The following is a 144179-nucleotide window of genomic DNA, read 5'->3' as shown; positions in this document are numbered from 1 at the left end:
CTACCGCTAGGTATTTTGGGGCCCCATACTGGGAACATTTTCGGGGCCCTCGAGACTCTGCCCAGGCTCCACCCTAACCCTGCCTCCACCCCTTGAACCTTCCACAATCCCACCACCCTCTTTTGGAAAAACTCCACTTCTGCACCATGTCCTCACCAATCACACATTAATAGTTCCTATCACCAGATCACATACATAGCAGCTTTTGTTTTGGCCAAAACATTTTTTAATCGGCCACCACGACAAGGTAGAGTCTTTTGTCCAGGATCTACTCTACTGTAACTTATTATACATTTGTTAAAATATCCAATACAATTTTAGGCATATTATTTATTTTTCAATTTTTAAAATTACCAATATCATCTCATACAAGGGACAAATACCACCACACCATGACCAGACAACATATTGCCACCATAGTTACCGAATATTACAATACTGATTAATAAAAATAAACTACAATACTAATATCACCATAAGTGACATTATTCACAGGAGCGCTGTATGTAATGTCAGTGTACAGGTAATACAGTGATCACCGGTGACATTATACACAGGAGTTCTTTATACAGTGTCAGTGTACAGGTAATACAGTGATCACTAGTGACATTATACTTAGAAGCTCTGTATATAGCATCACTGTACAGGTAATACAGTGATCACCAGTGACATTATACACACGAGCGCTGTATACAGTGTACAGGTAATACAGTGATCACCAGTGACATTATACACAGGAGCTCTGTATACAGTGTCAGCGTACAGGTGATACAGTGATCACCAGTGACATTATACACAGGAGCTCTGTATACAGTGTCAGCGTACAGGTGATACAGTGATCACTAGTGACATTATACACAGGAACTCTCTATATAGTGTACAGGTAATAGTGTGATCACCAGTGACATTATACACAGGAGCTCTGTATATACGGTCAGTGTGCAAGTTATACAGTGATCACCAGTGACATTATACACAGGAGCACTGTATATAGTGTACAGGTAATACAGTAATCAGTGACATTATACACACGAGTGCTGTATATAGTGTCAGTGTACAGGTAATATAATGATCACCAGTAACATTATACACAGGAGCTCTGTATACAGTGTCAGTGTACAGGTAATACAGTGATCACTGGTGCCATTATACACATGAGCTTTGTATATAATATACTGTGTATAGTGTGCGCGTACATGTAATACACTGACTCACCAGTGATGTCTCTAGGTGAAATCCTTCATCTTTGCTTTTCATCTTCATCCAGCGCACACCGCCATCACTTTTTCAAGCCAGGACTCGTCTCTGCAGGAAATAACAGTTATCTAGAGCACAGCTTTCAGAGCACATTACTTAATTTTTCCCAACTTTTACACTACACCAGATGAATTATTTAGCCCCTACAGTAATAATATCTCCCATCCTGGCCCCCTTGTTTCTCATTCCTGGCTCCAGGCATAAGTTCTCCCATCTCGCCTTCATGAGTATCCATCCTGCCCCATATGATCTCCCCATCCTGCCCATACCTCCATCCTGCCCCATCTATCTCCATCCGGCCCCATGATCCTGCACCATGTGTCTCCATCCTGCCCCATGATCCTCCACCATGTGTCACCATCCTGCTCATCAAAGCATATTGAGGCTTGTCGCTTTCAATAAAAAAAAAAATAATACTTTCTCCTTACCTGTCCGTGGTCCAGCGGCGAAGTCTCTCCATCCATATTTAGTGCGGATTCGCCGGCAACGTGCATGTTGAAGTCAGTTGCCAGCCTCCGATTGGCTGGCGGATTTGAACTATTGCCGTGCGGGCCCACACAGCAACATATTTTAACTGTACCTGCATCTCGGACGCAGGTTCAGTTACTGCACTGGCAGAATCCTGCCTCCTGCCCGTTGAGCAGGAGATGGGGGGCCCGCTGCGGGACCCTCTGCTCACCATGCCGCATACGCCAGTAAGGGCTGTAATGCCCTGATGGCTGCCCTAGCCATGTCACATTAGCAAAGCCCCAGACTATCATATATAGTCTCTGCAGTTCTGGCAACTATATATGACCTAATTTTGCAAAGTACCAATGAATTGCAGCGCTGGAGTCCTGGGTTCAAATCCCACCAAAGACAGCATTTGCAGGACATGGCCACATCCAAAGCGCTGTCGGCTATTGAATGCAGGTGAATCCGCATGTGGTCACTGAACCGTGCGGATTCACCACGTCCAATACATTGTATGGGGAAATTTTTTTTTGCAGAGACACGCGTCTCCACAAGATAAACAGGGATTTTTGTGTACACAGGACCATGAGTGTATGCTGCTGCTGCTGCTGCTGCTGCTGCTAGGAGACTGACACTAAGTGAGTATAACAAAATTAGCTCCTCCTGCTCTGCAGTATACACCTACCACTGGCTCCAGCCCGAACTAGTTCAGTGACAAAGCAGTAGGAGATCAAAATCATGAAATATGGATACAACATGTCAAACCAAAGAACAAACATAGCCATCTGGCCAATATGGTGGGTGCTGTGCTCAATGAGTGGCTCGGAGAAAAGGATTTTACGGTGCGTGCACAAAAATCCCTGTTCCTCCTTCGCCTCATTGGGGGACACAGAACCATGGGACATCCCAAAGCAGTCCCTGGGTGGGAACCGACAGGACAGACAACCTCACGCACCAACAGCCCTGAGATGCATTAACCCCTTCTGAAAGATCCGTCTTCCCAGAAGCGCATCTGCTGAAGGCTGAGTGTGAATGTTGTAGTGCTTGGAAAGGGTGTTTCAGACTGGACCGCTAATGCCTGGTGCCGAATGGTCCAGGCAGAGGCGTAGCTAGGGGTTCAGCTCAGGGGGGGCGAAACATGTGAGTGGGCCCCTAACAGGTGGACATATCATTAGTGCAAACTATGTGGCAGCACATGGGCCCAAGAGTTAAGGGGGCCCATTTCTACCTCTAAATAAGGTGCAATTTTGTATTTTTAGAAGTTCTTGTGCTGCAAAGGGCCCATATATTGTTCTTGCACATGGGCCCTTTTCTGTCTGTGTCCACCTGTGGCCCTTAACCAGGTAACCATGATTGTAACTACGGTGGGTATAGGGGAACCTCAGGAGATGAGAGAGATCACAGTACAGTTATAGATGGTGACTTACAGTGGACGTTCTTTGCGGTGGAGCCATTCACTTTTCCCATCTTTTCCACCTGGCCCAGACTGACAAACTGTGTATACTATTAGGCTACTTTCACACTAGCGTTAACTGCAATCCGCCACAATGCGTCGTTTTGCCGAAAAAACGCATCCTGCAAAAGTGCTTGCAGGATGCGTTTTTTTCCCCATAGACTAACATTAAGCGACATACTGCGAAGGATTGACACACGTCGCAACCGTCGTGCGACGGTTGCGCCGTGTTGTCGTGGACCGTCGGGACCAAAAAACGCTACATGTAATGGGGCAGCGGATGCGCTGGAAAAATGCATCCGCTGCCCCCGCTGTGCGGCGGAGACAACGCTAGCGTCGGGAACCTCGGCCCGACGCTAGTGTGAAAGTAGCCTTACTTCAACATTTTTCAGTCACCGCTCTGTGTATAGAGAGCGGCGGCTGTAACTGATGCCCCGGGACAGACTTACAGCCGTTACAGCACTATCTGCCACCCAGTAGTTAGGCTTCAATGCTTCGTAAGTGCCTACTTAATATTTAGGAGTCCCCCTATGTACAGTAATAATGGCCCCAGCATCGCTGATGAGAGCAGGAGGTCATGTGACGATTTTCTTTTATTAAGAGAAGTCAAACTTGTCTAGTCAACACGTGCAAATAGCAAACGTGGTCGCATGACCACCTGATCACACCAGTGGTCTTGGGGTCTCATGACGGCAGGTGCACCCCATCATGATTTGGCAGTCTGTAGAGTGACTGCAGACAATTATCCCAAGCCTTTAATAAAAGGAAACCTGCCACCCCCCTAGGGCCTATTAAGGTAAAAGAGCCACCTTCTTCAGCACTAAGGCTGCATTCTGTGAAGGTGGCTCTTATGTTTTTTTATCCCTAATAACGCTGAAATATTCACTTTTATAAATTGTGCACCATACCAGTATTGAGTCCGGGGGCTATGTTTTCTCCCCCTGACTCAGCAGCCTCGCAGCCTATCATCATCCCACCGAGCACCGCCTCCTTTCTGTCTTGTGCCGTCACCGGCGCTCTGCAATTCTTTCTCGGGCATGCGCAGTGCGCGCTGCCCTGGAACTTATATCAAGTGATATAAGTAGATCGCACCTGCGCACAGCACCAGATTCCCAGCCCCGCAGTGTGAATAAATCATAACACTGCGGGTCGGGATCTCGGTCCTCCGCTACACGCAGGCGCGATATCACTACATCAGCCGATGTGAGTTCCAGGGCAGCGCGCACGGCGCATGCCGAAAAATAAGAGCCCAGGCATTGGCGCCCGGTGGGATGATAGACGGCTGGGAGGCGGTTGTGTCCAGGGACAAAAAGACGTACCCCCCAGACTCAATACGGGCATGGCACGCAATTTATAAAAGTGAATATTTCAGCGTTATTAGGGATCAAAAACATAAGAGCCACCTTCACAGAATGCAGACTTAGTGCTGCTGAAGGTGGCTCTATTACCTTAATAGGCCCTGGGGGGGGGGGGGGGTGACAGGTTCCCTTTAATAAATTAATTATAAGCAATGTATTCTTATAACATAGAATGCAGCCCGTGGTTACTGTATTGTTATACTTGTTAGGAGGCAGACAGACGGACGTATTTCTCATGTGAGGATCGCATCGCAATCCTCGGACTGACCGTCGGCTCTCCTGACCTGAGTCTGACAGTTGCATAGTAATCTATCACGCTGTCACGCTTATGTCAGGAGGTGTCAGGGCCAGTCCGAGGATTGCAATGCGATCGTCGCATGAGTTATACAGTGTCTGTCTGCGCCCTTATGTTAATACTTATCCTTGTTATAGTAATATTAACCTTCTTTGCTATGCTTGTTTAACTAATACTTATAAAAGACCCAGCTCGCAATAATAAAAAGCCCCCGACCTCCCCATCTCCAGCCCCCAAGACAGCAACTATTAGGGTATGTTTCCAAGGGGCGTATTGCTTGGGTTTTTGCTGCGGATTGGATGCTGTGAACATCCGCAGCGTCGAAACCGCAGCTTCCAGGTGTTACAGCAGAGTGGAGGGGATTTTATGAAATCCCATCTCCACTATGCGTACATAGACGCAGGTGGCAGAGCTGCGTAACCGGACATGTGGCGCGTCTTTCTAGACAGCAGCATGTCTATGTATCTTGTGGAGATGCGCCGTCTCTACAAGATAAATAAAACAGTCTATGAATAGGATGCGGTGATTCCACCTGTGTTCAATGAAGATATGCGGAATCGCCGCGCGTACAACAGGGGGCGGCGCTTTGGGCGGAGCGGGGTATCTGCTGTGTCCAAAGCGCTGCCAATACACCTCGAGGACACATACCCTCACATATGATGGAGTGAATATCTCATAACATTAAACAGTATAATAATAATCAGCCGCCCAGTGCCCCCTCACCCACGTCAGCCCTCACAATACCCTCAAACTCTCCCATTCACCCCCAGTACCCTGTCCCCCTCCCACAATACCACCATCCTCTCTCACTCACCCCCACAGTGCCCTGTCCCCCTGCACACCCACAATAACCCCCATCGTTTCACATTTACCCCACAGTGCCCTGTCCTCCTCTCCCACTTCAGCCTCTACAATATCACAATCCTCTTCCATTCACCCCCACAGTGACCATGATATGCCTAAATCGAATTACTCTAATAAATTCCATCCCCACTTACTGATGAAGTTTTCAGGCAGTGAGGAGAACCGGGAAGTGTCCAGATAGATGCGGGGAGGGCAGTAGGACCCTGCGTGCCTCAGCCAAACCCAGCGTGCACACACTGCACAGCCAGAAAGTAACTGCAGCTGCTGCTGCCAGCCAGGAAGAGATTCCTCAGGTAGACCACATTGCACTCTGCAGGGAGGGAGGCTCTGCAGCCGGCATTGTGCTGCTCTCTCCCTGACACCTCAGACTCGGCAGTGGATCTCCCGGTGGGCCACTTCAGATGACTGGGCCCGGGGCAATGGCCCCCTCTGCCCCCCCAGTAGCTACGCTACTGGGTCCAGGAAACATCCACCAAACTAATGAAGTGTACCCCAATCCCACTGGAGTAGGCTTGCCTCTGATGCAGTAAGACTCCTGAATAGAGATGAGCGGTGTTCGAGTCGAACTGTTCGCCAATTTCAAATTCGAGCTGTTTTGGGCGGTGTTCGAGTCGTTCAACGAACCCGTGCTGTGCAAGTGTTAGTCACAGCATTTGGTGTAATCTAGCTCAGCCAATCCTTTTGGGCTAGTAGCATTGTCTGATAGTCATCTGAGTAGCCCGCCTATGAAGCTAGCTACACCGCCTGTGTATCTCAATTTTTACTGCATCTAACCCTGTAAATCGTTTTGGGGTTTTGGGCTTAGTAGCAGTGTCTGCACGTCAGCAGAGTAGCCCACCTGTGAAGCTAGCTACACCGCCTGTGTATCTCAATTTTTACTGCATCTAACCCAGTAAATCGTTTTGGGCTTAGTAGCAGTGTCTGCACGTCAGCAGAGTAGCCCACCTGTGAAGCTAGCTACACCGCCTGTGTATCTCAATTTTTACTGCATCTAAGTCTACGTTCACATTTGCGGTCTGCGCCGCAGCGTCGCCGCATGCGTCATGCGCCCCTATATTTAACATGGGGGCGCATGGACATGCGTTGCACTTGCATTTTGCGACGCATGCGTCACTGCGGCGCACGCGTCCGGGCGCAGAAGACGCAGCAAGTTGCATTTTTGCTGCGTCCAAAATCAACCAAAAAAAGGACGCATGCGTCGCAAAACGCAGCGTTGTGCATGCGTTTTGCTGCGTTTTTGTTTGCGTTGCGTCGCCGACGCTGCGGCGCACAACGCAAATGTGAACGTAGCCTAACCCAGTAAATCGTTTTGGGGTTTTGGGCTTAGTAGCAGTGTCTGCACATCAGCAGAGTAGCCGGCCTGTGAAGCTAGTTACACCGCCTGTGTATCTCAATTTTTAAAGCATCTAACCCAGTAAATCGTTTTGGGGTTTTGGGCTTAGTAGTAGTGTCTGCACATCAGCAGAGTAGCCCGCCTGTGAAACTAACTACACCACCTGTGTATCTCTATTTTCACTGCATCTAATCCAGTTAATAGTTTTGGGCCTAGGAGCAGTGTCTGCACGTCAGCAGAGTAGCCCGCCTGTGAAACTAACTACACCGCCTGTGTATCTCTATTTTCACTGCATCTAATCCAGTTAATAGTTTAGGGCCTAGGAGCAGTGTCTGCACGTCAGCAGAGTAGCCCGCCTGTGAAACTAACTACACCGCCTGTGTATCTCTATTTTCACTGCATCTAATCCAGTTAATAGTTTTGGTCCTAGGAGCAGTGTCTGCACTGTCCGACGAGCCCTGGTGCAATACGTTATGACGAATAGCCTGGGCCAACGAGCTCAAGAGGTGGGGCAAATCACGCTGCAGGAGTGGTCTCAGATCAGGGACCTATGCACCCTTCTGCACAGTTTTGAAATAGCAACGAAGATGTTTAGTGCTGAGGATGCCATTATCAGCATGACCATTCCGGTGATTTACATGCTGGAGCACACCTTACAAAGTGTTCGGAGTCAGGTGGTGGAACAAGAGGAGGAGGAGGAACAGGAGGAACAGGAGGAGTCGTATACAGAAGGGATCATATCTCCAAGGTCAGGAAGGTTGGCAGCACCAAGGCAGCTGGCATTGAAGGCTGGGGGAGAGGGATTACCGAGGGCACATGGTAGCAGCCAAACTATTGAGGAAGGTGCAGGAGGCGAGGAAGAAGTGGAGGATGAACTGGCGCTGGGCATGGAAGACTCATCAGATGAGGGAGACCTTGATCAAATTTCTGTTGTGCGAGGTTGGGGGGAGAGGGCAGACGAAGGAAGCATGATTCTCACCTCGCCACCACCAAGACAACAAAGACTTGGTCCTCCTGGATGTGCGAGACACATGAGTGCCTTCTTGCTGCACTACCTGCAACATGACCCTCGGATTGTCAGAATCCGAAGCAATGCCGACTACTGGGTTGCCACGCTCTTAGATCCCCGGTACAAAAGCAAATTTGGCAAAATAATTCTTGCCATAGAAAGGGATTCACGCATGCAGGAGTATCAGCAGAGACTGTTACAGAATCTAACATCTGCTTTTCCACAAAACACCAGTGGTGCACGTAGTCAATCTCTGAGTTCTAACTTGCCAACCATGGGACTATCGAGTCATCACTCTAACCGTAACAGTAACATCGTATCTGGTGGTAACAGCAATTTTTTCCAATCGTTTCAAGATTTTTTTAGACCATCCTTTGCAAGACCACAGGAGACAAGAAGTCTGACGCACAGCCAACACAGAGAGGATGGTACAAGAGTATCTCCAAGTTTACATCGATGCCATGACTGTGGAACTGGACCCTTGCTCATTTTGGGCTTCAAATCTTGAAAAATGGCCTGAGCTCGCCACTCACGCCTTGGAGATCTTGTTGTGCCCCGCAGCCAGCGCTCTCTCTGAACGTGTGTTCAGCGCTGCTGGTGGTGTGCTGACAGATAAGCGCATGTGGCTGTCCAGTGACAATGTAGACAGACTAATGTTCATCAAGATGAACAAATCCTGGATCCGCAAGGACTTTTCTACCCCTGTGTCATCTTGGGGAGACTAAAAGCTTGATGATATTTGAAAATCACCTCACCAACCGTTTTAAAAAACTCTGGCGAAATTGATGCCACTTAAGTGGTGTCTGTAGCCGAATTTTTTTAAAAAATGGAGACTCTTTTTGTTAGTCCCCTTGCTGAGTTTTACATGACGTTGCCATCTTCAATTCCAGGTGGGTGGGGTCGTCTGCAGAGTTGTTTACTCATACTATGGCCATGGATTCAGAGGTCTGATCCAAAGCTTCAGTGTCTGCTAGTCAGCAGAGTAGACCAGCCACCCACCGCCTGTTTACCTAAGTACTATTTTTAACGGCATCTGGCCCAGGAAATCCTTTTGGGCCTAGTAGATATTTCTGCTACTCAGCAGCGTACCCTACCCATGAAGCAAGCTACACCACCTGTTTACCTAACTACTATTTTGTAATGGCATCTAGCCCAGGAAATCCTTTTGGGCCTAGTAGAATTTGGTGCTACTCAGCAGCATACCCCACCCATGAAGCAAGCTACACTGCCTGTTTACCTAAGTACTATTTTTTAACGGCATCTAGCCCAGGAAATCCTTTTGGGCCTAGTAGTATTTAGTGCTACTCAGCAGCGTACCCCACCCATGAAAGCTACACCACCTGTTGATCTAATTACTAATTTTTAACTGCATCTAGCCCAGGAAATCGTTTTGTACCTAATAGCATTTTGTGCTACTCAGCACAGTACCCCACCCATGAAGCAAGCTACACCGCCTGTTTACCTAAGTACTATTTTTTAACGGCATCTGGCCCAGGAAATCCTTTTGGGCCTAGTAGAATTTGGTGCTACTCAGCAGCGTACTTCACCCATGAAGCAAGCTACACTGCCTGTTTACCTAACTACTATTTTGTAACGGCATCTAGCCCGGGAAATCCTTTTGGGCCTAGTAGACTTTAGTGTTACTCAGCAGCGTACCCCACCCATTAAGCAAGCTACACCGCCTGTTTACCTAACTACTATTTTTAACGGCATCTGGCCACGGAAATCCTTTTGAGCCTAGTAGAATTTAGTGCTACTCAGCAGCGTACCCCACCCATGAAGCAAGCTACACTGCCTGTTTACCTAACTACTATTTTGTAACGGCATCTGGCCCAGGAAATCCTTTTGGGCCTAGTAGAAACTTTTGCTACTCAGCAGAGTACCCCACCCATGAAGCAAGCTACACCGCCTTCTTTCTTTCTCAATCTAACCCCTCGGCTCTGGGGTGTCCACTCTCCCTCCAGCTCTCTCCTTCTCACAGGTGGACTACCACGTGTTTTCACACTGTGGAGAATCTTTTGGGCCCAGGCATAAGAAGTCGTCGAGGTAATCGATAATATGTGTCGCCTTACAAACGTCCACGACGACACATTCGAGAAAGCAACTAAATGCCTCAAATTGTGAGCAGGATATGGAGCACCCCATGGGCAAACAGCAATCTATATAGTATGCTCCTTCACAGAAGCAGCCCAATGGGAGGACACTATTCGGAGGCACAGGTAGTAACCGGAACGCCCCCTCAATGTCTGTTTTTGCCATTAGGGTGCCCCTTACCCGCCTGATTGCCTCGTCAAAGGAGGTACAGTACATAGTACTGTACTTGGTTCCGCGTCGATGTTGTCGTTTACTGACCTGCCCCTTGGATATGACAAATGGTGGATTAGTCTGAATGTATTGGGTTCATTTTTTGGCACGACTCCCAACGGGGGTACCACTACGTCTTCTAAGGAAAGTGTTCTGAATGGACCCGCCGCCATTCTACCTAAAGATATTTCTTTTTTTCTTTTTTTTGTCAAGACGTCTGGGTGTTGGTAGAGTGAGTTTAGATTTTTACTCCAGCCTTTCTTGATTTTAGAAAGGCATGACATGCCTATATCTGTGCCTCCTCCTCCTTTTACTCCTCCACCTCTTTTCTTTTCGCATGACTATATGTAGTTGTGACTTTTCCATGTGTTTGTTGTGTCTTCTGAGCAGTTTGTCAGCTTTTGGACACCTTTTAAGGTGTTTTCCATGTGTTTGTATGTGTTTGTGTTTTCCTGCCATTGGTTTCAATGGGGTTCGACGGTGTTCGTCGAACGTTCGACGAACAGTTCGTCGAACATGTCCCTGTTCGACGAGCCGAACCCGAACACTGGTGAGGTGGCTCATCTCTACTCCTGAATAGTAGAGAGTATCCACCTGGCTATTGTGGATTTGGGCACAGCTAGTCTCTTCCTGTGACCCTCAGGAAGAATGAATAAGGCGTCCGTCTTGCAGAAGAACTCCGTTCCGGAGATGTGTCTACTGAGAGCCCTCATGAGATCTAAAGTATCGAGACCCTTCTCAAAACGACGTATTGGTGCCGGTCAAAAATGAGGGCAGGACAATGTCCTCGTTAAGGAAAAAGGAAGAGATCACCTTGGGTAAAAAAGGACGGGAACGGTTGGAGAACCACCCTGTTCTGGTGAAAAAATGAGAAAAGGAACTCGACCGGAAGAGCAGCTAGCTCCGATCTCCGCCTGATCTAAGTTGCAACCAGGACAACTACCTTTCTGGAAAGGAGAGTCAGAGAGACGTCCTGCAGCAGCTCAAACAGAGCCTCCTGCGGAACACCCAGGACCAAGATAGGGTCCCCGACGTCCAACGGCCCTCTGTAGAGGGGCACCACGTGGGAGGCCCCCTAAATGTCTACACCTGTAGCTTAGAAACAATCGGGCGCTGAAGCAAAACCGATAAGGTCAGAACGGGGAAAGCAGGGGGAGAATGACAGCGATCCTTGCACCCTGCGAAAAACGCTTTCCTGATGTGGTGAAAAATGCGCTCCAATAAATGTGCCCCGATGCAGGTTTCCGAGCGCAAAACAGAAGAATCCACCTCCCGAGAGAACCCCACTCGGGTTAGGACCCAGGATCAAAGGCCAGGCCGGTAAGCACAGGGCCCTGGTGGCATATCGGGACCTGGAAGAGTCATTCTGGACAATCCAATGGCTGCCAGGGGGCATTGATGACGAGCTGAGCCAACTTCGCATACCACGCCCGGCGAGGCCAGTCCAGAGAGACAAGGATAGCGGGAATCCCTGTTGCCTTGATCATCCCAATGACCCTCGGAAGTAACATAGGACGAATCTGACACCACAAACGGAAGGTGTATCCGCCCAATGACCTCTGGATCCCGGAGCCGGCTATGAGCCTGGGTACTGTGACGTTTAGCCATGATGCACTCAGGTCCCCATCCGGAATCCCTCAGCGATAACAAATCTGATGGAACACCTCTGGAGAAAGTGACCACTCTCCCGAGACAAGACCCTGACGGCTGAGGAAGTCTGGTGCCCAGCTTCCCACTCTAGGGATGTGAACATCTGAGATGACCGTGCGTAACATCTCGACCCAGCGGAGAATGAGTTACACCTCACGCCTTGCGGCCCTTCTGTGGATAGTTCTACCTCTCTGGCCCAGATGTCACCTCTCTGCTGTCCAGAATCCCGGAGTGTCTATCAACCATATCCTCCTTCTTCACCTCTCGCTTCCTAAAACTCAATGTAGACAAAACCGAACTCATCATCTTTCCCCCATCTCGCGTATCCCCCCTACCTGATCTGTCTATTATGGTAAAAGGCATCACGCTTTCTCCCGCACCTGAAATTCGCTGCCTCGGGGTAACTCTCAACTCTGCCATGTCCTTCAAACCGCACGTCTAAACTCTTGCCACCTCCTGTCACTTCCAACTCAAAAACATTGCCAGAATCTGTCCCTTCCTCAGCCCACAATCTACTAAAACTCTTATGCATGCCCTCATCATCTCCCGCCTCGATTACTGCAACACCCTCCTCTGTGGCCTCCCCGCTACCTCTCTTGCACCGCTCCAGTCTGTCCTCAACTCTGTTGCCCGGCTAATCCACCTCTCTCCTCGCTACTCCCGTTTGTCCCCTCTGCAAATCCATCCACTGGCTCCCAATTCCCCAACGAATCCAGTTCAAACTACTAACACTGATCTACAAAGCCATCCACAACCTGTCCCCTGCCTATATCTCGGAACTAATCTCCCAATATCTTCCCTCACGTAGTCTTCAATCCTCCCAAGACCTCCTACTCTCCTCCACACTTATTCGTTCCTCACACAACCGCCTCCAAGATTTCTCCCGAATATCCCCCATCCTCTGGAATTCCATGCCTCAACATGTCAAATTATCCACCACCCTCGGATCCTTCAGACGAAACCTGAAAACCCATCTCTTCAGGAAAGCCTACAGCCTGCAATAACCATTCTGCCACCTCACCACCACCAGAGCTGCCACACCCCGACCTCCTGTCTCTTCTCCATTATGCCGTAGAATGTAAGTCCGCAAGGACAGGATCTTCTTCTGTCTGTACCAGTCTATCATTGTAAATTTGTTTACTGTAAACGATATCTATAACTCTGTACGTAACCCCTTTAGTACAGCACCATGGAATTAATGGTGCTATATAAATAAATAATAATAGTTCCGTGATATATTATATACGCCACAGCCGTGATGTGGTTTAACTACAGTATAATTCAGATGGGGCGACCCACCAGGGGTGTTGGAACCGCCTCAGAGACAACTGAATAGCCTGGATCTCCAAGCCGGTGATCGAAAGGGGCGACTCTCGATGTGAACAGTGCCCCTGGGCCGTGAGATCGGATACAAGCGGCATAGATAGTGGAAAGAGAATGGATACCTGTCCCGCCGATAGTGAGACAAAAGGCGACAAGGTGCCCGAGTCCCCTCTTGAAGGGCTGTGACCCTGTCTCACGGACAAATTGCCAACTCCCCGGGAGTTGTGTAGGGTCATACCTAAAAGGGATACTTGCTGAACCAGGACCGGGAAAGATTTAAGTCTATCCACCAGCCCAGGCAGGAAAAGTGTCCAAAAGGGATACGAACGCCTACGTGCAGGCTTGGAAAGCCTGCCCCTTGATCAGGAGGACGCGGTGAGGCCGAACGGCAAAGCCTTAAATTGGAAATGATCCTTTCGGACGGCGAGACACAGGAACCTTTGAGAGTCGGAAAGATCTAGATATGAAGGTAAGCATCCCGTATGCCAACAGATGCTAGTAAACTCCCTCCTTCTACGTTTAGTAGCTTCAGGTCCAGGATGGGCCATACCGCTCCGTCCTTCTTTCTCCAGAGACGGACCATGCTGTAGACCAGGAGGAAACACTGTCTTGAATGAAAGACACCGAGACTGGCTCATTCTTCTTGAAAGACGGATAGCCAGATATGACAAGACAGGCATAGACGTCCGCCTACGAATGGACCGGAAACGTTCCTGTTGATGAAAAAGTAGCGTCATAGATGAGCTAATATGGCTTCTTGCCGAATAAGCACCCGGTCTGGTAGGGCAGAGACATGAATGACTTTTTGTTTGACGCAGCGTCCGTTCGCCATCCCTGGACCAGTGTCCGTCAGAAGGTGATGGCAGTTGCAGCTGTAAGCACAGCATAGAGAAGGAGAAGGGAGAAGAAGGGAGAAGGACCACCATCTCTCTGCCATCACCGCTTTATATCAGGGCCTATGGAAAGGAGGCTGCACGGACACAGTAAAAACCTCTAAACATCCAAGGAGGTTAACTAATCGAGCATGAATAAGGCCGGTTGGTCCGGCGCTAGGAGAAAGGGCGTATAAGCTTGGGATCTATCGATGTAGAATAACACGGCATGCCCATAACAAAAAAAACAATAATGCCGGAAGGAGTCTGTGGAGACTACACTACACTCCACATTCCCGCCTGTTGTAGGTTTGGGGAGAGCGGAGCCCTTAAGGGATCCGTCGCCCTCTGTAATCTGAGTGGAGGAATTCTCCTAGACAGGCTTGCGAAGGCCCCAGCCGATAGAGGAGTGACTGTCGCTTTAGTCAGTGGCATTATGTACTGCAACAGCGACGAAGCCCGCTCAGGGGTACTGGAATCACCGTCCCTGCAGAGAGGAATATTACAGTTGTGGCCAAAAGTAATACTCAGTTTCTTACTGAAAATGATTGCACACAGAAATTCTTTGGTATTATTATCTTCATTTAATTTGTCTTAAATGAAAAAACAAAAAAATAATTGTCCTAAAGCCAAATTGGATATAATTCCACACCAATCATAAAAAAGGGGGTGGACAAAAGTATTGGCACTGTTCGAAAAAAAATGTGATGCTTCTCTAATTTGTGTAATTAACAGCACCTGTAACTTACCTGTGGCACCTAACAGGTGTTGGCAATAACTAAATCACACTTGCAGCCAGTTGACATAGATTAAAGTTGACTCAATCTCTGTCCTGTGTCCTTGTGTGTACCACATTGAGCATGGAGAAAAGAAAGAAGACCAAAGAACTGTCTGAGGACTTGAGAAACCAAATTGTGAGGAAGTATGAGCAATCTCAAGGCTACAAGTCCATCTCCAAAGACCTGAATGTTCCTGTGTCTACCGTGCACAGTGTCATCAAGAAGTTTAAAGCCCATGGCACTGTGGCTAACCTCCCTAGATGTGGACGGAAAAGAAAAATTGACAAGAGATTTCAACGCAAGATTGTGCGGATGTTGGATAAAGAACCTCGAATAACATCCAAACAAGTTCAAGCTGCCCTGCAGTCCAAGGGTACAACAGTGTCAACCCATACTATCCGTCGGCGTCTGAATGAAAAGGGACTGTATGGTAGGAGAACCAGGAAGACCCCACTTCTTACCCCGAGACATAAAAAAGCCAGGCTGGAGTTTGCAAAAACTTACCTGAAAAAGCCTAAAATGTTTTGGAAGAATGTTCTCTGGTCAGATGAGACAAACGTAGAGCTTTTTGGGCAAAGGCATCAACATAGAGTTTACAGGAGAAAAAAAAAAAGGCAAAGAAAAGAACACGGTCCCTACAGTCAAACATGGCGGAGGTTCCCTGATGTTTTGGGGTTGCTTTGCTGCCTCTGGACTGCTTGACCGTGTGCATGGCTTATGAAGTCTGAGACTACCAACAAATTTTGCAGCATAATGTAGGGCCCAGTGTGAGAAAGCTGGGTCTCCCTCAGAGGTCATGGGTCTTCCAGCAGGACAATGACCCAAAACACACTTCAAAAAGCACTAGAAAATGGTTTGAGAGAAAGCACTGGAGACTTCTAAGGTGGCCAGCAATGAGTCCAGACCTGAATCCCATAGAACACCTGTGGAGAGATCTAAAAATGGCAGCTTGGAGAAGGCACCCTTCAAATACCAGGGACCTGGAGCAGTTTGCCAAAGAAGAATGGTCTAAAATTCCAGCAGAGCATTGTAAGAAACTCATTGATGGTTATCGGAAGCGGTTGGTTGCAGTTATTTGGGCTAAAGGTTGTGCAACCAAGTATTAGGCTGAGGCCAATACTTTTGTCTGGCCCATTTTTGGAGTTTTGTGTGAAATGATCAATGTTTTGCTTTTTGCTTCATTCTCTTTTGTGTTTTTTCATTTAAGACAAATTAAATGAAGATAATACCAAAGAATTTGTTTGCAATCATTTTCAGGAAGAAACTGAGTATTATCTGACAGAATTGCAGGGGTGTCAATACTTTTGGCCACAACTGTATGTCCCCACGGCAACAGAGTCTGGCAGGTAGTACATTAAGTATAATTAATGTACCTGTCATCCAATTTTAGATTCAGGAGAGATATAATGCACCACAGTATGCTGGCATCTTATACTCCAATAGGGAGAGGAGCCCAAAAGAACTGCAGTGAAAGGCCAATATGGGCTTCTGTGTTTGCTGCGGGGTCAGGGCTCTTACCCAGGTCCTGTTACCCGAGTGCTGCTGGTCCGCTGTGCCCCTTTAAGACCGCCACTGGGATCTCACTGGCACCGCACCAGCTGAAGAGAGCCGGGTGGATAAAGATGGCCCCCGGGTGTTGTGGTGTGCGGAAATCTCCCAGTGAGCGAGAAGCGCCAGTTCACGGGTGGGGCTATGAACGCAGCATCATACGGTGGGCTGAACCTCGGATTGCTCCGTGTATAGGCCCAAGCCGGGGCCGAAATTTCTGAGGCCGGCAGGAGCGTTACCCTAGGGAGGGAAACGCCACAGGGGAGCGCGCTGCAGTCAGACACAATCAGAGGGTGTCACGATCATGTGAATATCCCATGTTTGAGTATCTACCTAACTTTACTAGACACAAGCTGCGGGCCATTCCGACCCCCCCCCCCCCTCTTCTCACTCTGCCTGCTGTGTGTGTGAATCCTAAACCCCTTATTTCCCCCTCCCAGAAGAATTTTTATGGTTCTATGCTGCAAGCAAACCATTCTCCCTAAAACTACTCATTCCCTCCTCCCGCATAATACCAACCAAAACTGGTACTTTCTTTGTTGAGATTCTTTGTTCTATTAATGTGATATAGGGGCACCGATCAGGGCTAGGGTTATAAGAATTATATAATCCGGATGTCCATCGATAGAACTATCACTCACTGAAGGCGCTCGCAGCGAAACGCAACAAGTGCAAAGTGCGGATTTCTCAGTAAGTGGTTCAAGTAATTACTCCATGTTCGCACTTAAAAGAACGCCCCTAACGTGGGGATCATGAACATGGTGTCGTACTTATGCGAGGTTCACACAGCAAGTTATGCATAAAAATAGTTAAGAAAGCTCTAAGTAAAGGGGAGGTGTCAGCCTCTAAGTGATGTCACCACAGGGGAGCCTGGGTTTTGGGCTAGAATAACTTAGTGAGACAGCATTCTGGAGGTGTCTTTATGTCCGGGGTGCTGCTGCTATATAGATGTGACATGCATCTAGATGTGTGCATCCTACAAAGCCCACAGGCCAGCCATGATATGAAATTATCTGAACGCTATGTGTGTTTTTTCAATTTTAATCCTTCTTTTATTTGTAATTGTAATGTACACATGATTTTGTCCTTATATCTTCTTATACCTTGTAAACACTGCCTACCTGTTTTTGAAGTAAAATATATAATTTACCAGCTTGTCTCTCCCTTCTCTATAAACGAACTATCGTGTCCTCTGAAGTGAATTACGCTACTGATTTGGGTTGGATCCGGACCCGTTAACCCTTAGGAAATTAGAGCTGGTGGCAGCATACTTTGTTCTGTGTGTTTGGGAGGTGTCACCACCTCGCGGCCCGGGGCACCTACTTTCACTTCCCCGCCTGTTCTTACCTCCTCCGGTCCTGTCCTGAGCCAGCAGGGTCACGCTCCGGTCGTCCGCCGGCGCTCCGGGGTCCATCCCTGCAGACATGCTGCCCGGGTCCTTGCTCCCATGTCTGCTGCACTTCCTCGTTCCTCTCCCTCTCCAAGGGAGTGCATAGGGGGCGGGCAGGCCAGCTCTCAGGCTTCTTAAAGGGCCAGCCCGTTCCTACTCACTGCCCCTCCTCCCGGCCTATCACCTGCAGGCTGGAGGGATAAAAGGATCTCAGAAACACCCTGGACTCCGCCTGGGCAACTTCTATTATCCTGAAGTTGCTGCTCCAGGTCTGGTCCTGCTATGCTTACCAATCCAATTTGCCTGCCTTACTCTGTGTTCCTTTTTCCCTAGGATCGTGTCTGGCCTTCTCGGCATCCTGAGTCCTGGATCCTGTACGGTTCCCTGCAGTCTTCAGCCTGCTTCCTAGTTCCACGTTCTGCCCTGTTTTGTCAGTTCATTTCTTCCCAGCCTCCTAGGTCGGTTTAACACAGGTGTCTGCTTCATCGGACCCTCTATTGGTGGTCAAGGGGAAATCCCTGTATAGGGGTCACTCCAAGCCTTGGACTCCTTAGAGGCACCCTGGTGTTGTGGTCCTGTGGCCCTCCTTTGAGGTGTCTCCCCTAGTATTTGTATTACTTTACAATAAAGCGTTTTAACCTGCTTTCTTGGTCTGGCTCTCCCTTCCTGGTATCAGCAACCGCTGTATTTGCGGTCCAGAGGGTCCACCCGATAGATCCATCTGTAGGGCGTGACAGGAGGCTTTGTAGCGACGGCGGCGTTGATAATTATTGTTCCTGCCTGAGTGGGAGTAGTTATATCGCCCTCGCTGCAGCGTGCCCAATAGCCAGTACATAGCAGGCAGCCCTTCTGGCGACCAATTATCCTAGGTGCAATACCCTGACTGACCTGTGGGTATGGGGGGCGCCAGAGAGCTGCAAGTTCCAAACTGGAACTGGGAAGTGGGATATAGATAAATCCCCTTCTGAGGGAACCAGGGCCAACCAAACAACCCTGGTTCGTGACAAATTGGTGTGAGTGGTTATCATCCCCACCAATCACACCAATTTGTCACAAACCTGGGGTTGTTTGGTTGCCCCTGGTTCCTTATCAAGCGGCGCACTCACCGGCAAATGAAAATGACATCATACGCTGGCGTCAGCTGCCAGCCCGATTGGCTGGCGGCTTTTACTATTGTCTGGGCGGGCCCCAAGGCAATAGAGTAACTGAACCTGCGTCTCGGACGCAGGTTCAGTTACTGCATCGGCAGAATCCTGCCGCTGGGGTCCAGGCCCAATGAGCAGAGGAGATGGGGCCTAATGCGGGCCCCCTCTGCCCACCGGGTCTCATACGCCAGTCAGGGAAGTAATGCCCTGATGGCGGCCCTGCATGTGCCTCCTACAGACACTAAGCAAGAACTGGTTTGGGCTGGAGCCAGTGGCAGGTGTATACTGCAGAGGAGGAGGAGCTAATTTTCTTATATTCACTTAGTGTCAGCCTCCTAGCAGCAGCAGCATACACCCATGGTCCTGTATCCCCAATGAGGCAAAGGAGAAATAGACATGCTGCGGTCTGGAAAGATGAGACACGTCAGTCTCTGCAGGCGAGTCGCGGGCATCAATGGACGCATAGTGGGCATGAGATTTTTTGAAATCCCATCCACTATGCTGTAACATCTGGATGCTGCAGGTTGGACAATGCACAAGTATGCAGCGTCCACTGATCGTCTGCACATACCCTAAATGGTTCGTGAATGGCTTGTTTATTGCAATATCAAGAGCCTGGAGATAGGCAGTCCTGCCTGCCAGAATAATTGTTTGATCTATTTTTCTCTCATGAAGGAAGTTTGTTAGTCATGTCTTCAGTGTAGTGTGTACTAGCTAAATCCCAGACTAGCAGGCCTCCTTGGCCACCTCGCAAATCAAGTGGCAGCATTAAATCAACCCATTTCCTTATAACTTCTTGTGGGCACCTGACTTTTTCAGATTCAAGAATATAAATATCTGAAATCTTCTTCTTGCCTTTTGATTAGAACCAGTGGAGGGAACGTAGACAGAGGAGCCACCCCGCTGATCAACTGTTATTTGTGATAATTGGACTATAAACACTGCAGCTTCCTCCATAGCAATCATGTTGGAAAGTTGGTATTTAGAAAAGTCGATGCCATCAACAACTTGAATGCAAGGTTAGGTTTAAGGACTTCAGCATCTTCCAGCTTAAACATTGTTGAGGATCTTCTTAGAGACAATTCACATTGCTGAAGGAAGTTGTCCAGCCAGTGATGTGACACTTTGAAATCTTCTGGGGATATTTTTACTTGTGGTGAAATTATAAGGGCAAATATCAACCCTGCGGCAACATGTTCCACACTTGCATTTCTTAGCATTTCCCTTGCACACTTGTTGACTGAGGTTATCGTATTCTGTTCGCCATTTTCAGACCAATCTAACATTTAACATCTTTCACATTTAAAATCTTGCAGAAAGCAGTAACATTTTTCCTTGGGAGTCCTCCACAATTTATTTCTTGTACTTGAAGGAATATCCCTTTCTTTTTTAGCGATTGTTGTCTGTGGGTCAAAATGTACAGAACCAGTACTGCATATTTCATGTTCCTCCATTTGCTGGTACATAGGGTACTGTACCGCAGTAAATGGTGGATGTCTATTCACAAAGAAAAGTAGGATATTGTCTGTAAAGCGCTGTGGAATTAATGGCGCTATGTAAGTGAGTAAAATAAATAAATCAGTAAAAAAGTGTCCATGCATTTAAAGTACCGATATACATGTACAAAAGTTAAACAGATCTATGGTATTCACAAATGAGGTATAGCCTTGAATAAATTATAAAGTAATCCTGTTTTTAACATTTTCTGATTTGATACAATAAAGATATAGATATAGTTTTGCAATTTATTCATGGCTATAAATCATTTGTGAATAGGTCCTTTTTTTAGTGATGAGCGAATATACTCGTTACTCGAGATTTCTCGAGCACGCTCGGGGGTCCTCTGAGTATTTTTTAGTGCTCGGATATTTCGTTTTCCTCACCTCAGCTGAATGATTTACATCTCTTAGCCACCTTGATTACATGAGGGGATTCCATAGCAACCAGGCAACCCCCACATGTACTTATGCTGGCTAACAGATGTAAATCATTCAGCAGCGGCAAGAAAAACTAAATCTCCGAGCACTAAAAAATACTCGGAGGACCCCCGAGCGTGCTCAGGAAATCTCGAGTAACGAGTATATTCGCTCATCAGTAGTCTTTTTCAATGCTAACTTATTTATAGCCAGATTTATGGTAAAACTAATTACATGATACTTTTAAACCATATGTGAAAAGACTTCTTGCCTCCATAAAGCACCTCTCTGCTGGCTGAATTTTTGTTACGGTCAATGTAAAAAAGTAAAAACAGTAGAATACAACAGGAGCCTTCAACAAAAAAGCAGACACCCCTCCCCACCAAAAAAATAAAAAATCACTCATAAGACCCCAATTAGAGTTGGCAAGTGCAGATAGTGGATGGGCTCTCACACACACATCTTTGGTGACCGGACGTAGCCAGAACGCTTGGGTGTGGAGCGATATTGGTACCAGATCCAGGTATGAGCGCTGCAGTGCAATGCAGCTGGAATGGCAAGAAACCTGACAGCGATGCAGTAATGTGTGTGAGAGCCCATCCACTATCAGCACTTGACAATTCTTAATTGTTTTGGGACTAGTGAGTGTGATTTTTTTTTGGAGAATCTGCTTTCCTTGATGAAGGGTCCTGTTGTATTCTTTAACTTTATTTAGCTGCCTGGACACTTTCTTGTAACTGTAACGAGGGCTGATTTTTGGAGTAGGGCTTATAGTTTAAGAATAAGCAAAAAATAGAAAACAAGTCAGTTCACCCATAGAAGAATCCAAAGACCAGAAATTTTGCAGCAGGGATACAGGAATCAAATGCAGAAAGAAATCCGGCTTCAAGGATCCTATAAAAACTGTCAATGACTAAGGACCCTGTGGTCTGAAGCGCATCTGCTAGACTATTTTCCTACTTCCATGGGATTGAGACATTTATGCCATTGTTCCTTATTTTTAATATTTTCACAATAAACTCCAGTTTTTATAGGATCATTGAAGCTGTCTCATTTCAGCATTTGATAGTTTAAGCATACTCCAAAAATCCTGAAAAATCATGCTAGGGGCTATTTACAGGGTAGGTCTCATTTTCATGGAAACGGGGTACATGCAGACTTGTGGTTATTCTAGGTATAATCTACTGGGTATTTACAAATTAAACGTACCCTTGATCCTAACAGCGCACACATTTATAGCAGACCTTATGGAAGCAAAAACACCTTTAACAGGATATGGACCCCATTTGGGGCATTTGTTTTACATCAAAGTATTCTTTGCTATTATTTTTGCCATAGGGCCTCATATAAAAAGTTGACAGTTTGACTTCTACAGTATCTGTATATCACAGATACATAGGAGACTTCATGAGTTAATCAAATAAGTCAGTAAACTTGTCTGATGGCTAGAGTAGTATCACTTATCTCCAGAACTATCTTCTAAGTTATGTCAGTCTCCGTGGAGCTCATTGAGTTCCTGTCCCCTATGGACAATCGGAACACTTATCTGAAAATCCCAATTTTTTTTCCACTTTGCGGTTCAAAATATAAACTGAGTTTTTCACCATAGCTCGTTGTCTACTCACTAAGGTCTTGGTGGATGTTGTTGTAATCCCATACCTGTATAGCATTCTCTTCAAAGCTCCATCTGTGAAGAAAAAACATGAAGATGCCAACCTGCTGCGCCTACATCAAAAACTACAGTCAAGACTCTTCTTCAAAGCTCATTATCTTCCTGTGGATGCTATTCCATATGTTGTAGAAAACAAGAGGAGGGCTCTTAAATCCAGACCATGACACTACAGTCCTTCTGCTCTGTTTTTGCCTGAAGATCCTAGGCAAGATGGAAGACGTAATGGAGGCATATTCTTTTATCCAATTCCATTTCAGATCCTGTGTTCTATGGACTATGTTCCTCAGCCAAAAGAGAAAAGTCCATCCATTACCTTGGATTCTCCCAGTCTTCTGATACATAAAGCTCTTTAATGGTATCTTCACTTTTCCGTACTATGCCAGGGTGGCTCCTTTATCCCTGTTCAGCGGTTGCTTCTGAAAAAGGATGCCACTCTAAAAGGCATGAGCATGACCATCCTTTGCAATCTTTCTCCACCAATGGCACTCAAACGTGGAAAAAGTTTTAATAATCTGTGTGTCTTACGACTGCCCCAGATGCTTCTGTGTGGACATGATCAATCTCATTGCACCCTCGAATGTATTCAATATCTTTCAGATTTGCTCTCACTGGGTCCCTTCTCCCTAATTTACCGTGACGGTTGTTTTTTGTAATGATTTTTCAGATCATGATCTAAGGAGCTGACATATTCAAATATTTATCACCATACTCTGAAATTCTATTTTTGGTGGTGCCAGGCAAATAAGTCCCCATTATTCTTTATTTCCTCCACTTATGATCGGATGTGGGACTTGCTCTTAGTTTCTTGTCTTATCATTCCATAACATAGAATTTCTGACATTTGTTTTGTCCCTCTATCTCCCTTTCAAAAAAGAGCAGTCTCCACAAGCTTGAAGTTAAGTAGGCCATTTGTCTTCATCTGTCAGGAACTTAGACTCTTTTCATCATTACACTTGGTTGTAGTTGTAAGCTTCCAAGCTTGTTTCATTCTGGCTGTTTCCTATCAGCTATGCTGGAGTTTATAGTTCCACAGTATTTTACAAATTTAGATTTTAGTACAGAGCTAAATGACTACTTGAGAGTAGAACAGAGGTACAACAATGACATCAGATTTCAGCAAATTAGCTAATAGCTGTAACATTGCACCATTGAGCAGTTACACTTTAGTGACACTAACATTACAAAATGGATACCATAACATGACCTTTTGCTAGAAACTTCTATACACTATCATACTTGTGACTCATGAGCATTCGATTGTGTGCACTTTGAGGACCTGGTCTATATAGAGGTATGTGGCATGTCCCCCCAAAAAAACATTTTTAGGGTGTGCATGATTTTTGGCTGAGATGTCAACAATATTTAAGTTTATATTAGCAACCAAGGTGAAATGTTAGATTTCTCTACAGCGCAGAAAAAATGGCCTATTAAAATGTAAAAAAAATGCCACCTAAAACATTTTTGACAGTTTTAGAAGCTTTTAAAAAAGCATAAAAACGATGAACAGAAGCCATAAGAATCACAGATAAATTAATAAATTATTCCGGCAAACTATTTACCATGAAAAATAATTTAAAACATTGTTAAATAGGGCATGGATTTTTTTTTATTCTGAAAGTAATTTTTTTTTAACTTGTTGGTCTGAACAAATGATCAAATACATAAATGTTGTAGAATTATTGTGCCATGCTCTACAATTGTATACTTAGTCTGTTGCAAAAGCCACCACCCTACATGCCCTGCAGCCCCAGCTTAGGAGTGGTAATTTTTCAACAGCTGTAGAGTCACAAGATGGAGACCAATGGTCTAACAGGAAACTCCAAGCAAATACTATGCCTCGTGCAGAACCTGTAGTATTGATGCATGTCACTGGGGTGTTTGGTATTCTTGCAATGTTTGTCATGCACCTCTCATTTATGCTCTGCACTAGACATATCCAGTGTTTAAGTTGTTTCTGGAGTGCTGCTTTCATTTTTATTTTTTTCCTGAAGAGTTGTAAGTTAGAATCAGTATGCCTTCATGCTGCTAATATCATTAGGTTTGAATCTGAACCTAAAATTGTGAAATCAGCCTTTACAGTTTACATATCAAATGTAAGTGTACAATCTTCATTCTCGTCTCTGCATCTACCTAGAAATGGGCCATAATGGGTTGCCTTCCTTTTGCAGCAGCCAGTAGCAAATTTATTTTGCCACATTGTTTCATGATAGATTTCTAGTGTATTTTTAACAACTCTTGGAAGGGTTTACAGCAATTTGTACTTCATTTTGTTCCTTGTTTGGAGAGCCAATAATATCTGTGCACTATATAATCAGTGCAATTAACAAAAATATCAAAGTAAATTTTCCGAGGTGAAATGCTGATCCAGCCAATAGTTTCTGTTCACGTTAAGATCGTTTCATCTATCTGTTCATTGGAGTCAGGCTGCGCTGCAAGCTTCTTTAGGGATCTCCGGTTGCTTTCATTCAGCATGTCTAAGCTGGCAGTGTCCAGAATCTTTGTCACATCCTATGAAAAAAAAAACAATAACTTAGGAAATTACAAGTGAAGTTGTAACAGTCGATGTGGTTGAAAAAAACTACATCAGAAGTTACTGAGGTCTGAAAGCCTGTCCATTCACTGTTCTAAGGCCAAACACAAGGTTGGCTGAAAAAAAAGAGCAAAAATGTTTTGGGCCCCCTTTGCCCTTCATAACCTTAGATATCAAGAAGAAGGGACAAATGACCTACTGTATTGATCCACAGAAGTCATAGCATACATTAGATGACATCAGCAAGACTGAATATTAAAAAAAAAAAAAAAAATCAGTTTGGTGACTGGTATTTTCATGACTGACTACATTCACTAATGTCTGCTGTATAGACACACACAACTATGCTACATGTGTATGCGCACACACACACATTGCATGTCCTACAACATTTTTCCTTGCAGTTCTCTTAGTGATCAGGAAGGATGTTGTGTCAGCATTCTCCTTGATCAGAGGAAGCTGCCTCTGGGCTATAAAATGGACCTTTTGGCCACATTATTTTCTTTTGTTTCCTTGTGAAGTATGAACTTTGTGTATACAATTCAGTTGTTATCAGTGAATGCTAAGTAATACTGATTCACTTTACTGTAATCATCACTGTGAAGTGGGTATACTAGCTGTGACTGAGCAATAATGGCCCATGCTACCCCATGACTATTGTTTTAAGTGTGATGCAGTTTGAGGAGCATCCAGAGATATACTCTTCAGGAGGACAGTATATGAAACATATTATTCATCAAATACAATGGCTTTCAAAACCTGAAAAGTTGCTACAGATTTATACAAAATTAAAAAACTTTATTACAGAATCGTCATACCAACACAAAATGGAACATACAGTCATTTGCAAGGGTAAACAGCCTTTTTTGGAAGACAAATTAAATTATAAAAATCAGTTTTCAGCAGCAATGTCAAATTTACTGATAAACCGATCAGTCACAATATTCAAACTATCTGCCTAAGAGTTCATTCTGAGACGAGTGTACTTGGTCAGTGTTTGCAATAGACCAATTGTAACCAATATTCTAGTGGAGTTCTCTACATCGCTCTCCAAATAGTGTAATGGCCTCCACATAACCCTCCAAACAGTATATTGGCCTCCCACATAGCTCTCCAAACAATATAATGGCCTCCCACATAGCTCTCCAAACTGTGTAATGGTATCAAACATGGTATGATCACCCCAATGAGTTCAATGTATTCATTGATTAAAAAAAAAAAAAAAAAACTACTTGCCACTACCCTCAGTCACCCACTGCTTCATTATCTGCAGCGTATGTTCTGAAACTCTGCACAGCCTGTGCAATGTAGTAATGTCAACATGCCTGCTGCGCTGAGATTTAAGAGCTCAGACGCACAAGGAGAATGATGGAGAAGGGAGCTGATGGCTCCCTGGTTCCATCATTGCTTTTAACTGTATCTGCATCCAGGCACAGAGCTCTCGATTATACTTTTAAAGTGTGCTTGCTTCAGTCCTGGTTTGATCTTACAAATACTTAACTGATTATTACCCGGTGGATGAAGCTTAGCTCTTTAAGTAGATACGTACCTGGAAAACATTGTTGCCAAGTCTTAGTTTCAAAAGGTTGACTATGGCTTGGTCACTGTATGCCCGCACACTTGTGTTTTTGTCTTTCGTGTTGTCTAGTAGCACTTTGAGAATTGGCTTAATTGTTTGTGGGTCTAGTGGAGGCAACTGGTCTTTGTTGGCCCACCAGATCATCTTTTCTGCTATCAGCTTAATATCACTTGATGGGTTCTGGAGACACTGTAGGAAAAATAAAAAATGATAGTAATACAGTTGTTTTAGGTATCAAATAACATAGAAGAAACTTACAGGTACATATGTTAAAAAAAGACAAGATGAGCTAACTTACTAATGCCTGGAATATACACAGAGATATTTATCAAGCTAAATGTGACAACATTTTGGAGCAATCCGAAGACAAAAACAGGATTTTTGGTTACTCACCGTAAATCTGTTTCTCTGTCGCTTCATTGGGAGACACAGGAAACCATGGGTGTATGCTGCAGCCACTAGAAGGCTGACACTATGCACAAAAAAGTTAGCGCCTCCTCAGCAGTGTACACCTCACCGACCTACACTAGGTTAATCAGTTAGTGTGAAAGCAGTAAAGCATAACACTGTCATCAGAGCTGTTAAACTTGGGAGAGTGCGGTGATCCCAATGAAGGCTCCGAGAAACAGATTTTACGGTGAGTAACCAAAAACCCTGTTTTTTCTATTGCTTCATCGGGGGACACAGGAAACCATTGGACATCCCAAAGCAGTCCAAAGGGAGGGAACAGCAAAAAAAACATCTATTCAGGTCGGAGAACTAACCTCTGCCGCCTGCAAGATCATTCTACCTAGTCTGGCGTATGCCGAAGCGTAGGTATGGACCCCGTAATTTTTGGCAAACACATGGATTGAGGACCAGGTTGCCGCTTTGCACAGTTGCAGGGAGGAAGCCCTATGGTGTACCACCCAGGAGATGCCTACTGCCCAGGTAGAGAATGCCTTAAACCAAGGAGAAGGCGCTCTGTTCTAAACCGGTATTCCTCCAGAATTGCCTGTTGCCCTGGAGGCTAGAAAGCCTATACGCGCACCCCCAGGAATGACAAAGAAAGAGTCCCGTCTTTTGAAAGGGGGCAGTCATAGCCAGATAGACGAGCATCGCCCTGACCAGGTCTAGCCTGTTCAGAGAAAGCTACAGAGGATGAATCGGACAAAAAAAAAGGAAGAGAGGATAATATCCTCATTTAGGTGAAAGGTGGACACCAAACTGGTAAGGAAAGAAAGTATAGGTCGCAAAGCCATCTAATCCTGGTGGAGAACCAAAAAAGCAGAAGTGACGAAAAGAGCCGTCAACTCCGAGACGTGCCTAATGGAGCTGATGGTCACAATAAACATCACCGTCCAAGACAGAGAGCCCTCTCAAAGTGATTCAAAGTGAGAACTCCCAAGGGCCTCCAGGACAAAATTGAGGTCCCAGAGGTCCACAGGAGTCCGATACGGGGACACAGTATGCGTCACCCCCTAGAGAAAAAACTCTGACCTGAGAATGGGAGGAAAAAGTTTTTCTGAAAAAGGTTGGAAAGTGACAAAAGAATTATGGTAGCAGATTGGCCCTTGGGGCCAAAGATCCGGTATGTTTGGTTGTCTCCAGGGGGCATCCGTGAGAAGATTGACGACATCTGCGAACCAAGACATCCTGGGCCAATCCGGTGCTAAAAGAATGACCAACAGCCCCTGAGACAGGGATTTGCGAATGATGGACAGTGGAAAGGCTTTCGTGGGCCTGGTAAAAGGATGGGAGCCATGAGAATGTCGTCGAGGTACGGGAAGAGCACTGGACCACTGATTAGCAGAAAGGGCATTACCGCTGCCACGATCTTTGTGAAGACCCTGAGAGCGGTTGTGAGCCCGAAAGGCAGGGCGACAAACTGAAAATGGTTGTGTCCACCACCCAACGCAGGAGTCTCTGATGCACTGAGAAAATAAGGACATGGAGAAAGGCGTCCATGGAGAACAGTAACTCCTGCGGTTCCAAGGAAGCAATTACTGAACGAAAAGATTCCATCCTGAAATTACACAGATGGACTCCCTTTATTCACTAATCTTAGATCCAGGATGGGTCATGCGGAGGAAAACCTGCCAGGACTGTTGCTGGGGGATTAAACCTGCACATTACGGAAGCACCCGGAGGAGGAAAATTTAAAGGAAACCATTTTCCTATTCTGGCGAGCCTGTGTCCTCTCTTGGCGGGAGAAATCCTCCGAAGAGAAACGTTGAAGAGGCCAAAAGTACCGAAACTTGCGCTTCAAAGGAGGATGTCTGTTTTGACCTGAGGAAGGAGAGAGCTCGTCCCTCAGGTGGCCTCCTTAATAATTTGGTCCAGCTTGGAGTCAAATAGTCAGGAACTCTGGAAAGGCAAGTTGGTAAAGGACTTCTTTGAGGATAAGTCTAACAGCCACACCTTAAGCCAAATGGTCCTTCAGATGGCCACTACATTGCTGGATGCCCGAGCAGCACATTAAGCAGAGTCCAGGGAGGCAGATACCATGTACTTCCCTTCATGAGAAATTTGGTCCGCGAGATCGGCCAATTCCTCCGGTCGGGCCACAGAAAGGATGCCCTGACGGAGCTGCTTAGCCCATGCGGCTATATACTTTGCCACCCAGGTGGAAGCAAAGGCAGTGCACAATACAGAAGTGGCCGCATCAAAGGCTGTCCTTGCAAAGGACTCTATGAGCCAGTCATTGGTGTCCTTGAGGGATGCTCCATCCATAAGAGTAAGCACCGTGTTGGTGGACAGTCTGGAAACTGGAAGGTCCACAGTCAGAGAAGCAGTCCAGTTCGCAGTGAGTTCAGGGGAGAAGGGATATAGGATGCCGAGGCACTTCCCTCTTTGGAAGCGGCTGGTCAGGTTTTCTCGTTCCCTGGAAAGAACCTCCTCAAATTCCTTATGAGGGGCAAAGACCTTAGTAGCTGGTCTCGACCGTCTAAACGAAACCACCTGTTCTGCGGGTTCCGTAGCGGTATCCTTAATGTTAAAGGTGTGGTTAACAGCTACAATGAGGCTCTAGACCATGTCACTCATATTAGAGGTCCGGTCAGAGTCCAGGTCAGCGTAATCCTCGGACAGGACATCTGAAACCCCCACGGCTGACTCTGGACAGGAGGATCGGGAAGATGATGTCTGCTGGGAGAGGCCAGGAAGTGAGAGGGAGTGGAAGACCTTGAACGACGCTCCTGCCTAGATATCTTAGGGCCCCTGTTGGAAGGCACTGTCTGTGAATCCTGTGATCCACTGGCAACTGCGGGGGGAAGGACAGGCAATCTGTCATTAACGGACACCATGGTCTGCGACACCTAGGTGAGGTCCGCCACAGATTGTGACAGAGAGGAAACCCACACTGGGGTAGGAGGACCACTCTCACTGGGAGGCAGTAGGGGACTCCTGGGTAGCAGGCATGTGGGAGGCTGCAGCAATCCTGACAGAGAAGAGAGGACTGACTTGAAGGGAGTTTGCATTTACATGAAGAGCAGACAAAGTGCCTGGCGAGCAGAAGAAGAAGAAGCAGGAGGGCAAGAGTGCTCTCCTTTAGGATTAGGCAAGATAAACAGCAGACCCACTAACTAATGCCAAATGGTTAGGGGACAGAAAGATACATGCTGAGGGGAGTGACAGTCTGCAGAGCAGAGCTACTCACAGTAAGTTGCAGGTCCTGGAGACTGCTTCCATGCTGTCCAGGAAACAAGCAGGGCGATTACAGATGTCGAGATCCCTGCAGATGTGTGCCACCTTCCGGATCTAGATGCCGGAAAACGGTGACAACAAGGAGGAAGAGGAGGACCCACAGAGCAGAAAAGATTGCATAGAATATGCATCACTGAGGAGAGAAGGGGGCGTGACCCGAAAAAGGCCCGCTCTATGAGGCCAGGCGGGGGTGGAGATAACCGCCGGAAAGAAGAGGAGGGGGCGTGACAGCGACGGGCGGGAGAAAAAGCCTGCCCGACGCTGCCGGGAGAAGGAGGCGGAGTCAAATGCCAGTGAGAGAATAGGGTGCATACCATCGATGGGTGGGAGAAAAGCCCACCAAAGATGATGGGAAGAGGGGGCAGAGCTAATCGCAAGGACTAGGCTGTGTTGAAGCCAGGGCTTAGATTTAGAAAATGCGGCCGCCGAGACAAAGAATGGTAGCGCAGAGGCCCAGAAATGACCTGTAAGGTAACCCTGCACCCCCAGTGTAGGTGGAAATAGGAGGGAAACAGGCCCCATATAGATCACAAGAAGGTCTATACAGACAATAAAGAATAAAAGAAGCATTTAGGGGGGATAGAAAGACCTAATCCTTCCTACTATACTCAGTCTTCACCCTTATGTTCATTTCTTCATTATCTTCTTCATTATCGCCCTCTTTATACCTCTGGAAAACGTGATGGAGAGAAGAAGGAAGATGTACCTTTCCAGAAGATGCATCCGTGCCTCCTAAAACCGACAGGCTCTGATGGGCAAATGGGTAGGAGACGGGGCCCGAACCGATGATCAGATCACTTAACCCCTTCCCGCCGCGGCCCTTTTTCATTTTTGTGTTTTCGTTTTTCGCTTCCCTCCTTCCCAGAGCCATAACTTTTTTATTTTTCCGTCAACATGGTCATGTGAGGGCTTATTTTTTGCGGGACGAGTTGTACTTTTGAACGACACCATTGGTTTTACCATGTCTTGTACTAGAAAATGGGAAAAAAATTCCAGGTGCGGTGAAATTGCAAAAAAAGTGCAATCCCACACTTGTTTTTTGTTTGGCTTTTTTGCTAGCTTCACTAAATGCTAAAACTGACCTGCCATTATGATTCTCCAGGTCATTACGAGTTCATAGACACCTAACATGTCTAGGTTATTTTTTATCGAAGTGGTGAAAAAAAATTCAAAACTTTGCTTAAAAAAATGCACCATTTTCCGATACCCGTAGCGTCTCCATTTTTCGTGATCTGGGGTCAGGTGAGGGCTTATTTTTTGCGTGCCGAGATGATGTTTTTAATGATACCACTTTTGTGCAGATACGTTCTTTTGATCGCCCGTTATTGCATTTTAATGCAATGTCGCGGCGACCAAAAAAACGTAATTCTGGCGTTTTGAATTTTTTTCTCGCTACGCCGTTTAGCGATCAGGTTAATGCTTTTTTTTATTGATAGATTGGGTGATTATGAAAGCGGCAATACCAAATATGTGTAGGTTTAATTTTTTTTTTCATTGTTTTATTTTGGATGGGGCGAAAGGGGGGTGATTTAAACGTTTATATTTATTTTTTTCATATTTTTAAAAACATTTCTTTTTTTTTTTTACTTTTGCCATGCTTCAATAGCCTCCATGGGAGGCTAGAAGCTGGCACCACTCGATCGGCTCAGCTACATAGCAGCGATCATCAGATCGCTGCTATGTAGCTGAAATGCAGGCTTACTATGAGCGCTGACCACAGGGTGGCGCTCACAGCAGGCCTGCATCAGTAACCATAGAGGTCTCAAGGACCTCTATGGTTACCATCCTGATGCATCGCCGACCCCCGATCATGTGACGGGGGTCGGCGATGCGCTCATTTCCGGCTGCGCGACCGGAAGAGGTAGTTAAATGCCGCTGTCAGCGTTTGACAGCGGCATTTAACAGGTTAATAGCTATTGCTACAAAACAGCTGACATGTCGCGACTTTGTTGTGGGCTCACCGCCGGAGCCCACATCAAAGGGGGAGGCATGACATGCGCAGTACTAGTATGGCGCATGTCGTGAAGGGGTTAAATACTCTTCATGTGTTCGCGGTTGGGGTCCTGCCTGATAGACGTACGAGGATATGGGGTGACAGTACATGCCATACTCAGTCTCTACGTGGGAGTACAGTGAGACTGCTTACACTGTATACATCCAGAGGTAAAGGAGAAGAAAACAACGAAAACTAAGGTAGATATGGGTCTAGAGAAAGACCCGTGTCCACCTCCTACTGACACTATAATAATAATTATAATTTTCATTTATATAGCGCCAACATATTCCGCAGCACTTTACAATTAAGCGGGGACATGTACAAACAATAAATTCGGTACGAGTTAAGACAATTTAAACAGTGACATTAAGCTAAACTGATTAACCTAGTGCCAGTCGGTGGGGTGTACACTGTTGAGGAGGAGCTAGTATTTTGGTGCATAGTGTCAGCCTCCTAGTGCCAGCAGCATACACCCATGGTTTCCTGTGTCCCCCAATGAGAGGCGATAGAGAGAAAAGAAAACTCTTTGATGTCTTACACCCACATTTTTTTTTACATGTTTTAGACACATCAAGTGGTGTGAACTTTGAATAGCCACCCTAAAAATACACCAGATTTATCAAATATGAACCACTATGATAAATCTGGTGCATTTTAGGACTGCCTAGGTTAAGCTTGCATGGGCTAGTATTTATAATTTATGCCCCATTATAATAAAAATGAGGGGAGGGGGAATCCTGCAATCCACTGCTTTTCTCATGCCACTATCTAACAGAGACGCTCCCCTGACAAATTCAGCAAGATATAAAAACTTCTTATTTGCTTATCTCTAACCGAAAGAAAAAACAAAAATCAATCTTAAAATTGGATTCTGAATGACTGCTTGGAGACTTAGGATTCTGGTGATAATGCCGAGAAGCAAACTTTACTACGTAAATGAACACGGCAGTGAGAATACTTTTGGGTATTGCAAAGTGAAGACATCCCTGCTTATTACATTGTTACTGATACCAGAAAAATATTTTTATACCGTGTTAGCAGTAGATAGAAAAATATTACAATTTGAGTCTTCAGTGTTTGATGACTTTTTGTGTCTAACTGAAAAGATGGGAACAAATCGCAGCTTTCCGGACTACTCAGGTCTCTTCATCAGGCATTGTCTATGTCAATACTTTTATGCCCAAAAATGACAAAAGTATTCTCAGAGTGATACCTTTATTGGCTAACCAGAAATAATATATATTTGCAAGCTTTCAGAGCACAGAGGCTCCTTCTTCAGGCCCCTATTCTCTGAAAGCTTGAAAATATATTTCTCTAGTCACCTTCCACGACAGCAGTATCGGAGGATGTCTCCCCACCCTAATAGGGGACAGGAACAGAAAGAGGTTAAATACCCCTCCCCTTCCTGCAACCACCAGTGTTTTTCCTGTCCCCTATGGGGCATGAAGAGGTTCTCCGATAGTGCTGCCGTGGCCGGCGAACGAGAGCACTGTTACCTGACAGCCGGGCAGTCGCGGTCGGGAGCTCCGCTCTCCTCCTCCGCCTCCAGACTGCTCCCATCTCCGCGGTCCCCGCGTGACTTGGGACCTCCGCCCGCTCTTCCTGCGCCACCTTCGGGTGGCAATGCAGAGCGGTGTAGTGCTCCGGGGTCCTCCTGCAGCTCCCCAGCTTCCTCATCTCCCCACGCTGCTGCTGGGTTGGCGCGCGCGCGCCGGAAGTGACGCGTTCCGGGACTTCCGGTTTTTCGAACTGGAGCCTTGGCGCGCGCCGGCCGGCGTCCTGAGCCTGGGAACATCAGCGGCGGCCAGGGCGGGCGTCTGGGACCCCCCCCCCCCAGGGACACTATCGATGGAGGAGCACCAAACTCGCTGGAATCTCGGTAAGACTACTTATTCCTGACTGGGGTAGCCCTCCTAGTGAGACGTCTGTCTGTGACTGTACCTCTGGCGTTATGGACGGCGACAAACCCTCTCACTCTGCCACTGCAGAGCCCAGCGCACACCCCTCTACTGTAAGTAGTGGGATGATGTCCCTTGCTGTCCATTCTTTAAAAAGTTTAAGCGGCTTAGTCCACCTCTCTCTCTCGTTCCAGGGAGACAAAGTCACTGGCACTAGGAAGCCCAGCCGCAAGTGTGGTGCTTGTGCAGCCAAGCTCCCCTCAGCATACACAAAGAAGCTCTGCCAACCATGCACAGACGAAGTGCTGCGTAGCGAACAGCCTTCTTTAATGGATAGCATCAGAACCCTCATCAGGCAGGAGGTTCAGTCCTCTATGGCAACCTTCTCTCAAGCCCCGACTCCGCAGCCTCCCCCTCCTAAGAAAAGGAAATTGGGCCGGGTAGCCTCAGACTCTGACTCAGGCGAGATACATACCTCGGGTTCAGAGTACAGCTGGGAAAAAGAGGGTTCTACTTCTACTTCTGCTCCCAAATCTGATAGTAGGAAGTACCTCTTCTCCTCTGAAGATTTGGAAGAGTTAATTGCCATGGTGAGAGGCACCATGGGGGTAGAGGAGGAGATAGAGGGCCATTCCGTACAGGATGATATGTTCGGGGGTCTGAAACCTAAATCGGTAAAGGGATTCCCCATACATGAAAACATCGAGAACATTATCCTCCAGGAGTGGAGCCTGCCAGAAAAGGGGCTGAACGTCCCATCTGAGTTCAAAAATTGCTTTCCCCTGGAGGGAGATTGTTCTTTATTTGATATGCCCAAGGTGGATGTTCAGGTGTCAAGGGTAACTAAAAAAACGGCCCTACCCTTCGAAGATTCCTCCCAGCTGAAAGATCCTATGGATCGTAAAACTGAGAGTTTACTGAGGAAATCTTGGGACACCTCAACTAACTTATTGAAATCCAACGTGGCCTCAACATGTGTGGCCAGATCGTTGTTTCTTTGGCTTCGTACCTTAGAGAACCACCTCGTACAAGGTACATCCAGGGAGGACATCCTTAATTCTCTCCCCTTGCTCCAAAACGCAACCGGATTCCTCGCGGACGCTTCCGCGGAATCAGTTCGGGTAGCCGCTAGATCCGCTGTCCTTACAAACTCAGCAAGGAGGGCCCTGTGGCTTAAGTCTTGGGGAGGAGACATTACCTCAAAGTCCAAACTTTGTGGTATCCCTTTCCAGGGCCATCATGTCTTTGGACCAGCCTTGGACGACATCCTGGACAAGGCTTCAGACAAAAAGAAGGTCCTTCCAGAACAACGGAACCCGAGGAAGCGTTTTTTTTGTCCCCCCCCCCCGTGAACAACCACCCCAACAGAACTATAGGGGAAAAGGCAAAACGGGGCGATGGAGCTACCCCAAAGGTGGGAAAGCCAGAAACATCATGGTCCCCCAGCCCCAGCAGTCCTCTGAAAAGCAATGACTGCTCCCAGGTCGGGGGTCGACTCTCGAATTTTCTCTCCAGGTGGCAGGAGATCACCAGGGATCAGTGGGTCCTGCGTACCATACAGGACCGCCTAAAATTGGAATTCGAGAGTCCTCCTCCTCACCATCTAACAATCACTTCTCCACAATCCCCAAAACTTCAGGAGGCTCTGAGGTCGGATATTCTAAACCTGCTCCGGGAAAAAGTGATTTCCCACATACCACATCGGGAAAGGGGAGAAGGCCATTACTCCCATCTCTTTCTGGTGAAGAAACCCTCAGGCAAACACCGTATCATCGTAAACCTTAAACCCTTAACCCCTTCCCGACATGTGACGGAATAGTATGTCACATGTCGGGACCCCCGCTTTAATGTGCGCTCCGGCTGTGAGCGCACATCAAAGTCGCGACATGTCAGCTGTTTTTTACAGCTGACATGTGCGTGCAATAGCGGCGGGTGAAATCGCGATCACCCGCCGCTATTAACTAGTTAAATGCCGCTGTCAAACGCAGACAGCGGCATTTAACTACCGCATCCGGCCGTGCGGCCGGATATGAGCGCATCGCCGACCCCCGTCACATGATCGGGGGTCGGCGATGCTCCTCCATTGTAACCATAGAGGTCCTTGAGACCTCTATGGTTACTGATCGCCGGTGGCTGTGAGCGCCACCCTGTGGTCGGCGCTCACAGCACACCTGCATTTCTGCTGCATAGCAGCGATCTGATGATCGCTGTTATGTAGCAGAGCCGATCGGGCTGTGCCTGCTTCTAGCCTCCTATGGAGGCTATAGAAGCATGGCAAAAGTAAAAAAAAAAAAGTTTTTAAAAATGTGAAAAAAAAAAAAAAAAAAAATAGTTTAAATCACCCCCCTTTCGCCCCAATCAAAATAAATCAATAAAAAAAAAACCCAACCTACACATATTTGGTATCGCCGCGTTCAGAATCGCCCGATCTATCAATAAAAAAAAAGCATTAACCTGATCGCTAAATGGCGTAATGAGAAAAAAATTCGAAAAGCCAGATTTACGTTTTTTTGGTTGCCACGACATTGCATTAAAATGCAATAACGGGCGATCAAAAGAACGTATCTACACCAAAATGCTATCATTAAAAACGCCAGCTCGGCACGCAAAAAATAAGCCCTCACCTGACCCCAGATCACGAAAAATGGAGACGCTACGAGTATCGGAAAATGGCGCAATTTTGTTTTGTTTTGTCTTTTGCAAAGTTTGGAATTTTTTTTCACCACTTAGGTGAAAAATAACCTAGTCATGTTAGGTGTTCAAAAGTACAACTCGTCCCGCAAAAAATAAGCCCTCACATGGCCAAATTGACGGAAAAATAAAAAAGTTATGGCTCTGGGAAGGAGGGGAGCGAAAAACGAAAACGGAAAAAGCTCCGGGGGTGAAGGGGTTAAATCAGGTGATAAGATACCGAAGATTCAAGATGGAATCTATCAGATCAGCAATCCCGCTGATTGGACAGAACTGGGTAATGGCCACATTGGACCTGAGGGACGCATATTACCATGTGCCAATACATCCAGACCACAGGAGGTTCCTCAGGTTTGCCATTTCCCAAAACAAACGGATCAGCCATTACCAGTTCAATGTCCTTCCTTTCGGAGTATCATCAGCTCCACGGGTCTTCACCAAGATCATGTTGGAAGTGATAATCTTTATCCGACAACAGGGGGTCTGCGTCATTCCATACTTGGACGACTTCCTCCTCATTGCCCCATCAGCTTCTCGCCTCAATCAGGACGTGACAAAGGTTCTCAATATTTTAACGTCTCTCAGGTGGATTCCGAATCTGGCAAAATCAGATCTCCAGCCATCTCCTCAGAAGAAATTTCTAGGAGTTCTTCTGGACTCAGAGAAGAGAATGTCCTTCTTACCCAGGGACCGTCGGATCGATCTTGTCCACAAGATCTCCAGATTCAGAGACCAGAAATTCCCAACTCTAAGAGATTCTATGTCAATCCTGGGTTCTCTAACATCATGCATCCAGGCAGTCCCCTGGGCCCAGGCCCATACAAGGATTCTCCAATCTCACATCCTGTCGTATTCAAGAGGACACCAGATGGCTTTATCCAGGAAAATTCCTCTTCCCACTCATGTAAGATCCTCCCTCTCATGGTGGCAGAACCCCCGAAACCTACAGCGGGGAGTCAGCTGGGATCAAACCCCTCTCCGAGTACTTACAACAGACGCAAGTCAGAGAGGTTGGGGTGCTGTGATCGAGAAATCCCACTTTCAGGGTCTGTGGTCCCCAGAGATGAGACGCAGCTCCTCAAATCTGAGAGAGTTAAAAGCAGTGGAGGAGGCGCTAAAAGCCTCATCAGCCCTCATCCAGGGTCACCATGTACGGGTGATGTCTGACAACATGACCACTGTCGCCTACCTCCGACACCAAGGGGGCACGAGATACTCAAGCCTAAAGTTAACCGCTGGAAGGATTTTTTCCTGGGCAGAGAAACACCTCCTGTCCATCTCTGCAGTACATATAAAAGGGCTGGACAATTCCCAGGCGGATTACCTCAGCAGGAGGGACTTTCATCCTGGGGAATGGTCACTAAACCAGGAGGTATTCCTATATCCTTGGTCCAGAGGTGGGGAACCCCCGAGGTGGACCTGTTCGCCAACAGACAGAATACAAAGTCAGACAACTTTTTCTCCCTAAGCACCTCAAACGAGACTCAAGGACTGGACGCATTCTCACATCCTTGGGAATTTACCCTAGCGTATGCCTTCCCGCCAATCCCATTGCTATCCAGAACTTTGCAGAAAGTCCGGATAGACCAAGTCTCAACGATTCTGATAGCCCCACTGTGGCCAGGAAGAGGCTGGTTCAACGCGTTAACAGACATGTGCCTGGAAGGTCCAATCCTACTTCCCCAGAGACGCGACCTGCTTCAACAGGGTCCTCTAGTTCATCCAGACCTGCACAAGCTGAAGTTAGCAGCCTGGCTTCTGAAGCCGAGATCCTGAAGGCCAGGGGGCTCTCTCAAGACGTGATTGAAACCCTACAAAAAAGTAGGAAGCCGATAACTAATGCCATTTATGGGAAAATATGGAAGAAATTTTCTTCATGGTGTCTTCTGAACAAACCAGATCCATTTAATCCAGAAATTGCTCAAATCCTTCAGTTCCTCCAGAAGGGCTTGGAGATGGGACTCTCACCAAGTACCCTAAAGGTCCAAGTGTCGGCCCTCGGGTCCTTCTTTGACCAAGATCTGGCAAGTCACCGATGGATCAAACGGTTTATAGCTTCAGCAACAAGAATCCGTCCAAGACGTCTCATCCACACCCCTCCGTGGGACTTGAATCTTGTCCTGAAGAGTCTGACCGGTGACCCTTTTGAACCCCTTTCAGCCTCCAACTTAAAAATCTTGACCCTAAAAACAGTCTTTCTGGTGGCTATCACTACCGCCAGGCGTATAGGGGAGATACAGGCTTTATCAATCCGGGAGCCATTCCTGACCGTAACTATGGACAGCATAATCCTGAAATTAGATCCTTCCTTTATGCCTAAAGTGGTCTCTGAATTCCACAGAAATCAACTTACCCTCTTTCTGTCCGAATCCATCTAACCCAAAAGAGGAGGTCTTTCATACCCTGGACGTCTGCAGAGTGGTCCTATTCTACCTTCAACAGACAGAAAGTTGGAGGGTGGATCAGAATCTATTCGTCCAGTGGGCAGGACGTAATAAAGGCAAGAAGGCAGCCAAAAGTACAATAGCAAATTGGATTAAACAGGCCATTAGCCTTGCCTACTCATCCCAGAATCTGACTCCTCCAGCTTCTCTAAAAGCACACTCCACCCGTGCAGTCTCAACTTCCTGGGCAGAGAGGGGTAGCGCATCTTCAGAGCAGATTTGCAGAGCCGCCACCTGGTCGTCAGTCCATACATTCACCAGGCACTACAGGCTTAACTTCAATAGGGACCTATCGTTTGGCAGACGAGTTCTCCAGGCTGTTGTCCCTCCCTAAAGAAATTAGCGGTTGGTATTGCTCCGATACTGCTGTCGTGGAAGGTGACTAGAGAAAATAGAATTAGAACTTACCGGTAATTCTCTTTCTAGGAACCTTCCACGACAGCACTAATTTCCCTCCCTATCTGATTTATGTATTAAATGTTTCCTGCACTTAAGTGGTAACTAAACATGCTACTGAGTCCAGAAAAAACACTGGTGGTTGCAGGAAGGGGAGGGGTATTTAACCTCTTTCTGTTCCTGTCCCCTATTAGGGCGGGGAGACATCCTCCGATACTGCTGTCGTGGAAGGTTCCTAGAAAGAGAATTACCGGTAAGTTCTAATTCTATTTTTTTATGGTTAGCCAATAAAGGTATCGACAATACTTTTGTAATTTTTGGGCATAAAAGCATTTACATGAATATTTCTGGATAACATGGTATAATTTTTTATTGTACATCATCAGACAGAGTATAACACAATCTGAAGAATCACATTTATACACAACAGGGCACAGGAATAATGAAGCAGATAAGAGTAGAGACATGAAGCAGAACTATCAATATGGGAGAGGGAGAAAACAGTTGTGGCCATAAATATTGGAGAAGCTCATAGTTAAGGAATGTGAAAGTTTTATTGTCCTCTTATTGAGGTGTGGTCTGGTCCAGGGTTGAGTTGTCCCCACAGGTCTGAGGGGCACATTCCTTAATTGATATAAAAAGATATAAATCTATGCGACACATTCATTCCTGTGGTCAATATAAGTCTGTATTCCCATAATCTTCTATTTCTCCTTATCTATGAACTCCTCCAATAATTACTGCCAAGATGGTCTCTCCTCTTCCCACATTGATGGTTCTGCTTCACGTCACTTGTCTTATTTACTGAATTATTCTTGTGCCCTGCTGTGTATAAATACGTGACTCTTCAGATTTTATGTTATACTCTGCCTGATGAAGAGACCTGAGTAGTTGCCATTTGTTATCATCTTTTTGGTTAGCCATTAAAAGGTATCAACCACTGAGGACCCTCATTGTTACTGATAAGATCAGTGATGTTGAAAAGTCTCACAGTGATCCTAATGCTAAATTTCCTCACACAATTCTGCTCATGAGTCACATCCAGTGGGTAGACAGAAGCAGTATGTACCCTTCCCAAGAAATATGGTTGGCACCCTGCTTTGTCAGGACCAGATGGCCACCTAATGTGTCTGAGGCCTCCTGACAGATTATGGTTTTGTCCTCCAGAGAAAAATAGAAGCAGCTAATGGTGTCTGCCACAGGCTTACTTCACTCTCCCCAAAGAGAGATGCTCAGCCATGCCAAGCATTTAAGTGTTTGGGGGGTGACCACTGCTTCAACCCTTTACAGACATCTTTTGGATATCTACAGTTCAAGTGCCTTTTTCAGGACAGATGCATTTCATCTATCACTTAAAATGAAACCTAAGTACTGTACGTTACATGTTCCCAGATACTTTTTAATAAATACACAGAACAATGACACTGCACACTTCAAGAGATAAATGCATTTGGTGTGATACATTTGAATATTTTCTTTTTGTGCCTACCTTTACTAATAGGGTTACCAGTTTAGCTGGAAGGTTTCCATTTTCGGCGTCAATGTAATGTTTTATCAGGTAACCAATTCCTCTTATTCCACTGACAGCAATGGGAATCTATAAAAAAAAACAAGAACCCACGAGGATCACAACACCAAAAATGTGCTCAACTTCTTACATTCTAAAATAAACTAATAACATGCCAGTGCTTCTAAATAAATTTGCTTTCCAGAGGCCGTATTTTTCTTACCCTATCTGCTGTCGAGTTGCTGTGCACCATAGACTCGACATTACTGCAGTACTTGGCTGTGCATAGTTTGCTTGCTGCAACGTTTATGGCCACAGAAAGAGCCATGCTTCTCCCATGCCTTACCATCCAGTCAATCCCAGTAAAATCAGCTGTATACAAAAAATGTATAAAAATTAGACAATTAAATTGCCCTATGCAAATAATGGTTTCAGAATAAATTACTCGTTCCTACTAACTGGTCTCCATATAGAACCCTATATACATTGAGGGTAGCAGCACCAAAACCTCTGCAGACATCGTAACAGAAATGACTTTAGCAAGAAGCAATGTCAAATCTCACATTATTGCACGTGTATTATATGTGTATTATATTGTATTAAATGTGACTATTACAACCATGTACATGAAAAACATGCTGGGTGCCTCTACAAACCTAGGAGATGCTGCTGCAAAACTACAGAAAGTTCATCCTCTGGAAGATAAGCACAAATTTCTCCAAGACAGCCGGCAGACGCCATGCGTGTAGCATCCTAGAAAAAGAAGAAAACGATGGGAAAATGTTGCATCCATCAAACCCCGTTAGAATAGTACAGATATATATATATATGTGTATGTATACCTCATCGTGTCCCAGCATCCCGATTAACATGGTCACATAGTTTTTCCGTATTGCAGCATCCATCTTTCCTCCACCTCCTTGGATGATGAAGCGTACAGCTTGAAGCATGGTTTCCCTGCAAACAATACAAATAAGGTGGTACATTCAGAAGATCTATTGAGGAGCGCCCCACCTCCCCACCGGCCTTTTTATGTATCTTACTGTATACACAGAGGATCCAGATATGAAACCTCACAAGCAACAGAGGAACACCAGCTATGAAACAATACATTACCTTACACCAGCGTCTTCACACAATCGAATGATATTCAGCAGTTCTGTGAAGAGCGGATCCACCTTTGTATGGATAACTATGAGTTTGCCCAGGGCATCTGCAGCCTTGAGACGTACAGCACGATTTGTATCTTGCAGAGCTTTAGTAAAAGTGGTTTGTAGTTGTGGCAAAAATGGTTTCAATGCAATGCCAACCTGGATAAAGAGAGGTGAATACATTATATATACATTACTACACGGGTTAAATGCAATCTGTCATGATGAAAATTAAATCTGATCTGCAGGAAAATGTAATAAAGCAGGAGAAGCTGATCAGATTGATACTCATTTTTGCAAATATAACATTTTATTCCCTGAAATCTTTAATATTTATGTGCAGATGAGTCGAGTGGACGGTCCTATTCCGTGATTGACAGTCTTCCCTGTATGACTTAACAAAGCAATAGCTGTCAATCAGCAAATCTGACATCCTACTGCAGGGGTGGGGAATCTTTTTTCTCCTAAGGCCCATTTGGATAATTATACCATCCTTCGGGGACCGTACAAATTGCGCCCTAACTCTGCCCGCAAAATACGTCCTAACACTGGCACTGGAGTCATAACGTAATCTCTCATTGCACGCGCTTCAGCTTTCAGTAGCTCACAGAACAAGAAGTATTTAGTGGGCCAGCAGCTGTCAAAATACAGCTGCCGGTACAAGCACTGCGGTCCCTGGGAATCTTTCAAGGGCCGGGTAAGACCCACGGGCCTATGGTTCTCCACCCCTGGCCTACTGGATGCTTATTCATACAAACACCAATAATTTTAATGAATAAAATAGAAGTTATACAGAATCTTTTATCACTAAACCAATATATCATTCTGCTCAGCTTCTCCTTAAACCATGCTATCAACGGATCAGACTAAATGTATATTGAAACAAGGTTATAAATATTAGAATGTCCTTCTTACCTTGGCCAGAAGAAGACTCAGTGTTTCCAAAAGGGCCACTTTCACACTCCAGTTAAACCGATCTCCCAGTATACGGATTAAAGGCCCAGTGATGCCTATGACAGATGGCTGTAAAGCTTGTGCAGATGTCAGTTTAATGACCAAGCCCAGTGCCTTGGTGGCCTCTTCTTTCTGATCTGGGTTCCCAGTAAGAACACCTTCTCTCAGCACTGGTAAAATCGATGTGACACCCTAAAAACATACAGAAAAGATTAGGGCCAGCTTTCAAGACATCATTAGTACAGATAATTTATTACAGCCAGACAGACATTCTTGTACCTTTTTGGGGATACAGAATCCAGGCACATTTTCCCCTTTGGCATCATTTCCCACCATGCGTATATCTCTATGAAGATCATCAATCAGAGACAGCTGGCTTCCCGCATCCAATTTCTACAGGCCAGAGAAGGGATAGTGAGATTATGATGAAAGAGTCACTGTTACCGTATCCCTGCACATAATGCGGCTTTTATACTCACCTTAGTTATAGCATTTAGAGCGTCCCAGCTTTCATTCAGAACCACACTATTGGGGTCATTAAACAACCGAATAAGTCCGGAAATCAAGCTCCTGAGATGAGTCGAGTAGTCGGCTTTGGTCTTTGCACAGTAGATATGCAGAATAATAACCGCTGCTTGGCGCATTCCAACATCAGAACTGCGAGTGGCTTCCAGTAAATCTTCAATTACGATCCTCTGACCAACATCATCCTCAACAGATAAGATAACCGCTTGACAGTTTGCCAGTTCCTATAAGATGATTTAAGATTAAAAATTATTACCAATTCAAGAAAATATCTTGTTTTTAGTAGAAAACTGATTTTTTGGCCATTTTCCTAATCACATGGCCATTTACACAATAAACATTTTAAAGAGGATATCTCATCATTTGCATTCAGGAGCGCTCTCCTCCCCAGCTTCCTACTTGCCAGGGAGTAGTGCGCTCCTTACTGACAGTTCAGACCAGCGTTGCACCACTGGCCTTAACTGTGTGCCCTGCAATGCTGAAAAGGGTAGCAGCTTGGCCCCTGCAGCATCGTCGGAGAACAGTGGAGCAATCTTCAGAGCAGCACTTACAAGCGCTTTCCAATAGAGCTTGTAAGTGCAGCTCCCCCTCCTTGCAGAGGAAACCAGCCACCACTAGTAACCTAGGCAATGAGCAGTAAACAATCTAATTAAAAATCCCACAGTACTAGAGAACACAGAATATTTTTAATGTGAAGTTAGTTTTATCCATTTAACCCCTTCACCCCCAAGGGTGGTTTGCACGTTAATGACCGGGCCAATTTTTACAATTCTGACCACTGTCCCTTTATGAGGCTATAACTCTGGAACGCTTTGACGGATCTTGGCGATTCTGACATTGTTTTCTCGTGACATATTGTACTTCATGTTAGTGGTAAAATTTATTCGATATAACTTGCGTTTATTTGTGAAAAAAATGGAAATTTGGCGAAAATTTTGAAAATTTTGCAATTTTCCAACTTTGAATTTTTATGCCCTTAAATCACAGACATATGTCACGCAAAATACTTAATAAGTAACATTTCCCACATGTCTACTTTACATCAGTACAATTTTGGAACCAAAATTTTTTTTTGTGACGGAGTTATAAGGGTTAAAAGTTGACCAGCAATTTCTCATTTTTACAACACCATTTTTTTTTAGGGACCACATCTCATTTGAAGTCATTTTGAGGGGTCTATATGATAGAAAATACCCAAGTGTGACACCATTCTAAAAACTGCACCCCTCAAGGTGCTCAAAACCACATTCAAGAAGTTTATTAACCCTTCAGGTGTTTCACAGGAATTTTTGGAATGTTTAAATAAAAATGAACATTTAACTTTTTTTCACACAAAATTTATTTCAGCTCCAATTTGTTTTATTTTACCAAGGGTAACAGGAGAAAATGGACCCCCAAAGTTGTTGTACAATTTGTCCTGAGTACGCTGATACCCCATATGTGGGGGTAAACCACTGTTTGGGCGTATGGCAGAGCTCGGAAGGAAAGGAGCGCCATTTGACTTTTCAATGCAAAATTGACTGGAATTGAGATGGGACGCCATGTTGCGTTTGGAGAGCCCCTGATGTGCCTAAACACTGAAACCCCCTACAAGTGACACCATTTTGGAAAGTAGACCCCCTAAGGAACTTATCTTGATGTGTGGTGAGCACTTTGACCCACCAAGTGCTTCACAGAAGTTTATAATGCAGAGCCGTAAAAATAAAAAATCATATTGTTTCACAAAAATGATCTTTTCGCCCCCAATTTTTTATTTTCCCAAGGGTAAGAGAAGAAATTGGACCCCAAAAAATGTTGTGCAATTTGTCCTGAGTACGATGATACCCCATATGTGGGTGTAAACCATTGTTTGGGCGCATGGCAGAGCTTGGAAGGGAAGGAGCGCCATTTGACTTTTCAATGCAAAATTGACTGGAATTGAGATGGGACGCCATGTTGCGTTTGGAGAGCCCCTGATGTGCCTAAACATTGAAACTCCCTACAAGTGACACCATTTTGGAAAGTAGACCCCCTAAGGAACTTATCTAGATGTGTGGTGAGCACTTTGACCCACCAAGTGCTTCACAGAAGTTTATAATGCAGAGCCGTAAAAATAAAAAATCATATTTTTTCACAAAAATGATCTTTTCGCCCCCAATTTTTTATTTTCCCAAGGGTAAGAGAAGAAATTGGACCCCAAAAAATGTTGGCCAATTTGTCCTGAGTACGATGATACCCCATATGTGGGTGTAAACCATTGTTTGGGCGCATGGCAGAGCTTGGAAGGGAAGGAGCGCCATTTGACTTTTCAATGCAAAATTGACTGGAATTGAGATGGGACGCCATGTTGCGTTTGGAGAGCCCCTGATGTGCCTAAACATTGAAACTCCCTACAAGTGACACCATTTTGGAAAGTAGACCCCCTAAGGAACTTATCTAGATGTGTGGTGAGCACTTTGACCCACCAAGTGCTTCACAGAAGTTTATAATGCAGAGCCGTAAAAATAAAAAATCATATTTTTTCACAAAAATGATCTTTTCGCCCCCAATTTTTTATTTTCCCAAGGGTAAGAGAAGAAATTGGACCCCAAAAAATGTTGTGCAATTTGTCCTGAGTACGATGATACCCCATATGTGGGTGTAAACCATTGTTTGGGCGCATGGCAGAGCTTGGAAGGGAAGGAGCGCCATTTGACTTTTCAATGCAAAATTGACTGGAATTGAGATGGGACGCCATGTTGCGTTTGGAGAGCCCCTGATGTGCCTAAACATTGAAACTCCCTACAAGTGACACCATTTTGGAAAGTAGACCCCCTAAGGATCTTATCTAGATGTGTTTTGAGAGCTTTGAACCCCCAAGTGTTTCACTACAGATTATAACGCAGAGCCGTGAAAATAATTTTTATTTTTTTTCTCAAAAATGATTTTTTTAGCACCCAGCTTTGTATTTTTACAAGGGTAACAGAATAAATTGGACCCCAAAATTTGTTTTCCAATTTGTCCTGAGTACGCTGATACCCCATATGTGGGGGGGAACCACTGTTTGGGCGCATGACAGAGCTCGGAAGGGAAGGAGCGCCATTTGGAATGCAGACTTAAATGGATTGGTCAGCAGCCGTCACGTTGCATTTGCAGAGCCCCTGATGTACCCAAACAGTACAAACCCCCCACAAGTGACCCCATATTGGAAACTAGACCTCCCAAGGAACTTATCTAGATGTGTTTTGAGAACTTTGAACCCCCAAGTGTTTCACTAAAGTTTATAGCGCAAAGCCGTGAAAATAAAAATTCTTTTTTTTTTTCACAAAAATGATTTTTTAGCCCCCAGTTTTGTATTTTTACAAGGGTAACAGGATAAATTAGACCCCAAAAGTTGTTGTCCAATTTGTCCTGAGTACGCTGATACCCCATATGTGGGGGGGAACCACTGTTTGGGTGCATGACAGAGCTCGGAAGGGAAGGAGCGCCATTTGGAATGCAGCCTTAAATGGATTGGTCTGCAGGCGTCACGTTGCATTTGCAGAGCCCCTGATGTACCCAAACAGTACAAACCCCCCACAAGTGACCCCATATTGGAAACTAGACCTCCCAAGGAACTTATCTAGATGTGTTGTGAGAACTTTGAACCCCCAAGTGTTTCACTACAGTTTATAACGCAGAGCCGTGAAAATAAAACATCTTTTTTTTCCCACAAAAATGATTTTTAGCCCCCCAAATTTTTATTTTCCTAAGGATAACAAGAGAACTTGGACCCCAGAAGTTGTTGTTCAATTTGTCCCGAGTACGCTGATAACACATATGTTGGGGTAAACCCCTTTTTGGGCGCACGGGAGAGCTCGGAAGGGAAGGAGCACTGTTTTACTTTTTCAACGCAGAATTGGCTGGAATTGAGATTGGACGCCATGTCGCGCTTGGAGAGCCCCTGATGTGCCTGGACAGTGGAAACTCCCCAATTCTACCTGAAACCCTAACCCAAACACACCCCTAACCCTAATCCCAACGGTAACCCTAACCACACCCCTAGCCCTGACACACCCATAATTCTAATCCCAACCCTAATCCAAACGTAAATGTAATCCAAACCCTAACCCTAACTTTACCTCCAACCCTAGCCCTAACCCTAACCCTACCCCTCACCCTAACCCTAAACGTGACTGAAATACGTGTCACTAAAATACGTGTCACTAAAATACGTGGCACTGAAATACGTGGCACTGAAATACGTGGCACTGAAATATGTGGCACTGAAATACGTGGCACTGAAATACGTGGCACTGAAACACGTGGCACTGAAATACGTGATACGTGGCACTGAAATATGTGGCACTGAAATACGTGGCACTTAAATACGTGGCACTGAAATATGTGATACGTGGCACTGAAATACGTGGCACTGAAATACGTGGCACTGAAATACGTGGCACTGAAATACGTGGCACTGAAATACGTGGCACTGAAATACGTGGCACTGAAATATGTGATACGTGGCACTTAAATACGTGGCACTGAAACACGTGGCACTGAAACACGTGGCACTGAAATACGTGGCACTGAAATACGTGGCACTGAAATACGTGGCACTGAAATACGTGGCACTGAAATACGTGGCACTGAAATACGTGGTACTAAAATATGTGGCACTGAAATACGTGATACGTGGCACTGAAATACGTGGCACTGAAACACGTGGCACTGAAATACGTGGCACAGAAATACGTGGCACAGAAATACGTGGCACTGAAATACGTGGCACTGAAATACGTGGCACTGAAATACGTGGCACTATGACTGTCAGAAAATGTTCATTAAACGGTTAGGGGTGAGGTTAGGGGTAGAGTTAGGGTTAGGGTTTGGATCCCTTTATCACCTTGATGGTGGTGGGTGGCTTTTCAGTGTGTTTTCTGTTTTTTTTCGATAAAAATGCATGCGTTTTTAACGCAAACAAACGCATGTGCTTAAAAACGCAAGAAAATACTGCAGGTTGTATTTCTGAAAATGAACGCATGCAGAAAAAAACCGCATGCGTTTGAAAACGCGACCAAACGCGTACAAAAAAACCGCATGCGTTTTCAATGTCAAATATAGGGAAAAAACGCATGCGGTTTTTTGTGCAAAAAACGCTGCAGACAAAAACGCAAGTGTGAAACCAGCGACGCTTTTTATAGCAAAAAAGTTTTTGCGTCTCCACATTTTGAGACCTATAATTTTTCCACATTTTGCTCCACAGAGTCATGTGAGGTCTTGTTTTTTGCGGGACGAGTTGACGTTTTTATTGGTAACATTTTCGGACACGTGACCGTTTTTGATCGCTTTTTATTCCGATTTTTGTGAGGCAGAATGACCAAAAACCTGCTATTCATGAATTTCTTTTGGGAGAGGCGTTTATACCGTTCCGCGTTTGGTAAAATTGATAAAGCAGTTTTATTCGTCGGGTCAGTACGATTACAGCGATATCTCATTTATATCATTTTTTTATGTTTTGGCGCTTTTATACGATAAAAACTAAAATATAGAAAAAATAATTATTTTGGTATCGCTTTATTCTCAGGACTATAACTTTTTTATTTTTTTGCTGATGATGCTGTATGGCGGCTTTTTTTTTGCGGGACAAGATGACGTTTTCAGCGGTACCATGGATATTTATATCAGTCTTTTTGATCGTGTGTTATTCCACTTTTTGTTCGGCGGTATGGTAATAAAGCGTTGTTTTTTGCCTCGTTTTTTTTTTTTTTTTCTTACGGTGTTTACTGAAGGGGTTAACTAGTGGGGCAGTTTTATAGGTTGGGTCGTTACGGACGCGGCGATACTAAATATGTGTACTTTTATTGTTTTGTTTTTTTTATTTAGATAAAGAAATGTATTTATGGGAATAATATATTTTTTTTATTATTATTTATTTAGGAATTTTTTTTTTATTTTTTTTTACACATGTGGAAAATTTTTTTTTTTACTTTTTTACTTTGTCCCAGGGGGGGACATCACAGATCATTGATCTGGCAGTGTGCACAGCACTCTGCCAGATCGACGATCTGCTGTGCAGGGCTGCAGGCTTACCAAGTGTCTGCTCTGAGCAGACACTCGGTAAGCCACCTCCCTCCCTGCAGGACCCGGATGCCGCGGCCATATTGGATCCGGGACCTGCGGCGAGGAGGGAGGTAGGAGACCCTCAGAGCAACGCGATCACATCGCGTTGCTCCGGGGGTCTCAGGGAAGCCCGCAGGGAGCCCCCTCCCTGCGCGATGCTTCCCTATACCGCCGGTACACTGCGATCATGTTTGATCGCGGTGTGCCGGGGGTTAATGTGCCGGGGGCGGTCCGTGACCGCTCCTGGCACATAGTGCCGGATGTCAGCTGCGATATGCAGCTGACACCCGGCCGCGATCGGCCGCGCTCCCCCCGTGAGCGCCGCTGATCGATGATGACGTACTATCCCGTCGGCGGTCATACGGGCCCACCCCACCTCGACGGGATAGTACGTCAAATGTCGGGAAGGGGTTAATATAACACTAACCCTACAAATCTTTAAAAAAAAAATCTATACGTCAATAAAGTGTTTTTCATCATTATTGAAAGCACTCTACAAGTAATTCAGATCTACATGCCAAGGGGCAAAGGAAAGCATGAAATGAATGTAGAGCCAACAGCCACTGATAAATCAGCAAGACTACTGACCACTTGCTCATTCTCCGTTCCTAAATGTGCTTTTAGTGCCGACATGACAGCAGGAAGGATAACATTCAGATGTCTAGTCAAGGCATCACCCGCCACTGATGAAAGGAACGCCAACACACGAGTGTTCACTGGGGGACTTGTTAGCTATGAAAAGATGAAAAAAATATAAATAAAGAGTCATTGAAGCTAACAAGGTAACATAAGCCTGTTATCTGTAGCTTATGCCAAACGCAACACACCTTAGGAACAAGGTATGGGAGTACAACACGACTCTTCACTGCCATGACCTGCTTGAGGCCGTCCAAAGCCGACTCGGACATTTCTTCATTATTCTAAATAGGAAAAAAAATATGTTATGAATATCCAAAAAATTGTTTATATCACAGTATTTTCCTAAAGAACGTAAAGCTATAATAGCCTTGGATTTTAAACAGCTGGACTGACTTTAAAGGGGTTGTCTGGTCTAAAATAAAAAGTCTGCAATCACTCTGTCGAGCGAGGCTGCACCCAATAGATGGCTTCTGCCCAGGAGTATGCATATCGCATACATCACTGCTGTTCCAAGCTCAGAAACCGACGAATCCTCATAGTGCAAGTGATGGGGGGGAATCAAAAGTCTACAGTCACACAGAGTGACTGCAGACTTTTCAGTTTAGGCTGGACGACCCCTTAAAGGTCAGTAACATTTGAATTTTGCTTACCAATTGCTCTAGTAAATATGGCAAAATGTCCTCCAGGGCTTGGTGACCAACGGTAGAGTGCAACTGCTCAAAGGTTTTGGCTGCAGCCTCTCGAACTTCTTCAAGGGGATCACATAATGCTTTTCTCACAGTCGGGACAAGGGACTCCGAGAAAAAAAGAACCTGTAAGTAGTAAAAGAATAAATAGTAACTGGACAAGAACTTCAAGTTTAATGCAAAGTGTGTCCAGGCAAATAAAAAAAAAGGATAGATGCTGGTAACTTTTTTTTATTGTGGCCATTATTACCATCCCACAGGAAATTTGAAACATTACTAGTCAAAGAAAGCACAGAAGATAAACTTACCGCATCTCTGCTCGTTGATTTCATAATCTCACTCAAGCCTATACACACACCCTGCCTTTCGTCACTCTTATCAGACCTAAGACCATCTTCCAAAATTGGAATGATCTCTGGAAGTATTTTTTCCCCAAGTTTTCGGACGAGGTCTCCAAGAGTTCTTGCAGCAATCTAAGGCAACAAAATCCTTAGTCAGCACATCATACATTACATATTTTATCATTAAGGACACAGACCTTCAAAGGAGCTCACCGTTCTCTTGTCTGCACAAGTACTGGCTAGAAACCCTAGAAGTAATGCGAAGAGAGTAGGTAGTATTTCTCTAAGGGTGCGTGGTGTGTTTGAAACCACTATCTTCCAAACGTGAAGAGAAGCCTGCCGAACTACTAGCTGGGTGTCTGAGCGGCCCATGTACAATCCTGCAAGAACACGGTTTCTTCTTTCAGCTCCAAGGGCAGAAATTATGGCCTAAAAAGAGATAGTAATGAAAAATGTTATATTGGAACTTATCTTTTAGGAAACGTGTGTGGAAATCAGATATGTCAAGGCAACTGAAATTTACCCTTGTGGACTGAGCAGTCCCAAAGTTGTCATCTTCAGAAGCCGTTTCTGTTGTCATTTTACCAGTCACTCCAGATATATGAAATAGAAGGTCACCAAGAAGCTGGACAGAGCTGAATCTAATGGTGAAAAGAACACACAGGAGGTTTTACGTGATAACATATTATACATCCCGCTTGTGGTCAGTTAGGAATTTGTACTGAATTTACCGAATTCTCCATAGGTCATCAAACAGGCCCTGCTCCAACTGTGGCAGGAGAAGAGCAATAGCCGTCTCGGCGTACATGGTGATTATTCTTTGACCTGCACGCAAGGCTGTGTCACGCACAAACTCATTTTCATCGGCCAGAGCCTGCAATTAGAATTTTTAACTTAGAAAAAGCGAACTGTCCCCCCAAAAATGCCCAATCTCATTTACGACATAGGAGGGATCCTACCTTTAGAATACAGGGTATGATTGGCCCAACATATGGCGTGAACTTGTCTCCAAAAGTAATTGGCAGGTAAATGAACATCATTATATAACCATCACGGACGTTGGGAGCAATATCTACTTTGCTGGCTGTTGATACTATTTCTGGCATCAGTTTTTCAAGTTTCTCAACACCTAATCCTGCCATCACTTCAGAGAGACCTGAACGACACACAACAAACATAAATTGATGTTATTTTCTTACATCATGAAATTAAATCATAGAATTAATTCACATAATGATCACATCTATAATATAATGCTGGGAGCGTCACTCTGTCCGAAGCCTTTATAGACTGCGCAAGCGCGACAAGCCTGCGCAGTCTGGACCCCACAGAGTTACCCAGCCCAGGAGATCACGGCATGCCTACCCGGCACAACGAGAGAGACGCGTCGCGCTGCCCAGGAGTCGCGGTATGCGTAAGCACTGAACGCATACCGCGATCTCTCCGGCGCCCACAGCTCTTCCTGTGTTCAGCGGTCACGTGGTACTGCTCATTAAAGTAATGAATATGGACGCGACTCCACTCCCTAAGGGGTGGAGGGCATATTCATTACTTTAATCAGCGGTACCATATGACCGTTCAGCACCAGAAGGAGATGCCGGCCCGGGACGACTGAGAAGCAGAGACGTGCCAGGATGGGCTGAGTAGGATGGAGGAGGGTGAGCCATGCTATATTCACCTGTCCCCGTTCTGCCGCAGCTCTGCATCTTCCGCGTCCTCTGGCTGTGACGTTCAGGTCAGAGGGCACAATGACGTGGTTCGTGCGCGCCCTCTGACTGAACAGTCACAGCCAGAGGACCCAGAAGACACAGAGGAGCGCGGCGGTCGAACGGGGACAGGTGAATATCGCAAGCCAGTGGCAACACTGGCACCTGACCCCCATAGCGCGCCAGTGTCCCCTCCTACTCAGGCCCTCGGCACTCAGAGCCCAGCGATGAGAGGTGAGTATGTCTTTTTTTTTTTTTTTATCTCAGCAGCAGCAGCATAAGGGGTATATTATGCTATGGAGCATCTTATAGGGCCATCAACCTTTATGGAGCAACATATGGGGCATATTATGCTATGGAGCATCTTATGGGGCCATTAACCTTTATGGAGCAACATATGGGGGATATTACGCTATGGAGCATCTTATGGGGCCATCAACCTTTATGGAGCAACACATGGGGCATAGTATGCTATGGAGCATCTTATAGGGCCATCAACCTTTATGGAGCAGCATGTGGGACATATTATGCTATGGAGCATCTTATGGGGCCATCAACCTTTATGAAGCAGCATGTGGGGCATATTATGCTATGGAGCATCTTATGGGGCCATCAACCTTCATGGTGCAGCATATGGAGGATATTATGCTATGGAGCAACTTATGGGGCCATCAACCTTTATGGAGCAGCACATGGGGCATATTATGCTATGGAGCATCTTATGGGGCCATGAACCTTTATGGAGCAGCATGTGGGGCACATTATGCTATGGAGCATCTTATAGGGTCATCAACCTTTATGGAGCAACATATAGGGCATATTATGCTATGGAGCATCTTATAGGGCCATCAACCTTTATGGAGCAACATATGGGGGATATTATGCTATGGAGCATCTTATGGGGCCATCAACCTTTATGGAGCAGCATGTGGGGCATATTATGCTATGGAGCATCTTATGCGGCCATCAACCTTTATGGAGCAGCACATGGGGCATATTATGCTATGGAGCATCTTATAGGGTCATCAACCTTTATGGAGCAGCATATGGAGCACATTATGCTATGGAGCATCTTATGGGTCCATCATTAACCTTTGTGCAGCACTATATGGGGCATATTTTAATATGGAGCATCTTATGGGGCCATTATTAACCTTTGCGCAGCATTATATGGGGCATATTTTTGTATGGAGCATCTTATGGGGCCCATCATGAACTCTACGGAGCATTATATGGGGCGTATTTTGTATGGAGCATCTTATGGGGCGCATCGAACCATACGGAGCATTATATGGAGTGTATTTTGTATGGAGCATCTTATGGGGCCCATCATGAACTATACGGAGCATTATATGGGGCATATTTTTGTATGGAGCATCTTATGGGGCCCATCATGAACTATACGGAGCATTATATGGGGCGTATTTTGTATGGAGCATCTTATGGGGCCCATCATGAACTTTATGGAGCATCTTATGGGGCCCATCATGAACTTTATGGAGCATTATATGGGGCGTATTTTGAATGGGGCTCCCGATTCAATATGGATATTCAAAAACATTTAATCTACTGATGTCTCAATCAATTTAACTTTTATTGGTATCTATTTTTATTTTTGAAATTTACCAGTAGCTGCTGCATTTCCCACCCTAGGCTTATACTAGAGTATATGCGGTACCTCTCCGGTATTGCCGCGGGATCTCTTCGGGCCAGATGCCGGAACATTAATCCTCCGTCGGAAATGGCGCATGCGTATAGCGCACTTCAGGCGCCATTTTGTAAGTTACGCATCTGGGGATGAGGATTGTAGCCCAGGAGGGTTGTGGCGCCGGAATCAGCGCCTGCGCAGTCTGCGCTTACCGGAGCCATTTTTATATACTGAATCTATATATAAAATATGTCAGAGGAGCAATCCAGCCACTTTCTACTGAATATATATAGAAAATACGTCAGCGAAGCAAGCCAGTGACTTTTTAGTGCACATGACCGAATGGGGGCGCAGGATGGGAGCAGCACATAACAGAATGGGGGCGCAGAATGGGTGCAGCACATGACAGAATGGGGGCACAGGATGGAAGCAGCACATTACAGAATGGGGGCGCAGGATGGGAGCAGCACATGACTGAATAGGGGCGCAGGATGGGGGCAGCACATTACAGAATGGGGGAGCAGCACATGACAGGATGGGGGTGCAGGATGGGACCAGCACATGACAAGATGGGGGTGCAGGATGGGACCAGCACATGACAAGATGGGGGTGCAGGGTGGGAGCAGCACAAGACAGGATGTGAGCACCACATGACAGGATGGGGACGCAGGATGAGAGCACCACATGACAGGATGGGGACGCAGGATGAGAGCAGCACAAGACAGGATGGGGACGCAGGATGAGAGCACCACATGACAGGATGGGGACGCAGGATTAGAGCAGCACATGACAGGATGGGGGCGCAGAATTGGAGTAGCACATACCAGGATGGGGGCAGCACATACCAGAATGGAGGCGCAGGATGGGAGCAGCACATGACAGCATGGGGGAGCATGATAGGAGCACCACATGACAGGATGGGGGCGCAGGATAGGAGCACCACATGACAGGATTGGGGCGCAGGATGGGAGAACATGACAGGATTGGGGAGCAGGATGGGTGCACATGACAGGATGAGGGCACAGGATGGGAGCACATGACAGGATGAGGGCACAGGAAGAGAGTAGCACATGACAAGTTGGAGGCGCACAAAACAGGATGAGGGTGAAGGATGGGGGCTGCACATAACAGGAAGGGGGCGCCTGATTGGAGCAGCATATGACAGGATGGGGCACAAGATAGTAGAAGCACAAGACAAGATTAGGGCGCAGGATGGAAGCAGCACATACCAGGATGGAGACCATATACCAATATAAATGCTCGCCACCCGGGCGTAGAACTGGTTCAATAGCTAGTACTATATAATCTAATACCTTATTCACTAACAAACTGTAAGCGCCACCAACATTCCAGTGATTTCAATGATTCACTAACAGAAAATTGATTTTACAATACACTATACATGGCGTACATCATGATATGCTACAGCTAGTGATGAGCGCAAGTGCTTTGTTACTAGTTTGCCAAGGGCGCTCGGGTATGCAGGGAGTATCACAGGTGCTCGAGTGACATGTTCGCGTCCCCGCGCCCACATGTTTTGCAGCTGTTGGACTGCCACAAAACATGTGGGATTGCCTGAAATACACAGACCGTCCCCGCATGCTTTGTCGCTAACAGCAGCGAAACATGAGTGTGCGTGGACAAGAAAATGTCACTTGAGCACCCGCGATAATCCCTGCATACCCGTGCGCCCTTGGCATACTCGCATAGCGAGCACTTGCACTCATCACCAGCTACAGCGCTTACCTTGAGCTGCACCCGAACGATCCACTGAACTGTAGTCGGACGCTAAGGTGTCCATCAGCCAAGGCAGCAAATCCTGGAAGCACGACTCCCCTGTTCCCTTCACCATTGCACCCAATGCCTTAGCAGCTACGGTGCGAACCTGACCAGTGATAACACAGTATCAGTATAGTGTTTAGATCAGAATATTATATAAGGGTATCAATACCAAATGTCTCACAAAACTTACTTCGGGAACAGGGTCTATCAAAGATGCCTTAAGTCCAGGTATGACACTTGGGAGGTATGGAGCCAGATCCTGAACACAAAAAATTACGTCAGTCTTGTAGGGAAATGTATATAAACTCATTTCAGTTCATACACCGTCATCTCAGCGAATGGTAAAACATTTACAGGTGAATAATTTACAACTCATGTCACGATATAAAAGGACACATACAAAAATAAAAGTCTAACTTTTTCTGATACACTGCACCCATTTATGCCCGCCATTGTTTAGAATAATCTGAAATAAAGCTACTACCTTCTGGTCAGTAAGGGAGTACATGTTTCCGATAATCTGGGCCGCCATTTTCCTAGTATCTGTGGAGCGATCCTGGAATGCCCGCTGTACTATGGGCATAATCAAGGCTAAAGAGGGTGCATCAATGAAATGTACAAATTTTGTATCAAGCAAGGTTTGCAGGCACTTCTGTGTCATCCTTGAGGGATCTGTAAGAGCATCCAGCAAGATTGGACAGATCGCTTAAAAAAAGAAAAGAAAATTATTACTGGTTGAAAAAAAACAAACAAAAAAACACAAAAAAAACAAACTTACTCCAAATGAATAAAATTAGCAAAATATCACTCCTCTCACCAAGAATTTCTGGATTCCGAATTACTGAGCCGATCTGGCGCAAGGCTTGCTGACCGGCTTTCTGCACCTTTACATGCGAGTCCGTAAGCACTTCAGTGAGTTTGGGCACGATGTTTGGCAGACAGGATGACAGCTGCTTTGGAGCACAGTACGCCATAGCTCCTAATAACTCCACAGATCCTTAAAGCAAGCAACCGAAATAGAAAAATCACCATCAGGACTGAACTAGTCACCTCTCAATGATTCACACACCCAATATAGAAAAATGACAGCAAATAGAGTGGCAGATGGCTGTGGAAATCCCACAGATTAGCTAAAAATGACATGTAGAAAATTACCAGCTTTGGTTCTCCAGGATTCTTCTTCTAGAGCCACCAGAAGTGACGGCAATACAAGCTTCACACCGTGGGCACTCAGATTACTCATGACTGCCTTAGCACATTCGTCTGCAGCCTAAAACAAGAACAAATAATTTACAATTAACAAGTGATACATTTAACAATATTTTACACATTCATGTCTGGTCACCACCTACCTCTCGCACATACTGGTTTCCATCACCAAAGCACAGGAGGAGATGGGGCAACACATGAACCACATATGGCTCAAATAACTTCCCAAGCATATTGCAGAGCATCTCAAAGGCAAACAAAGCCCCTAGGAAAGAAGAAAAAAAAACGTATTACTACCTTGGTACACTGAGTTTTGGAAAAAATTTAGAAAAAACATTTCTTACCCTCCCGTCTCCGGAAGTTCTTTTTATCTTGAATAGCCTCTGTCAATGTGGTCATCATTTCTTGCTGCTTCAGGGAAAGAATTCCCAATCCCTTTACTAGCCCTGCAAGTCCATAAGCCGCACCTTTACGTTCGGCATATTTATCAGACTCTAGAAGAAGGGTCATAAGCTTCTGGATCATGCTACCAGCATCCTCCTTGATAGCTGGCACTAAGGGTGGCAGACAGCTGGCTACAGATTCCTGAACCTGCGCAGGAATATGACCAAGCCAAGATATTAATGAAGACTGTACAGACAGAAACGTGCACAAAACAAAGATTGGTAAGAAAAGAAGACCTGCTGTGACGGAGTAGAGAGCGCAGCAATTAGTTTGGCCACAATTGGTTTAACTTTAGGATCACTTTTGTCCAAGTGCTTTGCCAGGGACCCCATAAGAATGACAACGCTTTGTCGAACTGCATCATAGCTGGCATCATTTGGAGCGTTTTTCAAAAATTCTTCAAACACAGGCAATAAAGAGCCAACACTATCCTGAAAAGAAAATGGCATATTTTACCACGAAGTTAATGAATGGGATTATTAAAACAGTCTGCTAAATACAGACCAAAATACTACCAGCAACAGTACAAAATCCATATATTTAGTCTCCAATCTCACCTTTCCATGTGTGTTTAGTGCAGACATGGCAGCATCCAGCATGCATTTTCTGACATCAGGGTGACGATCATTAAGTGCATCAGGGACAAAAAACTGGAAAAGAGGCTTAACTTCGGAACTGTCTAAATACTGAGCAAGCTGGTTCAATGCCAGAGCTACCCCACACCTATGACGGGGAGAGAAAGCATTGGAACCAAGCTTGTAGTTGTAAAGACAGGAAAATAAAAACATAACACACAAGCACAAACACATTATATATGTACACACACATATATATATACACATTATATATATATATATATATATATATATATATATATATATATATATATATATATATATATATATATAGCGAAACAGCACACTATAAATGCCTTTCGGGTGCACAGGCCTTAATTGCCATCCATCCACTATGCATAAATCCAAAAAGAAGAAAAAATAAGGCAGCACTCCTTTTCTTCAAGTGAAAATCTGTGTTTTAATTCAGACCCACATGGCAGGTCATCCAGAGCCGAAACGTCGCCTGACATGTGGGTCTGAATTAAAACACAGATTTTCACTTGAAGAAAAGGGGTGCTGCCTTATTATATATATATATATATTTTGTGATGCAGCGGCAGGACCATACACAGTGAAACGGCAGTGACCGAAGCAAGTTCAAACAAAACGTACTTTTATTGTGTTACTTCACACAGTCAATATATTATGCAGCTTCTTCATACAGTCCATTAATAATGCATGGCTATATGATGCAGTCAATACACAGGCCAAACTTCCCTCTGTCCAGTTTCCCTGGGTGACCGCATGCCAGTAACAAGTCTCTGTACTCACTCAGCGCACTGCACTCTTTATCCTCTGGAGTGCAGCCGGGTACACATAAGACAGCCCAAGACGCAGGGTGTCAGTCTCTCTAGTTCCTTTAGCCTCTGTGTTACTCCACACAGAGAAAGCTCTGCAGACAACTGCCCTGTCTGCTTCCAAGAACACACTGACCGACCTCCCCCACTACTACAGGGCTTTTTAATCAGTCACTACTTCACTATTCTAATTACAGCCACACCTGTGTCTGTAGTACACCCTCATAGCTTCACTACGCTTCCATGCACATTCTGCAGAGCACATACAGCGCCCCCTAGCTGTACCAGGGGGCAACTGTCTCACAATATATATATATATATATATATATATATATATATATATATATATTATACACATATACATACACACATACATAAAGACAGTTATCTTGTGCATTTTGTATACATACGATAATTACACGTATAAAATACACTACATATATATTTTATACATGTAATTGTGTACATTATGCACACACAATATATCTTTCTGGTCACATATATAGAAGTATCTGGAAATATAAAGACATCTAAGTACCTTGCTTCAAATTGGTCAGGAGGAGATTCTGAAATCACTCTTCCCAAGGCATCAAGTATAGGAGGTGGTCTCTAAAACAAAGGGTACAAAATTTAAAGTCGCCACAATTTTTTTTCTCCATAAAATGTCCTAGCTTCTTGTGTAATTATGTGTAAGTGGATTGCTATACGTAATCATCACTATCTTTTGCAGTTTCCAGTGTTGTTGGGGGTTCACATGAGTGTGAGTTGCTTAGTCTATTTGCAGGTCATGTGGACAAGAAGAGTGACAATGCTGGAAACTGGGATGACTCAATAAAAATATATGTTTCTATTAGAACAAATACATCCTTATTTCCTAATTTTTGGCGTTAACCTAGTTGCAGGTGGGTTTGCCACATTTTGTTGCTGAGTGTGAAGTAGACAGAATATAGAATTATATGTATGCTATATATATATATATATATATATATATATATGTATAAACTTACATAAAGCTTCTCATGATAGAGCAGGATTAATTTCGTCATGACCTCAGAGGCCTGATGCCGATATGTGGCGACTGCATGCGAAAGCGCCTCAGCTCCTGACTGTCTTATTGCGTCTTCATGATGAATTACATCTTTAATTAGTAAGGAACACAGGTCGGGTCGTAACTTCAAGTCCAGTGTTTCCCAAAATCTAAAGAAAACAACAAAATATAAGTCCATACATCTTTGAGACAACCCCCCCACCCCACTAGTATTCACATTCCTAAGACCTCACTGTACGCTGGCCTGCAATGAGGGTCTGTCAGCTCTCCTGACATGCCGGCTTTAGAAAATACTTGTACTGCCCATGAAATAACATTGGGGCAGCATTTCAGAGTATTCGATTTTATGCCATCCCTGTGGTTACGTATGAATGGTTGCTGGGAAAAGTATCTCACCTTTCAGCTTGTGCTTTTATTTCTGCTTCAACATCAAATCTCATTACCCAGAGCCGATGCAACAAGGCAAGGCCATTTACGTCATCCGTATCCGGTGTTGGTAGCACCATCTCCAGTTCCATTAATCCCTACACCAGAATTATATAGTAAGGGGACAAACTACATGCAAGCATCAATCATGCACACTGTTCTAACAACGGGTGGAAAGTAACGAGAAATGCATATTCCTGTGGGAGCAACTCACCCGCAGAGCGGCATCTCGCACACTGGAGCAGGAGGACTGTAACGCTGTGAGTAACACATCAATCTCATCCTGCTCGGCATACGTGCATCCTATTCCTCCACCACTGCTAGTGCACAGCGATGTCAGGGCATTGGAAGCCAGGACCTGCAACCAAGTGTTACACAATAAATGTCTTTTATGATACCGTTACCAATATGGATTCCACTCCCCTGAGCCTTTACAAACCTTGTTAATAGCTGAAGACAACAACTGCTTTTAGCAAGAGTTAACCACTAAAGACAACTGATCAGTGTACTGTTCACACTCACCTGTAATCTTGGGGCGGCAGTACCAATCACTCTAGTTAGTAGCAGGAACATATCTGTGCGAGGGAGCAACTCCGGGCCGTTCTAAAAACAAAACACATATGTAAATCTACCCAAATCCAAAGGGAATCACGCAAGTCACCATAGATGGATTTACGCACCTCATCAATAACTTTAGCCTGACTCTGGGAAGATCGTAGCTGGCAATGAACGGTGATGATATGCATCGTTTCCACTAGTAGTTCCTCATTCTCTTCACTATTATTGCTGGTCTCCATCAGAACCATTTTTAGAAAGGGGAAAACAAAGGAAAATGCAGGAGCAGACAGAGGAGAGGACCCTGGGGTAAAGAAAAAGTATAAAATAATTTCATGACCCAACTAAAAATATTGAAGACCCATGAGATAAGCCACACGCCAACACCCTCGTGTTATGTTTTTAAGTGCTTGTCCTCTACTTTTACATTGATGATAGTTTAGGTTATGGACACCAGATCAGTGTGGGTGTGACCACCAGTTCCCAGTACCGGCAGGATGTGGTGACTTGTGGAAGTTCACAACAGAGCTCCGTCATCTGTATAGTGGCCGGGTACTGCACATGTGCCCTATTTGAATGAATGGTGGTAGATCTACAGTTCCCTGCTGTGGCAAGTGCTGTTCATTTTCAGAACTCATAACATCCGGCTGCAGTTTTTACCACGAACAGCTGATCACTGAGGGATACTGTGTGTCAAACTGCCACCAATCTGATATTGATAACCTAAATTTCTGATGACATTCCAAAAATGTATGGGTTATTCCAAGTAGACATATTTTGTACACCCTGGCACATTTAGCCAATTTTTGCCGAACCACCATGTTTATGAATAAGTAGGCATATGGGTTTCTGCCTAGCCTGCATTTTAGAATAATAATAATTTTACCTATATAGCACCAACATATTCTGCAGCTCTTTACAATTTAAGCCTGGACATGTGCAGACAATAAAGACAATACAAAATATCATAAAGTTCAACAATTACAGGAGGAGTGAGGGCCGTGCTCGCAAGCTTACCATCTATAAGGAAACAGGGGGGACACAATAGGTAGAAAGTGCTCATCGTGTACAGCCCTGCCATCATTATAATAGGGCATTTCAAATAAGATGCATGATCCAGTCATCAGCCAGTATCTGTCCATGTGTCGTTACCAAGTGCTATCGGTTGCATAGAGGATGTGGAGACAAATGAATAGGAGGGACCAGATGAGAAAATAGGGATTTTTGTGTACTCACCGTAAAATCCTTTTCTCCGAGCCACTCATTGGGGGACACAGAACCATGTGTGTTATGCTGCTGTCGCTAGGAGGCGGACACTAAGTTGAGACAAAACAAGTTAGCTCTTCCCCTGCAATATACACCCTCCTGCTGGCTTCCAGAGACCCAGTTCAGTGTAAAAGCAGTAGGAGATATTAACAACATAGTACATAATATTAGAGTACAACATATCAGAGTAAGTCAGGAACCAAAAAAGAAACAAGCCATAAGGCTAACAGGGTGGGAGATGTGTCCCCCAATGAGTGGCTCAGAGAAAAGGATTTTACGGTGAGTACACAAAAATCCCTATTTCTCCTTCGCCACATTGGGAGACACAGAACCATGGGACGTCCCAAAGCAGTCCCTGGGTGGGGAACAATACAACCAAATAACTCCGTGTACCAACTGACTATAAATGCGCAACGGCCACCTGTAGAATACGTCTGCCAAGGGCCGCATCCGCAGAAGATTGAGTGTGGACATTGTAGTGCTTCGTGAAAGTATGCAGGCTGGACCATGTTGCGGCCTTGCAAACATGCTCTGCCGACGCCTGGTGCCGAATGGCCCAGGAAGCACCCACTGACCGAGTTGAGTGTGCCCTAATCCCCGCCGGGATAGGTCTGCCCCTGACCCGATAAGATTCTTGAATAGCTGATCAGATCCATTTGGCTATCGTGGCTTTAGAAGCGGCAAAACCCTTTCTGTGACCTCCCGGGAGCACAAAGAGGGAGTCCGATTTGCGGAAGGGGGCAGTCCTAGAAATGTACCTCCTGAGGGCCCTCACCACGTCCAAGGTGTGAAGGGCCTTTTCAACCCTATGTCTTGGCTGCGGGCAGAAAGAGGGAAGAACGATATCTTCATTAAGGTGGAAGGATGAAACCACCTTGGGAAGAAAGGACGGAGGTGGACGTAGGACTACCTTGTCCTGGTGGAAGGGAAGGAAGGGCACCCGGCAGGACAGTGCGGCCAACTTTGAGACTCGCGTGATAGAGGTTATTGCCACAAGGAAAGCGACCTTCCAGGAGAGAACAATCAGCGAGACATCCTGCAGAGGTTCAAAAGGGTACTCCTGAAGGACACCCAGGACCAAACTGAGATCCCAAGTCTCTAACGGCATCCTATAGGGGGGTACGACGTGGGAAACCCCCTGAACAAAAGTCCTGACTTGCAAGTCAGTAGCAATCTTGCGTTGGAACAACACGGATAATGCCGAGATCTGACCCTTGAGAGAACTGAGCGTCAGACCGGAATCCAAGCCGGACTGGAGAAATTCCAGAATGGAGGGAATTGAAAAACAAGAGGAGGGCGTCCACGGAGCCTGCACCATGAGAAGAAGGTTTTCCAGGTGCGGTGATAGATGCCAGCGGAAGACGTCTTGCGAGCGTTTATCATGGTGGCAATGACTTGCAGAGAGAAACCAGCTTGAGTTAGGATCCAGGTTTCAACAGCCAAGCCGTTAAACGTAGGGCCCGAGCTCTGGTGGTAGATCGGCCCTTGGCGAAGCAGATATGGGCGGTCTGGTAACCGCCAGGGAACGTCGGATACGAGTTGAGCGAGATCTGTGTACCACGCGCGACGAAGCCAATCCGGGGCGACTAGGATCAAAGGAACCCCCTCCATCTTGATTTTCCGGATTATCTTCAGTAGTAAAGGAAGCGGAGGAAACAAGTATGGGAAGTGGAACCGGTGCCATGGGGATATCAGCGCGTTTACTCCAATGGCCTGGGGATCCCGAGAACATGCTATGAAGTTGGAAACTTTTGCGTTCAGTCTGGACGCCATCAGATCCACGTCCCGAGTCCCCGAGCGAAGGCAAATCTGCTGGAAGACCTCCGGATGGAGTTCCCACTCTCCGGAGGCGAGACCCTGACGGCTGAGAAAGTCCGCCGCCCAGTTCTCGACGCCTGGAATGTGCACTGCAGAAATGATGGTTAGGTTTGTTCTCGGCCCAACGGAGAACGTGGGAGACCTCCCGCATCGCCGCCCTACTGCGGGTCCCCCCCTGATGGTTTATGTACGCCACAGCTGTGACGTTGTCTGATTGAATCTGAATTGGGTGACCCGCGAGGAGGAAGTGGAAACATCTCAGGGCAAATCTGATCGCTCGAAACTCCAAGATGTTTATCGGAAGTCTCGAATCCCGAATGGTCCAACGCCCCTGGGCAGTGTGGTGGCAAAATACCACTCTCCAACCGAGGAGGCTGGTGTCGGTAGTCACCACCAGCCAGTGGGTAGGGAGAAAGGACCTCCCCTGGCTGAGGGATTATTCCAAAGTCCACCATTTGAGCACTTGCCTGATCCACTGGGGTAGAGGACATGGCCGATCGAGGGATAAGGGAATCCTGTCCCAGTTGTCCAGCAGAGCCTGTTGTAAGGGGCGGAGATGTAGTTGAGCGAAGGGAGCCGCTTCCATTGTGGCCACCATTTTTCCCAGGATCCTCATGGCAAAGCGAATGGAATGAGGAAAGGGACGACAAAGCGTCCGGGTTCCCTGCTGAAGCGCTTGGGCCTTGGACCGAGGAAGCAGAACCAGCCCCTGGGACGTGTCCAGGATCATGCCTAGGAAGGCGATCTGTCGAGCTGGAACGGGGGAGGACTTGTCCAAGTTGATCAGCCAGCCCAGGCATGAAAGGGTATCCAAGGTAATGCGGACACTTGACTCGCAGGCGTGATAGGACGGACCTTTCATCAGGAGGTCGTCTAAGTATGGCAAAACGACCACTCCTCGGGAGTGAAGAATGGCCATGACCGCCGCGATGACCTTTGTGAATACCCTGGGCGCGGTGGTAAGGCCGTGAATTGAAAATGGTCCTCCTGGATGGCAAAACGCAGGAACCTTTGATGTGGCGGGAAGTCTGGGATATGGAAATAAGCATCTTCGATGTCTATTGATGCTAGAAACTCTCCTCTCTCCAATGGAGAGATGACTGACCGGAGGGATTCCATCCTGAAGTGCCGGACCTTTACATACTTGTTTAGGAGCTTTAGATCCAAAATAGGGCGCACCTTCCCGCCCTTTTTTGGAACGACGAAGAGGTTTGAGTAAAAACCTCTGAATCTCTCGTGTTCTGGAACCGGAACAATGACTCCGTTTCGGGGAGATTCGATGGCGAGGTGAAGTGCGCGAGACTGAGCTCCTGAACTTGGGAGACGAGAGGGAAAAAACAGTGCCGGAGGGGAGGCGGAGAATTCTATTTTGTAACCAGAAGACACCAGGTCTCTGACCCATTCGTCGTGGATGACGGAAAGCCAGACATGTTGAAAGAGAAGCAGGCGTCCGCCTACTCTGGTGATGTCGACCGGAAAACTCCCCAAGTCATTGTGAAGGAAATCTGGAGGGCCTGGATCCCCTGGTTCTGGGTTGCCTAGGCTTACCTCTCCAGGACTGATTCGGCCTGTATGAGGGCTGAGGATCTCTGTCTGTACGTGGAGATCGTTCTGATCTGGACGAGGCCATGGAGGAGGACCAGAATGGGCTACTGCGAAAGGGCCAAAAGCGAAAATGTTGCTGACGCTGAAAAGCAGATTTAGGCCTGTGCTGCGGGAGGAATTTGCTTATCCCTCCTGTGCAGTCTCCTTACCCAGGTTCTGTGTCCCGCAATCAGATGAGATGGCCCGCGCTGGGTAGGGGAGAAGACCGGCATCCAGGGCTGCTGACACGTGTAGAAAAGGCAGCCGGAGCAGCGGTGCTGTGCAGGGAAGATGGCTGCCGAGATTTGGGAGACACTCTCGCATAGAGCAAGAAGCGCCAGGTCTGTGGGCGGAGCCACCGGAATGATGCGAGAGGAGGGTGGGGCCTATCGGGATGCAATCCAGCCTACACAAAGGCCAAAGCCGGGCACTAAATTTCTGGCTGCGGCCGGCGCGCACCCGCGGACCACTGGAAAAGAGCCACGAAGCCCTGCGGGAACCCCGCCGCTATGAAGCCCTCCTATGCCTGCCGAAAACGACCCCTCCCGGGTGGCACCCCGATATGAAGGGGATGGCAGATGCCACAGTCAGAGCTGTGCCCAGGGTAGATGGGACGGTGCAGGGTTGGGGGAGCCTCCATCCACCATCCCTTTGAAAGGGGGGTGGAAAGGAACCGTCCGCCACCTTCCATCATCCGCTTTTTTCAGTGGTGATGCAGTGGGGGCTGCACGGACGCCACAATGTACAGTGCCTCTGAACATCCAAGGGTAAGACCTGGTGGGCAGGGCGAAGTGTACGGCAATAGGCCTGGCCGCAGAAGAGGATACGTGGAGGTGACACTCCATGTGCTCGTCTGTTATGGGATGGGGGGAGATCGGTGCCCTCGAAGGGGCCCGTCGCCCCTAGAATCAGCTCAGGCAGTGGCATCCCACATCGCAGGAGAGGATACGGAGAGGCGACACTCTCCGTACTCGCCTGTTGCTGGTTCGGGGAGATCGGAGCCTTGAAAGGTTCCGTCGCCCCTTCGTCCGGGTAGAAAGGTTAAATAGTAGAAAATCCAAAAGATAAGAAGAAAGTTCTGGTCTGAATAGCAGACCCAGTGTGCCTCCTACGGACACTAAGCTTGAACTGGGTCTCTGGAAGCCAGCACGAGGGTGTATACTGCAGGGGAGGAGCTAACTTTTTTGTCTCAACTTAGCGTCAGCCTCCTAGCGACAGCAGCATAACACCCATGGTTCTGTGTCCCCCAATGTGGCGAAGGAGAAATTATAGAAAGAGGGAATAAACCTATGCGTCTCCAACATTTCCAGTACATTATACCGCCCACCCCCCAAATGTCTCAACAGCATAACACTAGAGTCCTATAGTCCGTCCAAAGCCCACCCCTAAAAGTGTTGAAGCTTTTCTAATTTCATTCGTGGGACACCTTTCCTCTATACTACGTCTCTAAACAAGTTTTGGATTCTAGTAAACTAGTATTAAGGAATCCAAACAAGTGGATCATGAAGCATATATAGAATACGCAGCATCAAGAACATTTTGATTTAAAGTAATCCTACTCAAGAGAGAGTCAACTTGCCCACTCCCCAATTTTTACACGCTTCAACATTAACAATTTTACGTTGAAAAATTTATAATCTTCCACCATCTTAGTGATATGAACTCCCATATAGCTAAACTCACTTAATACAGGAGTTACCTTGCTAGTCACTATCCAAGACACAAAAATTGTTACCTAATGGTATTGAAATGCATTTCATCCAGTTTATAGTAAGGCACAACTTCCCCCCAAGAAGAGCTGGATCTCCACCATTAGTACAGGCAATACCCATCCAAGCCACCTACAAACATCAAGGTATCATCTGCTTACAGGGCAATCGTTTTCTCCCTTTCATCAAAGCTGAAGTTCTTCAAACCAGGATGACTCCTAACAAGACATACTAACGGTTCAATTGGCAGAACAAACAGGGGTGACAAAGGACAACCTTGCTATGTCCTCCAAGCCAATGAGAATATTTCAGATAAATTACCATGCATTCTAATCTTTGCCGCCTTCACCTAATATAAAATCCTAATGCAGAGAAAGAAACTAGGGTCAAAACCCATTCCCCTGAGGGTGATCCAAAGATAACCCCACTCAACACCATCAAATGCTTTATGGCTGCTGTGAACATGCGTTTGTGTGCTGCTGCATGTATACCAGCTTAATCCAAGCTCAGTTTTTGTGTTTTTCTTTGTATTTTTGCATTTTATGCAAGCCGGGGTGAGGCCTCCGTTTTCTGAGCTGGAAATTACACTTAAAGGCTTCCCAACTGGTGTCCACTGGTTGGGACCCGGTCCGTTTGACTGCCCTTATTCACACACTTAGTTCAACTTTGATACATGGTAAAGTTTTAATATTAGAAAGAAGAGGACCGATCAGGGCACCTTGACAATGGTGGGATGTCTTTTATGCTAATTTTTGATCAAAAACAGTATTACTAAGAACCCTGAGTTATTTAAATGCACTTGCTTTTAATTTATCTAGTTAAAGCAGGTTATTTTGCTCATTTTGTTTCTTGTAGGTTTTGTTGCTTTATATCTGAAGGAAATAAAGACGTTTAAAGATGTTGTCCACTACCCCAACTGAGTTACTAGTGATGCCATAAATTCTTAAAGATAATGCCTCTAAACATCTCCATTTACTTGTTCTGCCAGGTTTCATGTTGTTTTAGGCCTTTGAGCTTCAATTCACAGGCCCTGGAACTAGCTCTGTTGCCATAGAGATCACTTCCTCTTCAGACCTCTGTGTGCTGACTTCTTACTACATTTCCCATCTTTCATGTGCTGGGCTGCAAGCCAGCAGTGAGCACAGACCTGTATCTCTGCCTAAACCTCTCCCACAGCTTCATACACAGGGCCCAGTATGAGCTCTTGTGCAGGACACTGCAGGGAATAGAAGCAATGCACAAAGCACCATAACATTATCCCTGACAAAGATTATTCCCCACTCTGTCTCACCGACATGGAGGATGGGATGGATGGAAAGAAATCTGAATGTCAAGAATCTCTGCACTATTAGTATAAGAAATACAACTGCTTGAGAGACTGTCAAGGTGAAAATATATATATCTTATATACCTTTGTACTTTTATATATCATATACTGTGAAACAATAAGTTTTCCCCTGCTAAAGCAAATGTAATTGTATTTAAAGATGGCCACCAGTGTTCAGTTTCGTTTCAGGTTAGTGACCGAAGGGTTAAGCCATTTCCTTAGAAACGAAACTTAAGGAATGTGAAGAAAAGGAGGAATCCACCAGAAGACGTCAGAACAAATCAGAAAGACTGGATGCTAGCTTAAACCCCGCCTAATGCACGCCTTCCCCTAACACTCAATATAGTATTGTGTATTTTAGAATAAAGCCAGTTGCTGTGACCGTTACACACATGTGTGTGGATTCACGAGCATGCACTGAGATTGAACCAGCTACCTGTCTGACTCATTCTTACCCGGTACCACATGCTTATAGTTTAATTTGGAATGACTGGTGAATGAGGATTTATATTGTCGTTTACGACCCCGACAATTTGGCAGCCCAACGGGGGGCGTGGCCAGCGATCCGAGACCCCCTGGACCCATGCCTGGATGTCTGTGGATGATACCCGTAGTGGCTGACCTCGAGGACTGATCACCCTCCGTACACGGTAAGTGGCGATCATGTACATTGTATATGTCACACTTGCTAGTGTCTCAGCCGTTATTGGTTTGTCTGTGGTCTCTTTGGGTCCGGGAGGTGACCGATCGAGTGGTGAGATTGAATGCGATCCTGTGCCACGCTCTGAACCAGCAACTGAGGGACGTCACATCCTGTGCGTCCTCTGTACACCATACCTCCTCCACCGGTCATTGTACTCCGTTCAACCACCCTACCCGTGACTATTGTCTAGTAGTGAAGTGGAGTGAAAGATTGAGCTAGTTGTAGATTGTGGGGCGGCTTAGAGAAGGGATAGGAGACGCAGCCTCTGTGATATTGTACCAGCTAGGTAATTAAGACGTCCCGAGCAGGGACCACCTGTATTTCTGTGGAGGGCTCTCACTAGGAGACCGCCTCCCGACTGTTTAGAATATCGTGGCAGGATAGTCTGTTAATCACTGGTGTTCAGGTTAGGGACAGAAAATGTTGAGCATGAGGCTCTTCTTTTTCCAATACGTTGAGCGAGATTCCGTATTGTAGAATACCAGTGTTGAAATCGCTGCCAGCGATCCTGAGCTATAGCAGGGCGTAGTATTCTGTGAGTCATGCTGCGTATCTTAAAGAAAAAGAAGTCTGTGCCCCACAAGTTAGATGAGGATTCTGTGGAAGTCAAGGCAATAGTGGAGTCACGGGAGGGCAAGAGACAGTCAAGAAGCTTATCTGCGAGTTGCGCGAGGCTTAAAGAACAAAGGATGAAAATAGGTTGATGGAGAGGAAGGATCAGATAATGTAGAGCCCGTGTTTGGTTATAAAATGCCTGTGAACTGTGATCTTACAGATTGTAAAATGGCCGCCGTGCCACTGATGATGAAAATGCAGTCTCAGCCAGCGCCCTGTAATGGCGGCGGAAAGAGATCTCCAGAAGTGTAGGTGTGTCCTGTTTGTGTTGTGCAGAATCCAACCTGGGTGGAGACCTGCCGCGTGTGTGTGTGTACGGACCGTCCTTGGGGCTCCGCCCAGACCACGGAGGATTATAGGAAAGTTTTGTAGAAATTAGGTCTGAAAACTGCTGTAATTTGTGACTTTGTAGAGGATACGGAGCTTTGTATCAGTGCTGTGTAGTGTAGGGGAGGGGCGAGGCAGACCGCTGCGAGATTTCTTTGTCAGTTCTTCTTCTTTCTCCTTATCTGCGCTACGTGCCGGAGAAAGAGGGGGGGGGGCAGGGAGCTGGGCCTCGCTTCTCCCTTTTTGTGCTGAGGAATGCAGTGATTTTTGTCCTTATCTCCGTGTTTCTGGTAGGGAGGGGCAGCAGCAGGTCGCTGCGCTCTTGAGTCTCTCTGTGTTTTCTTAGTGTTGTACGCACTGGTAGATCTGTGAAATATTGTAAATTGAAAGTGAAATCTGGCTGTGCCCCTCAATCCTAAGGCACCAATATATATGTTGGGTTGTCAGAACTTGGTGCGCCTCCATCCTGTGATCCGGCTGCGTGGATCTGTGATGTATGCGGAGTTACTAATTCTTAGTGTAGAGAGGTCTGTTCAAGAAGACCCGGAGTTGTAGCCCCCACCTTTCCCTTGCTAAACGCTGACAGCAATTCCCCGCTCCAAATACAGCCCCCCTTTCACAGCTGCGAGGACAGCAGCGTTTCTTATCAGCTCCAGCCCTCCCCACCTTACACAAATCCAGTCTCATACTAAAATATCCCTTTTAACCCTGTCTGGGAACCTCTCTCCCCAGCCCCGCCATGCAAATTCTCAGATCAAGAGCTTGTTTTAATTAGAGTAGATGACAGACCCAATAAATATACTCTTATAAAACCTATCTCTGTGGGACCTTTCCCTGAAGTTACTGCTCAGTTCGTAATCTTTTCTATATGTTCAGTAAATTTACTGGGGGCAGATTTATTATTACAGTTCTGCTCCAGGATATAATTCCAAGATGATGGTCAGATGGTCCTTGCGTTATATAACTCCTATGCAGATGAATATAAAGAGATGTGTATCCTACTTGCCCTTCCTACGGTTATGATGGTCCTGATAGACCCAGATTCTCCCCCAATAATGCCTGTAGAACCAGTAAAAGTGTTTCTCAAACCTGGTGCCCCTTTTTCTAAAGTCCATCAATACCCTTTGAAATATGATCAGGAGCAGTGTCTCAAGGGGCAAATACAAATGTTATTCGATAATGGTGCCCTGATACCCTGTGTTTCCCCATGTAACACCCTTGTTTCCCGTTAAGAAAAAGACCCCACCCGGCCAACCCCCTGTGTACCGGCTGGTACAAGATCTACAGGCATTTAATGCAGTTACTGTTCCAGAAACTCCGGTGGTGCCTAAGCCACATATTCTTTTGTCCCAGATATTTCAGGATGCTGCTTGGTTCATGGTTATCGATCTTGCCAATGTCTTCTTCAGTATTCCATTACACCCAGATTGCCAGTTCTGTTTGCATTCATTTATCAGGGATGACAACTGACGTGGACAGTTATGCCAAAGGGGGGCCCAGTCATAGCCCAAGAGTGTCAGGCCTACCTTGCCACTTATGGCCCCTTGCATCCAGGAGATGCTATGACTACCCAGGGAGGGAATTTGCCCTGTGATATAGTGCTACACACTGCGGGCCCTATATATGATTACAAGACACCCGAGCACTGCCGTACAGTATTGCAGACTGCCTTGCAGACAGAGCTCACCTATGCAGGACATGCTACAGGTGTGCTGACTCAGCTTCATGGAGACAAATAGAGACCTGTTGTTTATTACAGCGGCCGCCAGGATAAGGTGGCAAGAGGAAGTTCCTCATGTGTTTGGGCTGTGTTGTCTGTCCAGCTGTTGCTACACAAATCTTCAGAGACTGTTTTGAATTACCCACTGATGGTCCACACCCCACACGATGTACATAGTATCCTTAACCAAGTACAACCTCGCCATATGTCCATGGCTGGACAGCTGCGACTTCAGTGTGTTATTCTCATGCCTACTAATGTGATTTTGAAAAGGTGCGCTGTCCTGAACCCCGCTACTCTTCTCCTAGTTCCTATGGATCCAAAGGGGGGAGGAGTAGGTGACATGAAAAAGGACACTCTTTTTCTTTCTAGAATGGATCCAGAGGAACAAGATTAGGTTTCCAAACCATATGATTGTCTAGAATTGATGTCTCAGGAAACGGCTGGTCTCTAGTGTGCCCATTCTAATGCTGATTTTGAGCTTTTTGTAGATGGATCCCGTCACCAAGATGACCAAGGACGCTTCTGTACCAGATATGCTGTGGTCTCAGAACATGAGGTAATCAAGGCAGAGTCAATGCCAGCTCATATGTCTGCACAAGAAGCAGAAGCTCAAGGCGCTCATAGAAGCGTGCAAACTAGCAGAAGGTAAGACTGTAAATATCTACACTGATTCCAGGTATGCTTTTGGCATTGCACACGGTTATGGGCCTATCTGGAGAGCCAGGGCTTTTCTGACAGCAAATGGCCACCCCTTTAAACATGCTGAGGCAGTCCAGCAACTTATGAATGCACTACAGTTTCCCACCCAATCAGGCATCATAAAGGTAAAGGCACATACCAAAGGCACTGATGGACGGACAAAAGGGTAACGCACTGGCAGACCAGGCTGCCAAGAAAGCAGCAAGCACTCCTGTGGCCTCTAGAGTACATCACCTAGACACCCCACCATCTCCACTTGTGTTGAAAGACATCTTAGCCCGGTTACAAGAACAGGCAAGTAAGGAGGAGAAAAATAGGTGGCAAAAGATAGGGGCTTGCTCTGATACCGTCACTGGACTATGGGGGAGGGGTGAAAAAGTCTGCCTACCACAGGTACTGTACCCAATGATGGCACAGGTTCTGCACGGGAATGTGCACCACTCGAAGACGGCCATGTGTGACACCCTATAGAAACAATGGATTGCCCCCGAGTTTTCTACCTGCGCAGAAAGGCAGGTACAGAGCTGCATGATATGTGCCACACATAATCAGGGTAGGACAGTGAAAACTCCATCCAAACACATTCCCCGGCCCTTTAACCAATTCCAGGGACTGCAGATTGATTAAATTCAGTTACTCAGGGTAGGGACGTATGAGTATGTGTTGGTCTGCATTGATTTATTTTCAGGTTGGCCAGAAGCCTACCCAGTTGCCAAAGCTACGGCTAAGACAACGGCGAAGAAACTGATGGCTGAGATCATATGCAGGTATGGAGTTCCTGAAGTCATCAAAAGCGATCGGGGCTCCCATTTTACTGGAGAGATCATGTCAGAGGTAATGGCAGCACTGGGGGTAAGTCAAGCATTGCATACTCCATACCATCCGCAGAGCAGTAGAAAAGTGGAGAGACTAAATGGAACTCTTAAGCTTAAAATCCAGAAGGCAATGACAGAGACTGGTAAACCATGGACAGAATGCCTTCCTCTGGCTTTGTTTTCAGTAGGATATACCCCAAACAGGAAGACAGGACTGTCACCGTATGAGATTCTGTTTGGCAGGAGCCCCAATCTTGAATGTTTCTTTCCACAACAGTTGTAGCCCAAGTACCAGGACTTGACTAGCTATGTGCAGGCCTTACATGGACACCTTGCCAAAGTGCATTTAACTGTCTTCAGTTCTCTTCCAGACCCAGACAAGGTTCCTGGACACCATCCCTTTGTGCCAGGAGACCTGGTGTATGTGAAAAAGTTTGTGTGCAGAGATTGTCTCCAGCCGAGATTTGAAGGACTTCACACGGTGATCCTGGTCACCCCCACCGCAGTAAAACTTGAAGGAAAGAGCACCTGGATCCACGCCTCACATTGTAAAAGAGACCGAACCAGTGTTTAGTCACAGTAGTGACTGAAGGGAAATGTTGCTGTTGTTTTTGATCCTGGAAATGGGGGCCATCCTCGCCCCTACCTTCTCGGCCCCTAATGTAAATGAAAATACTAAGGTCCCACTATTCTCTGTGTAAACCTGACAGCCCCGGTGAATATCTGGCGATTTGATTTCTGTGATGTAGTCAAGTGCCCCGAGACCGGACGGGTGGTAGAGGGAATCATCCAGTTTTATATATGTGTTACCAGAAATGGCAACAATAATTGTTATTATTGGACAGATGCTGCCTGGAATACGGGAGATGATTGGGGATATAAACCTAGTGAAGCCATGTTCCCTAAGGATGGGACGGGTAGGAGACTTCGTGGGAGAATGCATCTAACAGCCTTTCTGCAACCACTTAGGGGCTGTAAATGGGGTAAAAGTTGTCACCCCCTCCTCCTAAATCTTGAAAGTCCCCAATCTGCTGACCTGCAGACGTTTGTACTGGGAAGGCATTATAATTATGTATTTAGTAGTGGATACAATGGGAATTTAGGCCATATACAGCTCCAGGATATTAGCTTCAGACCAACCAAGGCCCCTGTTACCAGTACACCTAAAACAGGCCCAGGTGAGCGTTTGCAAAATATAGTTAATGAAGTGATCCCCATTCCAGGTCTCAGTTGGCAAGAGGTTTTCTCCATAGAAACACAAACAGCCCCAAGGAAAAATCTATGGTTAGAATGGGTGAGATACAATGTAAGAGTCCAGAATATCTCTGTAGGATGTATTGCTTGTGCTGCTGCGAATACGCATCTATACACGCATGCATTGCTTTTCCCTGATGACAACACCACTGCCTGTGTCATGAATTTGTTGAAAGGTTTGAGTCCACTGATTGCCCAGATTATGTCCCACTAATTCATAAGGAACCTAAACTAAAGGTTCCAGGAGGAGTAACCGTATTAGCTGACAATTACACCTGCTACAATTCCCACGACACCACAGGTACACTAGTAGGGATTTTTGAGACAGGTTTCTGCAAGGAGAACAGTTCTTTAGATACTGATTTGCTAATTAAACATACACAATATATGTACACCAAAGATACCTGATGAACCTACCAGAAAGAGGAGAAGTTTTGATCAGCTCCACATGAGTTATGAAGAAGATCCACAGGTATATATTGATGCCATTGGGGTGCCAAGGGGGGTGCCTGACCAGTTTAAAGCCCAGAACCAGATCTATGCCGGCATTGCTTCTATAATCCCACAGGTGCAGATTAATAAAAATGTTGAATGGATCAAATATATATATATTACAGTGAACAAAGATTTGTCAATTATAGCTGTGATGCCTTCCAGGATATAGTTGAGGGCTTGGGCCCAAACACTTGTATGACCCGTGCTGCAACCCGACCTAAGAGAATTACACTGAATCCTGTCCAGACAAGATCACATGCAGTGATATAAGAAGCTGACACAGGATTGTGGTTGGTGGATAGTGGAGACATTAACTTTTGGGAGTAGGCTGACAGTAATCCTTTTGGGAAGGAGCTGTAGACCAGCATGTCATGTCGCCCCCACCACCAGAGAACCAACCACATCAGGTAGGGTAAGACAGATACAGGAGTATTATCCCTGGAGGCCCTCTGACTAGCTAGCTACACAAAAGCAATTGGCTGACCCTGAGAACCAACCTTTCTCATTTTACAAACAAATAATGATAATATGATAGATGTATAAGTACACCTGGGCAGGCCTAGGTAGTTAGTGAGCACAAAAACAGGTGACGTACTAGGACGCAAATTTAGACTTTTTACAGATGTGACAAAGGAGAGAGTGTAGAGCTATACTTTGGACGGTTACAGCTGAAATGGGAAGACATGGAGTACAGTCCCATAAACCCACTTGATGTTAGAGTATTGGTGAATACATTCATTGACAGTATGACCAAAGACTTACGAGACGAAATATAGACAGCCAGACCTGAATGGCGAAATGTAGATCCAAAAGACCTGAAGGTTTCTAAAGAAGTTGAACAAATTAGGACAATAAGACGATGTGTCATGTATGCTGGAGTAGACACATCTTTCTTCTCCAGTTGGTTAGGTGGGATCGAGGGATTCCTTCAACAAGCTTGTTTAGTACTGATTGCTTTCCTTGTAATTGGATCAATAATTCTCTGTTGTGTTATTCCCTTGTATAAAAAGGTCATTGCCAAAGCAACTCCGACTGGCACCTTCCTCAATCAAGAAGTAGACCCACCAGAGTACGATGGTACTGATCCAAGGGAGATCCCTAAGTACATTCCCCTCAAGAGAGTAGACAGAACCCCCCATTCTCAGATGATGCTAAGAGATTTAGTTTAGGGACAGTGGGAGAACTCCATGTGAAGTTAGTGAAGGGTTCAGCTGCCTGGAGGCCTCTCGCTAGGGGAGAGCTTCTGAGGTGTCTGGATGAAGAAATCCACCTCCCCTTTTCCCATCACATGGACAGTCTCGAAGGATCCTTCTTTAAGGGAAAAACTTAGTGTTTAGGGGGGATTGTCAAGGTGAAAATATATATATCTTATATACCTTTGTACTTTTATATATCATATACTGTGAAACAATAAGTTTTCCCCTGCTAAAGCAAATGTAATTGTATTTAAAGATGGCCACCAGTGTTCAGTTTCGTTTCAGGTTAGTGACCGAAGGGTTAAGCCATTTCCTCAGAAACGAAACTTAAGGAATGTGAAGAAAAGGAGGAATCCACCAGAAGACGTCAGAACAAATCAGAAAGACTGGATGCTAGCTTAAACCCCGCCTAATGCACGCCTTCCCCTAACACTCAATATAGTATTGTGTATTTTAGAATAAAGCCAGTCGCTGTGACCGTTACACACATGTGTGTGGATTCACGAGCATGCACTGAGATTGAACCAGCTACCTGTCTGACTCATTCTTACCCGGTACCACATGCTTATAGTTTAATTTGGAATGACTGGTGAATGAGGATTTATATTGTCGTTTACGACCCCGACAAGACAATGCCATACACCAAAGACAAATGATGAAAAGCAGTAACCTGATTACATTGTCGCAAATACTTGAAATTTTAAAAAGCACCTAGTAGGAAAATTATGGCTGCATCATAGATTAAATGATAAAATTAAGGTTGCTGAACAGAACAAGCTTCAACTATTAAACTAAGGTGAGCGATAGGAACTTAAAGGGAACCTGTCAGGTCCCTCATGTTTTTGATGCATTTATTAATCTGAACTACATTATACAGGACTGGTTAGGAAGGGAGTTTAATCATACATGGGTGAATGCTGCTGGGTTGGAGGGCATGGGGGACCTGACAGGTTCCCTTTAATTGCCCTCACTATATCTTTTACACAAGTTCAGCGTGTGTCTGTATGATTTAAGATCCAGAGTAGTTGTCCAGTGGGTAGATCAAGTAGATTCATTCAGTCTTTGGTGTATGGCAAAGTATCCACTTCAGGAGTTTCCACACTATAAAGATTATATACAAGTTTCTATACACTCACAAACTTGCTGTGGAGGTTCCTAAATGGAATGTATCACCTATAGATTTTTATTACTCATTAAAATCAGAAAGTGATCTTTTTTTCTAAGCCATTTTATTTTCAGAATATTTTATTTTTTCTTTGTGCTTATGGGGTGGATTTCTTGTCTGAGCGGTAAAAAAAGAAACATGCTTTACAGCAGTCATATAAACACAGAAAACAATAATTTGGAGAGGTTTAGTGACAGCAGTGGGATTCTTCTAGGCATGCTCTGTGACCTGGGCAGGGAAGGGGAGGAGGTGACCTGTGACTACTGTGAAATCACCACTTGTGAAATACCATTAGTTGTATTTCTGCCTATGACAACTATGAACAATTAAAAAAAAATCCACCAAAAACTTAAAAAGTTAACATTTTCTAACAGCACAAATCTTTCTGAAAAGAGAAGAACCCATTTGAATGACACAAATATATTAGTCCATAAAGCAGAAGGTCTAATAAGTGTGCATGGTGGAAATATCACTCTACTTCCAGAATCAGAAAGATTATTTATGTATTCGTGACATCCAATGTGAATATGACTAGGTGTTATCAATTCTTCCGAAAGGATTTGGTACTTATTTATTTTTTTACTCCCAGTATGCCATGTTTGTTGCTTTTGTGAAGCAGGATTTTCCCACAATGGATTCAATAGAGAAAATACAGACATAAGAGAGAAGCAAACAAATGTGAAGAACCCAGGTCCAGCAGCCTTGTCGGTAGTCTGTGGCCAGAACAAGGACCTGCAAATTCCCGGCATCGCCAACTAGTAGACCTGGCAAGTTGCCATGCATGCGTCACGCCACAGTGATAATGAGGTGGTAGACATAAGAAGAGGCGCTGGAGATAACAGCAGGTAAGAGAATGGCTCTGGTTCGGCAGTCATGTAAAACAAATGTGGCTGCTAAGTAAGGAGTTTGTATGTTCTCCCTGTGTTTGCGTGGGTTTCCTCCGGGTTCTCCGGTTTCCTCCCACACTCCAAAGACATACTGATACGGAATTTATATTGTGAGCTCCAATGGGGACAGAGATGATAATGTCTGTAAAAGCACTGAGGAATTAATGGCGCTATATAAGTGAGTAAAATAAGTAATACAGGGCCCTGCAAGTCTTTTGGCTCAATTGTAATAGCCATAAAAGATTTAAAGCATGCAAAAGTAGTTCTGGAGACCCTTACTAGAAATGGTCCCTTCTGTTTTCTTTTCACTTTTACTGCGATGCATTGTTTGCTCCCTCATGATAAAAAGTCTGATTTGGCCTAATAGAGTTTTCTTTAAATCCACATGAAATAAATATCACGCTGATCCCTACATTGCATATACTGAGCCCCCTCACCACTCTATGCTCCTTTCTACTTGGTCATGCAACCTCAATGTGCACCGATCCAGAGACACTGCGGACATGCAACAGCCAGTGGGGGAGCCTCCAAAGCAAACGTAGGCCACTGCCCACACTGGAGCATTTTTAAGGTACAGGAATGAAAAACACAGCTTTAGTCACCTGGGTCATCCTTTCGCTTGGGTACGGTGTAAGTGTGCAGGAGGTTTACTGCTCTCTTCACGGCTACGGGCAAGTCTTCCTGGCACCAGGCGGGATCCAAATTACATTCCGGTTTCAACAAGCGCAGAGTAATGTGGGCAAGCAATTTTCCTAAGCACAAAGAAGCCAGATATCACTGCCAATTCTGGGAGATGTAAAGGAAACCTCATGACAAGGACAATCTCTGTTCCAGATTGTATTACAAGAAAGATATTTACCAAATGTTCTTAAATGTGCTGGCATGACGCTACCGGCTAACTGGACAAAGAGAGCATGGATCCGTGAGGCAGAGAGCGGGGACTTGAGTAACGGCAATAAGCTGCTGGTCAGTGCCGGGATATGCTGAGAAAGACCAGGAGAGCGCTGCTGTATGATACAGTCCACAAGTCTAATAGTGTTTTCCAGCTCCATGTCCAACTAAGAGAAAAAACAACAATAGTTACGGTATCTATCCTGCCACCATGGAGAATTTAAAGGGATCCTGACAGCTGATACGCGCTGCCCCATCCACGGGCAGAACGCATTAGGCACTGGCTGTATGATCTCACCCAGGTATGTTTTTCCCGTAAACGCTGCCACATTGCAAAGAAGGACACAATATTAAAGCCGCGAGGGACCAAGCAGTGCGGGTGACTAGTCGGAAAATCCAGTCCCTAGTGGCTTCTCCCCACCCACTCCTCATGAGTGACAGGTCTATGAGTATGTGTATAGAGAGAGACCAGTCAGTCACTGGTAGTGGGCGGGAAGAAGCCATAGGGGACCCTCCTGTCTGACTTGTCACCTGGGCTGCTCGGTCACCGGTGGATTTTAAAGAATGTTCTTCAAGTAAACAGCGTAGTGTTCAGAATCAATCATATGTGGCTAAAATCATAAAATCATTCTACCAGTGCCTGATACATGCTGCCCGTGGAACGCAGAGCATGCATCAGCTGTCAGAATCCCTTTAATAAAACACTCAATGTTTCAAAAGGTTTGGCTAGAATCACAGTTGCCAAAGCCTCCATCAGTTCTGTCATTTATGCTGGAAAAAAGCGCAGCATGCTGTGTATCTTTTTTTTTTTTAAGACACAAAAGGTATGCAGCTGTGTTCACATTAGGAGTTTTTGTAATGCATTTTTAATGCAAAATTTTCAGCTGCGTTTTACAGTACCAGCAAAGTTTATGAGATTTCAGAAATCTCATGCACACACATTGCTTTTTTTATCCTGTGTATTTTGCGCTTTCCTTGTTTTTTTGCACAATTATTATTATTTATATAGCACCAGGATGGTGGAGAAGGAGACAATAAGTTGATGGTAGCAGGAGCTCCAGTGTTGGGAAGTATCTCCGGTAGTGGTGAGGAGGCAGCGCGGTCAGTGCAGGCTGTAGGCTTTCCTGAAGAGGTGGGTTTTCAGGTTCCGTCTGAAGGATCCGAATGTGGTTGATAGTCGGACGTGTTGGGGCAGGGAATTCCAGAGGATGGGGGATATTCGGGAGAAGTCTTGGAGGCAGTTGGATGAGGAGCGAATAAGTGTGGAGGAGAGAAGGAGGTCTTGGGAGGACCGGAGATTACGTGAGGGAAGATATCGGGAGATTAGTTCAGAGATATATGGAGGGGACAGGTTATGGATGGCTTTGTAGGTCAGTATTAGTAATTTGAACTGGATACGCTGAGGGAATGGGAGCCAGTGAAGAGATCTGCAGAGGGGGGAAGCAGAGGAGTGGTGCATGTCACTTCTATCAGCGTTTTTCACCCATTGCACTGACTTTCCCCAACTCTCCCTGGTTACTGAATGTCTCTATATATTGCACTGATTTTCTATGGTATGCTGTGCATACCAATCACTCTGTATCCACTATATTTCACTGCTCCGATGTTTGCAGGCATATCTGAGTGGTCAGTGTAACCCCTCCCCCATTATTATGGCCTTTGTTTAAAAGCGAACATGTGTTCTGGCCCCACACACCCACATTCTCTCACAGCTGTGCAGTGTTAATCCCAGATATATTCTGAGCCATGGGTCTGATCCAGACTTTAGTCTGATCCATGTATCTTTCAAATTCCATCTTTCAAATTACAGATTTCTAATTACAATACTTTGAATTAGACTTGAATTGGACTGGAATTTGACTGTAAGGTAACGGAATATCAAACCACTACAATGTTTTGGTTTATTTTCTCTTTCACACCTATACTACTCTATTTTCCCTACCTTCTGTAATCCCCCCACCTAGTAAGGAACTAGAAATTTCACCCTCCATCCTCCCCAGCCATCTCACCTCCTCCTCACAGCTGTTCCTTAACATACAATCCTTTTTCTCCAGACACACACGGCCGCATCATGTCCTATCCTGTTCCCACCTTCTAACGCTCTCTCTGCTACTCCTCATCGCTGGTGATGTATCCCCAAATCCTGGCCCTCCTCAACACATCCCCACATTCATTTCTAACACCCTGTCACCACCTGGCTACTTCATTTCCTCTCTGCTGACGTCCCCACTATCATCATGGGTGACTTCAATATCCCCATTGACACTTCCACCTCAGCTGCCTCTAAACTTTTATCGCTTACTGCCTCCTTCGGCCTCACTCAATGGTCTTCTGCGGCCACTCACAAAGATGGTCACACACTAGACCTTATCTTTACCTGCTTCTGTTAGCTTACTAATATCACTAACTCACCCCTCCCCGTCTGACCACAACATACTGATATTTGCTTCCCTCTCCTCTACTAGTGCGCAATCCCCACTCCACAAACTCACTCACCCTCACAGAAATCTCAAACACCTCAATTTACAATCACTCTCTGAGTCCCTTCTCCCTCTTACGTCCTTTGCTAGGTGAAGAGAATGGGGCATCAGACTGCGCTGCTTGCCTGTCAGGATAATGTACCAGAGAAGTCCAAGTAGATGTAATAGAGAATAGACTTTATTTCTACGCGTTTTGTGGTGATCACACCACTTCCTCAGGACAGTCTATACACATACACATACAGGGTCTTGTATTTATAGCAAAAGAAGGCACATGGAGACGCCTCCTTTCAAACAATAAGCCACACCCAGTGTGTGGGGAATCAGACTTAAACACATATTCAAACACATATGTACATCATAAAACACAAGAAACAATCATAAAATATAAACCATTGCTCATACATGTAAAAGTCTAAATACAGAGAAACACATTAAAAAGAGTAAAGTAAATGAATAACTTTTGCAAGCTGGGGGAGTGCTTGAACCTACAGTGTTAAAATATTTATTCTTTGTCAGGACCCTGCTACTGATGTTATGAACCATTGAGCCGTGGGTGGATTTGATTGGATTGCTTTATTTGGTGGTAGTGTTACAAGAGTCTGTGAAATCAAAGAGATAACAGTGGAAAACAAAACAAAAAAACCCAGAAGAAAGTCCCTGAGAATTTTTTTTTCTTAAAAAATAGGGATTTTTGTGTACTCACCGTAAAATCCTTTTCTCCAAGCCATTCATTGGGGGACACAGACCATGGGTGTATGCTGCTGCCACTAGGAGGCTGACACTAAGTGATACAAAGAAAGATAGCTCCTCCCCTGCAGTATACACCCTCCAGCTGGCTCTCAGCTAGCCAGTTCGGTGCAAAAGCAGTAGGAGATCAATAACATATGAGCATATAGCATGACATATTATATATGAGAGTATAGCATGTCACATTATAAAACAAACACAAGCTAATAACAGGGTGGGAGCTGTGTCTCCCAATGAATGGCTCGGAGAAAAGGATTTTACGGTGAGTACACAAAAATCCCTATTTCTCCTTCGCCTCTTTGGGGGACACAGACCATGGGACGACCCAAAGCAGTCCCTGGGTGGGGACAACATCAGATCATGCCCTGTGTAAACGCTACTTACAAGTGCGCCACCGTGGCCTGCAGAGTCCGCCTGCCCAGATTCACATCTGTGAAAGTGTGGGGATTATAGTGCTTCAAGAATGCATGTGGACTGGACAAATCCACAAGCTTGCAGGCGTGCTTTGCCGACGCCTGGTGCCTAGATCCCTCGATAGACAGGGAGATAGGCTGACATCTAACACGGAAGGACTCCTGGATGGTGAAACGAATCCACCAGGCTAACATGGCCGATGAAACGGCTAAACCCTTCCTGTAACCATCAGGAAGCCTTCTTATCATCAGGAAGCCCAAATAAAGTGTCCGACTTTTGGAAGGACGCCGTCCTCGATACGTACCTACTCAGAGCACTCACTTAGTTGAGATGATGGGGAAACCATTCCGTTTTGTAGACTGGAGCTGAAAGAGATGAGGGAAGAACGATGCCCTCATAACAGTGGGAATACAATACCACCTTGGTAAGAAGGGATGGGAATGGCCTGAGGACAACCTTGCCTTGATGGTAATAAGGAAAAAAGTCTGAAAGAACAGAGCGGCAAGCTCTGAAGACTCATCAGGATGACAAGATCGCAGAGAAAAAAGGGCGATCTTCCCTGATAGAAAAGTCTGTCCGGATCAAAAGGAGTCTACTGTAAGACTCCCAGGACCATTAAGGTCTCAAAGATCTAACGGTAGGCGATAGGGAAGAACTACATGTGAAAAACTCCCTGTTGCAAGAAGATGGAAAGATACGCAAACAAAAAACTGACGCGGTCAGTGCGGATCCCCGAGGATCACTGGGGCCCTTTCTGCTTCCGAAAGGCTTTCGGAAGTAGTGGAAGAGGGGTTATGGAAACTGGTACCACAGAAGAACCAGAGCATGCACTGCGATGTCTCTTGGATCTCGAGGCCGAACCATGAACTCGAGTACATTGGCATTCAGTCTGGACACCATCCGATCTACAACTGGAGAGCTCCAGTGAAGGCAGATCTGATGGAAGACTTCCCGGTGAAGTTCCCACTCACTTGAGAGGAACCCTGACGGCTGAATATGTCTGTCGGACAAAGTTCTAATCCTGTATACTGCAGGGGAGGAGCTAACTTTCTTTGTATCACTTAGTGTCAGCCTCTTAGTGTCAGCCTCCTAGTGGCAGCAGCATACACCCACGGTCCGTGTCCCCCACTGAGGCGTAGGAGAAACAAACGTTATAACGTGCAGAGGAATAATGAGGTTCTACAGGGGAAATAGAGCAGAATCCATATTAATATCCAAATCAATTGTACAAATCAGTTGTTTCATTGAGTCCATGGGGATTTATAGTGTTCAGCTTGTGAATCCAGAAGTTCTCTTTCCTGTTAAGAGTCTGGACTCGATTAGGATTATCAAGGGGGACATGGTCAATAGGGATCACCCTGAAGGAGATCCTTTTGTTGTTGTGATGTATTGCATAATGCCTGGAAAGGCCATGCTGTAAAAATCCTTCTTTTATATTATACCTGTGCGAGTTTATTCTTTTATGCAGCTGTTGCGTTGTCCTGCCCACATATAATTTCTTACATTCGCATATAATGACATAGATAACAAAACTGGATTGGCAAGTCAAATGGTATTTGATTTGAAACTCATCTGAATTTCCACTGTGATGAAAAGGTTTTTGCATCATGAATAATGCTGGAGCAACATAGGCATCTCAGGATGCCACATCTATAGGAGCCTTGTCTGGGCTTTTTTGCAGAGGGATTGAGATCCTCTTTTTACTTTAGACGGCTGGGGGCCAACATGTTTTTTAATGTTGGGGCCCTTCGAAAAATTATCAGGGGATTGTTGGAAAGAAGCTTCCCCAATATGGGGAAAAGTGTTCTTCCATGGGATGTCCTTCGTAAGTCGGATTCCTCTGCACGTTATAACGTTTGTTTTTTTTGTTTTTTTTAATTCTCAGGGACTTTCTTCAGGTTTTTTTTTGTTTTGTTTTCCATTGTTATCTCTTTGATTTCACAGACTCTTGTGACACTACCACCAAATAAAGCAATCCAATCAAATCCACCCACAGCTCAATGGTTCAAAACATCAGTAGCAGGGTCCTGACAAAGAATAAATGTTTTAACACCGTAGGTTCAAGCACTCCCCCAGCTTGCAAAAGTTATTCATTTACTTTACTCTTTTTAATGTGTTTCTCTGTATTTAGATTTTTACATGTATGAGCAATGGTTTTAAGTGCTATACTCAATTATATTTTATGATTGTTTCTTGTGTTTTATGATGTACGTATGTTTGAATATGTGTTTGTCTGATTCCCCGCCCACTGGGTGTGGCGCATTGTTTGAAAGGAGGCGTCTCCATGTGCCTTCTTTTGCTATAAATACAAGACCCTGTATGTGTATGTGTATAGACTGTCCTGAGGAAGTGGTGTGATCACCACGAAATGCGTAGAAATAAAGTCTTTTCTCTATTACATCTACTTGGACTTCTCTGGTACATTATCCTGACAGGCGAGCAGCGCAGTCTGATGCCCCTTTCTCTTCACCTAGCAAAGGATCATCACATCGGGGCTTGCAGCAGCCGCCAATGCTAAGTGCAGTGGTTGTGCCTCACACAACCATAATAGGTGAGTGAATTTATACTATCTCTCACGAATATTCCCTTTATCTCGGATAAGACCCTATATGTGCGCTCTATATTCCTTGTAGCTACCTTCTCCCTCTTACAGACATAGCCTCCCTTCATGACACAGATGTTGCTGCCACTTTTTATAACATCACAATAACAGCGACACTCGATTCGGCCGCCCCCCCTCATGCATAGCAAAACTCATACAATCAACAGACAACCCTGGCTGACCAGCCTGACCAAAGAACTGAGATGGGATTCCAGGGTTGCTGAGCAGAGATGGAAGACATCCCACTCTGCTGAGCACTTCATCGCATACAAGCAGTCCCTCGCCAGCTTCAAGTCCACGCTCACTGCCGCAAAACAAACTTACTTCTAATCTCTTATATCCTCCCTGTCTCACAACCCTAAACAGCTTTTCAACACTTTCAATTCGCTACTCCGTCCCCAGCACCTCCTCCCTCCCCTCTCATTTCTGAAGACTTTGCCTTTCTTTAAACAGAAGATCGATACGATCAGAGAAAGCTTTGGCCCACAGCGCCCAATGCCCCTCTTAGCTGCTCAACCCTGTTCCTCCAAAACTAACTTCTCCACCATGACAGAAGATCAGCTCTCCACCCTCCTATCAAGATCACACCTCACCACTTGCACGCTTGATCCACTCCCGTCCCACCTCATCCCTAATCTCACCACAGTCTTCATCCCAACCCTAACACACCTCTTCAACCTCTCACTCACAACTGGTGTCTTCCCCTCATCCTTCAAACATGCCAAGAACACACCCATCCTCAAAAAGCCCTCCCTCGACCCATCCTCTGTGTCTAGCTATCGCCTGATATCTCTTCTCCCTTATGCCTCAAAACTACTGGAAGAGCAAGTCCATCTTGATCTGTCCTCCCACCTCTCCTCCTGCTCCCTCTTTGACCGGCTACAATCTGGCTTCCGACCCCATCACTCATGTGAAGCTGCCCTAACTAAAGTCATCAATGACCTACTAACCGCCAAGAGCAAGTGACACTACTCTGTCCTCCTTCTCCTGGAGCTGTCTTCTGCCTTTGACACTGTGGACCACTCGCTCCTGCTACAGATTCTATCATCTCTTGGCATCACAGACTTGGCCTTATTCTGGATCTCGTCATATCTAAGACAAAACATTCAGTGTCTCCCTCTCCCACACCACCTCCTCACCTCTTGTCTGTTGGTGTTTCTCAAGGCTCAGTTCTAAGACCCCTACTTTTCTCCATCTACACCTTCGGCCTGGGACAGCTCATAGAATTCCACGCTTTGCAGTATCATCTCTACGCCGATGACACGCAGATCTACCTATCTGGACCTGACCTCACCTCCTTACTCACCAAAATCCCACACTGTCTGTCTGCTATCTCGGCATTCTTTTCTGCTCGCTTTCTGAAACTGAACATGGACAAAACAGAATTCATCATCTTTCCCCCCATCTCACTCTACCCCTCCACCAAACCTATCTATCAATGTCAATGGCTGCTCACTTTCCCCAGTCCCGCATGCTTGGTGCCTCGAGGTGATACTCGACTCTGCCCTCTCTTTCAAGCCACATATCCAAGCCCTTGCCTCCTCCTGCTGTCTCAAACTCAAATATAATTCCCGGATCCATGCATTCCTTGACCACGAAACTCCAAAAACACTAGTGCACTCCCTTATCTCCTTGCTATTCCCCAGCCTCTCCCCTATGCCAAGCCCTTCACTTCGCTTCCTATCGTCCAGAGACCTTACTATGACATACAAAGCCATCCACAACCAGTCTCCTCCATACATCTGTGACATGGTCTCCCGGTACTTACCTACACGCAACCTTCGTTCCTTACAAGATCTCCTTCTCTACTCCCCTCTTATCTCTTCTTCCCACAACCGCATACAAGACTTCTCCCGTGATTCCCCCCCATACTCTGGAACTCTCTACAAACACATCAGACTCTCGCCTACCACAGAAACCTTCAAAAAGAATCTGAAGACCCACCTCTACCGACAAGCCTACAGCCTGCAGTGATCCTCAACCTACTGAACCGCTGCACAACCAGCTCTACCCTCTCCTAGTGTATCCTCACCCCTCCCCTGCAGATTGTGAGCCCTCGCGGGCAGGGTCCTCCCTCCCCTTCTGTACCTGTTAGTGCCTTGTTTTTTGCTTATGTTTATTGTATGTGTCTATATTTGCCCCCTTTTTCACATGTAAAGTGTCATGGAAAAAATGGCGCTATAAAAAAATGTATAATAATAATAATAATGGATAGTAATGGGTGGTGAAAAAACTCAAGTATCAGGTTCTGCTGTTTTTTTGTGCCAAAACCTGAATATGTAGAATCAGATTTATTTTTTGTATAAAACTTTGTCAGCATGCACAAGAAGCAAATGTAGCATGACAAAAATGCAAGAAAAACCTGCTTTTTAACACAGGAAAAAAAATGCAGAAAAGACACCTAGTGAACATAGCCTAATATAGTTGTCTAAGGATGAATCAGTTCGCTGCAGGAGTTCCATTTTTCTGTAACAAAACAGAAATGTAAAGACCTCCACCCACTAGTGTGAACCTTTTATTAATTTGTCAGGGTTAAAACCATCCAGCGGTTCCCAAAAAAGCAGTGTTTCTTACAAAATGAAAGCTGACTTCAGATTTTGACGCCTATCTTATGAATTCTGAGCACTTCATCTTTCTGAGATCACCTACTGATAACAGATATAGTGTGTACAATCCAGAACCAAAAGACTAAAGCTGGCCATACCCATTAGATAGCCGACATCTCAACCGACTTAAGTCATGAGATACTTCTGCGGCTACTACTCCTTCACATATAAGCTTCACCTCCAATTATGCACTGAGTGGACCCCACTACTAACTCTCTGGACTGGAGTTAGAAATGATAGGGCTCACCGTTTGCCCACACTATTTCTGATACCTGTTCCTGTTCTGTGTATGTAGAAACAGTGAGGGGGCAGACTCCGATGCAAACTGGCACAATACACTGCCCTGATACATATCTATGCCAGTGTTATGAATTGTACCAGCTGTACCAGGATCTACCTGTCAATATAACATCCAACGTGCCCATATACAGTAGTACCAGGCAGGGTGCCCATATATTATTATCATAAAGACATGGAATGCACAATAGCTTATTTCACAGATCATCCAATAGGGTGGAAACCATTGCCCCCATGTTTTTTTCTTATTTTATGTCCATTATATGGCTTAAACTATCAACTCTCACTGAAAGAGGCCCTCAAGGTGAGAAAGGTTGGGAATCTCAGCACTAAGGGTCAATAGCTCACAGTGCGGAGATGGCATTTGCTTCTATTTGTCTTATCAGCTTCAAACCCAGCAGTTGCCTTGTAGTGGAGCGCAAGTTTATATTCGAAGATTTTCTCACCTCCTTCAGTCTCTTACGGATCTGACTCTCTTTTTCCATTTGTGCCTGCAGCATTTCCTTTTGCTTACTTGTTAGCTGCAGCTCTTCCTTGATGCCCTTTTTCTTTTTTATCTCCTGCAAAGAATCAGAATTTTTTATATAATACATTTGCACTTAAGATCACATCGTAAAAGAGACCTAGCAGTGCAAGAATTGGCTGAATAATGCAATCCACAATCAATAATCAGCACTATGTACAAAAAGATAAAAGGAATTTCAGGAAAAAAAAAGGAAACACTTGATTTATGTTGCTATTATAGACATTTGTTATTAAGAAAATCATCAAAAACCTTAAAAATTATCAATTTTATTAGAGATACTTAAAAATGGACACTTCATTCATCTATTTCCACTTGGGAAACAATGTTTGGTGGTTAAGCTGCCCTCTTTTTCCAGTTAACAACCAATGTATGGAATAGACCTATTTAATTGTTTGAAGCATTTGATATAAGCAAACACCAGTTATCGTGTACTATCATGCAAAAGACAGATACTTGGATGCTTTATCATGTAATGTCACTTAATCATGCTTAGGCACTCTCATATTTTGGTTCATACACCTGTAAAAGCACTGGCACTTTATCATTCTTTTGGAAAAAATCATAGAGGGCAAGCTACAGCCCAGTGTATGGATTTTTCTTTGATGTTTAATAGGTATTATTAAAGGGAACCTGTCACCCCCAAAATGGAAGGTAAGCTAAGCCCACCAGCATCAGGGGCTTATCTATTGTTAAATACCATTCTATAAGTCACAGCCAATTGCTCAAGCTTATCTAGATCCTTCCGAATCCTTTCTGTCTTCTCTAGTTTTAGATATTAGTGATGAGTTTACATGCTCGGATAAAGTGTTATCCAAGCATGCTCGGGTGCTAACCGAGTGTATTCGGCGTGCTCGAAGAATATGTTTGAGTCTCCACGCCTGCTTGTCTCGCAACTGTCGAATAGCCACAAGACATGCAGGAACAGGGCCTCAAACATGTTATTCGAGCATGCCGAAGACACTCGGTTAGCACCCGAGCATGCGCAGATAACAACTTATCCAAGCAGGTTTGCTCATCACTACTAGCTATCCCTCCTAGCTTTGCATAATCTGCAAATTTGATTAGATCATTATCTAGATCATTTATAAATCTGTTGAACAACTCTGGGGCCAGGACAGAACCTTGTGGTACCCCACTTGAAAATTTTAATGCAAATTTACTGCAGGTTTCACCCTATGCCTTGGTAAGGGTGAAAGCCGTGGTGGAAATTTGCTGAAATTTGTTCATACTGTAACATGGTGTATATTTTCCACTCACTAAATTCAGAAGTAAAATTCACAGCATAAAAAAATTGACAAAGTATATACCTCTTTCAGCTCTAGCTCAATTATTTGCTCCTTGAAAGAGTACGCTTTATTCTCTCTCTTCATATTTGCCTTTTTAAGACTATCCTGTTGAGCACTAACAAAACAAAAAGATTTAAAAAAAACCTTTAGAAAAGTTACATATCAAACTAGCAAAGCCACAGCATTTCACATGTAATTACACGTTACAGAGGGCTGTGCCTACAGGACAAACTCTCCAATAGGGTCATTACAAATTATCCCATAGGTCAGGCAGCAGTTTCTATACAATAATGCGAACAGAAATGGAAGCATATTTAAAGTGACCCATCCAGACTATCCCCCTACGCAGGACTTTATTAGCTGGGGTTGACTAGAGGGTTAAACCACTATTCTTCCACCAAGTGATAATTACCTATGTAAAATAGATTTATCATACAGCTCTCCTTCCGGGGTCAGCATGATCGCATACTCTTCTCTGGTAACTTGACACAGGGATGGATTCTGCAGCGAGTCAGTTATTACACCTATCAGCCTAGGAAGAACTTGGTCTGGAGAAATGCGAGACAGCGTCCCAGCTGCATTGAGGACAGCCTGAAATTAAAACGTTTTCTTGTTTACATGTAGCTATCAGCATTTTCTCAAATACTCTAGATGAATAGCCAATTCGATCTACAAATATTAAAGAAAGATGAAAAATTGTATTATAGTGTAATATTATACATGTTATATAACATGTAGCTTTTCATATGGTTTGGATATTTATTTCCCCTCAAAAACAGTGCTACCCCTGAGATGTTCAAATTGCCTTTGTCGCCAATTACCAAGGCTAGTAATGCTTTTAATTTTTGAGATCCGGGGCTGGGTAAGGGCTTATTTTTTGCGCGCCAAGCTGCTGTTTTTATTGATACCATTTTGGGGTAGATACGATGTTTCCTTGCCTCTTTTTGCATTTTATTACGATATGGCCGTGGCCAAAAAATAGGGATTTTTGTGAACTCACAGTAAAATCCTTTTCTCCGAGCCTCTCATTGGGGGACACAGAACCATGGGTGTTAGGCTGACACTAAGTTGAGACAAAAAAAGTTAGCTCCTCCCCTGCAGTATACACCCTCATGCTGGCTTCCAGAGACCCAGTTCAGTGTAAAAGCAGTAGAAGATCATTAACAACATATAACATAATATTAGAGTACAACATGTCAGAGTAAGCAAAGAGCCAAAAAGAAACGAGCCATAAGGCTTACAGGGTGGGTGCTGTGTCCCCCAATGAGTGGCTCGGAGAAAAGGATTTTACGGTGAGTACACGAAAATAACTATTTCTCCTTCGCCACATTGGGGGACACAGAACCATGGGACGTCCCAAAGCAGTCCCTGGGTAGGAAACAACATAACCGAATAACTCCGTGTACCAACTGACTATAAATGCGCTACAGCCGCTTGCAGAATATGTCTGCCAAGGGCCGCATCAGCAGATGATTAAGTATGGACATTGTAGTGCTTCGAGAAAGTATGCAGGCTGGACCACGTTGCGGCCCTGCAAACCTGTTCTGCCAACGTCTAATGCCGAATGGCCCAGGAAGCACCCACTGACCGAGTTGAGTGTGCCCTAATCCCCGCCAGGATAGGTCTGCCCCTGACCCGATAAGATTCTTGAATAGCTGACCAGATCCATCTGGCTATCGTGGCTTTTGAAGTGGCTAAACGCTTTCTGTGACCTCTCAGGGAGCACAAAGAGGGAGTCCGACTTACGGAAGGGAGCAGTTCTAGAAATGTACTTTCTGAGAGCCCTTACTACGTACATGGTGTGAAGGGCCTTTTCAACCCGATGTCTTGGCTGTGGACAGAAAGAGGGAAGAACGATATCTTCATTAAGGTGGAAGGATGAAACCACCTTGGGTAGAAAGGACGGAGATGGGCGAAGGACCATTTTGTCCTGGTGGAAGGTAATGAAGGGCGTCCGACAGGACAGGGCAGCCAACTCGGAGACTCGTCTGATAGAGGTTACTGCCACAAGGAAGGCAACTTTCCAGGAGAGAACAGTCAGCGAAAAATCTTGCAAAGGTTCAAAAGGGGACTCCTAAAGAACACTCAGGACTAAATTGAGATCCCAGGTCTCTAACGGCATCCTATAGGGGGGTACTATGTGGGAGACCCCCTGAATGAAAGTTCTGACTTGCAAGTTAGAAGCAATCTTACGTTGGAACAACACGGATAAAGCCGAAATCTGACCCATGAGGGAGCTGAGCGCCAGACCGGAATCCAAGCCGGACTGAAGAAAGTCCAGCAGAATGGAGGGAACTGAAAAGACGAGAGAACGTCCACGGTGCCTGCACCATGAGAAGAAGGCTTTCCAAGTGCGGTGATAGATGCGAGTGGATGACGTCTTGCGTGCGATAATCATGGTGGAAACAACTTCCTGGGAGAAACCAGCTTGGAGTTAGGATCCAGGTTTCAACAGCCAAGCCATTAAACGTAGGGTCCCTGAGCTCTGGTGGTAGACCGGCCCTTGGCGAAGCAGATCTGGGCGATCTGGTAGCCGCCAGGGAACGTCGGAGACGAGTTGTACTAGCTCTGCGTACCACGCGCAACGAGGCCAATCTGGGGTGACTAGGATCAGAGGAACTCCCTCCATCTTGATCTTCCGGATAACCTTCGGTGTTAAGGGAAGCGGAGGAAACACGTATGGGAGATGGAAAAGATGCCATGGGGATACGAGTGCGTCTACCCCGATGGCCTGAGGATCCCGAGATCGTGCTATGAAATTGGGAACCTTTGTGTTCAGTCTGGACGCCATCAGATCCACGTCCGGCAGGGGTGTCAAACTGCAATCCTCGAGGGCCTCAAACCATGCGTGTTTTCAAGATTTCCTTCTCATTACACAAGGTGCTGGAATCATTCTGTGCAGGTGATTAAATGATCACCTGTGCAATACAAGGAAATCCTGAAAACATGACCTGTTTGCAGCCCTTGAGGAATGCTGTTTGACACCCCTGCACGTCCGGAGTCCCCCAGCGGAGGCAAATCTGCTGGAAGACCTCCGGATGGAGTTCCCACTCTCCCGAGGCGAGACCCTGACGGCTGAGAAAATCCACCGCCCAGTTCTCGACGCCTGGGATGTGCACTGCAGAAATTATCGAGCGGTTGTTCTCGGACAAATGGAGAATGTGGGACACCTCCCGCACTGCCGCCCTGCTGTGGGTAACCCCCTGATGGTTTATGTACGCCACCGCTGTGACGTTGTCTGATTGAATTCAAATTGGGTGACCCACGAGGAGGATGTGGAAACGTCTCAGGGCAAATATGAATTTCTAAGATGTTTATCGGAAGTCTCGACTCCCGAATCGTCCAGCACCCTTGGGCAGTGTGGTGGCGATATACTGATCCCCAACCGAGGAGACTGGCGTCAGTAGTCACCACCAGCCAGTGAATTGGGAGAAAAGACCTTCCCTGGCTGAGTGACGAATCCAAAGTCCACCATTTGAGCGCTTGCCTGATCCGGGGGGACAAAGGACATGGCCGATCGAGGGATAAGGGACTCCTGCCCCAATTGTCCAGCAGCGCCTGTTGCAAGGGGCGGAGATGAAGTTGGGTGAAAGGGACCGCTTCCATTGCTGCCATCTTCCCCAGGAACCTCATTGGCAAACCAGATGGAATGAGGGGCGGGACGACTAAGTGTCCGGGTTCCCTGCTGGAGAGCTTGGGCCTTGGACCGAGGGAGCAGGACCAGCCCCTGGGACATGTCCAGGATCATGCCTAGGAAGGAGATCCGTTGGGCTGCTACGGGGGAGGACTTGTCCAAGTTTTTCAGCCAGCCCAGGCGTGAAAGAGTATCCAAGGTAATGAAGACGCATGTGTCGCAACCATGATAGGACGGGTCCCTTGATCAGGAGGTCGTCCAAGTATAGCAACACCACCACTCCTCGGGAGTGAATAATGGCCATGATTTCCGCCATGACCTTCGTGAACACCCTGGGCGCTGTGGCGAGGCCGAAGGGTAAGGCCGTGAATTGGAAATGGTCCTCCTGGATGGCAAAACGCAGGAACCTTTGGTGCGACGGGAAGATTGGGATATGGAGATAAAACATCCCTGATGTCGATTGATGCCAGAAACTCTCCTCTTTCCATTGAAAGAAGAAGAAATGACCGACTGGAGGGATTCCATCCTGAAGTGCCGGACCTTGATAAATTTGTTTAGCAGCTTTATATCCAAAATGGGGCGCACCGGCCCGTCCTTTTTTGGAACGACGAAGGGGTTCAAGAAAAAACCTCTGAATCTCTCATGTTCTGGAACCGGAACAATGACCCCGTTTCGCCGGAGAGTTTCGATGGCGCAGTGAAGTGCGTGAGCCTGAGCCTCTGAATTTGGGAGGTGAGAAGGGAAGAACCGTGCCGGAGGGGAGGCGGAGAATTCTATTTTGTAACCAGAAGACACCAGGCCTCTGACCCATTCGTCGTGGAAGACGGAAAGCCAGACATGCTGAAAAAGAAGCAGGCGACCGCCTACTTTGGTGGTGTCGACTGGAAGACTCCCCGAGTCATTGTGAGGAGAACCTGGAGGGCCTGGTTCCCCTGGTTCTGGGTTGCCTAGGTTTACCTTGCCAGGACTGATTCGGCCTGTATGAGGGCCATGGCTCTCTCTCTGCACGCGGTGATCGTCCTGATCTGGACGAGGTTGTGCGGGTAGACCAGAATGGGCTACTGCGAAAAGGGCCGAAAGCGAAAGTGTTGCTGACGCTGAAAAGTAATCTTGGGCCTTTGCTGCGGGAGGAATTCGCTTTTCCCTCCTGTAGCATCGGAGATAAGCTGGTCTAACTTTTCTCCAAACAGACGTCCGCTCTGAAAAGGCAGAGAAATTAAGGACTTTTTAGAAGAGGAATACGCACGCCACTCCCTAAGCCATAGTGCTCTCCTAATGGTGACGGCGTTTGAAGCTGCAAGTGCAGCACAGTTCGCTGCATCTAAAGACGCATACATCACATAGTCCTCGGCCATAACAATTTGTTTGGAGAGATCCGCAGCCTCAGACGGAAGAGCCTGGTACTGAATGGATTTTGCAAGGGCATCTGCCCAGAAAACCATTGCTTTTGCGACCCATGCCGCAGCGAGAGAGGAGGAGAGAGAGGAACCTGAAGCTTCGTAAACCGAGCGAGCAAGGGAGTCTATTTGACGGTCTGTGGGATTTTTAATCGAAGCCCCATCAGGTAAGGATAAAAGCGTTTTGGTAGCCAAAAGCGACACCGGAGGATCCACTAATGGAGGTTTCGTTCAATCTTTGACAATATCTGCGGAAAAAGGATACTTTGTTTCCAGGGACTTTTTTCCCGTAAAGCGCTTATCCGGTCGGTCCCTGTGTCGCCGGACTATGTATATAAAGTCAGGATGAGAGGCGAACACCCTATGGGATCGCTTGGTTCTTTTAAAAGACACCGCATGATCCGGAGCCGAACTAGGGTCGTCGTCAACCTTTAGCGCGTGATTGACAGCTTCAATGAGGGAATCCACAGTCGATTGAAACTCCGGAGAATCCGGGTCCAAGGATGCCTCAGACTCATAATCAGAGCCATGATCGCTGCGAACCCCTGGAGAGGGTGAGCGAGAAGTGGAGCTACTAGAGGCTGAATGCCGTGAATGATCAGGAGAGGTAGTGTGGATCCGTTTTTTGGATGTCCATACCGCCTTCAGGTGAGAGCGGCCCCTGCTGGCCGACATTTCCCCTGTAAGGGGGGAGTCTCTTAACCCAGGTAGACGACTGCCCCGCTCCCTAGAGGGGTCTTGAAGGGATTCAATCGCTTTGGCCAACGAAGCCATGGATTGTGACAGTGACACAGCCCACTTCGGGGGGCTAGATACACTGGGGTTGGTAGCGGTGGAGGGCTCCTGAGCACATTGGGTATCACAGGCTGAGCAGAGAGGGGAGCTTTGAGGCTGAGGGAGAGGAGCCTGACAGGTGGTACACGCAGTGAAAAAGGTGGTATGTACTTTTGCAGTCTTTTTAGCTTTTGACTGCGACATGATGAACCCCAATATAAGTTAAAAAACTGCTATGGAAGCGATGGGGAGAAAGGCTGCACGGAAGTACCTAATGCAGTCTCCTTACCCAGGTCCTGTGTCCCGCAATGTTTCCCTCCTGTAGCTGAAGAGGTGGCGCTGAATAGGGGGAAGACCGGCATCCAGAGCTGCTGACACGTGCAGAAGGCGGCAGGAGCAAAGCGGTGCTTTGCTGGGGGGAAGATGGCTGCCGACAGCTGGGAGATAGTCTCACAAGGAGCGAGAAGTGCCAGGTCTGGGGGCAGAGCCGCAAGAGTGATGCGAGCGGTGGGCGGGGCCTATCTGGATGCAGCCCGCTCTAGGCCGAAGCTGGGGACTAAATATATGGCTTTGGCCGACGCACACCCGCGGACCGCCGGGAAAGACGCCGTAGAGCCCTGTGATGTCCCTGCCGCTAAGGAGCCCTCCTATAACCGCCGAAAAACGACCCCTCTCGGGTGGCACTTACCCCGTATGGAAGGGGATTGCAGAGCAGCTGTGCAGCAGGTTAGAGCTGTGCCCGGGGTGGTTAGGACGGTGCAGGGTTGGGGGAGCCTCCATCCACCATCCCCTTAAAAGGGGGGTGGAGAGGAACCATCCGCCTCCTTCCATCATCTGCTTTTTTTCAGTGGTGATGCAGTGGGGGCTGCACGGACGCCACGATGGAGGGTGCCTCTGAACATCCAAGGGTATGACCTAATGGGCAGGGCAAAATGTCCGGCAATAGGCCTGGAGACAGGGGAGGATACATGGAGGTGACACTCCATGTGCTCGTCTGAGATCGGTGCCCTTGAAGGGGTCCGTCGCCATTAAAAACAGCCCAGGCAATGGCATTCCACGTCGCAGGAGAGGATACGGAGAGGCCACACTCTCCGTGCTTGCCTGTTGTTGGTTCGGGGAGATCGGAGCCTTGAAAGGTTCCGTCGCTCCTTCATCCGGGTAAAAAATAAATAAATAAAAAAAATAAAAAAGAAATAAAAGAAATTCTGGTCTGAATAGCAGACCCAGTGTGCCTCCTACAGACACTAAGCTTGAACTGGGTCTCTGGAAGCATGCAGGAGGATGTTTACTGCAGAGGAGGAGCTAACTTTTGTCTCAACTTAGTGTCAGCCTCCAAGCGGCAGCAGCATAACACCCATGGTTCTGTGTCCCCCAATGTGGCAAAGGAGAAAAGTAAGTCTGGCGCATCGATTTTTTCCTCATAACACCGTTTACCTATTGGATTAATTTATATTTTGACAGAATGGACTTTTACAAACACTGCGAACCAGATATGTGTCATTTAAAAAAATTAATTAATGGGGCAAATGGGGTTAATTTGAACTATTTAATTTTTTTTTATTTTTAGATTTTAAAAACTCTGTTACTATTTATTGTATTTAATAGTATCATTAGGAGACTTGAAGCTGCAATCATCTGATCGCTTGTACAATGCATAGCAGTGCATCAGCACAGCTATGTATAGCGAAAAATCAGCCTTGTATGAACGCAAGCTAGAGGCATAACAAGCATGGAGGTCTTCAGCAGAGCCACGGCTGTCATGGCAACCCAACATTGCAATGCAATCATGTCACGGGCGCGCTGATGGTTCGTGTCAAGTGCTGTTTTCAGAGATAGACAGCTGCATTTAACAGGTTAACAGCTGCAGCTGATAGAGGCACATGATGGCTGATTAAATCAGCCATCATCTGACAGGAAAGATATGGGCTTGGCGTGCGAACCCGCATCAAAGTCAGAGACACAACATATGATGTAAATGTATGTCATTTGTTGTGAAGGCGTTAAAGGGAAACTGCCGCCAGGTTTTTGCTACCTAATCTGAGTGCACCATAATGTAGAGATGGAAACCTTGATTCCAGCGATGTGTCACTTATGGGCTGCTTGTTTTGAAAAAAAAAATTAATGCTTTGTTTTTTCAGCAGGAGATTATGACTATAGGACTAATAAATCTAATGTTATGTAGCCCACCACATTCATGAGCACTGTATAACCACGTCCCAACCACTGACTTTCTGCCTATGTACAGTGTACACAGAAAGCGGACAGTCACTGCTGTGGTCGGGGTTATACACAGCTCAGCATTCAGAGAACTGTGAAAGACATACTGATAGGGAAATTAGGTTGGGAGTCCCATTGGGGACAGCGATGATAATGTCTGTAAAGCACTGCGGAATATGTTAGCACTATATAAAAATAAAGATTATCATTATTATAACTGGTAGATTTGCAGCAGATTAAATAGGGATTTTTGTGTACTCACCATACACTGTGTTCCAAATTATTATGCAAATGAAGTTTTTCTTGGATTTTCCTAAATGGTCGGTGCAAATGACAGTCAGTCTAATAAAAGTCATCACCCGTTAGAGTATACATCGAATTTTATTGAAGAAACCTCCCAATGATAACAGTATAGTCTCCAAAATGAATAAAAACTCAAAATGCACTGTTCCAAATTATTAGGCACAGTAGAATTTCTAAACATTTTATATGTTTTAAAGAACTGAAAATGCTCATTTGTGGAATTTGCAGCATTAGGAGGTTACATCCACTGAACAAAAAAAGCTATTTAACTCCAAAACATCCTAACAGGCCAAGTTACATGTTAACATAGGAACCCTTCTTTGATATCACCTTCACAATTCTTGCATCCATTGAACTTGTGAGTTTTTGGAGCGTTTCTTTGCATGAAGTCAGAATAGCCTCCCAGAGCTACTGTTTTGATGCAAACTGCCTCCCACCCTCATAGATCTTTCGCTTGATGATACTCCAAAGGTTCTCTATAGGATTGAGGTCAGGGGAAGATGGTGGCCGCACCATGAGTTTATCTCCTTTTATGCCCATAGCAGCCAATGACTCAGAGGGATTCTTTGCAGTATGAGGTGCTGCATTGTCATGCATGAAGATGATTTTGCTCCTGAAGGCACGTTTCTGCTTTTTATACCATGGAAGAAAGTTGTCAGTCAGAAACTCTATATACTTGCAGAGGTCATTTTCAGACCTTCAGGAACCTTAAAAGGCCTTACCAGCTGTTTCCCCATGATTCCGGCCCAAAACATGACTCCTCCACATCCTTGCTGACGTCGCAGCCTTGTTGGGACATGGTGGCCATCTACCAACCATCCACTACTCCATCCATCTGGACCATCCGGGGTTGCTCGACACTCATCAGTAAACAAGACTGTTTGAAAATTAGTCTTCATGTATGTCTGGGCCCACTGCAACCGTTTCTGCTTGTGAACACTGTTTAAGGGTGGCCGAATAGTAGGTTTATGCACCACAGCAAGCCTTTGAAGGATCCTACACCTTGAGGTTCGACCGTTCGAGGGACTCCAGAGGCACCAGCAGCTTCAAATAACTGTTTGCTGCTTTGTAATGGTATTTTGGCAGCTGTTCTCTTCATCCAATGAATTTGTATGGCAGAAACCTTCCTCATTATGCCTTTATCTGCATGAACTCTGTCTGTGCTCTGTTTCAGTCACAAATCTCTTCACAGTATGATGATCACTCTTAAGTTTTCATGAAATATCTAATGTTTTTATACCTTGTCCAAGGCATTGCACTATTTAACGCTTTTTAGCAGCAGAGAGATCCTTTTTATTTCCCATATTGCTTGAAACCTGTAGCCTGCTTAATAATGTGGAACATCACTTTTAAGTAGTTTTTCTTTAATTAGAATCACCTGGAAAACTAATTATCACATGTGTTTGCCCTGAGACACAATACCATCAACGAGTTAATTTGAAAAACAAAACAATTAAATCTTTATGACACTTAAATCCAATTTGCATAATAATTTGGAGCACAGTGTAAAATCCTTTTCTCTGAGCTACTAATTGGAGGACACAAGACCGTGGGTGTATGCTGCTGCGACTAGGAGACTGACACTAAGTAAATACAAAAAGGGTTAGCTCCTCCTCAGCAGTATAGACCACCCACTGGCTCCGGATAATACCAGTTTGTAGCAAAGCAGTAGGAGATTAACAATATTTAACTGTAGGAACAACATGTGAGAGACTAACACACTTATCATAGGCAACAAGCCAAAACAAGGGTGGGAGCTGTGTCCCCCAATGAGTGTCTCGGAGAAAAGGATTTTACGGTGAGTACACAAAAATCCCTATTTCTCCATCGCCACATTGGGGGGGACAGGACCGTGGGATGTCCAAAAGCAGTCCCTGGGTGGGAAAGAACAACCCAACAGTGTATTTCCCAACAGTGTAAACTTATGGCACCTGTTGTCTACAGGTGCACTACAGTTGCCTGCAGAATACGCCTACCCAGGTTTGCATCTGAAGATGCCTGAGTATGGACATTGTAATGCTTTGAAAAGGAGTGCAGGCTAGACCAGGTCGCAGCTTTGCAAACCTGCTCTGCAGATGCTTGATTCCAAATGGCCCAGAAAGCACCCACCGACCAAGTGGAGTGTGCCATGAGGCCCGCAGAGATAGGCTTGCCTCTGGCACGGTAAGCCTCTTGAATAGTCGACCGAATCCATCTGGCGACTGTCGACTTAGAAGTGGCCAGTCCCTTCCGGTGTCCCGCCGGGAGCACGAACAGAGCATCCGTCTGTTGAAAAGATGCCGTCGTCCTGGACACGTACTTCCTGAGAGCTCTAACAAGATCCATGGAGTGAAGAGCCTTTTCCACGCGGTGCATTGGAGTAGGGCAAAGAGACGGAAGTACGATATCCTCATTGAGGTGGAAGGAAGACACCACCTTTGGGAGGAAAGTAGGGGACGGTCTGAGAACCACCTTGTCTGGTGGAACGTAAGGAACGGCGTCCGACAGGAAAGAGCAGCCAACTCCGAGACTCGTCTGATCGAGGTAATAGCGACGAGAAAGGCCACCTTCCAAGAAAGGAGAGGTAGAGAGATGTCCTGCAACGGCTCGAAGGGAGATTCCTGCAGGACACCTAGGACCAGATTAAGGTCCCAAGCCTCTAGAGGCGCTTTGTAGGGAGGCACCACGTGAGAGACTCCCTGAAAGAACGTTCTGACCTGAGGTTTGGAAGCAATTTTTCGTTGAAAAAGGACTGACAAGGCCGAGACCTGCCCTTTAAGGGAACTCGGGGAAAGCCCCAAGTCCAGACCGGATTAGAGGAAATCCAGGATGGTAGGGATGTTGAAAACCATCAGAGGGCGACCTCTGCTTCTGCACCAATCAAAGAAGATCCTCCTGGTCCGATGGTAGATGCGCGATGACACCGGCTTTCGGGCATTGATCAAGGTGGAAACTACCTCACGGGAAAAACCCGCTTGAGTCAGAACCAAGTATTCAACGGCCAAGCTGTCAAACACAGGGCCCCTGAGTTCTGGTGGTAGATCGGGCCCTGAGAAAGTAGATCTGCACGATCTGGTAGGCGCCAAGGAACGTCTGCGATGAGCTGGACCAGCTCTGCGTACCACGCCAGGCGAGGTCAATCCGGGGCGATGAGAATTACTGGGACACCCTCTGCCCTGATCTTCCTGATAACTCTGGGAAGCAGGGGCAGGGGGGAAACAGGTAAGGAAGGTGAAACTGACTACAAGGAAGGACTAGCGCGTCCGCCCAGATTGCTCTGGGATCCCGGGACCGGGCCACAAACTGAGGTACCTTGGCATTGAACCAGGAAGCCATCAATTCTACGTCCGGAGTACCCCAACGAAGGCAGATTTGTTGGACTACGTCCTGATGGAGAGACCACTCTCCTGAGGCAAGGCCTTGCCGGCTGAGGAAATCCGCAGCCCAATTCTCCACTCCTGGAATGTGAACGGCCGATATGACTGAGTGGTTGTGTTCGGCCCAGCGAAGGATGTGCTCTACCTCGCGCATTGCAGCTCTGCTGCGGGTGTCCCCCAGATGATTTATATAAGCCACAGCCGTGGCATTGTCCGACTGGATACGGATAGGGCGGCCTGCTAGGAGATGATGGAACCGATGGGACAGCCGAATCGCATGTATCTCCAGGATATTGATTGGAAGACGAGACTCGTGATGAGTCCAGGTTCCATGCGCAGTGTGATGACGAAAGACCACACCCCAGCCTAGGAGGCTGGCGTCGGTAGTGACTACCAGCCAATGGACTGGGAGGAAGGAACTCCCTTGGAGAAGAGAGGATCGGAGCATCCACCATTGGAGTGTCTGCTTGACCAGAGGGGAGAGAGGACACAATCGGTCGAGGGAAAACGGACTCCCGTCCCATGCGTCCAGCAGAGCGTGCTGGAGGGGACGGAGGTGTAGTTGCGCAAATGGAATCGCCTCCATTGCGGACACCATCTTCCTGAGAATCCTCATGCCAAAACGGATGGAACAGGGGGACGGCTGAAGAAGCTTCCAGACCCCCTGTTGAAGAGCCAAGACCTTGGCCAGAGGAAGAAGCACCACCAACCCTAGGGAGGTGTCCAGGGTCATGCCCAGGAAGGAAATCCGTTGAGTTGGAACAGGAGATGACTTTTTTTAAATTGATTAACCGGGCCAGCCGAGAAAGAGTATCCAAGGAAATGCGGACGCACTCCTTGCAGGCTCGGAAAGATGGGCATTTGACCAGTAAGTCGTCTAGGTAGGGAAGCACGACTAGACCCCGAGAATGCAGAATGGCCATGACCGCCGCCATGACCTTTGTGAAAACTCTGGGGGCGGTAGCGAGGCCGAAAGGCAAGGCCGTGAACTGAAAATGTTCCTCTCTGACGGCGAAGCGGAGAAAACTTTGATGAGGTGGAAAGATTGGGATGTGGAGGTACGCATCCCGGATGTCGATGGATGCTAAGAATTCGCCGTGTTCCACTGAGGCAATGACGGAACGGAGAGATTCCATCCTGAAATGATGGACTTTGACAAATCTGTTCAAGAGGTTTAGGTCCAGGATGGGCCTTACTGTTCCATCCTTTTTGGGGACCATAAACAGATTTGAATTTAAAAAAAAAATAAAAAAAAATAAATAAATAAATCGCAGAATCTTTCGTCCTCTGGGACAGGGATAATCATTCCATCTTGTCGGAGCGACTGGATGGCCTGGGAAAAAGCCCGAGAGGGCGGGAAGCAAAAAACCAGGTTGGAGGGGGAGAGGAAAAATTGATTTTGTAACCGGATGACACCAGATCCCTGACCCACTTGTCATGAACGACTGCGAGCCAGGCATGACGAAACAAGAGAAGGTGTCCGCCTACTTTGCTGGTGTCGTCCGGACGAGATTGCGAGTCATTTAGAAGAAGAAGGTTGGGGTCTGGATCCCCTGGACCTAGATTGTGTGGAACGGCCCCTCCATGAATGGTTGGGCCTGTATGAAGCCTGAGGGCTTTTGTCTCTGCCGGCGCGGCGCCCCGAACCAGGGGAACTGGCTGAGGAATGCCATGCGTAAGTTCCACGAAAGGGCCGAAAACGAGCCTGTGGCTGTCGTCGGAACGGTTGCCTGAATCTCTGCTGGGGAAGGGAAGTACTTTTTCCCCCCGTAGCATCTCAAATCAGTTTGTCTAGCTTTTCACCAAAAAGACGGCCATGAGATATGGCAGAGACGTGAGGGACTTTTTTGATACGGAGTCCGCTCGCCAGTTCCTCAGGCATAGCGCTCTCCTAATCGCCACAGCATTTGAAGCCATAAGTGCAGAGCAGTTCGCCGCGTCCAGGGAAGCGTTTACTAAGAAATCGCCAGCCAAGGAAATTTGATTTGCTAGCTCTGCTATGTCAGAAGGAAGGTCACTGTTCTGTAAGGCCTTATGCAGAGAGTCTGCCGAACAAGTCACGGCTTTGGCTACCCAGGTAGCAGCGAAGGAGGGAAAGAGTGCCGAGCCTGAAGCCTCAAAAGCTGAACGGGCGAGACTGTCAACAAGACGGTCTGTGGGATCTTTGATAGAAGATCCGTCCGGCACAGATAGGATAGTTTTAGAGGACAAACGTGAGACAGGAGGATCCACAGGAGGGGATTCTGTCCATTGTTTTCGGAGATCAGGAGAAAAAGGATATTTGGACTCCAGAGATCTCTGGCCCTGAAAGCGTTTGTCTGGACGCTCCCTATGTCGCTGGACTATGTCCTGGACCTCCGGGTGATTGGCAAACACCCTGTGAGTACGTTTGGTCTTTTTGAAGGACACCGAATTATCCATACTGGAGGTCACCGGTTCCTCATCAACCTGAAGGGACTGGTTGACGGCCTCAATGATACTATCTATAGTGCTCTGGTAACCTGGCGACTCCAGATCTAGAGGCCCATCAGACTCAGGATCAGAGTGCTGGTCGGAAGAGGTGCCTGGGGAGCGAGAGCGGGAAGCGGAGCTAACGGTCGCCGAGGCACCAGAGGGCCGAGCTACGGACGCGCGCTTCCTAGATGGCCGCTTGTGCTTAGAATGAGAGCGGCCCCTGCAGACTGAAGATTCTGCAGCCGTAGGGGAAGCTTCCTTAATAGGCGGATTAGTGGTCCTGCTCCTGGTTGGATCCTGGAGGGACTCAATAGCTTTAGTCAAAAAAGCCATAGATCGAGAAAGTGACAAAGCCCACTCAGGGGGACTGGTCACCGCGGGTTCGTTTGCGGCGGGGGCCTCCGGAGCGCATTTAGGGCACTACAGAGCGGAGAAGTATGCCCGCTTGGTAGCGCAGCCTGACAGGAGGTGCAAGAAGTGAAGAACACTGTGTTTTTGCGGACTTTTTGTGTTTATGCAGATACATGTTGTCTGCTAACCTCCATGCAGGGCTGTGGGGCACCTGTGCAGCTAGTAAAGGGCAGCACTGTGCAGGAGTATTAGGGCCTGTGTCAGCGTGCAGCGCACTTACCCAGGTCCTGTGTCCAGATGCCGCACTGAGACCGGGGGGAGAAGGTGGCGTTGAGGCTCCTCGTTGTCCCAAGATGGCAGCCGAGAGTTTGGGGGGCGCTTCTCGCAGTGTGCGAGAAGCGCTGAACCGGTGGACGGGCTGTCGCGCACTGTGGGCGGAACGCGGCCTAGCTGAGGCCGAAGCCGGGGACTAAATTAGCGGTGCCCGGCCGCAAGATGCGGCCGAGCCCGCGGTGCGCTCGGGAACCCCCCACCCCCACCCCAGTAGACTCACCGCTTAAGATCCTCTTTAGGCGAGGTATGGGGGAAGATGCAGTCAACCTCGATCCACCGCCCTCTTGATGAGGAGGTGGAGAGGGACTGGGAAGCTCCTTGCAGCACCGCTGTTCTTCAGTGGTGGAGCAGAGGGAGGGCGGCCGGACTGTGCTCATGGGAAAATGGCCTCTGTGTATCCTAAGGGTTCACTCCCCTAGGATTTCACAGGGCTAGTCCACGGGTGAACTTCCCACGTCGCAGGAAAGGGTACAGGGAGTAAACTCGCCGTGCTCGCCTGTTGATGTTTCGGAGGAGATCGGCCCCCTTAAAAGGGTCCGTCGCCCCCTTCATCCTCTTGCGCAAAGTTAAAAATAAAAATAAGAACGTCTGGAAAAAACAGAAGCAGTGTGCCTCCTACGGACACTAAGCAAGAACTGGGATTATCCGGAGCCAGTGGGCGGTGTATACTGCAGAGGAGGAGCTAACCCTTTTTGTATTTACTTAGTGTCAGTCTCCTAGTGGCAGCAGCATACACCCACGGTCCTGTGTCCCTCAATGTGGCGATGGAGAAACAGGGATTTTATAAAATCGTCAGCAAGCAGCAAAGTAAGTGACACATATAGCTGGAATCAGAGTCTCTGTCCTTAAATTATGCTTTTCTCAGACGGCGAAGCAAAAACCTGGTGACAGATTCCTTTAAAATGGAACCACAGTTGACGAACAATGGGCTATGTCTGGCATTGACTGTCATTGAAGTATAATGCTCACTGACCTGATCACTGGTAGTATTAGAAGTGATTACATGTAGAAATTCGTCAAATTGAGTATTTATGAATTCAGCCGGATCGATCTTCAGCTTGTACATTACATCTACCCACAAGTCCCTGTATGAGGAGGCTGTATTCAGAAAAAGGATAGTTACATTACATTAGACAAGGAGTAAGTTCACCTTATATTTGTGTATACATTTGTCTCTTTCTCACCAACTAATGGATGGTTTGCTAAGACCAGAAGCTCCTGAGCCAGATTTTCTGCTTCTGAAGAATCAGATTCCAACTCTGGCACACAAGTAAGAACATGGATTGCTTCCTGGAGGATCCGTGGAGATACATAAAATTTCCCAGACTCTGGAATGTCCTCTGAATCCATTGTTAAACTATCAACCGGTACCAACTGTGACAAAGAGAAACATTGCATGTAAATTAGTAAAGTAGTACTTTGTCTTCATGGAGGAATGGACTTCAGTTTACCTTGTTTGAATTTTGGACAACCTTCAGCTCAGATAACAGGCCACGTAACAGTTTGGTGCCTCCAAGAGAGGCCAGCAGCTTCTTGATGGTCTGCTGACACTGCTTACGTACTTTCCAGGAGCGAGTCAGCAGGATAGTAATCAGGGCATGGTAATATGGTCTAAAAAAGAAAATCAAAAGGGAAGGTAAACCTTGCATACGTCGTAAGAAAAAAATGATAGCACCACAATAAAGCCTGAACTTACTGAGCGCGGTTGTCGGGGAGCCTGTGGATGTGGTCCAGTAAAAGCCTCTCACATAGCTGCAGAAGAGTGCAATGACCTAGGAAAGGCAAGACAACAGGAAGCTTGACAGTTTTTATTATTATTATTATTAGGAATACATAAGCTTATTACTAAATTCATAGACATTTGTAAAAAAAAAAAAAAATAAAGCAACCCTATTTATTAATATACAATGTGGAACAATAGCAGATTATGGCCACGGTCACTAATAATGGAAATACTGTAGATTTTCCTATCCAAATATTTGAGTAAAAAATCCACAGAGAGAAAAGAATAGCAACAAATTTGATGAGTTCAATACAAAGTTTTTTTTAAAATAGGGATTTTTGTGCACGCACCGTAAAATCCTTTTCTCCCAGCCAATCATTGGGGGACACAGACCATGGGTGTATGCTACTGCCACTAGGAGGACACTAAGTAAACATAGAAAAGATTAGCTCCTCCTCTGCAGTATACACCCTCTGCTGGCTCTAGCCTGAACCAGTTTGGTGACGAAGCAGTAGGAGCACATAACTAGCAAACAAGAGTACAATATGTCAAAACCAAGGAACAAACACAAGCCAACAGGCTAACAGGGTGGGTGCTGTGTCCCCCACTGATCGGCTAAGAAAAAAGGATTTTACGGTAAGTACACAAAAATCCCTATTTCTCCTTCGCCTCATTGGGGGACACAGACCATGGGACATCCCAAAGCAGTCCCTGGGCGGGGAACAACCTAGCAGATGAAACCCCATGTACAAACAGGCTACAGATGTGTCACTGCCATTTGCAGAATCCGTCTGCCGTGGGCTGCATCTGCAGAAGCCTGTGTGTGAATATTGTAGTACTCTGCAAAAGTGCGCAGGCTGGACCAAATGACAGCTTTGCAAACCTGTTCTGCCAATGCCTGATGCCGACAGCCCAGGAAGCGGCCACCGCCCGAGTAGAGTGTGCCTTAATCCCTGCTGGGATAGGCTTGCCTCTGACGTGGTAGGACTCCTGAATAGCCGAGCAAATCTTCTTGGCTATCGTGGCCTTGGAAGCAGCTAGACCCTTCAATGTGCCCCTCCGGAAGCACGATAGAGCATCAGAGTTGCGTAAAAATGCCGTCCGTGAAACGTACCGCCTCAGAGCTCTCCCCACATCCAGAGTGTGAAGAGCCCTTTCGATACGATGGGCTGGTGCTGGGCAAAACGAGGGGAATACAGGTCAGCGATACCTCCTGCAGCGGTTCGAAAGGAACTTCCTGTAGAACTCCCAGGACCAAATTGGGGTCCCATGATTTCAACGGCATTTTATAGGGAGGTACCACGTGGGAAACCCCCTGAATAAAGGTCTTCCCCTGTAATCTGGTAGAAATCCTGCGTTGGAACAGCACGGATAAGGCTGAAATCTGACCTTTGAGAGAAGTAAGCGTGAGGCCTGACTCCAGACTGGTCTGTAGGAAATCCAAAAAGGATGGAATAGAAAAAACCAGGAGAACGTCTGCGGTCTCTGCACCAAGAGAAAAAAGCCTTCCAGGTGCGATGATATATGCGCACTGACGCGGGGGCTTCCGGGCACTAATCATGGTGGAGGCCAACTGTTGAGAGAATCCAGCTTGGGTTAGGATTCAACGGCCAAGCCGTTAAACACAGGGCCCCTGAATTTTTTGGTGGCAAATCGGGCCCTGGAAGAGTAGATCTGGAAGATGAGCCAATCGCAAGGGAACGTCGGCAACGAGTTGCACTGGCTCCACATACCACGCCCAGCGTGGCAGTCCGGAGCTACTAGGATCACTGGTCTGCTCTAATCTTCCTGATGACCCCCGGAAGTAACCAGAGAGGAGGAAAGACATATGGGAGACAAAATTGATTTAATGGAAGAACCAGTGTGTCCGCCCCGATGGCTCCCGAGACTGAGCCATGAACCCGGGAACTTTAGCGTTCTGCCTTGAGACCATTTGATCCACATCCGGTGTCCCCCAGCGAAGAGATCTGCTGAAAAACTGCCGGATAAAGAGACCACTTTCCAGAGGCGAGACCCTGACGGCTGAGGAAGTCTGCCGCCCAATTCTATACGCCCAGGATGTGAACAGCTGAGATGTACCCCATCTCTGTGGCGTTTTCCGATTGGATCCGGATGGGATGACCTGCCAGATGACAGGACTGCAGAAGAGCCAATCTGATTGCTCCTATCTCCGGAATGTTGACCGGGAGACGCGATTCTAGACCAGACCATATTTAACCTGATTCACGGAAGACCTCAGTGTCCACCATCTGAGGGTCTGCCTGACCCGCTGAGAGAGACGGAGCCGACGGTTGAGAGAGAATGGGCTCCTGTCCCAGACCGTCAAAAGCACATGCTGCAGAGGTCGGAGATGAAATTGGGTGAATGGCACCGCCTTGCCTTGCAGCTACCATCTTACCCAGTATCCCCATGCTGAATCCTATGTAATGAGAAAAAGGAGAGGCAAAGCATCCAAGCTCCCTGTTGTAAGGCCAAGACCTTCTCTGGAGGGAGAATCACCAACCCTCGGGAAGTGTCTAGGATCATCCCTAAGCAGAATATCTGCTGAGCTGGTACCGGAGAAAACTTGTTTAAGTTTATCATCCAGCACAGGCGAGAAAGAGTATCCACAGTGATATTCATGCACTCCGCGTAGGCCTGGAAGGATGGACCCTTGATTAGCAGGTCGTTTAGGTATGGTTAAACCACAATGCCCCGAGAGTGTAAAATGGACATGACGGCCACCATGCCCTTGATGAACACTCTGGGGGCGGTGGCGAGGCCGAAGAGCAAGCTGACAATTGACAATCTTTGGTGAGGGGGAAAAACCAGGATATGAAGGTAAGCATCCCGAATGTCGATGGATGCCAGGAACTCCCCCTTTGCCATCAAGGTGATGACCGAGCGGAGAGACTCCATTCTGAAGTGTCGAACTCTGACAAACTTGTTTAACAGTTTTAGGACTTGTATTGTATGGGCAGCACCGTTCAGTCTTTCTTCGGAACCACAAACAAGGATAACGCCTGTGCCTCTGTTTTGGGGGGGGAAAAAACCGTGTTGGAGGGCGAGAAGAAAAAACTCTATCTTGTATCCGGAGGACACCAGATCCCTGACCCACTCGTCATGAACGACCGACAGCCAGGCCTGACAGAACAAAAAGTAGACGGCCGCCTACTATGTAGACACCAAACGGATACCGCAACGAGTCCTTGTGCAGAGAATCTGTGGGATCTGAATCCTTAGGATCTAGACTGTTTTGGTCTGCCCTTCCAGGAATGATTGGGTCTCTACTAGACCTGTGAGCCTTTGTCGCTACGAGAGGAGCAGCTAGGTGCGGACGAGGCGGTCGCAGAGGACCAGCTCGGACTGGCACAAAAGGGCCAGAATCAAACTTGCTGTTGACTCCGAAAAAAGTCTGCTAGCCTTTCGTTGCGGAAGGAATCTACTCTTCCCCCCAGTAGCGTCAGAGATAAGTTGGTCCAGCTTTTCTCCAAATAGGTGATTGCTCTGGTAAGGCAGAGGTCAAGGACTCTTTTGGAAAAAGGAATCCGCTCGGCACCTCTGAGCCATAGCTGCCCTTCTGATGGTGATGAAGTTTGCGGCTGCGAAGGTTGCGCAGCTAGCCGCATCTAGAGAGGCTTGTATCACGAAAGGGGTATTCTAGCTCCGGGGCAGCAAAGTGCCCTATAAAAAATAATGCACTGGGGAGAAAAAAGAGAAGGGGGTAAGCTCAGCTATGCAGCTTACCCAGGTCTTGTGTCCCAAGGATGGTATCCCTCATCGCTGCTCACAGTGCTCCTGTCAGCGCTATCATCAGGCCGATAACGCCCCCGCAGCCACCGGTGGCTGTGATCCCATTTGTAACTCAGGGGAGATGGCCGCCGAGAATAGGAAAGGGCGCTTCTCGTTGAAAATGAGAAGCGCCTGAATTGTGGGTGGAGCCGCCAGCAGGTGGGCTTATTCTGAGTTGAGGACTAGTCCGGCTAGAAGCCAGGGACTAAATTTTCAGCCCAGAAGTGTCGAAAAAACAGGGGGATCGCCCCAGAGCCCGGAACATCCCCTCCCATGGGATCAGGACCCTCTGCTCCCCCATACAGTGCCCTCCTGCCGCCACCCGACGTTGCACTCACCTGATGTCGACGCGGAACTGGTGCTGCAGGATGTGCCACCGCAGGTGTAGCAGAGCTGAGTGATGCAAATGTGCCACCGCAGGTATAGTGGAGCTGAGTGCTGCAGGATGCCTCAGATGTAGCAGAGCTGGGTGCTACAGGATGCCTCAGATGTAGCAGAGATGGGTGCTGCAGGATGTGCCACCGCAGGTGTAGCAGAGATGGGTGCTGCAGGATGTGCCACCGCAGGTGTAGCAGAGCTGGGTGCTGCAGGATGTGCCACCGCAGGTGTAGCAGAGCTGGGTGCTGCAGGATGTGCCACCGCAGGTGTAGCAGAGCTGGGTGCTGCAGGATGCCTCAGATGTAGCAGAGCTGGGTGCTACAGAAGTGCCACCGCAGGTGTAGCAGTGCTGGGTGCTGCAGGATGCCTCAGATGTAGCAGAGCTTGGCAGGTATTCCTGCGGGTTGCCGTCACATAGTTCTCCCTTAATCACCATCCCTTTGATAGTGAGGTGGAGAGGGACTTTCTGCCTCTTTCCATCATCCACTTTTTATCAGTGGTAATGCAGTGGGGGCTGCACGGACACCATTGGGGGGCCTCTTTTGCCTTAGGATGGAAACAGGGCAAGTTGTCCGGCATTAGGCCTGGCTCCAGGAGAGGATACATGGAGGCGACACTATGTGCTCGCCTGTTGCTGGTGTGGGGAGATCGGGACCATGAAGGAACCGTCGCCCCTAAAGTGAGCTCAAGCATGGCTTCCAGTCGTCGCAGGAAGGGTATGGAGAGGTATACTCCGCGTTCTCGCCTTTGATGATTCAGGGAGCTCGGAACCTTGAAAGGATCCGTCGTTAAAAATTTTAAGAAAATTCAAAAAGGAAAATAATAAAGTTGGGGTCTGAAGACCAGATCCAAGTGCCTCCTACAGACACTAAGCAAGAACTGGTTCTCTGGGAGCCAGCAGAGGGTGTATACTGCAGGGGAGGAGCTATTCTTTATGTGTTAACTTAGTGTCCTCCTAGTGGCAGCAGCATAACACCCATGGTCCTGTGTCCCCCAATGAGGCGAAGGAGAAAAAGTTTCCACAAACTTTAAACTAGAAAACACACTATCATAACCTGCCATGGCATTTCTGCGGGTCCCCTGGTGGTCTTTGTGCAGCCCAACCTCCGGCAATGATGTCTCATGTGACCACTGCAGTCAATCACAAGACTCAGATGGGACTATATCATCACACGCGGCCAGGAGACCAGGCAAGGAAGCGTAACCTGTGAAAGGGATGTCTGACTTCTACTTACATTCCTCAGTTGCTGAAGAAAGAAACTTATCAGAAGTGAAAATCTGTTTCTTATCATCAGACAGCAATTGCCAAAAGTTGTTCAGCTTGTTTTCTGCAAAGAAAAATAAAATACAAAAACTTTAAAAAAAATTATACAAAATCTCTGGAAATAGTTAATGCTTGTAACCTGAAATATAAAATATAGCTGAAGGGTTACTGTCATGTCAAAAAACTCTACCTCACTTAACTCTAGGACGGTGCTGGACCTAGAATGAAGAGCACTACCGTAATTGTACTGAGCTACGTGGTCATTCCTCATAGTGGGGCTACAAAGCAACATACATCAGGCCGACAGGAGAAAGTTTACATGAATTTCTCGTTTTAAATCCACAAAGCGTAACTTTATTCCAACACATTTCTGCAATACAGCTGTATATTCTCCAATTACGTTTTTTCCCACCATGTATGCCCAGGAGTATACAACAGCTAAGTATGGTGGTGTTCGTATGTCCCACCTTTAACACCATTTTACAGATTGTATATACTGTAGAACTCACTTAAAAAGTTCAAGATCTTCATAAAATAAATTGCATTGGTAGATGCACTTGTATATCTGGTATTTCATGAAAAATCTCCCCTGACACCTGCACCTCTGCAAATATCAATGTAACCAATTTTATAGATTAAAACCACATCTTGAAAGAAGGATTGGGTGAGCGCTGTTTTTTCTTGTTCCTTTTGCCGATCTTCATAAAATAAATTGCTTTGGTAGATGCACTTGTATACCTGGCATCATAGTCAGCGGCTGCACTCACTAGTTTGCAGTCTGCCACTGAGACTTGGGAGATTGCAGCTCTGAAGCCTGCAGGATTGTGAATGCAGCTCTAGACTATAATACAGGAATAAAATGAAGGCTTGCCTGCAGTCAGCAGCCACTGGTGTATGCAATAAGACGACATTGCACTGAAGGACCCAATCTCTTTTTAATTTACCTAAAGAGTTAATTTTATCAGTTTAATCCCAAAGTCTTTAGATATTCGCAAGCGGACAGAAGAGGAGGACATAAATGATGTAAATGCAATCCTACCAACTTGGCTCTCGGTGACGGATATCCTGCACACAAGCACAGAGGCAGCCAGGGCTTCCATCAGCAGTGGTATCTGGGCACTTTGGGCTGCGGCCTTCTCCACCGTTTGAAGCAAAAGGGGTAAAAGTCCCAGCGCTTGCCCCAGAGTATCCCCTGCAAAACAAAAATATCTTATTATCAATGTTTTTTTTACATATACAATTCTCCATAAATACATATGACATTTGAATTTAACCTCCTCTGGGCAGTCCATAGACTTTATATGGCCGGGCGGTCCTTGGAAGACATCACTGCATTAGAGTGCAGCTACACACCATTATGTACCTGCAGTAATGAGGATCCTCCTGTCAGAGACAGACGGACTCTCCATAGAGAAGGCTCATTAACATTTGTGCCTTCCCCATCGCTGTATGCAGTAGTAGGAGCAATGGCGGCACTCCTCCTCATACAGCAGTCATGTGATCACTGTGTATAGTGAGGGAGCAGGAGCTGCTGGGTCATAGGAAACCCCGACAGCTCTGCTATACTGCCAGGAGGCTACATCTTCCCTGTAACTGGGGCTAATACACCAGCCTAAGGCTGGTTTCACACTTGCGTTTTGATCTGCAGCGTTTTTTAAAAAAACGCATGTGGTGAAAAAATGCATGAAAACGCATGCAAACGGTGCGTTTTTTTAGACGCATGCGTTCTTGCAGCAAAAAAAAAAAACGTGGCAAAACGCGGCGTTTTCCCGCGTTTACATGCGTTTTTTCCCGTGTTTGCGTTTTTGAAACGCATGCTGCGAAGTGTGTGACAGCTGCCAATCATCAAAATCAACTAGAAAACACACTATTAATAGAATTAGCTAGGGTTAGGGTTAGGATCCCTAGGGTTAGGGTTAGGGGTAGCTTTTTATTAGAATGTCCTGGTCACCAGGTCACTGATAAGCCACCCCCCACCATCAAGGTGATAAAGGGATCCAAACCCTAACCCTACCCCTACCCCTAACCATAGGGATCCAAACCCTAACCCTACCCCTAACCCTACCCCTAACCATAGGGATCCAAACCCTAACCCTACCCCTAACCCTAACCATAACCCTAGGGATCCTAACCCTAAGGGTTAGGATCCTAACCCTAAGGGTTAGGGTTAGGAACCCTAGGGCTAGGGTTAGGGTTAGTATTCCTAGGGATCCTAACCCTAACCGTTACCCTAGGGATCCTAACCCTAACCCTAAGGGTTAGGGTTAGGATCCCTAGGGTTACTAGGGATCCTAACCTTAGGGTTAGGGTTTGGATCCCTATGGTTAGGGTTAGGGTTTTCTTGGTTTTTTTTGTGTTTTCTTGTGTTTTTCTATGAAAACGCATGCGTTTTTAACGCAAACAAACGCATGTGCTTAAAAACGCATGTGTTTACATAGACAGCAATGCATTTTTTTGCTGCGAAAAAACGCATGCGTTTTTAATGTTAAGTATAGGAAAAAAAAGCATGTTTTTTTTGCGTTTTTTAGCGCTATAACGCAGCTTACAAAAACGCAAGTGTGAAACCAGCCTTAGGCTACTTTCACAGTGTCTGTATGCGGCCGTCGTTAAGCGTTGGCGTGACGTACCAACATACCTTGTGCAAATTCGGCACAACGTGGGCAGCAGATGCAGTTTTTCAACGCATCCGCTGCCCATTCTAAGTCCCGGGGAGGAGGGGGCGGAGTTCCGGCCGTGCATGCGCGGTAGCAAATGGCGGATCCGACGTACAAAAAAACATAACATTGAACATTGTTTGTGACGATGGTCCGCCAAAACAAAACGCATCCAGTGCACGACGGACGCGTCAGCAATACAAGTCTATAGGAAAAAAACGCATCCTGCAGGCACATTAGTAGCATGCATTTTTTTTCCCAAAACGACGCATTGCGATGGATCTAAAATGACGCAAGTGTGAAAGTAGCCATAGATACAAGAGAAAAAGAATGAACATACAAATATGTATTGAAATTCCCCCTAAAGAACACACAAATAAAAACACAGCAGGTAAAAAAAAAAAAAATTAAAATAAATAAAAATGCCCCGTCAATCTAAATTTCCAGTCCTATATACAGAAAAAAAAAAAAAGTATCTGATATATAAAAATAATTGTTACAGAATGGAGAACACATTTTTAGATGTATTTTATAGGTCCTTTGTCATTATTTTCCCACCAATATTGCTGTATATAAAAAACAAACAATGTAACAGTGACAAAATGAAGCGTCAAATACCACAAGGTATAAAAGATGCAAAAATTACTTGAACATGCAAACGAGAAAACATTTTACAACTCTTTAAAACGCATGTATGATAATTAGAATATGTGCCTGGTCAGGAACGGGGGGAAATAGCCCAGTGTTGAACTGGTTAACATGTAGTCAAGAAAACTAAAAGTACATATGTAGCCTGCGGCCAACGAACAATCTCCAGGGTAGGGCACCAATGTGTACCGTGCCTTTCAGCTGCACCCCCAGACCTGTGCTACACGGAGCCGAACTTACCCTTGAATGAGACCAGCATGCACTGGTAATATGAATGTCTCACGCCAGATGTGCTGGTCTTAAGAGAAGCAGCTTTCTGAAACCAGTCCATCAGCTTCTTGGGAACTTCGGTGGTGAATTTCTGACACCACTGAGTCAGCACCGAAACAGCATGAATAAGAGTTCCCTCATGTACTGCGAAAAAAAGAAACATGGGGTTGTGGCTTTACACACTGTACACTGGGCTAGAATCTCTAAGCTTGGAGTTGCAAAATCCAAAGTGACTTTGCACGGGGGAGTATTATAAAATGTAGAAAAGTCTAAGCACCTGCATATAAAGGGGGTTGTCAAGGACTTGGGTCAATAATATTCGATTAGTGGGGGTCTAATACAAGCACCCCCAGAGCTGCACAGTGTACACATATCCAGAACACCACAGCGCTGTATACTCCGTAGTGGCCAGTCATGGGTACTGCAGCTAAGAAGTGAAAGGAAGATCCCTGCCGAACCGATGATCCTAATGATAAGCAATCAATATCTACACCCTGAACAACCACTTGATTTCAAGGCCTGATGAAAGAATATCTATTGAATTACAACACCTCACATTTTTAAAAAAGTGTTTTATTATTCACACTGTGGATACGAGGTAAATGACAGTAAATAAAGATAGCAACAAAAATACACACATTTAAAATAATATAAATTAAATTTACAGCCCTGTAGACAGCGCAAGAAGCACCGGGGCTGCAGTGTGGACTCAGCACCGGACCCGGGGAGGGTGAGTAAAGCGCAATGTACATGTTATCTAATATATAAAGCTGAATGTGTGTATGTATGTATGTATGTATGTGTGTATGTGTGTATGTCCGGGATTGGCATCTGCACCGTCGCAGCTACAGCCACAAAATTTTGCACAGTCACACGTCTGGACCCCGAGAGCGTCAAAGCTATGTTGTGAGGTGAAATTTTAACCCCGCGCTTTCCAATTGACAAAACAATTTTGCCCCTATCTACATAATGGGGAAAAAATGAAAGGAAAAGTGTTGGAGGCAAATTAACAGCTGCCAGATGTGAACAAGGGGGACTTAAAGAATGACAGCGATGGCACCAAAGAGTATATACTGTACAGTTGCTAAGGTGGGGCCCCGACATGGGATAATCACCACCACGGGGATATGAACACACACACAAAATGCGCCACACACTACCACGTGCTCGAACACATATACCACCCTCAGCGCACATTTCACCACACATACACCAACCTCGCCACATAAAAGTCGAAACACAAAAGTCGCCGCTCAAAACTCGCCACGCGCAAAACTCTCCACATGCAAAACTCGCCACACGTGCAAAACTCACCTCATGGAAAATTCGCCACACGCAAAACTTGCACACGCGGAAAAAATGCCACATGCACAAAAGTTGCAACACATGCAAAAGTTGCCTCACACAAAACTTGCACATACTCAAAAGGCACCACACATAAAACTCGCCACGCGCAAAACTCGCCATGCGCAAAACTTGCTGCACACAACTTGCTACACTAACCTGTCACATGCAACTCGACACACAAAAAGTTGCTACACGCATGTCGCCACACAAAACTCATCTCACAAAAGTCGCTACATGCATGTCGCCACACGCAACTCAACACACACAACTTGACACACGAAACTCGCCCTAAAACACACACAAGTCTGGTATTATCCTTCAAAAATAAAAATCTGATTAATAAGCAGACAAACTACAAGAGCAACAAATGTACCATATAGGAATCCGGCAGCTGTCAGTCACATGACCAGTCTATTATGTGTATGTGTGAGTTAATATATACTGCCAGGGGGTGGGCTTACTGTTGGCTGGGGATTTATCAGGCTGCCAATTTAGGTTACAAATACTGAGGTAAAAATACTGACCAAATAACGTGTGAACGAGGTCTAATACAGGAGGAGATGACATACAGATATATACTATATACAGGAGGAGATGACACACAGGTATATACTATTTACAGGGGAGATGACACACAGGTATATACTATATACAGGAGGAGATGACATACAGGTACATACTACATACAGCAGGAGATGACACACAGGTATATAGTATATACAGGAGCAGATTACCTACAGGTATATAGTATATACATGAGATGACATACAGGTATATACTATATACAGGAGGAGATGACACACAGATATATACTATATATAGGTGAGATGACACACAGGTATATACTATATACAGGAGGAGATTACATACAGGTATATACTATATATAAGAGATGACATACAGGTATATACTATATACAGGGGACATGACACACAGCAGGTATATACTATATACAGGGGAGATGACATACAGGTATATACTATATACAGGAGATGACATACAGGTGTATACTATATATAAGGGAAATGACAAACATGTATATACTGAGGTGAAAATGAGAGGTGTGAGGTGAAAATGAAAAGGTGTGAGTGCAAAATGAGAGGAGTGAGGAAAAATAGTGGAGTGATCGGAAAATGACAGATGTGAGGTCGAAATGACAAGTGTTAGGGGGGGAATGAGAGGTGTGAGGGAGAAAATGAGAGATGTGAGAGGGAAAATGAAAGATGTGATGGGGAAAATGAGAGGCGTGATGGGAAAATAAGAGAAGTGAGGTGCTATAACTAACCACAGATATTTACTATGCCCAGGCAACGCCGGGCTCTTCAGCTAGTTTACTACTAAAGGAGCTTATAAAGAAAAAAGTTCCTGAACACGGACTATCCATTTAACACTTGTTTAGTTTGAAAATCTCGCAAAAAATGTCCCCTCCCCCCAAAAAAAAAATTACCTTCTTGCTGAAGAAAAGGAATAAACAATTCTGAAACTGTCCCACTCAGCTCCTGACTAGAGACGCCAGAAACCGCATGACGACTCAGAGCACCAATCCCTGAAAAAAAGAATAACAAATACTGCTAAAAAACGGTTTACCAAAAACTACTATGATCACCAATTAACCAATAACTTGATTTTATGGTTTTATTTAATGCAGCTTCTGGGAGCTGCCATCTTACTTTGCAGGTCTGTAAGGGTCACTGGACGCCACTTACAGTCTGCAAATACAGCAGTCCCTGGGCATAGGAGAGCAAAGTACTGCAGTGCGCAGGCGCCGGGAAAGGTCAGAGAGGCCCAGCACCTGCGCACTGCAGTACTTTACTCTGCCCTCAACAGGTCAGATAAGTACGCCTGCGCTGGAGCTGCAGCGTGACTACAAGAAGAGGACGACATGGAATGAAGATAGGAGGGACCGGACCGCATCGGGACTGCCCCTGGGTGAGTATAATATAACCTGTTTTTCTTATGTTTCAGGTTACATCGGGGGCTTATCTACAGCATTACAGAATGCTGTAGATAAGCCCCTGAAGCCGGTGGCCGCAGTTTACATACGAAATATGAGGTGACAGATTCCCTATAATGTGGGTAGAGACATGGAAAGTGCTGTGGGGAGAGAGACATGGAAAATGGACAAAGAGGGTCACACAGTAATTCCCCCCCCCCCCTCGAAAAATATTAAGCGGGGGTCACACATTACACTACGCTCTGTCCACTTCTATGGGAGCAGTGGTGTAATGCGTGACCCCCACTCCATCCACTTCTATGGGAGAAGTGGTGTAATGTGTGACCCCGCTCTGTCCACTTCTATGGGAGCAGTGGTGTAATGTGTGACCCCCTCTCCATCCACTTCTATGGGAGAAGTGGTGTAATGTGTGACCCCGTTCTGTCCACTTCTATGGGAGCAATAGTGTAATGTGTGACCCCACTCTATCCCCTTCTATGAGAGCAGTGATGTAATGTGTGATCCCGCTCATTCCACTTGTATGGGAGCAATGATGTAATGTGTTACCCCACTCTCTCCACTTCTATGGGAACAGTAGTGTAATGCGTGACCCCGCTCTGTTCACTTCTATGGGAGCAGTGGTGTAATGGATGACCTTTCACAGTCTACTCTATGGGAGCAGTGAAGTAATGTGTGACCCCGCTCTGTACACTTCTATGGGAGCAGTGGTGTAATGTGTGATCCTGCTCTGTCTACTTCTATGGGAGCAGTGGTGTAATGTGTGATCCTGCTCTGTCTACTTCTACGGGAGAAGTGGTGTAATGTGTGACCCTGCTCTGTACACTTCTACGGGAGCAGTGGTGTAATGTGTGACCCCACTCAGTCTACTTCTATGGGAGCAGTGGTGTAATGTGTGACCCCGCTCTGTCTTCTTCTATGGGAGCAGTGGTGTAATGTGTGACCCCGCTCTGTACACTTCTACGGGAGCAGTGGTGTAATGTGTGACCCCGCTCTGTACACTTCTACGGGAGCAGTGGTGTAATGTGTGACCCTGCTCTGTACACTTCTACGGGAGCAGTGGTGTAATGTGTGACCCCGCTCTGTACACTTCTACAGGAGCAGTGGTGTAATGTGTGACCCCGCTCTGTACACTTCTACGGGAGCAGTGGTGTAATGTGTGACCCTGCTCTGTACACTTCTATGGGAGCAGTGGTGTAATGTGTGACCCCGCTCTGTACACTTCTACGGGAGCAATGGTGTAATGTATGAACCTGCTCTGTACACTTCCACGGGAGCAGTGGTGTAATGTGTGACCTCACTCCCTCTAGTTCTATTGGAGTAGTAATATAGTGGACGGAGCCGGGCCACACATTACATACATTAGATACTGTGTATCTAATCCCATCCTGTGTGATACACTCTGCTGAGCTCAATATCTACTCCCATCATGTGATAAACTGCACCTGTATCTAATCCCAATGTGTTACTCTAAGCGTATCTAATCGTGCACGTGATACACTTCTCGTATCTAACCCCAGCTTATGATACAATGAGCAGCACCAACTAACAGAATCGGTGCTGCCGGCCGTCCTCTGTGGCCCAGTCTAGTTGTCAGTATCACTGGCAGTCACCAACAAAATGGCTCCTCACTGTGATCCTAAATGTCACCCTCTCTTATCCCTTAGCAAACCCCCAAAGGGGAGGAGAGGAGTGATGTCAGAGACATGTGATCAGACCCCACCCACATTTACTGCAGTCGTAATGTGAGCTAGTTGTACACTAGGTTTTATGCCAAATTCCAGCAACTTGCTCCCCCTAGTGTTTAAAAGTAAAAGTAACAAACAATTTTAAATTATTTTTTATATTTTATCTAATTGAAAACAAATATATTTTTTTTGTATTTAAAACATTAATATTTTACATTTTTTCAATTGTTGGTAAAAAAAATTTTTTTATGCCACCTTCCCTTTAACATGTGCAGTGCAAAGAAATAGGAACATTTACCTGAAAGTACACTCATCTTCTGCGCCACAGCTGTAAGCTTTCCTTCTGATCCTGAAATATAATATAACATTATAGTATTCACAGATGTAAGACGGGTTGTGTGACAGTCATGGATGGTTGTAAAATATGAAACTGAGGCTTATTCCCCTTCCTGTGCCCCTGCGTATCCAATGCAGGCCGCTCAGTGCTGCCTCCAGAGGTGATTTCTGCCCAGATTGGAACAGTCAGGGGACTAGGAGAGAGCATTGTCAGAGGAACATCTGACAACACACGCCTCTAGTCATCTAACCGCTGCAGCCAATCACAGGGAAGCGGTGACTTCCGAAAAGAACAGACACCGCTTTTGGGACAGCATGCACTATATGCACGGGGGGCCGAGTATGCTTTTGTTTAAAATTGTAAAACTATCAGAGCCTAAAAAAAAAATTAAAAAAAAAATCACTCAATTGTTGGACAACCATTTACGCATATGTTACAATATCCATTTTTTTATATTTAGAAGTATCAAATCTGCATTTCTCACCTCCCAAGATCGCAAACAAATGCTTTGACAATGCCTCCACAGCAGATGGGTCACTGCACTGATGGGCCAGGTTCTGCAAAGCCACCACTGCCTCATCCATGAGTTGCGGGTTGTTTGACTTCAATTGCCCTTAATAATAAAAAAACAAACAAGTATTTTGAAACGAGATTACACATTTAGTACAATACATCCTGCATTTCAAGAAGTTCCATTAACCCTCTATAGTTTCTCAATTACACAAGGTTGGGGAAGGGTGATTACAACCTAAACAGTATGAAAGTATCCAATAATCAGACAGGTCCTGTGTATCCTGCATATAGGATGGGTCATCGTAGGAGGTTGGGGAGAGTGACACCCAGCAGCCCTATCAATCATCTGCGGCATTACACTCGGCAGCCCTATCATCTGCGGCATTACACTCGGCAGCCCTATCAATCATCTGCGGCATTACACTCGGCAGCCCTATCAATCATCTACGGCATTACACTCGGCAGCCCTATCAATCATCTGCGGCATTACACTCGGCAGCCCTATCAATCATCTGCGGCATTACACCCGGCAGCCCTATCAATCATCTGCGGCATTACACCCGGCAGCCCTATCAATCATCTGCGGCATTACACTCGGCAGCCCTATCAATCATCTGCGGCATTACACTCGGCAGCTCTATCAATCATCTGCGGCATTACACTCGGCAGCCCTATCAATCATCTGCGGCATTACACTCGGCAGCCTTCTCAATCATCTGCGGCATTACACTCGGCAGCCCCATCAATCATCTGCGGCATTACACTCGGCAGCCCCATCAATCATCTGCGGCATTACACTCGGCAGCCCTATCAATCATCTGCGGCATTACACTCGGCAGCCCCATCAATCATCTGCGGCATTACACTCGGCAGCCCCATCAATCATCTGCGGCATTACACTCAGCAGCCCCATCAATCATCTGCGGCATTACACTCGGCAGCCCTATCAATCATCTGCGGCATTACACTCGGCAGCCCTATCAATCTTCTGCGGCATTACACTCGGCAGCCCCATCAATCATCTGCGGCATTAAACTCAGCAGCCCTATCAATCATCTGCGGCATTACACTCAGCAGCCCCATCAATCATCTGCGGCATTACACTCGGCAGCCCTATCAATCATCTGCGGCATTACACTCGGCAGCCCTATCAATCTTCTACGGCATTACACTCGGCAGCCTTCTCAATCATCTGCGGCATTACACTCGGCAGCTGCCAGAGCAGATATCAGCTGATGGGTGGAGGACTCCCATGATCTGATATAGGTAAGGTCGTCACTTAGCCTCATGACTATTTAATTAATTTATAGCATGAATTGACACTTTATCCAGATGTATGTGACTGTGAAGATATTAATATGACATACCTGCTAAGCCTTTTCCAATGTCAAGGGCGTACTGGCTTAAATCAAGAGTCACAGAAGCACAAAGTGTGGAAATGGCTGAAGGGAAAAAAATAGATTTAGAACCATTGATTAAAAGGATGTGAAATAATTACAAGTACACGTACTTTCAATCACATTTTCAGGACTTCGCAGGAGAGACTTCTGGAGCATGGGTAAGACTTGCTCTTTAAATTCTTCATGTGACAGGCGCTGCAGGAGTGGGGTGCAACTCTCCTAAAATCAGAGCACACGTAAATAAATACATGACCGTCATTGCCGCCAGCGTGCCACAACCATTTATATAAGTCCTTACCAGTATATAGTTCTGAGGCTTCACTTTACTCATGAGAACCATTTTGACATAGAAATCTAGAAGATTACTCTGCGGGGAGAGAAGATGATGAGCAACTGAAAGCTCTACAACCCTTCACCTTAGTCGACTTCACGCTCGTCGTACTTACCCTGTACTTATCTAGGATAGCCACCTCATTCTGCTTCGCACAGAACTGTACAGCAAGGCCCAGCATGCCCACGTATTTCTGGTTGGGTTCCAGGTTGAAAAGTGCCTCCAGATATTTGGACACAAGGCCAGGGTTCTGAGAACGGAGGGGAATATACATCAAGACTGAACAATATTTGACTCTGAACTATGTAACCTGTTATGTGTTATTAAAGGGAACCTGTCACCGTGGAAATGCCGTCCAATCTGCAGGCACCATGTTATAGAGCTGGGGGGAGCTGATTAGGTGGATACATAGATTTGTAGGAAAAGATCCAGTATAACTTGTGTTTTAGTCATTGAAATCTCTGCTCTATTAGATTTTGGGTCCAGTGGGCGGCCCTATCAGTGACTGACAGGTACCTCTGTAAGCACACACATACATGGAAGGCTGTCAGTCACTTGATAGGACCCAAAAGCCCAGAAAGAGCAAAGCTTTAAATGATGACATTGCAGGTTATACTGGATCTTTTCTCACAAATCTATATATCACTCTACTTGGCTTCCCCCTCTCTATAACATGATCTAGGCAGATTGCACTGCATTTTCATGGTGACAGGTTCCCTTTAATTGCTGTGGAATAAACTAGTGTTATAATAACATATGCTACACCCCATACCTCCTTCCATAATGTCTTCATCTTCTTTGATGAACCTAGCACTGCATGCCTGTGTGAGCCTCCGAGTACATCCATCAATAGAAAAGCCTGACATTCAACCTAAAATATGAAAACATGTCTAAATATCAGTACGTAGTGCCACATAAATGTAGCAAGTTATATATAAATTGTTCATTTTAACTACTTGAAAAGTCTAAAGAAAATCAAAACCAAGTCATTTAAAAAAAAAAAAACATAAGCAAATTTCCACTAAAAAGTACCTCTCTAGCGATTTTTATTTCCCTATCTTCTAGCTCTTAGTAATGTATGGAGAGTGTATGCATTAAAATACTTACCGGTAGTTGTCTTCTGCTGTTTCCAGCGCTGCACCGGTCCGCTACTGGTCATCATATGACTTCAGCTCTTTCTTGCCGGCTCACAACACATGATTGTTACTTCCATTAAAATATAAAGTCTATGAGAGCCTTGTTCTGAATCCCATAGACTTAGAAAGGGACTTAGAGTCACGAAAAAGATGCTGTGTGAGTCAGCTGGTCACATAAAAAAGGAGAGGACCGAAGCAGCGCTGGAAACGGCAGAAGACAGCGAATGGTAAGTATTTTAATGAATACATTTTACACATACACACGTGGTCAAACTTGTTGGTGGCCCTCATTTAATGACAGAAAAACCCACAATGGTCACAGAAATAACTTGAATCTGACAAAAGTAATAATAAATAAATAAAAGATCTATGAAAATAAACAAATGAAAGTCAGATAGTGCTTTTCAACAATGCTTCCACAGAATTTAGAAACACGTAATATTTTATTGCACAACCTTTTGAGGCAATCACTGCAATCAAACGATTCCTGTAACTGTCAATGAGACTTCTGCACCTCTCGACAGTATTTTGGCCCACTCTTCAACTGCTCCAGTTGTCTCGTGTTTGAAGGTCGCCTTTTCCAGCCGGCATGTTTCAGCTCTTTCCAAAGATGCTCAATATTATTTAGGTCAGGGCTCATAGAAGGCCACTTCGGAATAGTCCAATGTTTTCCTCTTAGCCATTCTTGGGTGTTTTAGCTGTGGGTTTTGGGTCATTATCCTGTTGCAAGACCCATGACCTGCGACTGAGACCAAAGCTTTCTGACACTGGGCAGCACATTTCTCTCTAGAATCCTTTGATAGTCTTGAGATTTCATTGTACCCTGAACAGAGTCTAGACACCCTGTGCCAGATGCAGCAAAGCAGCCCCAGAACATAACAGAGCCTCCTCCATGTTTCACAGTAGGGACAGTGTTTTTTTCTTGATATGCTTCATTTTTCCATCTGTGAACATAGAGCTGATGTGCCTTGCCAAAAAGCTCAATTTTTGTCTCATCTGTCCATAGGACATTTTCCCAGAAGCCTTGTGACTTGTCAACATGTACTTTGGCTTTTCTATAATTTTTTTTCAACAATGGTGTCCTCCTTGGTCATCTCCCATGAAGTCCACTTTGACTCATACAACGACGGATGGTGCGATTTGACACTGATGTTCCTTGAGCTTGATGTTCACCTTTAATCTGTTTAGAAGTTTTTCTGGGCTCTTTTGTTACCATTCGTATTATCCGTCTCTTTGATTTGTCATCAATTTTCCTCCTGCGGCCACGTCCAGGGAGGTTCGCTACAGTCCCATGGATCTTACATTTCTGAATAATATGTGCAACTGTAGTCACAGGAACATCAAGCTGCTTGGAGATGGTCTTATAACTTTTACCTTTAACATGTTTATCTATAATTTTCCTTCTAATCTCCTGAGACAACTCTTTCCTTCACTTCCTCTGGTCCATGTTGAGTGTGATACACACCATGTCATCAAACAGCACAGTGAGTATCTGTAGCCCTATATACAGGCCCACTCATTGATTCCAAGATTGTAGACACCTGTGATGCTAGTTAGTGAACACACCTTGATTTAACATGTCCCTTTTGTCACATTATTTTCATGGGTACCATCAGTTCTGTCCAGGCCTATTTCATGAGTTTTATTTTTTTTCTTAATTCTGTAGAAGCATGGTTGAAAAGCAATGTCTGACTTTCATTGGTTCATTTTCATAGCTCTTTTATTTATTACTTTTGTCAGATTCAAGTTATTTCTGTGATCATTGTGGGATTTTCTGCCATTAAACGAGGGGCACCAACAATTTTGACCACGTGTGTATAACTGGGAGCCAGCAGATGGGGAAATAGGAACAAAAACACTGGAATTGGACTTGAAACATACCAAACACACAAGATAAATACACACCAGCTTTTTCCACGTCTCGCCTTCCTGCTTATCAGGGATGGAAAACACCACCCTGGCAATGACACAGGTCCACGACAAGGCCAGGGCTGCTGCTGAGCCACTGCTTTTGCTGTAAAACATAAAAAAACGAATGTCTACGATCGACTCTTACATAATACTAATAGTAAAGCAACGGAAATCCAAAATTACCTGGGTTCTACATTCTTGTTCCCTACTCCAGATGTCTGAAGAGACTGCAGAATGTTTTTAGCAGTAGCATCCGGCTGCGACTCCACCAGTTGTTGAATAACGGACTGAAGCGCACGACGGGACCCCGCATCTCTGCGAAACAAACAACAAAAATAGCATAATAATCAAGAAATATATTAGATTTATCCAAGCTAAAAAAAAAAAAAGTACATAGAGCTCGGCTAAAAGCAGTTATGAAAAACTCACCGGTATCGATGCAACGTTAGGCAGAATAATTTGGAGAGACCTTTAACGGCAGCCTCTGGCAGGTCTGGGAGATGAAAATAAATATGATTTAATATATTATAAGCAAGGAAAGTAAATCAGAGGATATTAGAATAAAATACCGCAATTATCTGGACATAGACATCATTTATCCCACCATACACAGTAATACATGATCATGGGATTTACATCTTCATTATGGATACTACTGTATAAGGTAAAAAGGGGCTATTTATCCTGTGTAAAGAAAAACTTAAAAAGCAGAAGACTTTCAATATAGATTCTACTAACCTTTAGAAGAAATACATAATTTCAGTTCATTCAAAATCTCTTTCCGCTCCTTCACACTTGATGTTGTGACTTTTGCTGCAAACTTCTTCAGAGTATCCTGCACCTGGGACACAGAGGAGAGATATTGGAACAGCAAGGAGCACATTTATGTCCCCATATGAAACGGCATGTATACAGTAGATGCCCTACATTAGCAAAATGAACGTCCGGACGACAATATAATCACCAAAGTATAGTGCTCAGAAACCATGCATTTCTGGTCATATACCATAGGAGCAGTAATACGATGTCTGCAGCCACATATGGGGGATTTTCCTGTCAGATGCAAAATAAATCCGACATAAAGTCTGTAATACGCTTCCGAATCCCATGTGCCGCCATTTCAGAGTCTTGCAATAAAACTATTATATAGAATGGCTGCAATAGAGAAAAAAAACACACCATCCAATTTATGTTTAAGGCTGCCGTCACACTAGCAGTATTTGGTCAGTATTTTACCTCAGTATCTGTAAGCCAAAACCAGGAGTGGGTGATAAATACAGAAGTGGTGACGTGTTTCTATTATACTTTTCCTCTGATTGTTCCACTCCTGGTTTTGGCTTACAAATACTGAGGTAAAATACTGACCCAATACTGCTAGTGTGACGGCAGCCTAACTCCTAAGGGACTAGGTGATTTTTCACTTTGTTTTTTTTTTCCTCTTTTTCCGCCAACACAGTTATATGAGGTCCTGTATTTTGCATGACAATATGGAGTTTTACCATTTTACCATGAGATGTATGAAAGAAAAAAATTGCAAAGAAAAATGAATGCAATTCTGAAATTGTGTGTTTTTTTTTTTTAATGGTTCAGTAAAAACGATGAGGCAATATGATTCTCCAAGTCAGTATGAGTACAGCAATAGCAAATTTGAAAGAAAAAAAAAACATGTATTTATCCGCTTCGAGACCACATGTAGACTTTAAAGTGAACCTGTCACCAGGTTTGGCCGATATGCGATACGACCACCACCTCTCAGGCCTGCCATACAGCACTCTACAATGCTGTATATGGGTATGTGCACACGATGCAGATTTAGTGCAGAATTGGTGCAGAACTGCAGCAGATTTTTCTGCTGCAGAAACGCTGCAGAACTGCACTGTGATTTACAGTACAATGTAAATCAATGGGAAAAAAAAAAAGCTGTGCACATGGTGCAGAAAAATCTGCGCAGAAACGCTGCAGATTTCAAAGAAGTGCACGTCGCTTCTTTTGTGCAGTTCTGCAGCGTTTCTGCTGCAGATTTTTCTGCACCATGTGCACAGCTTTTTTTTTTTCCCATTGATTTACATTGTACTGCACAGAAACTGCACAGAAACTGCATAGAATCTGCGCAGAAACTGCATAGAATCTGCATAGAATCTGCGCAGAAACTGCATAGAAACTGCATAAAAACTGCATAGAAACTGCACAGAAACTGCATCAAATCTGCAGATGCAGATTTAGTGCAGAAAATTCTGCACCACATTTCCTACGTGTGCACATAGCCTATAAGTTCCCAATTTGACCTGTAAGAGAAGAAAATACCTTTTATTATACTCACCTGCGGGGCGGTCCGGTCCTTGGGCGTCGCTGGTCTTGGTCCGGCGCCTCCCATCTCCTTACGATCCCTGTCCTCCTTCGTGCTTTGAGTGGATGTAGAGAAGTGCCCATGTGCAGCAGCACGATAGCGGGGACACTGGGTGGATGACGAAGGGACGTGTCATCCACACGAAGCAAGAAAGAGGACGGCATGGAAAGAAAGAAGGGAGGCACCGGACCAAGACACTTCTCAGACCGGAACGCCCCGCAGGTGAGTTTAATTAAAAACAATTCATCTCTGTTCTTCTCTTACAGGTCGGGTTGTGGGCAGATATACAGCATTATAGAATACTGTATATCAGCCCTGAAAGGGGGTGGCCATATCTCTTATCGTTCCCTTTAAATGTCTGGTTGGTAAGGGCCCTAATCCGCAGTGACATTCTAGCATATGAGCACAGCTACTAGACAGCTGAAGTCCCCACAGATGTGCTGTCTCTATCACTGTATACACGGCCCTAACTAAGCACACTGTACTATACACTATGATACAGCTCCATACACAGCGGTCATGTGACTGCTGAGTACAGGAAAGGAGCAGCAGGAGATGTTCGGCCATAGGAGCCCTCAGCAGCTCTGCCATGTAGCCAAGAGGCTGCATTTTCCCTGTAACTGGGTAAATGTACAAGCCTCAGTTACAAGGGAAATAAGATGAAAACAAAATTATTTGATAATTTATATGCCCCCCACAATTGGTTTTCATGACCTTATGGGGGCAATAAAAATAAATAATGGGAAAAAAAATGAAAAAATATAAATAAATAAGAATACCACTGCCAATCAAAATCACTATGACTAGCTCCGGCCCTGTAAAAAAAAATCCCTTTCATATCTGAGAGAAATATTTTTTACCACTCTTTAAACCGCAAGTATGAAAATAACAGGGTTAAATTGCCATTTTTTTAATTGGTTCAGTAATAAAAAAAATTTAAAAATTCAGAAATTTGTTACAAAAAAATAAACTCATTTGCTTGTGTCGCCATATTCTAACACCCGCAACATTTTCCATTTTCGGTTGATGGAGCTGTGTGAAGTCTTACTTTTTGTGCGGCAAGCTGATGTTTTTATTAATACTATTTTGGGGCACATGTGATGTTTTGATCGCTACTTTTTGCAAAGTTGCGGAGGCCGAAAATGGTTTATCTCCAAAGATTTTGACAAACGGTTTAATTCGCTTTACACTTTGATAGATCAGACTTTTACGGACATATTGATAATATATCGGTGTACGCATGTTTGTGTATATATATATATATATATATATATATAAGCAATATGAATTTCTATGTTTTTTCATATTTTCTAAGTTTGTTTTCAGTCTTAAGGGAATTGAGCCCGCATTCACCTGATCACCTGTACGTTATACAGCAATGCTACAGTATTAAAGCACGTAGAAAAAATTACAGTCTCCTATGTAGTACAGCTACATGCTGTCCTTTATTGGAGAATTGTCGTGGCAAGCACAGGGACCTTCAGCAGACCCTTGGCTACCATGTCATTGCTGAGCGGTGGGGCCAATAAGCGGTTACAGCTATTTGCTCCGTGTGTCGCACGTTGGACATGTCGAACCAAGATTGACAGCGGCAATTTACAGGTTAATAACTGTGGGCCGGGCTCGGTTACACCGGTGGCTTTTACAGGTCAATGACAGCTGAATAACACAGCCACAGTTATATATGTACCAGCTCTTTCCTCTTTCAGGAGCACATAACCCAACCGTGGCAATCCAGGGACCTGTAGAGATCAGCACAGGACTGGTGGCTACAATGAGGACCTCGAGGTCGGAGAGAACCCAAGATCACATTCAGCAACGGGGATTTGCCAGACAGGAGCCATGGCATGAAGACTGTCCTGTCCAGTGGCCATTTATGCCAATCTCCAGGGTTAACCTTTTATGGATTGAACACATGCTGCTTCAGGTTCGTAGCTATAAATAAGTGGCTCTAGACACCATATACTATATGGGGGACCCTGCCCTAATGAAGGGGGAGATTGTGATCACATTAGTTCCTTCCCCTATGGAGGAGTCCATTATATGGCTAGTAATGTCTCTAATAACCTGTAATTGCACATACAGATGCAGCAAGTTTTGTTCCCTCTATGGGCAGTACACATGTAAGCCCCTCTGATGGAGACCTCTGTCATCTAATAAAGGCTGACAGACCCTAAACATAATGTTAGAATAGTATGGTACTATATTACTACCTAAAAGGGTTTTCTTAACATCTTAAAGAGACCCTGTCATCATGAAAATGCAGGCACCATGTTATACAGCAGAAGGAGCAAAGTACATTGATGTATAGATTTGTGAAAAATATCCTGTATAACCTGTGTCTTATTCCTTTAACCCTCTGCTCTTACTGGGATTTTCAGTCCCGTGATTGACAGCTGATTTTCTATACTATACACACTTATACAAAGAAAGCTGTCAGTCACTGATAGGCCCGCCCACTGGACCAATCAGTGACTAACCGCTTTCTTTGCATCAGTGTGTATAGAGAATCAGCTGTCAGTCACGGGACCGAAAATCCCAGAAAGAGCAGAGGGTTAAATAAATAAAACACAGTTTACCCTGAATCTTATCTCACAAATATTATTACTTATTATTATTATTATAGCGCCATTTATTCCATGGCGCTTTACATGTGAGGAGGGGTATACATAAAAACAGGTACAATAATCTTGAACAATACAAGTCACAACTGGTACAGGAGGAGAGAGGACCCTGCCCGCGAAGGCTCACAATCTACAAGGGATGGGTGAGAATACAATAGGTGAGGGTAGAGCTGGTGGTGCAGTGGTTTGGTCGATCGGTGGTTACTGCAGGCTGTAGGCTTGTCGGAAGAGGTTGTTTTCAGGTTCTTTTTGAAGGTTTCGATGGTATGCGAGAGTCTGATGTGTTGTGGTAGAGGGTTCCAGAGTAGGGGTAAAGCGAGAGAGAAATCTTGTATGCGATTGTGGGAAGAGGAGATAAGAGGGGAGTAGAGAAGGAGATCTTGTGAGGATCGGAGGTTGCGTGTAGGTAAGTACCGGGAGACGAGGTCACAGATGTATGGAGGAGACAGGTTGTGGATGGCTTTGTATGACATGGTTAGGCTTTTAATATTTGAAGGGAAAAGGGAGACACAAAGCGCAAATAGGGTCTTATCTCGCAAAAAGAATGGAGGAATCATCAAGAAAATCGCTCACCTGGTGAAGCTGAAAGCAGCCATGTGAAGATTTCGGCTGCCGCAGATCCACAAGCCGACCACCGACCATATGAAGCAGTATACTATAGAAAGTGTGGATTAAATCTGCGCTGCCACAATAATGGTGAGGTTCCAGTTGATAGTAGAGTTGAAACAGTGGTTTATTCAATGCGTTTCAGGGCTCTTATGGCCCCTTCTTCAGGAATTACCACATACAACATACAAGCACACTGTCCTTGTATGTTGTATCTGGTATTTCCTGAAGAAGGGGCCATAAGAGCCCTGAAACGCATTGAAAAAAACACTGTTTCAATTCTACTATCAACTGGAACCTCACCATTATTGTGGCAGCGCGGATTTAATCCACACTTCCTATCTATATATATAATTGTCTAAGGGTTTTTCCATCTGTCTGTCTGTCTGTCTGTCCTGGAAATCCCGCGTCTCTGATTGGTCGAGGCCGCCAGGCCTCGACCAATCAGCGACGGGCACAGTATCGACGTAGATGTCATAATGGTTGCCATGGCGACGATGATGTCATAAAGGTTGCCTCGACCAATCAGCGACGGGCACAGTCTGCCGTGAATTCTGGAATCATCATTGTCCATATACTACGGGGACACGCATATTCTAGAATACCCGATGCGTTAGAATCGGGCCACAATCTAGTACTATAATAGTTAGGGTTTTGTACTGGAGTCTCTGGGTAATGGGGAGCCAGTGAAGGGAGTGACAGAGGGGAGAGGCTGGGGAATAGCGGGGGGACAGGTGGATTAGTCGGGCAGCTGAGTTTAGAATAGATTGGAGGGGTGCGAGAGTGTTCGAGGGGAGGCCACAGAGCAGGAGATTACAGTAGTCGAGGCGGGAGATGATGAGGGCATGGACTAGGGTTTTTGCAGATTCTTGGTTTAGGAATGTACGGATCCGTGAAATATTTTTGAGTTGAAGTCGGCAGGGAGTGGAAAGGGCTTGGATATGTGGTTTGAAGGAGGGATCAGTGTCAAGGATTACCCCGAGGCAGCGATCTTGTGGGACTGGGGAGAATGGGCAGCCGTTTACTGTAATGGATAGGTTCGTTGGGGGGGGGGGGGGGTGTCGCTTGAGATGGGGAAAGACGATGAATTCTGTTTTGTCCATGTTAAGTTTAAGAAATCTAGCGGAGAAGAAGGATGAAATAGCGGATAGACATTGAGGGATTCTGGTTAGTAGGGTGGTGATATCTGGTCCAGAGATGTAGATCTGTGTGTCGTCAGCATAGAGGTGATACTGAAAACCGTGAGATTCTATGAGCTGTCCCAGGCCAAATGTGTAAATGGAGAAGAGCAGGGGCCCAAGGACTGAACCTTGCGGGACTATGACAGATAGGGGGCAAGGTGAGGAGGTGGTGTGTGAGTGGGAGACGCTGAATGTCCGGTCAGTTAGGTATGATGAGATCCAGTATGGGGCAAAGTCTGTGATGCCAAGGGATGAGAGGGTCTGCAGCAACAGGGAATGGTCCACTGTGTCAAAGGCAGAGGATAGGTCCAGGAGGAGGAGGAGGAGGATAGAGTAGTGTTGCTTGCTCTTGGCTGTTAATAGGTCATTGGTGACCTTAGTTAGGGCAGTTTCAGTGGAGTGGTGTGACAGGAAGCCTGATTGTAAGCGGTCGAAGAGAGAGCAGGAAGATAGATGGGAGGACAGTTCAAGATGGACGTGTAGTTCCAGTAGTTTTGAGGCATAGGGGAGAAGTGATATAAAGCGATAGCTAGATACAGAGGATGGATCAAGAGAGGGCTTTTTGAGGATAGGTGTGATTGAGGCATGTTTAAAGCTTGAGGGGAAAACACCAGTTGTTAGTGATAGGTTGAAGAGATGGGTTAGGGTTGGGATGAAGACTGTGGCGAGGTTTGGGATGAAATGGGAAGGGATCGGGTCAAGTGCACAGGTGGTGAGATGCGATCTTGAGAGTAGAGTGGAGAGTCGATCTTCTGTAATGGTGAAGAAGTTGGTTTTGAAGGTGGAGGGCTGGGTAGTTGGGAGGAAGGGCTTTGGGGGATGTCGACTAAAACTGTCTCTGATGTTCTCAATCTTCTGCTTGAAAAATGAGGCAAAGTCTTCAGCTGAGATGAGTGGGGTGGGAGGAGGTGCTGGGGGATGGAGGAGAGAGTTGAAGGTTTTGAATAACTGTTTACGGTTGTGAGAGAGGGAGCATATCAGAAGTAGGTTTGTTTTGCTGTGGCGAGTGTGGTCTTGAAAGTAGTGAGGGACTGTTTGAATGCGATGAAGTGCTCGTTGGAGTGGGATCTTTTCCATCTCCACTCAGCAGCACTGGAAGCTCACCTCAGTTTTTTGTCAGGCTGGTGTGAAGGGCTGTCTGTTGATTTCGCAAGCTTTGCTATGTGTGAGAGGGGCAACAGATTCCAAAGCTACAGCTATTGTGGTGTTATATAGAGCGGCAGCGGCATCCGCATTGTGTGGGGAGCTTATGTCTGTGAGAGAGAGGAGGGATTCAGAGAGTGAGTGTAGATCAAGGTGTTTAAGATTTTTGCGAGGGTGTGCAAGTTTGTGGGGTGGGAATTGTAGACAAGGAGTGGAGAGGGAAGAGAATGTGAGTAGGTTGTGGTCAGAAAGAGGAATAGGTGAGTTAGAGACGTTAGATAGGGAGCAGAGGCGGGTGAAGATGAGGTCCAGTGTGTGACCATCTTTGTGAGTGGCTGCAGAAGACCACTGAGTGAGGCCAAAGGAGGAAGTGAGAGATAGAAGTTTAGTGGCAGCTGAGAGGGAAGTGTCAATGGGGATGTTGAAGTCGCCCATGATGATAGTGGGGATGTCCGCAGTAGCCAGGTGGTGAAGTGGTCAAAGAAGGTGGTGGCTTGCCCTGGGGGGCGGTAAATGACAACCAGTTGGAGGGGGAGTAGATGCGCACAGAGTGCACCTCAAAGGAAGGGAGGGTAACAGAGGGTGGCAGTGGGATGTGGGTGAAGGAGCAGTTATCTGACAGGAGAAAATCAACTCCTCCGCTATGTATGTATGTATGTATGTGTATATACACACACACACACACACACACATACAGCACAAAAAAATAAAGGGAACACTTAAACAACACAATGTAACACCAAGTCAATCACACTTCTGTGACCTCAACCTGTCCAGTTATGAAGTAACACTGATTGTGAATCAATATCTTCTGCTGCTGTGCAAATGGAACAGACAACAGGTAGAAATGATAGGGAAATAGCAACAAGTATTATGGAGTGGTAATGCATGGGGTGACCACAGACCATTTCTCTGTTCTCATTGTTTTTGGCCGTTGTTTTGGTCACTTTTGCATTGTCATTGTTCAGAAGCATGAGGTGGTGTCTGCAACCCACAGAAGTTGCTGAGGTAGTGCAGCTCATCCAGGATGGCACATGAATGCGAGCTGTGGCATGAAGGGTAGCTGTGTCTGCCAGCACAGTGTCTAGAGCATGGAGCAGATACCAGGTGACGTGCACGGGACCGTAGGAGGGCACCAGCCCAGCAGCAGGACCGCTACCTCAGCCTTTGGGCAAGGAGGAACAGGTGGAGCAGTGCCATGACCCTGCAAAATGACCTCCAGCAGGCCACTAGCATCCATGTGTCTGCTCAAACTGTCAGAAATAGACTCCATGTGTGTGGTATGAGTGTCCGACATCCACAAGTGGGTGTTGGGCTTACAGCCCAACAATGTGCAGGGCTATTGGCATTTGCCACAGAACACCAAGATTGGCAATTTTGCCACTGGCGCCCTGTGCTCTTCACAGATGAAAGCAGGTTCACACTGAGCACATGTGACAGACGTGACAGAGTCTGGAGACGCCGTGGAGAGCGTTCTGCTGCCTGCAACATCCTTCAGCATGACCGGTTTGGCAGTGGGTCAGTAATGCTGTGGGGTGGCATTACTTTGGACGGCCGCACAGCCCCCCATGTGCCCGCCAGGGGTATCCTGACTGTCATTAGGTACTGAGATGAGATCCTCAGACCCCTTGTGAGACCATATGCTGGTGAGGTTGGCCCTGGGTTCCTCCTAATGCAGGACAATGCCAGACCTCATGTGGCTGGAGTGTGTCAGAAGTTCCGGCAAGATGAAGGCATTGAAGCTATGGACTGTCCCGCCCGTTCCCCAGACCTGAATCCGACTGAACACATCTGGGACATCATGTCTCGCACCATCCACCAATGTCACATTGCACCACAGACTGTCCAGGAGTTAGTAGATGCTTTAGTCCAGGTTTGGGAGGAGAGCCCTCAGGAGGCCATACGTCGCCTCATCAGGAGCATGCCCAGCCGTTGTAGGGCGGTCATACAGGCACAGAGGCCACACACACTACTGAGCATCATTTCCTTGTCTTGAGGCATTTCCACTGAAGTTGGATCAGCCTGTAACTTCATTTTCCACTTTGATTTTGAGCATCATTCCAACTCAAGACCTCGGTGGGATATTAGTTGTGATTTACATTGATCATTTTTATGTTTTATTGTTCTCAACACATTTCCCTATGTAATGAAGATTTACAACTGGACTATTTCATTCAGTGATATCTAAGATGTGGGATTTTGGTGTTCCCTTTATTCTTTTGAGCAGTGTATATCTATGAACCTACTTCGCTCCCCTGCTCTATAACATGGTGCCTGCAGATTAGATGGCATACTCATGGTGACAGGGTCTCTTTAAATGAGTAAAATTGCAAAATTAATCAACTTTTCAATTTATCTCTTATTAAAAATCATCTCCATTCTTAAGAATAGAGGGCTCTTAATTTTACACTCACGCCTCATTGCTTAGGTTAGCGGACACCTGGCAGTTTATCAGAGGTGGCATATGCAAGGACTGTGCGCTTGAAGCTGATGGCTACATAGCTGATTGGGGTGGCCACAGTGCCCCTGCACTCCTTGGACGCTGCTTCTGTTTGCAGCATGGGAGACCAGAGGCTCCATTGGTCTGAGGTGCCAATCTTCAGGAGAGCACGGCCATGGGCAAGGAGTAGTGATGAGAGAATATACTCATTACTCGAGATTTCCTAAGCACGCTCGGGTGACCTCCGACTATTTGTTAGTGCTCGGAGATTTAGTTTTCATCACCTCAGCTGAATGATTTACATCTGTTAGCCAGGCTGAGTACATGTGGGGGTTGCCTGGTTGCTAGGGAATCCCCACATGTAATCAAGCTGGCTAGTAGCTGTAAATCATTCAGCTGCCGCGATGAAAACTTAATCTCCGAGCACTAAAAAAATACTCGGAGGACACCCGAGCATGCTCAGCAAAACCCAAGCAACGAGTACACTCGCTCATCACTAGCAAGGGGGAATCCAGAAGATGACACAACCCCCGGAGCGCTCTGCAGCTCAGACATCATCTGAAATGTAACCACAGAGCGACACGGTCTTTCCTTTCCTCCTTTAAAGGGGATTGTCCAGGTTTATCATGAAAGTCTGCAGTCTCTCTCTGTGACTGCAGACATGTGGCCCCTCACATCACGCGCAGCATGAGCTGTGAGGATTCTCTGGGTCCTGCAGCCATGTAATACCCCTAAGGATGCAACATGTACACTTCCGATGTGTGCGGCCTCGCTCCATACAAGTGAAAGCACATCGCATACTTGTGGTCACATGACCACTCGCTCCCGGCACGGAGAATCCTCACAGCATGCAGTGCGAGCGGTGAGGAGTCACAAGTCTGCAGGCACCCAGAGAGACCGCAACGCTCATGATAAACCTGGAGAATCGCTTTAAAAAAAGCACAGCGGCCGACTGCGGGTGCCGACTGCGGGTAACCACTGCAAATGATGTAATATGTACGGCAGCTCCCATGGCTCTACAGTCATCTAATAATCTGGAGCATTTGATAGTGCGGCACCTGCCATCTTGTGTATCACACGTAGGATCCAATATGCCTGACCCTTCTTTGCCATCTTATGCCCACATGCGGGGGTATAAGATGTAACACTGCTCTGGGTACAGATGGCGACATGTGGACTTATATACAGCTTCCTAGAATACTGTAAGAGGGGCAATAAAGGTGGTGGCCGTAGCTTATATTGGGAAAACCCGGTGACAGGATCCCTTTAAGGGTGACCTGTCAGCACATTTCTACACACAGATGTAGTGGGGGCTCTGTACTCCCCAATCCAGTCTCCTTCCTAGAGATCTGATGTGTGGTCACAGGTAAGCGGAGGCGTGTCACTGCACTTGGAGGAAGCCACGCCCCCAGCGCGCTCTCACTCGGATTTGCATAGATCTCAGCACCTATCCAGTCAATTAATTCCACGAAGCTGCAGCGCGGCCAGCGAGGGGCAGGACCGGCAGCGCCATCTCCAGGTGATTGTGTCCGGTCACAGGCCCCGAGCATCTAAGCCTCGCCAGCTGGCGTACGGCAGACACTACGCATACGGTGCAGCAGAGCGCACAGTGCCGGCAGCATGCCACACACGAGGGCAGGACGCGCGACTCTACATAACGGAGGGGCGAGCGGCCCGCACACTGCAGCGGCACATCCGCGGTCACACAGCGGAACCGGCGAGAGATGCACAGAAATCCACACAGCCATCATCACCAGTGCCACACCAACCTGCGTGTCCGCCGCCATCTTACCGGCCCCGACCCAGGAAGTCCTTCTGACACACTTCCGCCATGTAGCTCCAGCAGGGGCAGCGTTGCCCCGCCGGGTACGTCACTTCCGGTACAGCCGGATTCTCTTCTAGTATCTAGTTCAATACTGTGACGGAGACTGAAGGCTGTAGGAGGCTGCCGGCCATTGTGGGAGGCTGCCGGCCATTTCTACCCGGTCACTGTGGGAGGCTGCCGGCCATCTCTGCCCGGTCACTGTGGGAGGCTGCCGGCCATCTCTGCCCGGTCACTGTGGGAGGCTGCCGGCCATCTCTGCCCGGTCCCTGTGGGAGGCTGCCGGCCATCTCTGCCCGGTCACTGTGGGAGGCTGCCGGCCATCTCTGCCCGGTCACTGTGGGAGGCTGCCGGCCATCTCTGCCCGGTCACTGTGGGAGGCTGCCGGCCATCTCTACCCGGTCACTGTGGGAGGCTGCCGGCCATCTCTACCCGGTCACTGTGGGAGGCTGCCGGCCATCTCTGCCCGGTCACTGTGGGAGGCTGCCGGCCATCTCTGCCCGGTCACTGTGGGAGGCTGCCGGCCATCTCTGCCCGGTCACTGTGGGAGGCTGCCGGCCATCTCTGCCAGGTCACTGTGGGAGGCTGCCGGCCATCTCTACCCGGTCATTGTGGGAGGCTGCCGGCCATCTCTGCCCGGTCACTGTGGGAGGCTGCCGGCCATCTCTACCCGGTCACTGTGGGAGGCTGCCGGCCATCTCTACCCGGTCACTGTGGGAGGCTGCCGGCCATCTCTACCCGGTCACTGTGGGAGGCTGCCGGCCATCTCTGCCCGGTCACTGTGGGAGGCTGCCGGCCATCTCTGCCCGGTCCCTGTGGGAGGCTGCCGGCCATCTCTGCCCGGTCACTGTAGGAGGCTGCCGGCCATCTCTACCCGGTCACTGTGGGAGGCTGCCGGCCATCTCTGCCCGGTCACTGTGGGAGGCTGCCGGCCATCTCTACCCGGTCACTGTGGGAGGCTGCCGGCCATCTCTGCCCGGTCACTGTGGGAGGCTGCCGGCCATCTCTGCCCGGTCCTGCCGGCCATCTCTGCCCGGTCACTGTAGGAGGCTGCCGGCCATCTCTGCCCGGTCACTGTGGGAGGCTGCCGGCCATCTCTGCCCGGTCACTGTGGGAGGCTGCCGGCCATCTCTGCCCGGTCACTGTGGGAGGCAGCCGGCCATCTCTGCCCGGTCACTGTAGGAGGCTGCCGGCCATCTCTACCCGGTCACTGTGGGAGGCTGCCGGCCATCTCTGCCCGGTCACTGTGGGAGGCTGCCGGCCATCTCTGCCCGGTCACTGTAGGAGGCAGCCGCCATCTCGGCCCGGTCACTGTAGGAGGCTGCCGGCCATCTCGGCCCGGTCACTGTAGGAGGCAGCAGTCGCATGTATTACTGGTCTCTCGATTCATCACTTCACATGTTGTGAAATTATTAAATAGTGGCTTCTTCCCGCTTGAAGCCATTGTGCTAATGCATTGAATATCCCCCATCCTCTGGAAGTCCCTGCACCAACACGTCCGACTATCAACCACATTCAGACGGAACCTGAATACCCACCTCTTCAGGAAAGCCTACAGCCTGCACTGACCCCGCTGCCTCCTCATCACTACCGGAGATACTGCCTCACCAACACTGGAGCTCCTGCAACCCTCAACCTATTAACTCCTTCCCCATAATCCTATAGAATGTAAGCCCGCAAGGGCAGGGTCCTCACCCCCTCTGTATCAGTCTGTCATTGTTAGTTTGCTTACTGTAAGTGATATCTGTAATTTGTATGTAACCCCGCCTCATGTACAGCACCATGGAATCAGTGGTGCTATGTAAATAAATAATAGGTATTATATTGCTCCAGTGCAGGCCATTGCAGAGTCCAGGTTCTCTTGGTGTCATGTGTAGGATCCTTGTACACCATCAGGCTATGTGCACAGTGTCTAATAGATTCTAATGCAGCTGCCAAGTTTTCCCAGGCGAATCCAACACAGGAAAGCGCATACAGTCGCACTTTTTTACAGTACCTTTTGCTGTAGCTGGAGACTGACCCACTACTTTTTAGCTACACTAAGGCGAGTGGTGGCTTCTAACCAAAAGATGCCTGAACAATGATAAGGTCACTTAACTGCAGTTTTGAAAACTGAAGAAGTGACAGATATGACTAATAATGTAATTTTGTCACTGCTGTGCATCATGTTCATCTTATGGGGTGTTTCTTCAGGTGGATTCTGGTATGCTGGCTTTCAGGATTCACCGATAGTCCGCTCTCTCTGGCAATGTCATGTGACTGCACATAAGTGATCATGTGCTCACATGTGCCTGGTTTTTCCCAATTCACTTGTATTGAAAGAAGTCAGTCGGAATGTGACCCGAAATTCACACACACACTCTAACACGACTACCCATTCTCACTGGCAATACTGCCAAATTCTGACAGCGGGCACACCAAACACAGCCAAGCTTTAGAAGTCTGCAGTCAGTAATTGCAGAATTATCAGAAGACAGGACTGTGAAAGAAATCGTTCTTAAGTGTAAACAGGCGTGCTGCATTGTTGCCTGCAATGAAGGTGCGCCACCACCTGGTAACTGAAGGGGAAGCAGGAATTAATGTTACAGACAAGTCTTATCCATGGGAACTTTGTCTTGCATATTACTATGCATTCCTAGTCCTTTCCCTGACCTTTTCTATCCATTCCCTGTGCATTATAGATTGTATGGGCAGGACTAAATAATAGGTAGTTTTATATACCACCCCATATTCCCATATTGTGCCATGTACACATGATGGGAGATTGGTTGTGCCATTTAAAGGGAACCTGTCAACCCCCCCCCCCCCCCCCCAGGCGGTTTTAACTAAAAGTCACCTTGTGCAGCAGTAATGCTGCATTCTGACAAGGTGGCTCTTTTAGTTCTGGGTGCTGCAACTGCCGAAATAATCAGTTTTATAATCTGTCCAAAATACCTTGTCTTCAGACAAGGAGGCAGGCCTTTCCCCCCTGCTTTAGACACCACACAGCTGTCACTCACATCTTCTTGGCGCCGCCTCCTCACCGCTGTTTTGAAATGATGCGGCGCCTGCGCTCTTTTCTCCTGCCTTGGGCAGGCGCAGTGAGCGCTGGCCGTCTGTGCGTACGTACGCCCTGCCTGTGAATCCCAGCCCCGCAGTGTCTTTTGATTTATTCATACTATGGGGCTGGGATTCCTGGGCATGCGCATTGCATTTCTAAGCCTCTCACCCTCTCCCACCGCCTGCTACAGCGTGTGCATCCTCAGGTGATCCCTCCTCCGTGCAATCGCCTGGAACCTTGCCAAATCCTCACAGCTGGTGTGTGTAGCAGGCGGTGGGAGAGGGTGAGAGGCTTAGCTCTTAGAAATGCAATGAGCATGCCCAGGAATCCCAGCCCTGTAGTATGAATAAATCATAAGACACTGCGGGGCTGGGATTCATAGGCAGGGCATACGTATGCACAGAGGACAGACGGCCAGCGCTCACTGCGCCTGCCCAAGGCAGGAGAAAAGCGCAGGCGCCGCATCATTTCAAAACATCGGTGAGGAGGCGGCGCCAAGACGACATGACTGACGGCTGTGTGGCGTCTAAAGCAGGGGGGAAAGGCCTGCCTCCTTGTCTGAAGACAAGGTATTTTGGACAAATTATAAAAGTGATTACTTCGGCAGTTACAGCACCCAGAACTAAAAGCCACCTTGCCAGAATGCAGCATTACTGATGCACAAGGTGGCTCTTAGTTAAAAACGCCTGGGGGGGGGGGGGTGACAGGTTCCCTTTAATCAGTTTGGATCAGTCTACTCTACTTTGTTAGCGCAGTTCACAACTTCCATAAAAAATATCACAAGACACCAGGTATTATTTGAATGGAATTTTATTGATGTAATTTGACTGATGACATATCTTAGTCAAAGAGTCCAAAGCCCATATCGTCATCAGACTCCTCAGACTCTTCTTTAGCCTCCTCCTTAGCAGGCGCAGCAGCAGGAGTTGAAGCCGCCTCCACAACAGGAGCAGCAACTGCAAAAGCAGAAGGATCTGCCAAGAAAGCCTTTACCTGTAAGAGAGAACATCCAGTAAAGACCAACACCGTATGATACTATGAAGCAGACCAAGATTATTGGTTCCCAGTTGAAGGACATCAGGCAAATCTATTCACCACAGCCACGATTTTATCTCCTCCGTTACTATGCAAGACACCCCCTAATCATAAGATTACCTTATCTGCCAATGGGAAGCTGTAGTCTGTCTCCACTGCAACAGCCAGAACTCGCTTGTATCCATTGATTACGGAATGAGGTACAGAGGCAATAGTGGGATACCCAATCTGCAGGCAAACGCTGGCCACATTGCGCACACCCTAAACAAAGGACAGATTGGTTGCTCTTTCAAGTGACATGCAGGGGGTAAATATCAGTGGGCATGTTGCCCGCATCAGTAATATACCTCCAAAAAGCGAGTTCTCAGGGCATCTTCTGTGATATCCAAGACTTCCGGGCTGTAGATGCTTCCGTTGTCATAGACTTG

General features: G+C 46.2%; 2 protein-coding genes across 2 annotated transcripts in view; both read right to left on the bottom strand.

Moving 5' to 3' along the window:
* Positions 1-24060: 24060 nt before the first annotated feature.
* GCN1 (GCN1 activator of EIF2AK4) lies at positions 24061-139736 on the bottom strand. The gene is made up of 58 exons (XM_077294739.1): positions 139624-139736; positions 128252-128354; positions 127943-128006; positions 127697-127828; positions 127508-127616; positions 125239-125337; positions 124582-124716; positions 124434-124502; positions 124246-124354; positions 124103-124177; positions 122707-122835; positions 122184-122234; positions 119694-119792; positions 116870-117043; positions 114367-114519; positions 113299-113391; positions 107888-107963; positions 107643-107802; positions 107376-107565; positions 107165-107289; positions 91785-91963; positions 91394-91487; positions 90007-90120; positions 80380-80578; positions 80123-80272; positions 62063-62241; positions 61905-61985; positions 61597-61740; positions 61353-61480; positions 60916-61105; positions 60447-60517; positions 59052-59217; positions 58731-58925; positions 58395-58641; positions 58194-58315; positions 57997-58111; positions 57659-57838; positions 57326-57546; positions 57032-57100; positions 56806-56944; positions 52665-52861; positions 52437-52579; positions 52229-52346; positions 51919-52134; positions 51673-51837; positions 51329-51490; positions 50867-50959; positions 50628-50771; positions 43931-44200; positions 43731-43844; positions 43413-43643; positions 42463-42656; positions 42189-42303; positions 42003-42099; positions 41570-41718; positions 41329-41436; positions 26701-26919; positions 24061-25129 (listed from the first exon to the last, which is right to left on the bottom strand). The coding sequence occupies exons 1-58, from the start codon at positions 139639-139641 to the stop codon at positions 25004-25006; spliced, it is 8007 nt and encodes a 2668-aa protein (XP_077150854.1). The 5' UTR covers positions 139642-139736; the 3' UTR covers positions 24061-25003.
* A 3774-nt stretch (positions 139737-143510) lies between these two features.
* RPLP0 (ribosomal protein lateral stalk subunit P0) overlaps positions 143511-144179 on the bottom strand; it is a 6633-nt gene continuing 5964 nt past the window's right edge. Inside the window, exons 6-8 of the mRNA XM_077294725.1 lie at positions 144099-144179; positions 143872-144012; positions 143511-143709 (exon numbers count right to left, since the gene is read on the bottom strand). The exon at positions 144099-144179 is cut by the window's right edge and continues 105 nt beyond it. Coding sequence (XP_077150840.1) covers positions 143557-143709; positions 143872-144012; positions 144099-144179 — 375 coding nt within the window. The 3' untranslated portion in view covers positions 143511-143556. The remainder of the gene's footprint in view (positions 143710-143871; positions 144013-144098) is intronic.

The sequence above is a fragment of the Ranitomeya variabilis genome, chromosome 1, assembly GCF_051348905.1.
Source record: "Ranitomeya variabilis isolate aRanVar5 chromosome 1, aRanVar5.hap1, whole genome shotgun sequence".
In the NCBI taxonomy this organism is placed as follows: Eukaryota; Metazoa; Chordata; class Amphibia; order Anura; family Dendrobatidae; genus Ranitomeya; species Ranitomeya variabilis.
This window is presented reverse-complemented; position numbering and strand designations above follow the sequence as displayed.

Excerpts from the sequence above, each read along its gene's own strand:
- GCN1 (XM_077294739.1), bottom strand. Across the intron at positions 90,121-91,393 it reads TTGAGCTAGAGCTGAAAGAG|GAGATAAAAAAGAAAAAGGG; the intron begins GTATATACTTTG and ends GATTCTTTGCAG. Across the intron at positions 43,845-43,930 it reads CTCTAAATGCTATAACTAAG|AAATTGGATGCGGGAAGCCA; the intron begins GTGAGTATAAAA and ends TCTGGCCTGTAG.